At 51.3% G+C, this 107982-nt stretch overlaps 7 protein-coding genes across 27 annotated transcripts; 5 read left to right on the top strand and 2 right to left on the bottom strand.

The window, feature by feature from the left end:
- The first annotated feature begins 2997 nt into the window (after positions 1-2997).
- On the top strand, positions 2998-19611 carry EVPL (envoplakin). The gene is made up of 22 exons (XM_070483659.1): positions 2998-3233; positions 5539-5638; positions 6008-6162; positions 6264-6390; positions 7194-7319; positions 7529-7567; positions 7721-7882; positions 7967-8074; positions 8270-8365; positions 9278-9403; positions 9837-9983; positions 10331-10485; positions 10642-10739; positions 11030-11202; positions 12692-12870; positions 12957-13095; positions 13226-13419; positions 13778-13928; positions 14623-14706; positions 14830-14940; positions 15047-15139; positions 15890-19611. The coding sequence occupies exons 1-22, from the start codon at positions 3136-3138 to the stop codon at positions 19328-19330; spliced, it is 6102 nt and encodes a 2033-aa protein (XP_070339760.1). The 5' UTR covers positions 2998-3135; the 3' UTR covers positions 19331-19611.
- A 312-nt stretch (positions 19612-19923) lies between these two features.
- On the bottom strand, positions 19924-24278 carry CDK3 (cyclin dependent kinase 3). 2 transcript variants are annotated; one of them, XM_014839870.3, is made up of 8 exons: positions 24144-24278; positions 23373-23498; positions 22959-23036; positions 22756-22876; positions 22480-22650; positions 22285-22386; positions 21780-21983; positions 19924-20647 (listed from the first exon to the last, which is right to left on the bottom strand). In XM_014839870.3, the coding sequence occupies exons 2-8, from the start codon at positions 23486-23488 to the stop codon at positions 20522-20524; spliced, it is 918 nt and encodes a 305-aa protein (XP_014695356.1). In that variant the 5' UTR covers positions 23489-23498; positions 24144-24278; the 3' UTR covers positions 19924-20521. The 2 variants fall into 2 exon arrangements, with proteins under 2 accessions (XP_014695356.1, XP_014695357.1); XM_014839871.3 differs by lacking the exon at positions 24144-24278 and having other exon boundaries at positions 22480-22635; positions 23373-23625.
- TEN1 (TEN1 subunit of CST complex) lies at positions 24243-44002 on the bottom strand. 4 transcript variants are annotated; one of them, XM_014839876.3, is made up of 4 exons: positions 43869-44002; positions 34636-34732; positions 31187-31344; positions 24243-24689 (listed from the first exon to the last, which is right to left on the bottom strand). In XM_014839876.3, the coding sequence occupies exons 2-4, from the start codon at positions 34725-34727 to the stop codon at positions 24568-24570; spliced, it is 372 nt and encodes a 123-aa protein (XP_014695362.1). In that variant the 5' UTR covers positions 34728-34732; positions 43869-44002; the 3' UTR covers positions 24243-24567. The 4 variants fall into 4 exon arrangements, with proteins under 4 accessions (XP_014695362.1, XP_044600897.1, XP_014695360.1 ...); XM_044744962.2 differs by having other exon boundaries at positions 43753-43890; XM_014839874.3 differs by lacking the exon at positions 43869-44002 and adding an exon at positions 43652-43789.
- Positions 44003-44071: 69 nt separating this feature from the next.
- ACOX1 (acyl-CoA oxidase 1) lies at positions 44072-68670 on the top strand. Of its 5 annotated transcripts, XM_070483660.1 has the most exons (15): positions 44072-44311; positions 44587-44746; positions 49128-49288; positions 55661-55821; positions 57710-57817; positions 59024-59143; positions 59287-59402; positions 59805-59974; positions 60918-61080; positions 61525-61715; positions 61977-62156; positions 62291-62396; positions 62528-62671; positions 62815-63021; positions 64713-68670. In XM_070483660.1, exons 3-15 carry the CDS (start codon positions 49224-49226, stop codon positions 64761-64763), a joined length of 1782 nt encoding a protein of 593 aa, XP_070339761.1. In that variant the 5' UTR covers positions 44072-44311; positions 44587-44746; positions 49128-49223; the 3' UTR covers positions 64764-68670. The 5 variants fall into 5 exon arrangements, with proteins under 5 accessions (XP_070339761.1, XP_014695352.1, XP_014695353.1 ...); XM_014839866.3 differs by lacking the exon at positions 49128-49288; XM_014839867.3 differs by lacking the exon at positions 55661-55821.
- A 500-nt stretch (positions 68671-69170) lies between these two features.
- On the top strand, positions 69171-92404 carry FBF1 (Fas binding factor 1). 10 transcript variants are annotated; one of them, XM_070483653.1, is made up of 30 exons: positions 69171-69269; positions 70499-70584; positions 71432-71459; positions 72217-72258; positions 73509-73602; positions 74234-74294; positions 74854-74904; positions 76701-76842; positions 77356-77433; positions 78047-78166; positions 78499-78637; positions 78765-78898; positions 79703-79802; positions 80939-81415; positions 82550-82648; positions 82991-83079; positions 83249-83307; positions 84134-84289; positions 84430-84530; positions 84658-84864; positions 85604-85711; positions 85794-85933; positions 86021-86139; positions 87054-87176; positions 87263-87448; positions 87931-88107; positions 88190-88327; positions 88413-88530; positions 89465-89580; positions 90265-92404. In XM_070483653.1, the coding sequence occupies exons 2-30, from the start codon at positions 70582-70584 to the stop codon at positions 90346-90348; spliced, it is 3489 nt and encodes a 1162-aa protein (XP_070339754.1). In that variant the 5' UTR covers positions 69171-69269; positions 70499-70581; the 3' UTR covers positions 90349-92404. The 10 variants fall into 10 exon arrangements, with proteins under 10 accessions (XP_070339754.1, XP_014695349.3, XP_070339752.1 ...); XM_014839863.3 differs by having other exon boundaries at positions 80936-81415; XM_070483651.1 differs by having other exon boundaries at positions 69199-69415.
- A 1659-nt stretch (positions 92405-94063) lies between these two features.
- MRPL38 (mitochondrial ribosomal protein L38) lies at positions 94064-99520 on the top strand. The gene is made up of 9 exons (XM_014839857.3): positions 94064-94281; positions 94395-94574; positions 95924-96058; positions 96138-96346; positions 97120-97192; positions 97360-97405; positions 98361-98519; positions 98754-98890; positions 99102-99520. Exons 1-9 carry the CDS (start codon positions 94215-94217, stop codon positions 99236-99238), a joined length of 1143 nt encoding a protein of 380 aa, XP_014695343.1. The 5' UTR covers positions 94064-94214; the 3' UTR covers positions 99239-99520.
- A 1391-nt stretch (positions 99521-100911) lies between these two features.
- On the top strand, positions 100912-106103 carry TRIM65 (tripartite motif containing 65). 4 transcript variants are annotated; one of them, XM_070483657.1, is made up of 6 exons: positions 100913-101456; positions 102777-102872; positions 103091-103324; positions 103410-103584; positions 103664-103762; positions 104264-106103. In XM_070483657.1, exons 1-6 carry the CDS (start codon positions 101049-101051, stop codon positions 104836-104838), a joined length of 1587 nt encoding a protein of 528 aa, XP_070339758.1. In that variant the 5' UTR covers positions 100913-101048; the 3' UTR covers positions 104839-106103. The 4 variants fall into 4 exon arrangements, with proteins under 4 accessions (XP_070339757.1, XP_070339758.1, XP_070339759.1 ...); XM_044744960.2 differs by having other exon boundaries at positions 100915-101456; positions 103664-103729; XM_070483656.1 differs by lacking the exon at positions 103664-103762 and having other exon boundaries at positions 100912-101615.
- Positions 106104-107982: the final 1879 nt, after the last annotated feature.

The raw sequence follows: 107982 nt of genomic DNA, 5'->3' as shown, positions 1-107982 counted from the left end.
AGACAAGAAGCCAGGTCCTCTGCCTCCTGCCTGGCTCAAAAGGAGCAGACGTGGCAGGGGCGAGATCTGAGGCTGAAAGTCAGGGTGCCCTGTCCAGCTTCTAGGTCAGAGCTATCCAATAGAATTAGCATGTGAGCCACAAATGCGAGCCACATCTATAATTTTTAATTTCCTGGTAGCCATATTTTAAAAAGTAGAAAGCAACAGGAGAAACTAATTTTAAAAATACACTTCAGGGGGCCAGCCCGGTGGCACAGCAGTTAAGTGCCCACGTTCCACTTCAGCAGCCCGGAGGTCGCCGGTTCAGATCCTGATACGGCCATGGCACCGCTTGGCAAGCCATGCTGTGGTAGGCGTCCCACACATAAAGTAGAGGGAGATGGGCATGCTTGTTAGCTCAGGGCCAGTCTTCCTCAGCAAAAAGAGGAGGATTGGCGGTAGTTAGCTCAGGGCTAATATTCCTCAAAAAAAAAAAAAAAACTGTTAATGAGATATTTTACATCCTTTTTTCACACTAAGTCTTTGAAATCCCGTGTGAATTTTGTGCTTACAGCACATCTCATTTGGACTGGGCACATTTCAAGTGGTCAAGAGCCACACGGAGCTCGTGGCTGCTGAGTGGGACAACGCAGGTCTCCCCCGAGGCTGTCAGTCCCATCCAGGCCGCCTAAATGAACTTTTCTTTCTCACATGTTTAAAATCCTACATCTTTCTTTCTTTGTCCCTATCCTTTTTATCCCTGTGCTTTAGTCTTCGGAGCCACCATCTGAGTAGGAGCATCCCGCAGTGACAAGCCGCCTCAGAGACCGGGTGTTCCTGCCTGCTGCACGGCAGCCCTCATCTGGGGAGCTGGGTTCTGATTTGATCGGGCACTAGACAGTCACGCCAGCAATTCAGCTCTTGTTTTTCTTGCAGTGGGTCAGTTAACCTTAATCTCTGGGGCGTGTAGGGCCCTCTATTGTGCTCATTTGTTTCCAGGAGGACTTCTGCCGACAGGAGGCAAAGCTCAGATGTTCCAGAGCTCAGCCTGGCTGCCTTTTGCCACTTGCCCTCCCCCCTGGGAGCTGCAGCTCTCTCCCCTGTCCAGCTCAGCAGGGCCTCCCACCACTGCTCCTGCTCCCACAGCTGGAGTCTGGACATCTCCACCCCCATCCCTGGGCCCTCACCTCCGATGGCTACCACCTCCCAGAAAGGAGCCTGGAGCTGTTAGGGAGGCAAGACAGTGGGCGGAGGGCTGAGGGCTGCCATCACCTACCTCCTGTCTTGGCTCTCCTGGGCACTGCCATCACTCACCCAGTCTCGAAGATAAGGAAGTGAACCTACTCTCAGGTTTGAGATGAGAGGCCGGGAGTTAGGGCTGGCTCCTGCACCCTGCAGCCATTTAAACGAATGTTCTTTCTGAGAACAGTTGATTGCAGGCATGCCAGTAGTGTTTAGAAGAACATCGTCCCCCAGGAGTAAAGTGGAGAGAGGGGCTGGGGCAGAGGCTCAGCGGCCTCTGCGGCTGGGCCTTCCGTCTCAGGCTCCATCTCACTGTCACACAGCTGGGAGGGAGCAGAATACTGGAGGCTACCCTGCTTCCCTGCTGCTACTCGTTCTGTCAAGGCCTCCTGCTGCCCTCCCCACCCGCAGTGTCAGTCCTTCCCCCTCCAGGCTGGGTGACTCCTGTGTCCCCTCTCCAGGGCCAAGTTCAGTGGCTTGTCCATGAGATGCAGACAAAAGGGACTCAGGCCTTTTGTGTCCCACTGGGGCATGTGGTCACTCTGAGGCCTCTGTCCCTGGTCCCCCCAGTCTGCTGGGACCCTTATCTCTTCTCTAGACATCTTCTGCCCTCAGACCTGCCAGGATGTCCAGGATGCTGGGAACCCAGCATACCTGTGTCCCTCCACTCTGCTCCTCCTCAAACTCTCCTTCCACCAAAACTGCGACGGCTCTGGGGGACGATTCCAGATCTGTACAAGGGGCTTCTTGAGTGGGCCAGTGAAATGAGTGCCTGAAAATGGGGGTACCCACTTGCTTCTTGAAGACCGGGGGGGCCACTGCAGGAGAAGGCAGCTACCGAGATGACCTCCGTGGCCCTCAATGTGAGGAAAAGGCCAATAAGCTGGCAACACTGTCTGCCGTTCCATCCAACTTTAGAAAAGCTGCAAGGGGCCACTTCCAGGAGGAAAGGCAGGGAGGAAAACGCAAGTACAGGGGCTTCCCAAGGGGCTCAGCCTGACCTGGGCTCAGCAGCATCTGAAGACTAATGCGGGGGATCCCTGGAAGAGGGGTCCAGGGAGAGCCTTGGCTCCTCTGGAGCTGATCTGAGAATCTTCTGAGGATCCCAGCAATGTGTGTCCTACTGCATCCGATGCCGGCCTCGGACCGATGGGATGACACTGAGCCAGCCAGGAAGATCGAACGGTGGGATTGCTGGGTCGTCCTCTGGGGACCCGGCTGGGCGGTGCCCACTTTTAAAAATGTACCTTGTGCCAGTGAATGCTATGGTGAATGCCCCCTCCCTGCCCCATCATGTCAGCAGAGGATGCGGAGCAGAGACCTGTAAGCCGTGGTGGTGAGCAGGGAGCCAGTGCCCTCCCGCCCACCCTGGGCGGGGCGAGAGCTGTGGGTGGGGACATGCCTGATAGCGGGGGCAAGCTGTGCTGGCTGGAGATGTTTACTAACCCGAGCCCGAGCTTTAAGGCCAGGCCTCTGTCCCTGTGCCTGCGCGTGCACGCATGGGTCTGTCTGTCTGTCTGTCTGGAGTCCTGTCCCTCCTGGGCCCAGCTATTTCCCCATCTGGGTGTGATCACTGCCGGCTCCCTCTGGGCGTGGGGGTGTAACAAGTCCGAACCTTCTCTAGGAGTCAGGCAGGCTCGGGGCCCCACCCTCCCGGCTGTGCCCTTTCCTCCCGAACTGGTTGTGCAGGAGCAGGCGTGAGCATGGGTGAGTGTGGGTGCATGCGCGGCAGCCCTGGCCCGCTGCTCACTGCCTCACCTGTAGGGAGGGGCCTCCCAGAAACTGCCTTCCCAGGGCCCGGCCGCCCCACCTCGCCAGAGCCCAGCTGAGCAGCCAGCGAGGACACACGCCCGCCACCCGCCTGCTGCCTGCACCGGCCAAGCCCAGCCTGAGCCAGCACCTGCCTTTACCACCATGTTCAAGGGGCTGAGCAAAGGCTCCCAGGGGAAGGGGTCCCCCAAGGGTCCCCCAGCAAAGGGATCCCCCAAGAGCTCCCCCAGCAAGCACAGCCGGTGAGCGGGGCCAGGAGAGGGGGGCCGGGACAGGGGTGGTGCCAGGCCCAGGTGCTCCAGCCACCTTGAGGCAGCAGCCGGGGAGCCCAGGACCAGCCCAGGGCTGGCATTTGGTGTCCTGAGGCCAAAGGGCCTGGGGCTGGACTCTCTTCTCAGCCCAGGCTGAGCTCCAGCCCTGGCAGGAGGCCAGGGATGGCCTGGGGCTCCCCACATTCTCCAGGGGAGCTGAGGGCCAGGAGATGAGGCCACTCTGCAGGAGACGTGCCCGATAGGAGCCTGAGCAGCTGCCTTCCTCTGCTGGGAGGCTGGGAAACCAGAGTGCCTGGTCTGTTTGTGGCTCTGTCCTCAACGTTCCCCCTGGGCTGGGATGACCCTTGGGATGTGGGTGCAGGGTGGACAGAAGGACTGAGGCCAGAGAAGCCAAGACGTAGAGGGTGGGAGGGCGCCTGGGTGCAGGCAGGCAGGGCTGCGCTCCCTCGCGTCCAAGCTGCAGCCTTCCCTACGTGGCTTACCTCGGGCCTTGAGAGTTTGGTTAAAGGGTCGGGGTGATTCCTTTACCATGTGGGTGTGTGGAGGGGCTGCTGGGGGAAAGGAGAGGGGCCCGCAGGCCTGGGATATCCTCAGAGCCTCCCTCAGTTCACCCAGCTCTCTGCAGGGCCCAGCCTGGCTGTCCGCCCACCCTGCAGGGTGGAGATGGCAGCTCCCCTGGGGTCCAGATGTCAAGATCAGAGTGGAGATGAAAGGCCCATTACCCTGATAGGGATCGGAGTGACGACACCAGACACCACGGCTGGGCTAAGATGGGAAAAACAGCAGTTAAGACTCTCACGGGAGTGACCTGTCTTCCCTGGGGCCCCTTAGCCCTGCCCAGGGTGGAGTTGCTCCTCCTGGCAGGAGGACAGGGTGCCCAGGGCTCAGGACCCACAGCTCCCTGTCCCCAGGCTCCTGGGCAGCGCTTCCCTGGCCTGGCGCAGCGTGGTCCACACAGCCCCGTCCTCCTGCTCCGGCCCCCAAACAGGACTCTTCACTCCCTCCATGTGCAATCCACTGGTTCAACACATACTTATTGAGCACCTGCTGTATGCCAAGACTGTTCTAGTCACTGGGGATGCTAGTGAACAGAAGGACAGGTCCTCGCCTTCACAGCGCTTAGATTCTAGTGGAATAAAAACTAGCACTTCCTGGGTTCTGACTCTGCACGGGCTCTATACTGGGCACTTTGGAAGGATTAGTTCTCTTAACATTCACAATAACACGGTGAGGTAGATATTATTAAAGCCCCCCTTTACAAGTGAGGAACCTTGGACACAGAGAGGTTAAGTAACTTACCCAAGGCCACACAGCAGTAATGATAGAGAATGGTCAAACCTAGGCTGTCAGGCCAGGGTTCTTTCAGACTGTGTCTTTGCTGGCACTGCCCCTCTGGCTGAGGGGCTTCTCCTTTGACCCTTGTCTAAGGCTCAGCTTGGTGAAGCCTTCTCTTTCCCAGGACGGTGACCTCATGGGATGCCACATGCTCTTGAGGCTTGGACCTCACTCTGCCTTTTACTAGGTTTGCTTGGCCCTCTAGGTCCCAGAGAGTTAGCCCCAGCACACAGCAGGTGCCCTGTAGAGGCTCCTGAGTGAATGCATGGAAAAGGACCCTGGGGATCTGCTTCAGGCTCATACTCTGCTCCTGGCTGTGTGACCTGGAGCAAGTCAGGTCCCAATTTGGCTCTGAACTCCAAAATCTGCAAAGTGTTGGGGTGCTCTGGCAATCTCTTGGCCTCCCCCTGCCCAGTGTTCTGTGGCTCCTCCAGATGGTAGCCTGGGCATAGGCGAAGCCCGGGGCAGTGAGAGGAGACAGGGCTGGGGTGGGAGGAAGCCGAGGTGGGGGCTGAGCTGCTGCGCCCCCGCCCCCAGCCAGCCCACCTGCCCCTCCCCAGGGCCCAGCCCCACAGCCTCCGGTATCAGCAGCTACCAGCCCGAAGCAGCAGCAGGGAGCTGGCCGGAGTCGGGAACTCACTGCCAGGACAGTGAGGTCAGCCTGCTCCACGGCACCATGCACACCTGGAACCCCCATTTTCTGAACCCTCATGTGGGGGCAGTGCCCCCTCCCCCAGGACTGGGCATCTCACAGCCTCCTCCAGAGAGAGACCAGAGCTCTCGGGTCTTGGACTCTTCCCTCCGGGGCACTGAGCCAGGCCACAGGGCAAGATGGGGGAGGGAGAGGCAGGGGACCCCACCTGAGTGGGTAGACCTCTGCCCAAGGGGAACAGAAGGGCCTTTTCCAACCTTGCTGCCCTCTATCCCCACCACTCACCAGAGCTGCCACCCAGGAGCTGGCCCTGCTCATCTCCCGCATGCAGGCCAACGCTGACCAGGTGGAAAGGGACATCTTGGATACCCAGAAGAAGCTGCAGCAGGTGAGGCCTGGGGAACAGATGGCAGGGCGTGGGGGCATAGGAGCCCATTGTCATGCCTGGTGGTCCCTGGCATGCCCACTGGTCATGGTGAAGATGGAACAGACAACCCTGTCTTTCACTGACCATTCCCCAAACACGCAGTGTAAGATGGGGCTTGGCACTCCATCTCAGTTGGGCTCACAACTTGGTGGGTCAGAGGGGCTCAGGGGGTGCTCAGGCCTCCCTGTGTCCTTGAGCCCGCCCTACGGATGCCCGGGGCCTGGGCCTCTGCCAGCGCGGGCACCAAGGTTGGCCAGTGCGGCCGGGGTCCCTCAGGGTGGGGCTCAGGCGGCAGTGACAGGCAGCGAGGAGGCCATCCCACACCCACAGGACCGGCTGCACAGCGAGCAGAGCCAGGCCCTGAGGCACCAGCAGGAGGCGGGCCGCAGCCTGAAGGAGGCCGAGATGCTGCTGAAGGACCTCTTCCTGGATGTGGACAAGGCCCGGCGCCTCAAGCACCCGCAGGCCGAGGAGATTGAGAAGGAGTGAGTGCGGTGGCAGTTGGGGTTGGGGCTCAGTGATGGAGGCACTGGGGTCCCCAGGGAGCTCAGGCCCAGCCCTGACCTGCCGGCCGCCTCCTTGGCAGCATCAAGCAGCTGCACGAGCGGGTGACCCAGGAGTGTGCCGAGTACCGAGCCCTGTACGAGAAGATGGTGCTGCCACCCGACGTGGGGCCCAGGGTTGACTGGGCACGAGTGCTGGAGGAGAAACAGGTCAGGGGCCATCCCCAATGTCAGAAATGCCTCAAGGAGCTTGAAGTCACACCTAGCAGCAATAAGACAGCAATAAAGAGCTGTGCGCCATCAGTGGCCTGACAGCATGCGTGGACCTCGGGGTGGTTCAGGGTCTGGGAAGGTAGAGAGCAGAGCAGACAGTGCAGTCAGGGAAGGCTTCCTGCAAGAGGAAGCTCAGAGGCCTTGGAGAGGAGGGAGGGCTTGGGTGGCCTAGGGTTGAAATGGTGAGGAGAGGACATTCCAGAAAGAAGGGACAGAGGCTCCTGCCCAGAGGACACCATGGGTGCGATGGGAAGTGGGGTTTTCTGGGCAGGCAGGCAGAACCAGGTCACGGGCACCCTGAGTATCAGGAGCCTTGATGCCACAAGAGAAGAGGTGCCAGTATGACAGTGAAAGGACAGTGGGGAAGGCATGGGCAGAGCAGGGTGGGCGCAGGCTCCCAGAGCCCGGCTGCAGGGGTCCAGGCGAGAGGCGCTGAGCTGGGGCCGGGCAGGAGGTAGGGCGGAGCGGGGAGACTTTTTAGAGGCTGAGCCCCAAGTCCTGGGGACCAGTGGGATTCAGGGACTGCAGTCATGGTGACGCCAAGGCATCAGCCAGGGCCAGTGGAGAAGGGCATGTCCCCCCAGGGTGAGCTGCCAGCTGTTCACCCAGGCTGCTCACCTGGCCTGTGCACCTTCTGCCCAAATGACTAGCTCGGGTCCCGCTGACGAGGACGTGGGAGGGTGCGGGAGGGCTCCAGGCCTGGGCCCTGCGGTGGAGCTGAGCAGCCAGCTCTTCTGCAGAAGCAGGTCTGCGAGGGCCAGTACGGGCCGGGCATGGCAGAGCTGGAGCAGCAGATCGCCGAGCACAACATCCTGCAGAAGGAGATCGAGGCCTATGGGCAGCAGCTGCGGAGCCTCATTGGGCCGGTGGGTGAGCTGTCCCGGAGGGACATCCCTGCCCAGGTCCTACCCCAGCCCCTCTTCCACCCATCAGAGCCTGAGCTAGGCCTGGCTGGCCCTCTGGGGCAAGGGACAGAGGAGGGGGGACCGGTAGGTCCAGGGTGTGGGGTGCGGGCCCCCCGCCCCACACCTTGCCTCTCACTGGGCCTGCGTTTTCTCCCCTGTGGTTGAGGCAGGATGCAGCCGCCATCCGGAGCCAGTACCGGGACCTGCTGGTAAGCACAGGAAGGGCAGGGCCAGCTGGCTGGCTGGGCTGGGAGCCAGGCAGGGCCTGGCTGCCTGCACCCTTGATGGGGCCAGTGTTTCAGGGTACAGCCTGATGGTGCCCCTTGCCTCCCCCCTCCCCCCTCGCCTCTTGCCGAGCACAGAAGGTGGCCTCGTGGCGCGGGCAGAGTCTGGGCAGCCTGTACACGCACCTGCAGGGATGCACGCGCCAGCTGAGCGCCCTGGCCCAGCAGCAGCAGCGCATCCTGCAGCAGGACTGGAGCGACCTCATGGTGGACCCCGCGGGCGTACAGCAGGAATACGATGTCAGGGCAGGAGAGTGGGGTAGGTGGGTAAGGGGGGGACAAGGACATCCTCATCCTCACTGTCTGCTCCTCGGCTCTCCCCAGCACTTCAAGCAGCACGAGCTGCTGAGCCAGGAGCAGTGCGTGAACCAGCTGGAGGATGACGGGGAACGCATGGTGGAGCTCGGGCATCCAGCAGTGGGGCCCATCCAGGTGCGAAGGCCCAGACATTGGCTTGGGGACCCCCCCCCACTCACTCCATCAGGGGGCTCCCCAGGTGGGCTGGGGAGAGGCAGAGGGAGACACGGCTCAGGTCGGGGACAGCCGGAAGGCTGGCTGAGCAGGCGGTGGGCAGGTGGACGGAGCATGGCAGAGCATGGTTGGAGGGTTCTGTGCTGCTGTCCCCAGACCCACCAGGAGGCCCTGAAGATGGAGTGGCAGAACTTCCTGAACCTGTGCATCTGCCAGGAGAGACAGCTGCAGCACGTGGCGGATTACCGCCGGGTGAGCCTGTGGGCAGGGCCGGGCTGGGGGGACAGGGGTGGGTGGCCAACAGGGCCCTGGGTGGGACAGAGAGGTGCATGGAGGACAATCTTGCATCGCGGGAGACAAAGCATCTCATAAAAATGACAGACTGTTGTGCTGTTGTGACTAGGTCCCAGAGAAAAAATAATGTCACAAACATTCTCAACAGGGTGCTATTGCTCCCAGGGGGGTGAGAGTTGGTTCTTATGGGAGAAAAAACTGTTACTCTTTTTATGCATAAACCACAGATATACACACATAAAGGACATACAGTGTATCTGTGGTATTAAATTTTCATGACCATGTGGGGAAATTAAGGGAAAAATATCTGAAAAGTCTCCTTAGGGAACAATAATGAAAAAAGGGTTGAGAAGTACTGACATCCTATACAACAGGGACTTTTTTTGCAATGTCTGCCCAAAATGTTTTATACACTTTGAGAGAGGCAAGCCGAAGAGTTTTTTTTTTTTTTTTTAAGGGCATTTTCCTACATAACCACAATACCATTATCACACCACCAACAATAATTCTGTAACGTCACCCAACCGTGGGATGTTTCTCTAAAACACATTCCCAGCTTCTACTCTGTGGCGCCGTGGGCAGCCTCCAGGGGCCTGGGCACCACAACTCCAGGTAATGGGGGGAGGCAGGAAGGATGAGAAACAGCATTTTATGACACCAAAAGAAATGAAGTTCCTTGAACCACAAATGCCCCGCACACAAAGCGCTCCCCCCCGAAAAGGCCCCACTGCCTGGTACAGGTGGCGGTGCAGGGGCGAGTGGCAGTTCACATTTAGCTGGTTTGGCTTTAGCCGGTTTGGGTTCGGCTGGTTTGCAGGGTTGGGCAGCAGGCTGCCCCGGGCTCTGCCCTTGACCACCCTCTGACCTCAGTTCCAGGAAGACGCCGACTCAGTCAGCCAGACCCTGGCAAAGCTCAACTCCAGCCTGGACACCCAGTACAGCCCTGCCCCTGGGGGCCCCGCGGGCACCCCCGCAGAGCTGCTGCGACAGCTGGAGGTGAGACGGACCCGCCTGGCCATCTGCACCCCACTCCTGGGAATGGGGCCTGGCCAGGTGTTGGGGCCTCCCCCTCCCAGGTACCTAGTCCTGCCCCAAGCCGTCCCTGGCACCGGACAAGGGGGTCTACTCCAGGAGAAGAGGCTGCCCTCTTACCGGCAAGTCCTTTTCTCTGGACAGCAGTTTCCTTAATGTGACAGGAAGCCCAGGAGAGCGCTGAGGGGCCTCCAGCTCCCACTCTAGAGGCAGCACCACCCCACCCCACCCAGCAGACCCCAGGATCCTGGACCACCGGGGAGGGGCGCCTTTCACTTTGCTGACTTAGAGACCCTGTCTTCATGAAGGCCAGATCCCTGGCCCTCTTGAGGGGGTGGGTAGGTGGTAGGCCTCGAATGGAACCTGGCCTGAGCCCCCAGTGCCTGGGACCCCACAGGCAGAGGAGAAGCAGCTGGCCCTGGCCGAGAAGACCACCAGGGACCTGCAGCGACGGAGCCAGGAGGTCACCCCTCTGCCACAGCGCAGAAAACCGCCACAGCAGCCCCTGCACGTGGACAGCATCTGCGACTGGGACTCCGGAGAAGTACAGCCTCAACCAGCGATCCCCCACCCTGCCTCGTCCTTGAGCCGTCCCAGACCCCCTGTGGGCCGCCCCCCCCGCCCCCCGCCCAGCCCAGCCCAGCCCCTGCTGCCCCCTCCAGTCCCCCTGCCCCTGCTTCACCCCTGCCCCAGCCCCACCCCTCTCCAAGCCCTGCCCTGCCTCTGGCCTGCCCCTGTCCCCACCCCAGCACCTCCCACTTCCACTCCTGCCCCTGCCCCAGCTCCTGTCCCCACCTGTCCCTGTCCCCAACCCCTACCCCATCTTGGACTTGTCCCTTCTCTGGCCCCTTCCCCTGAGCCTGCATGAACCCCTCGCCACCTGCCCCCCAGGTGCAGCTGCTGCGGGGCGAGCGGTACACGCTGATGGACAACAGTGACCCTCATACTTGGGTCGTGCAGGGCCCCGGCGGGGAGACCAAGCATGCCCCAGCCGCCTGCTTCTGCATCCCAGCTCCGGACCCTGAAGCTGTGGCCAGGGCCTCCAAGTGGGTCTGCCTGGGGATAACTCAGGGGCAAGAGTCAGGCTGTGTCTGACACAGGTGGTGTCTGAGGCCACTGCCTGGCCTTTGCCTGGCCCAGTGACTGCTGGGGCTGGGGAGAGAGAGGAGGGATGTCCTTCTCTGATCTCCTGCTCATTCCAGGCTGGCCTCGGAGCTGCAGGCCCTGAAGCAGAAATTAGCCACAGTCCAGAGGCACCTGAAGACCACCACTGCGGAGCCCTTACGGCCTGGCCAGCAGGGTACCAAGAGCGGCCAGGGACTTGGGGGGTGGTTGGGATAGGGGGAGTAGATTCCTACTGTGGCCACTGCGAGGGGCTGGGACACGCAGGAGGTGACCCTGCATTAGGGACTTCTGCTCTGGGGACTCCATCTCTTGGGTTGGCAAGCCCCTAGGGCTGTCTGTCCCTCAGGCCCTGCCCATCCCCCCCCCTCCCCCCACCACCAGGCCCCTTGGCCAGCACTCAGGGAGCAGCCTCTCAGGCAGACGTGAGGTAGACCCTGGACCCTCACCAGCTCCCTATGCCCCCAGCTCCAACCAGCTCAGCCCCAGCCAACCCTCAGGCCCAGAAGCTCCTGACACAGATGACCCAGCTGGATGCGGACCTGGGGCAGATAGAGAGGCAGGTGCTGGCCTGGGCCCGGGCCCCACTGAGCCGCACCAGACCACTGGAGGACCTGGAGGGCCGCATCCAAAGCCACAAGGTGGGTGAGAAGGGCGGTTGAAATAAGAAATGGTCCAGCCTTGGGGATGCATGAACTAAAGATGAGGTGAATGTGGGAGCAGCCACAGGGACCCGAGGAGGAGGGAGGGAGTGGACAGTGCAGGGCTCAGACAAGCTGGTTCCCATCCTGGCCTCTCTGCTGTCCAGCCCTGTGGACACTGGGCAATTCACTTAACTTCTCTGGGCCTTGGTTTCCTCATCCCTGAAAACAGGCATAATCATATCCAGCTCGTCTGGTTGTCCTGAGGATGAAGTACAGTAAGGCCCCGGAAGGTTCTAGTAGGGGCAGGGCCCAGGGGAAAAACCCTGTGACCCACACCCAGGAGGTGTCCTGGCGAGGGTCCTGTGAGCAGCAAGGGTGCCTGGAGCACGTCAGGGTGGGGGGCCTCCCTGGAGAGAGTGCAGCTTGTAAACGTGGTCACAAAAGAACGTATCCTCTGAGGCGCTGAGAGGCGAGCAGTCGGGTTATACCCTTCCAAACCAGTTTCTACTCAAATATATTGTTTGGGTTTTGTTTTTAAAATTTTGGATTGTGTTGTTCGCATGATTGTGCAACTTATTATTTTCGCTCCACCTTCTACCATGGCTGTTTGGAGGCAGTATTTCCACCGGGTCCAAGGGTTGGGCTCGGGGAGGGCTCCAGAGGTGGGACAGGTGACGCAGGTGGGGTCCGGGAGGCCGACTGAGAGATGGGGCCGGGCGTGCCGGGCGTTTTTGAGGGAGTCTCGTGGGTCGTGGGTGTGACCCCTGTCGGGCTTGGGGGAAGCAGGAGTGCAGGAGGCTCGCTCAGCAATGCAGTCTCCACAAAGACCCCTGCCGAGCCCAGGGGGAGCTCTGGGGCTGACGGGGCTGGACCTTCATACCCTACACTGTTAGGTCACTGGTTATGACTGACCTGGGACATGGTGGCTCTCTTGGGCCCAGGCCATCCCCAGATAAGTCCTTGGGTTTTGAAGTCATAGCAGCTACCACATCAGGGTGTTTCAGACCCATGGGAAGGCCAGCTAGACTGGAAGGTAGGCAGTGCAGGGCACAGAGCTGGCACCAATGACGTACGGAATGGACAAGTGAATAACTATAAAGGAATGAACGAAAGAACCCCAAGTGCCTGACCTGGAGGGTCAGGGTAGGGAACTGATGGTTTTGTGAATAGGATAGTGACATGAAGGTCAAGGCGGGCAACTGTATGCCTGGCCCTGCTGAGCTCCCGACCCTCAGGGTCTCATTTCATCCTCCCATCAATCATTCCATAGATAAGGAGACTGAGGGTTGGAGAGGTTGACCTGCCCAAGGGCATCCCCATGGGGACTACTGGGGCCAGGACCATTCCTGGTTCTCTGGCCTGAGCCCAAGTACGTACCCACCACACTCAACCCTCGTGGGCAGAGTTAGGTCGACCCGGCAGGAGGGCTGGGCAGAACCCACCTGCCCAGAGCAGGGATCCCTGACCCCCACGCCACCCCTCCCAGGACATGGCCCAGCGGCTGCAGAGCCTGGGAGCAGAGAAGGAGGCGGCCCAGCAGGAGTGTGAGGCGTGTCTGTCGGCGCAGCCCGTGGGCCCCGCCACCCTGCACCTGCCCGTGGCCCTCAACAACGTCAAGAACAAGTACAGCGATGTGCAGGTTCTCTGCAACCTCTACGGGGAGAAGTGAGTGCTCTGGGGAGGGGACCGCTGGGCGGGGCAGCACGGGTGTGACGGAGGGGGTGTCTGACCCTTGGCCACCTCTGCGGCAGAGCCAAGGCTGCCCTGGGTCTGGAGCGGCAGATCCAGGAGGCGGACAGGGTCATCCAAGTCTTCGAGTCTTCCCTGGTTCAGGAGGCCCCCATCCCTGCTGGCCCGGGCACGCTGCAGGAGAGGGCCAGTGAGCTGCAGGTGAGGGGCCGGGCGGCCTCCTGGCGGGAGGGGGGCACAGCCTGACCAAGCATTCGGGGGCAGGGGGAGTAGGATGTGGCGTCTCACGGAACCAAGAGGGTACGTCACACTGTGTCCTCTCCTCCCTCAGCGGCAGCGGAGGAAGCTGCTGGAGCAGCAGTCCTGCGTGCTGGGGCTGCACCGCGAGCTGAAGGCCGCCGAGCATGCGTGCGGTGCGCTGCAGAACAATTTCCACGAGTTCTGCCAAGACCTGCCTCACCAGCAGCGCCAAGTGCGGGCCCTCACTGACCGCTACCACGCCGTGGGGGACCAGCTGGACCTGCGGTGAGTGGTTGGGCCAGCAGGGCCTGTGGCATGCCCCCGTGGTACACGGCAGCTGCTGCGAACAAGCTGTGTGACCATGGACTGGTGACTTCACCTCTCGGAGGGTTAGTTTCCTCACCTCTAAAATGGGATAATACCAGTGCCTACCTCCCAGGGTGGTGCCTGGCAGAGACTGTCCAGTCCATCTCTGAATACCCAGCTCCAGCACAGGGCCAGAGTTAGTGGATCACCATGGCGGGTCATTCAGGCCTCCTGACCTGTCCCAGGGAGGGAGGCACCCACCAGCCTCCTCTGTGCACTCCTCACCTGTCCCCAGAGGGCAGCTCTCACCTCTGCTCCGGGCCTCATCCTCCTGCAGGGAGAAGACGGTGCAGGACGCCGGCCTCGCCTACCAGCAGTTCAGGAACTGCAGTGACAACCTGAGCTCCTGGCTGGAGCACCTGCCCCACAACCAGGTGCGGCCCAGCGACGGGCCCAGCCAGATTGCCTACAAGCTACAGGCGCAGAAGGTGAGGGGCTGGGGCTGCAGGCAACCTGGGGGCAGGTCAGGCCCCTGTCCAGAGCTGGGACCTCAAGCCACGTCCACCTCCCTGGCCACCTCCCCAAAAGGGAGAGCCACCTATTTGCATGTGGCCCCCTTATGGCCAGTGTGCTAAGAGACCTCAAAGCTCAGACCACAGAGGCCTTGGGTCACCCACCTCCCGACCCCCACAGAATGTTCCACTTTGCCCACAGAAATGTCCAGCCCATCTCTGTCTGATCCAAGGTGGGCAGCAGGCTTTATGCTCCTGGGAGTTCCAACTCCTACTGCATCCTCTTCCCCATACTTGCCAAGCCCTACTATGCAGGGGCTGGGGTACAACCCGGTCTCCGGCAGCCCACAGTCTGGTGGGGGCGGCCGGAGCATCGCAGGCCATGATGCTGATCGGCGCATTGGTGAAGAAACCGCAGTGCCGCAGGAGCCCACTGCGGGCAAGCTGGGCGTTACAGCAAGCGGTCTGGAAGGAACGACACCCAAGCTGAGGCCTGAGGAATAGATAGGGTGGCCAGGTGGAGGGGCTGAAATGTCCCAAGCAGAGGCCATGGTGGGTCAGGGGAAGGAAAGGGCAGTTTCCAAGCTTGCTGCCTGTGGCCCTGGAGGCAGCCGGCAGGAGGAGAGTCTGGATGAGTGGTGTTTCCTGACTCTCACTTCTTTCCTGGCAGAGGCTGCTGCAGGAGATCCAGGACCGAGAGCAGGACAGGGCCATGGCATCCCGCCTCTCCCAGGACCTGCAGGCGGCTCTCCAGGTAAGCTCCTCTCCTTCAGCCGGTCCCTCATTATGCACCCACCTCCCTCCCTCTGCCAGTCCGCTGCCCACCGCCAGCCTCCCCCACTGACCACCAGCCGACTGTCCTCTCCTCCCTGCTCAGGACTACGAGCTCCAGGCAGACATCTACCGCTGCTCCCTGAAGCCGACCCAGGAAGGGTCAGCTCCCAAGAGACCCCGAGTGGCTCCCCTGCAGGAGAGCATCCAGGCCCAGGTCAGACGGGACCCAGCGGGGCTCCGTGTCCCCTGGCTGCAGCTCTGCAGCCTCCGAGGTGGGAGCTGACCCTGCCTTCCTTCTCTCTCCCTTTTGGCCCCTCCAGGAGAAGAACCTGACAAAGGCCTATACTGAGGCTGCAGCTGTGCACCAGCAGCAGATGCACCAGCTGGAGCTTGCCAGAAAGCTGCTGGAGAAGGTATGGAGATGGTGCCCACTCCGTCCCCGAAGTAGACAGCCTGGCCTAGACATTGACCTGGCCATCTTCCCTTCCTCCTCACCCTGCAGCCTGCAACATCAGGGCAGGCTCGGCGGCCTGGGGGCAGGCGTGCAGTTTCCTGCCTCCCCCAGTGCTCTCCCCAACAGCTCTTACAGGCTGGTATCCGTCTCAGAGTTAGGCCCTGAGATGTCATTCAGGGAAGTCACAGCTTAGCCACTGGGCAGTCCCCTGGTGGGCCAGGAGAAAACCCCCACAAAGTCTTCAGCTTTAGGACCCAGCTACAGTGTGTAAGAGGCCACCTAGCTCTCTCTCCCTGGGACACCAGAAGCCAGAAGCTCTCCATGACTCTCAGTGACTGGCCGAGGAACTTGCCAGCTTTCTCCTACCCAGAGGAGTACTCTAGCATCCCCCGGAGGTGTATGGGCTCATTTCTAGGAGCCTGGATGGAGGGGAAGGAGAAAGCTTTGGAAGGGAGAACCTGTCCCAGTTGCATGTTCTAGTGCAAACTCAGCCTGAACACTGCCTTGCATCCTGACATCACGGGATTAGTGGGTCCTCTCAAGATCCTGCAGCCAAGCATCTCCGGTCTTCAGTTCCATCTCCCCAGACCTGCTGGGAAGTCTCAGGAAGCAGCAAGGGTCTCTGATCTTGGGGAGGCGGTGGGAATAGGGCTCATCCCTTTCCTCTTCCTCCCCCCAGTACTTTCCCCTTCTTCCTCTCACTCTGCAGAAGGAGCTCAGTGAGGATATCCATGTGACCCATGACGCACAGCAGGGCTCTGAGAGCCCAGCCCGAGCAGGCAAGGAGTCAGAGGCCCTGAAGTCCCAGCTGGAGGAGGAGAGGAAGCGGGTGGCCCAGGTGCAGCACGAGCTAGAGGAGCAGAGGACCCAGCTGCTGCAGCTGAGGACCCAGCGGCCCTTGGAAAGGCTGGAGGAGAAGGAAGTGGTGGAGTTCTACCGGGACCCCCAGCTGGAGAGCGACCTGTCTGGGGTGAAGTCCCAGGTGGAAGATGAGGGCAAGAAGCGGGCCGGCCTGCAGGCAGACCTGGAGGCCACGGCCCAGAAGGTCGTTCACCTGGAGAGCAAGAGGAAGGCCATTCAGCCCCATCTGCTGACCAAGGAGGTCACCCAGATCGAGAGGGACCCAGGCCTGGATAGCCAGGCGGCCCAGCTCAGCAGCGAGATCCAACACCTGTCGGAGGAGAACACCGCCATCTCAGCCCGGCTGGAGGAGCTAAAGAAGGAGCTGCTGGCCCTTGAGCAGAAGAAAGCGAACGTGAAAGAGAAGGTCGTGGTGAAAGAAGTGGTCAAGGTAGAGAAGGACCTGGAAATGGTCAAGGCAGCCCAGGCTCTGAGGCTGCAGATCGAGGAGGACACTGCACAGAGGAAGGGGGCGGAGGAGGCCGTGGCCAAGCTGCAGGCTCGTATTGAAGAGCTGGAGCGGGTGATCAGCGCCGTGGAGCCAAAGGTGATCGTGAAGGAGGTGAAGAAGGTGGAGCAGGACCCAGGCCTTCTCAAAGAGGCGTCCAGGCTGAGGAGCCTCCTTGAGGGGGAGAGGAATAAGAACACGACTCTAGCCAGGGAGCTGAAGGAACTGCACAGCAAGTACAGCGTGGTGGAGAAGCAGAAGCCCAAAGTGGAGCTCCAGGAACGCATCAACGAGATCTTCCAGGTGGATCCAGAGACGGAGAAGGAGATCACGCGGCTCAGGGCCGAGCTGGAGGAGACCGCCAGCAAGAGGAGCAGCATGCAGAAGGAGGTGGAGAAGCTGCTGCCCGACCTGGAGGTCCTGCGGGCCCAGAAGCCCACAGTGGAGTACAAGCAGGTGACGCAGGAGGTGGTGAAGCACGAGAGGAGTCCGGAGGTGCTGCGGGAAATCGACCGCCTGAAGGCTCAGCTCAACGAGCTGGTCAACACCAGTGGGAGGGCCCAGGAGCAGCTCATTCGGCTGCAGGGGGAGCGCGATGAGTGGAAGCGGGAGCGGTCCAAGGTGGAGACCAAGACGGTGAACAAGGAGGTGGTGCGCCACGAGAAGGACCCGGTCCTGGAGAAGGAGGCCGAGCGGCTCCGCCAAGAGGTGAGGGAAGCCACCCAGAAGAGGCGGGCCGCCGAGGACGTGGTCTACGAGCTGCAGAACAAGTACCTGTTGCTGGAGAGGAGGCGGCCCGAGGAGAAGGTGGTGGTGCAGGAGGTGGTGGTCACCCAGAAGGACCCAAAGCTCCGCGAGGACCACAGCCGGCTGAGCAGGAGCCTAGACGAGGAGGTGGGCCGGCGGCGGCAGCTGGAGCGGGAGGTGCAGCAGATGCGGGCCACTGTGGAGGAGAAGGAGGGTCTGCTCAGCTTCCAGGAGGACCGCAACAAGAAGCTGGCTGTGGAGAAGGAGCTGCGGCAGCTGACATTGAGTATCCAGGAGCTAGAGAAGCGGCCCCCTGCAGTGCAGGAGAAGATCATCATGGAGGAAGTGGTCAAGCTGGAGAAGGACCCGGAACTGGAGAAGTCCACGGAGGCCCTGCGGCGGGACCTGGACCAGGAGAAGACCCAGGTGATGGAGTTGCATCGGGAGTGCAAGAACCTGCAGGTCAAGATCGATGTCCTCCAGAAAACCAAATCGCAAGAGAAGACCATCTACAAGGAAGTGATCAGGGTGGAGAAGGACCAGGTACTGGAGGGTGAGCGGTCCCGGGTGTGGGAGATGCTCAACAGGGAGCGCACTGCCCGGCAGAGCCGGGAGGAGGAGGTGCGGCGTCTCCGTGAGCGGATAGAGAAGGCTGAGGCTCTGAGGAAGACCTGGTCCCGGGAGGAGGCCGAGCTCCAGAAGGCCCGGGACCAGGCAAGCCAGGAGTGCAGGCAGCTGCAGCAGGAGCTGCGGGAGCTGGGGAGGCAGAAGGAGCAGAAGGTGCTGCACCTGCAGGAGGAGTCAAAGCTGCTCAGCCAGAAGACGGAGAACGAGCGACGGAAGGCGGCCCAGCGGAGCCAGGAGCTCTCGCAGCTCGAGGCGGCCATCCTCCGTGAGAAGGACCAGATATACGAGAAGGAGAGGGCCCTCCGCGACCTCCACGCTAAGGTGAGCCGGGAAGAGCTCAACCAGGAGACTCAGACGCGAGAGACCAACCTTTCCACCAAGATCTCCATCTTGGAACCCGAGACGGGGAAAGATATGTCCCCATATGAGGCCTACAAGAGGGGCATCATCGATCGAGGCCAGTACCTCCAGCTGCAGGAGCTTGAGTGTGACTGGGAGGAGGTCACCACCTCGGGCCCCTGTGGGGAGGAGTCTGTGCTCCTGGACCGCAAGAGCGGGAAGCAGTACTCCATTGAGGCTGCCCTGCGCTGCCGGCGCATCTCCAAGGAGGAGTACCATCTCTATAAGGATGGCCACCTCCCCATCTCCGAGTTTGCTCTGCTCGTGGCAGGGGAGACCAAGCCCTGCTCCTCCCTCTCCATTGGCTCCATCATCTCCAAGTCCCCACTCACCTCCCCAGCTCCCCAGAGCACCAGTTTCTTCTCTCCCAGCTTCTCTCTTGGGCTTGGCGATGATAGCTTCCCCATTGCCGGGGTCTATGACACAACCACAGATAACAAATGCACCATCAAGACGGCCGTGGCCAAAAACATGCTGGATCCCATCACTGGGCAGAAGCTGCTGGAGGCCCAGGCGGCCACAGGGGGCATCGTGGACCTCCTCAGCCGGGAGCGCTACTCCGTGCACAAGGCTATGGAGAGGGGGCTGATTGAGAACACCTCCACACAGAGGCTGCTCAACGCCCAGAAGGCCTTCACCGGCATCGAGGACCCTGTCACGAAGAAGAGGCTGTCAGTGGGCGAGGCCGTCCAAAAAGGCTGGATGCCCCGGGAGAGCGTGCTCCCGCACCTGCAGGTGCAGCACCTGACTGGGGGACTCATTGACCCCAAGAGGACAGGCCGCATTCCCGTCCCGCAGGCCGTGCTCTCTGGAATGATCAGCGAAGAGCTGGCCCAGCTCCTGCAGGATGAAGCCGGCTACGAGAAGGATTTGACAGACCCCATCTCCAAGGAGCGGCTGAGCTACAAGGAGGCCATGGGGCGCTGCCGGAAAGATCCCCTGAGCGGCCTGCTGCTCCTCCCAGCCGCGCTGGAGGGCTACCGCTGCTACCGCTCCGCCTCCCCCGCCGCACAGCGCTCCCTGCGCTGACGCTGACGCGGGCCATGCAGTCACAGGGAGTGCGTGTGAGGGGGAGGGGACGATGCATGCCCCTCTCGCCTAGGAGCAGCCTGATCCCCTAATCTGAGGGGGTGGGTTTTCCCTCTGTCTGATCGCTGTCCTATTACTCGAACGTTCGTGGTGTTGGGCTCTCTCCCCTAACTTTGGTGCCCGATCCATCCCCAGACCCAGAGATCAGCAGATCTGTTTATCCCTCCCTCCTCCACTGCCCCAGTGCTTCCAATAAACTAATTCTCCCAGTGTCTCCTTCATATTTGGGAACACAGAGTCGATCTGTCTGGGGCATGAGCACAGGGGCAGTCCTGCTTGGGTTCTCCCCAGGTGGGGAGTGGACATGGCCAACTTTGACTCCGGGTGGGGGGGGGGTGGAGTGGGGTGGACAGAGAGATGCTGGCAGGTCATGGAAGGAGATCATGGATTGGCCCCTCCCTCCCCACCGTCTCTGCTCTGGGTCTCTCAGGGCTGGCCAGGAACTGTCTCCAGCCCTCTGTCAACCTCGCCCTTGTCAGCAAGTCGCTGGTGTCCACCCCCGCCCCCCCAGCAGAAAAACCCTGGAAATCTCAGGAATTTGTCATTTTTATTTCCTGTTTTCAAAGCCAGAGGCAAACAAACATTAAGCAAATCCTAGGTGACGAGACAACTTAGAACAGCCACACACACCTTGACCTCCCCTGGGATTAGGAAAATGTCCTTTCTCTCCCTCTCCCTGCTTGCTGTTTAACTTGGGACTCAACTGGAACACAACTCTTCCCCAAACATTTTAAATCCAAAAAGACCGGCAGGGGGCACCCTTTCCTTCAGGTTCTGGCCACGCAGTCGAGGGCCCGGCAGGTGAAGGGCGCCAGGAGGCAGCCAGGACAGGCTCCTTGCTCTCCTTGGCACCTGCTGTTCCAGGGCCAGGGGGCCCAGTCTCTAACATACCCCGCCATGAACAGAGTTTCTGTGCCCTCAGCTTGAAACGGCTCCATCTAACCCAATAAACAACATAGGAACTCGCTAACCTGCTGGCAGGACTAACCCAAACTCAGCCCTCTGATGGCTGAGGCCAAATTCCTTAGCGTTTTGCTCTCTCCCCAGATAAGTGCTTTCTTGGGAAGTGGGTGGGGAGGCAACTGGGGCAGCAGCTGGGGAGAGGCTTTGAGGCGGGGGCCTCAAACGTTCTCAGCGGCAAAAACGCTCCAGCACACACTGGCGGGGGGCCGGGGAGGTCTCGGTGGACGAGAAGTACGGATGCGCGAGGGCGGCCTTGGCTGAGATCCGCCGGCTGGGGTCATACTGCAGCAGTTGCTGTGAAGGAAGGAGGAGAAGGAAAGAGACTGGACCTCGGTGTGGCCAGGGCTGGAGGGGAATTACCCTCCCAGGTCCCAGCTGGAGGGCCCCGAGCCCCAAAGGGCTGCCTTCAAACCCAGAACTGCACGAAGCTACCTCCCCCCAGCTTGCGACCCTGTTCGGGACACTCCCAGAATCTGGGGACAAAGAATTACTTCTAGTCCAGCCCTGTTGGATCACTCCCAGTTTCCTTTAAGCTACTGAGGCTGAGTCAGTCTCTCCCCTTCTGTACTGAGGTTTCCAGGCCACTCCTGGTTGAGACAGACTTCTATGTATCAGGAAGTGGGCCAAACCTGTCCAGGGTTTGGCCCACTTGGAATTGGGTAGGAACTCAGAATCCCTAAACCAGCCAGGATGTGGAAGGACCCACGGCCCCGGAGTAGCCAGGATGGAGCGCTAAGAGCCTTGGTTGGAAGTCTACACGGTCCCGCTGGTGCTGGGTTGGTAGACACACAGAGACTTCCCGAAAGCTGGACAGACAGCCTGAAGGTGAAAATACTGCTGTGCCTTCCTCTGACCCAACACCAGATTAAAGAGAGAAATGCAGCCCCAAGTCTTTGTGGGCAAGAATGGATGGCTGTGGGCCATCAGGCCTGGGCCAGCCCAAGGCGTCAAGATGATGGAACAGGAAGGGTGAGTGAGGACTGTGGCAGAGGCCTAGGCGGCAGGGAATGGCCTGTCGTGAACAGCCTCATGTGAGGAGTGACCGCTGCAGGGAACACTGAGACAGGAGCAGCTGCAGCCCCTGCCTGGGAAAGCTTATAGCTTACATAGGGTAATAAGGTCCACAGAGGAAAATCACCAAAAACACTAGGCAACTAAGAAAAAGGCAAGTATCACAGCATAAAAACAAAGCTAAGGAAGAAGTTTTAAAAGGGAAGATGAACATTGGACCTATCAGGGGAGAGGCCTCCAGGCTGAACAATCGATATGCCAGTTGTGTACAAGGGTCAGAAAAGAGACCTGCTGGGATTCAGAAGGAGCCAGGGTTCCATAAGAGGCTGGCTGACAAAGGCGACGCTTCTGGTGGGAGGAGCAACTGGAGCCAGGCGGCCTTTCTTGCCGTCGCCTGTCTCATACCTGTACCTACCATGAGCAGGTCCTGGCCCTCTGGCTGCAGATTGGGTACAATCTCCTCCAGCCTCTTCCTGGTCCACTTGGGGAAGCTGCCCTTATAGTCAGGCAGCTGGGTGACTCCTGGCCAGGTGGCTTCAGTGGGTGTCCCCAGGGTCCGAAAGATACGAAAGAGCTGGTCAATCTCAGAGTCACCAGGAAACAGGGCTCTGCGAGTCACCTGGAATGCAGAAGAGGAGAAGGTGTGGGTATGCCTGCATCCCTTGTCATACAAGGTATCCCTTGTCATACAGAATCCAATACCAGGTAAGAAGCCAGACCAGGGAAGCACCTTCAAGATGTCTTTCCCAGGGCTGTGCTAAGAACCCTGGCTTTTTCTGGAATAAACGCTGCTTCCCCACTCCTTAAACCAGTTCCAAACACCTTCTAATCTACCTCTAAAAGGAGAATCAGGGTCTCACCCCACCCTAATAGGACCCTGCCTGTGGCCTCCTTGTGGCCATGTTTGCCCCTTTCTCTACCATCTCTGCAAAGATGCAACCAATGCTCCAGACATCCACAGCCGTTGAATAGAACTTGCTGCCCAACAGAATCTCGGGGGCTCGATACCAGAGTGTCACCACCTGTAGGGGCAAGAAAACGGCATCATTCAGTGTGGCTGAGTGCACGGGTGACATCCCTTTGGCTGCCCTTCTCTCCCCTTTATCCTGCAGTACCTCGTGGGTGTAGGTGCGTAGGGGCACCCCGAAGGCTCGAGCCAGTCCAAAGTCAGCCAGCTTGATGGCACCCAACTCATTAATGAGTAGATTCTGGGGCTTCAGGTCTCGGTGGATGACCCGATGAGAGTGGCAGAAATTCACCCCCTGCAGCAGCTGGAAGAGGTAGCTCTGGAGCAGCAAGCAGGAGAAGGCGCCGGCTGAGCGGACGCGGGGCCGCCGAGCGGGGCCGCCGAGCGGGGCGGACGCTGCTCTTCCCTGTCCTTCCCTCGGTACCTTCACCAAGTGCGTGGGGAGCTCGGAGGCCGGGGTGGAGTCCATGTACTTCTTCAGGTCCTGGCTGAGGAACTCGAACACCAGGTAAAGCTTCTTCTCGCTGTGCACCACGTCCAGCAGCCTGGCCGGGGGAACGCCAGTCAGGCTGCAGCTCCCTGGCGAACTGGGACAGGCCCAGCTTCCCTGCCTCTTCCCCGCCTCACCTGACGATGTTGGGGTGCTTGAGCTCTTTGAGCAGGGAGATCTCCCTGATGGCGGTGCTTGGGACCCCCTCAGTCTCCCTGCAGGAAAGAAGGGCACAGCAGTGGAGGCAGGAGCCAGGAAGGGCCTCTGCCCGGGGGGTCACCTGTGCTCCTTATTGCAGAAGGATGGCCCATCCCCCAGCGCCGGGGCACTGTGCTCCTCGCCACACGTTTATCACCACCAGGGGCCCGGGACAAAGCCTGGTCGGGGTGAGGACGAGTGAGGGCGGCACCTCTGCGGCCGCCCCAGTCTAACGGGGCAGCACTGGGACAAGGAATTGAATGTAAAACCCCGACACGAGGGACAGATGGGGCAGCTCCTGGGGTTTCGGGGCACCCCTGGGTGGGAGTCTCAGGGGCCGTCCCAGCACTCACAAATCCAGCCTGATCTTCTTCAGGGCCACGAGCTGCCCTGTCTCCTTGTTCTTGGCCTTATACACCACCCCATAGGTGCCCTCTCCGATCTTCTCTACCTTCTGGAACACATCCATGTCCGCAGAGCTGCCCGGGAAACAGAGGGCAGCCGGGGCCTTCGCCCCTCACGCCCAGTGCCGCTGGGCCCCCTCCAGCCTCAATGGAGCACCTGTCCAGCCTGCGCCCAGGCTTCCCAGTTCTGGAGGCCTGTGCCCACAGGGCTTACCCTGCTCTGCCTGCCAGGCCACCCGGGCCCAGGCCCCGCTCCGCCCTCCACCCCAGCACATCCCTGGGAAGCTGGCTTGGAGCAGGACTGCCCCTCGCCCAGCCCAGCCCAGTCCAGCCCAGGCCCGAGCCCCCAGGCCTCCTGGCCCTGCCCGGCCAGGAAGGTGCCCGGCTACGGCGCGCAGGAGGGCCCAAACTTCTCAGGCCAGAGCCCCTGCCCCTGCCCAGCCTGGCCAGCTCGGTGGGGCGGAAGGTTGCCCAGAAGGGCTGCCTGAGAGGCCAGGGTCAGCTCAGGGCAGAGGTCGGGGGTCTGGAAGCGTTCTGTAGCCACAGTCCTGCCCTAGGCCGCACAGCCAGGGCCAGGGGCTAGGCCCCGCCGGGTTGTGGGCACTCGGCCTCCTGTGAGGGCAGAACCTGGGCAGGGGCAGCCGGTCTGCGTCCTGGGCCCCCCACCTGGGTCTGAGTGCCCCCAGCACCCTCCCCTCAGGCCCCCAGCCCAGAATTCACCAGAAACCCTGCGCTCCTGCAGCCTCACTGCCAGCAGACTGCCTGCTCGGCGGCTCCCCCTCCTGGCCCCTGCCGGCGCTGCACCACGTGCACTCAAACTCTCGCTGCTGAGGCCTTTATTCACGAGGACTTTCTGGAACCCTCCGTGACCCCACACGAGGCACAGCCCCCAGCACGCCAGAGCTCGGCGTCCTGCGGTCTCCTTGGGGGTCGGGGGTCTGTCAGGTTTTGGTGCTTGCTCTGTGGGTTCTCATTTCTGGGACAATCCCAAATTAATAATCCCTTCCCTCCTCTCTCTGGCTCCAGAAAAGGCCGTCACTCTGGGGAAGCTCCTGTATCTTCTCTGCAGCAGCTCTGGCATCTCCAGTGGGCTTGGCCCCAGGAGCCGCGGTCCGATGGGGGGGTTGCCAAGAGTCTCCATTTCCTACTGGCTGTTGTCCCTCTCTCGCTGGTACATCCTCTGCTCCCGGATGGCTTGTTCTAACAAGGGTAGATTCATTCCTTCCACACAAGTCAGCACGCGGGCCTTCACCACAGAACCTCCGTCTGAAAGACACAAACGCCAAGGTGCTAGCAGTGACTGACTGACAGCAACACACTCTACAGATGCACTCCAGCTGTTTTCCCTCCACTTGTTCTCAGTCCTGAGTTTTAACAGGGTGTTTGACAGGATGCAGGCAAGAAGGATGGCATCTAGGATGTTGGCAATTTGTCCACGTGGGCATCAGAACTGTGGGCCTGTCATGCACTACAGGGACATGTCTGGAACCTAGGGGGTAGCCCGACAATTCCACTCTTCATGGAGGAAGGGCCAGAAAGATGTATCCTCTGCTTCCCTCTTTTGTCATCTTAATTCCTGCCACCTTCTCTGTAGGTCTCAATTCCCTGGGGTTGAGGAGGGGTCTCAATCACCATCCTACTTCTCCATTTGTATCAAGGGAGGGGCCCTTTTGGCATCATAGGACCCAGTGGCATTAGCAATTGGGGCAAGGAGAACCCCATATTTAATAAATCCACGAGGAGGGTTTGGCCATATAGAGGCAAGTCATCCCACTCTGGACAAGGGGCTAGGGGGTCTTCTAGCAGATGCTGTGGTACCCTGATGCATTATGGAAAGATGTGTCAATGTTCAGGTGACATCAAACATGAAAGACATCTGGGGTTTGCCCTGATCATTTTTGATTTTATTTTTTTCACTCACTTTCTCTCTGCTCTCTGGGCACAGCAATGAATACATTCAATGTTCTAGGACACTATCCTGTCTCCTTTTGATGCCGTTTTAAGATAGCGGCTCTCCACTTAGACAAAGTCTGTGCCTAGCCTTCCTTCTGGCCTAGGCCATCTTATTGATTCAACACAGCCTGGGGGCGGAATTCAGAGCATCAGACTGTCTAGATTCCAGCTTTCAACTCAGGAAGATGAACTCGTTTGAAACATGAGGTCACCTGTGTGTTGTCTGCTTCTGCTGGCCCCAGCACTGCACAGCAGAGACTGCCTGGCCTAGAGTGGAGTGGACTGTGACAATATCTGGATCTGCTGATAATCAGTGTAGACTGCTGATTCTCATTCCTCAGGCCTCTTCTGGAATAGCTGGGTTATCTCTACTGATGAATCAAAAAGGACATTTGCCTAAACTTCACTTGGCAGTGAGAGGCCTGCTGCTGCCTTAGCCCTAAATAGTTTCCACAGAGCAGCTGCATGTGTTCAGAACGACACAGGGAAGCAAGGACAAAATCAAGGATCTCTAACTCACAGTTAAATGTTTCGAAATAGGATCCCTCGTCAAATGTTTCCAAACTCCCTGTATGAATATTTTCTTAGTTATTCCACTTAATTTCACAAAACTTTCTTTCCATTAATGCCTATCACTCTTTCCTCCCTCAGGCTGGGGAAACCCTCCCTTCTAGATTTATATAGTGGAACATGTTGTTTCTCCCTGGGAATGAAAAAGTTATTAAATATGGAAGTGAGCTTTAGAAATATGATTATCACAGGGACAAACTGGGCAATGGTGTTAGTCCATTCGTAAAATGTCCGTGTAAATGGAATGAGAAGAACAGTGTTTGAAGAAGAGCTGCAAGGAAGGGAGAAAGGTGTTTACGAACAAGATAGCTGGAGAAATAGTCATTTAGGGGAATTTCTTCTTGCAGATGCAAAGCACCTAGAGAAAAGAAGGGACTGAGTTACAAAGAGCAGTCAGGACACAGCGGGTTGAGGTGTGAGTAGGAGGCAAGAAAGGGGTGAAATGGAGAAAAGACCTTCTTTTAGGCAGTTTGACTGTGAAGGGAGGGAGGGGCATAGCCAGGTAGGGATACAGAGCAGAAGATGACATTATTATTGTTATGATTATTTAATATAGAAGAGGCCTGAGTGCTTTCTGTGCTGGGAGGGAAGAACCAGCGGTAAGGATTCAGTGGAGGGAGCACAGTCCTGCGGGAGGCCAGGCCGTGGATCGCAGCACGGGGGCTGTGCCTCAGGCAGGAGGGATCCTCTCCCTCCAGACTGGAGGAAAGGAGCTACTGATGGGTATGGCTGCATAAAGCTTTAGGGGGAGGGACATCTGCTGTGGCCTCAATTTTACCTGGGATGTAGGAGGTGAGGTTTTGCTGAAAGGGACAGGGCAGGTGATGCAGTAGGGGGTCTTATGTGACAGGTGAATGCCTGAAATGGCCGTTGTGGATCATGGGAGAGGGGGTGGACTGGGACACGTGGAAGGATTTCTAGGGCGCATGGAGGGCCCCAGTGAGATAAGAGACCTTAAAATCACTGTGCTAGGAATCCGAGGAGACTTGTGAACTTTCTCCATCAACGGTCGGGTGGGACCTGAGAGGGTGGAGGTTGGGGTTTCACCAGGCAGGAGTGATGGGAGGCAAGAGGTTGAAACTTCTGCCACGAAAGTGCTTGAAATGATAGTGAGGTCCAGCTGGAGGGGAGGAAAGCGCATGGGAGAGAGGTGGAAGAAACAGAGGAGTTCAAAGTCCACGGGTCCTGACAGGGAATGAAGAGGGAGAGGGCAGAAAGACACCCAGGGTGGAACTGCTACAGTTTCAGGTAGCAGAAGTAGGGCAGTTCTGGGTGGGGCCACGGGTGTGTGAGGCAGAAGTGGGACAGAGGGGCACAGTGGCAGAAGCGGCCTGCTGAAGAGGCGGAGAAAGGTGTTCAATGACAAACTTGAAGAGCCAGCAGGATCCCAGCCCCACCTCTGGGTTCTGCAGTGTGCATGGTTTGGGTGGCTGACCAGGCCTCCCCTGGGAGGGTGGGAGGAGAACTGCTCTCCTGGGAAAAAGCCAGGTTTCAGGCAAGTCCCAGAGAAGGTGAGAGCATAACAAAGCGGCTTGAAGATGGAGGAGCAGTGTTCCAGAGGACACAACAGGAAGGCTTGCGGGGCAGGAAACAGCAGTCAGGTGGAAGAAAACCAGACCAGGGCGGGATATGTGGGGAGAGCAGTAACCTTCTAGAGCGTCTAGAGCTGAGCTGGGGAGAGGCTGCCCCCCAATACCTTGGGTCCCAGACACGAAGCCCCCAGGCCCGGGGATGACGCCCAAAGAAGGCATCAACCAGCAAGATTCTGCACACAGCTGGCATTTCTTCATCTTTTTGGCCTCCTCAGCTAGCTCTGTGTGCAAAAATTTTAGGAAAGTTCTTCAGCTAGCCTGCTGTCTGTCCTCATAACTGCCAATCTTGCCACAGGGCAGGGCCCTCGTCTAGTTGACCTTTGTGTCCCCACAGGACTTAGGACCTGGGCAGACACACAGAGAAGGGGGTGTGAAAGCAGCTACGCTGTGCCAAGGCTAAAGGTCAGGGCCACTTCCGTGCTCAGCACACCCTCTGCCCCTCCTCATCGTCGTCTTTCTTTCCTTGTGTCAGTTGCGAATGATAAGCACGTATTACACAGAAATTAGAAACTTAGGGAAAAAAATTTTTAAGAAAGAAAAAAAAATACAGATCATGAAGGAAATAATGAGAAGTGGTAAACTAGCCAGAGCCCAGGAAGAATGCTGCTCAATCTGAGACTTATCAGGTTCAGGTTTCCTTTTTTCTTGGGGGGAATACTTCAGAGTGCTATTGTCCGTGCCTTCCCAGTGCGGCCCAGTGGAGGCACACGCCAGACTGCTCTGCTTTTGGTAGTGTTTGGTTTGATGGGGCAGGCCCAGGTGTTCTTGGGGTCCTGATCCCTGCACCACAACATTCCCATCGACCTTCCACCTAATGATTTTAGCAGCCAGCGACAGTGATTGATGTCTGGATTTATTTCATCAGGGCTTTTAAAGAGGTGACTTCTGAATTTAACCATTTCTCCTGTGTTTATTTATGGTGGTTCACCTCTAAAGAACCTACTCTCATCAACCATTTGGTTTCCCTAAAATACTATCCATTCAGAAAACAACAGGATAGATTTGAGGGAAAGAGCAGGTTTAATGCAACCAGGAGGAAGCAGTCAGTCAATTCCAGACTCAAGTTCTCCAATAAAAGGCATTAAAAAAAAAAGACAAAAGGGGGCTAGCCCTGTGGCTGAGTGGTTAAGGTTCCACGTGCTCCACTTTGGCAGCACGGGTTCAGTTCCAGGGTGTGGACCTATAGCACATGTCAAGGCATGCTGTGGTGGTGACCCACATACAAAACAGAGGAAGACTGGCACAGATGTTAGCCCAGGGACAATGTTCCTCAAGTAAAAAAAGAGGAAGACTAGCAATGGACGTTAGCTCAGGGACAATCTGCTCAGAAAAAGAAAGAAAAAAGGAAGACAGAACTGTTACAAGAGACTTGGCATATGTAACTCAAATGCAATGCATTGACTTTCTTTGGATGTTGATTTGAACTAACCAATTGTAAAAAGCCATTTTTTGGTATTCGGGGGAAGTGAACGTGAGATAAAGTATTAGATTATATTGAGGAACAGCTATTAATTTTGTTGGGCGTGATTGTCATAATGTTAGAGATACATTATTGATATATTTACAGGTAAATGAAATGATGTCAGATTTTCTCTAAAATACACCAGCAAAGTAAATAAATAAATGCGGGCAGTGGTGACACAAAACAGCGGAATGTGGACCACTGCCAAATCTGTGTGATGGGTACATGGTGGCTAAGTCTACCATTCTACTTCTGTGCACGTTCAATTTGAAAACATTGAATTGAAAAAATTATATGGATTGAATTTATAAACTTTTTTTCCCCAATTTTCTTCCCACAAATAATTCCAAATGTCCGTTCCAGGCCCTGCCCTCGCCCTGACCTGCTATCCCACCTTAGTTTCAACCCCTCTCTGTATTTGCAGTCGCGCCTTAGAGTTCCAGACACTGGGCAGTGGGTTCCTGCGAGCTCCCAGGACTCACCACAGAGGCTGGGAGGGCAGAGAAAGCCTCGGGTGACTTGGGCTGTAGTCAAGGTGGAAAGCAGTCAGAAAAAGGCTCTTTGTCCCCTTCTCACCCTCCTCCCGTCACCTCCCTCAGAATGACTATGAGGGCGGGAACTCTGTGAGCACAAAGGCTTAAGCCTGAATAAATCTTAATTTTCATTAAATCAAATATAATTAAAGTGAACACCATTTAATTACATTTTTTTCTGGTGCATTTCATCCAGAGTTAAAAACCACTGCGACTTTTGGAAAGTACGTCGGTAGTGTAAATCAAGAAACACGAATGCTTGTCTCCTTTAAGAGAGCAATTCCACTTTTAGGAAACTACCCTAAAGAAATATTCAGAAAATGACAAAGATTAGTGCACAAGGCTACGAACTGCAGCATTTTTAATAGATAGATAAATAGTTACGGGTTTTGGGGTTTTTTTTTTACCTTTTTTCCCTTCTGGCTATAAAAGCAATACATTTTCATTGTAAAATGCTAATAAAAGTAAAAGGAACCCCACAATCCCACTGCCTAGAAATAACTACTATTGACATTTTGGCAAATAATCTTTCAAATTTTTTTTGAGGAGGATTTGTCCTGAGCTAACATCTGTGCCAACCTTCCTCTGTTTTCTATGTGGGTTGCTGCCACAGCATGGCCACCAACAAGTAGTGTAGGTCCGCACCCAGGAACTGAATCCCGGCTGCCAAAACAGAGCACACCAAACAACCACTAGGCCATGGGGCCGGCCCCTCAAACTTTCATGTATGTAAAAAAATGTATATTAAACAAAAGTGAGATCATACAATACATATTGTTTTGTAAACTGCTTTTTCTTGGTAAGATATTGTGAACGTCTTTTCATGTCAATCGATACAAATTTATAACATCATTTTTAATGGCTGCATAATATTCTATTGACTGAATATACCATAGTTTCTTTAACCAATAAATGTACAGTATATTTATAAAAGCAAGAAGTGGAAACAATATAAATACCCAACAGCCATGTGAATTAGGATACACATCTAGTCTATAAAATGTTATATAGCCATTGAACACACTGAACACATATCTAGAAAAATTTTAAAGACATGAGGAAATACTTATGATAGAATGTTAAGGCAAAACAACCAGATACAACATTATATACTATGAACTCAACCGTGTAAAGGAAAATGGCCCAGGGATGGCTGGAATGCGAGTACCTAGGTTTTAAAGAGCAACCTTCAACTCTTGATGTCAGAGAGATTCTCCCAGCTTGCTTTTATTTCTTCCCTTGTGTTCTATTTCTCTTAACCCTGACTTCCTGGCCTGTTACTCCAGCCCTATCCTCTCTGAGCCCAGGTTTTCTCATCTATGAAGTAACGATAATAAGACAGATTAAGGGCTGGTGGGCAGATTCAAAAATATTTAAGCAAACCACCTGGTACCAGGCCTGGCGTGTTGCAGGTCTTCAGAAATTAATGGCATCTCTCCCCTCTTTCTTGCTTCCCTATGGCAGGTCTAACCTGAGCCCAATCAAGTCTGTTTCTCATGAGTCCTTGAACTTGTGGGCTGATTTGAAAGGAATGTTAACCTCAAAGAGGGACTCCTGTTGGGTTACAAGCCAGGCCCAGCCCTAAGTGAGTCACCCAAAAGATGCCCCACTCAGGACCCAGAGTGGAAAATGGTGTGCGAGGTCATGACTTACTCTTCTGGTGCTCGAGCTCCCCAAGGACCGTGTACAGGGAGCCCACCTGGGCTTGGAATGGCTCCACCAGCTTGGTGCAGACGAGGATCTGGTGCTGGTCAGACCCATGCTGAGCCATCAGGGTCACTCGGGACTGGGTCATGTCGTAGAGGCACAACCTGGAGGTCAGGGAAAGCGCGATCATTTCTATCCGTAGACAGAACCACCACTAAGCTCAAAAGGTTTTGAGAGGCCAACAAATCCAAGGGAAAATGTTCAGCTCACTCTGATCAGAGAAATAAAAATGGCAGCAACAAATCAGTGAAATTTTTTTCAGTCTATATTGTTGAGGTATAAATTGCAAGCATTAAAAGGCACCTATTTAATGAGCGTTAACAAAAGTATACACTTATGTAACCACCACTCAAGACTTAGTACATCTGTATCACCCCGAAAAGTTCCCTTGTGCCTCTTTGAAGTCTATCCCATCTTCCCACCCCAGGCGAGCACTGGTCTGATTTTGGTCTCCATAGATGAGTTTTCCTACTCAAGCACCTCATATAAATGGAATCAGACAGCATATATTCTTTCGTGTCTAGCTTCTTTCTTTCTTTGTGTCTAGGGTTCTGGTTGCTCCACATCCTCACCAGCACTTGGTATAGTCAGTATTTTTAATTTTAGTCTCTCTAGTGGGCATGAAATACCACATCATTGTGATTTTAATTTGCATTTCCCTGGTGACTAATGACGTTAAGCATCTTTTCACGTGCTTATTGGCCATTTGTGTGTGTGTGTGTGCATGCACATGAGGAATATTGGCCCCGAGCTAACATCTGTGCTAATCTTCCTCTATTTTATGTGGGATGCCACCACAGTGTGGCTTGATGAGCCAGGCTAGGTCCACGTCCGGGATCCAAACCTGCAAACCTCAGGCCGCTGAAGCAGAGCATGCGAATGTCACGGGGCCGACCCCCATTTGTAGATATTTTTTAAAAATCATTAAATGCTTTTTGCTTGCTTTTTGTATGATTGCTAACCTACGTATACCTTCTTTCGTGAAGTGTTCGTTCAAGTCTTTTACCTCCTCCCCTTTTTAACATTCTGCTAAGTATGCTTTTTCCCTCCAGTTTTATCAAGTTATAATTGAAGTAGAATAAACTATACATATTTAAGGTACATAATTTGACATTTAACATTGTATACACTTGACAAACCATCAGCACAATCAAGATAATGAGCATATCTTTTCATCACCCTGAGAAGTTCCCTCTTGTCCTTTTGTAAGCCTCCTGCCCCCCCCACCCAGGCAACCCCACTGATCTGCCTTTTTACATTATAGATTACTTTGCATTTTCTACACTTTTATATACAGAGAACCATACATGTAATTTTTTTTGGCCTGGTTTCTTTACTTTAGTATATTTGAGATTCATCCACGTTGTTGCATGTTGCAGTAGTCCATTCCTTTTCACTGCTGAGTAGCATTCCATTGTATGGATACACCACAGTTTGTTTGTTCATTCATCCAGATGGACATTTGGGATGCTTCCAGTTTCTGGCTATTACAAAGAAAGCTGCTATGAATATTCATGTACAAGTCTTTGTGTGGACATACGCTTTCATTTCTCTTGGGAAATACCTAGGAATAGAATGGCTGGATCACACGATAGACATATGTTCAGCTTTTTAAGAAACTGCCAAACTGTTTTCCAAAATAGTTGTGCCATTTTACATTCCCAACAGGAATGTATAAGAGTTCCAGTTGTTCCACATCCTCATCAGCATTTAGCACTGTCAGTCTTTCTAAATTTAGCCAGCTTCATGGGTAAGAGTATCTCCTTGTGGTTTTAATTTGCATTTCTCTAATGACTAATGATGTTGAACAACCTTTCATGCGTTTATCTCCCATCTGTATATCTTCTTGGGCAGTACCTCTTGAAATCTTTTGCTCACTTTAAAATTAAGGTTTTTGTCTTCCTGAGTTGTATAATTCTTCGTATATTCTAGATACAAATCATTTGTTGGATATATATAATATATAATATATATATACACACACATCCATCACACGTTTTCTCCCAGTTTGTGGCTTGCTTTTTAATTTTCTTAATAGTATCTTTCGATGAGCAGAAGCTTTTAATTTTGTTGAGGTCCAATATATTCATTGTTTTTCTTTGATGGTTTTTGCTTTCTGTCTCTTATCTAAGATATCTTTGCCTGTCTCAAGGTTGTGAAGATTTTCTCCTGTTTTCTTCTAAACATTTTATAGTTTTAGCTTATACATCTACAACCCAGTTCAAATGATTATTTTTTTTGTATGCTGTGAGGTAGGGATCAACGTGCTTTTCATCCCCATAAGAACATCCACTTTTTCCAGCATCATTTATTGACATGACTACCTTGCCTCACTCAATTACATTGACGTCTCTGTTGAAAATCAATAATTTTGGTTAAATAAATAGATTACGGTTAAATAAGTTGTGGCATATCTATGCAATGAAATAAAATGGATCTATTTAAAGTGATAATATAGAGCTACGTATCTTGCATGGAACTAGGTGTACCATACACAGTTAAGTAAGTAAGTAAACAAATAAATGGTACAATATAGTAATAGATTAGGATCTCATCTAGGTTAAAATATTTCTCCATGCGTGTACATGTACTCTCCAAGATGGTCCCCAATAATTGTCATCTCCTGGTACTCACATCCTTGTGTAGTCCCCTACCATCCTGATTAATGTCGACCTGTGTAACGAACAGGATATTGCAGAAATGACTGACAGTGACTTCTGCGGTTAGGTCATGAAAGGCATTTTGGCTTTTTCTTTCCTCTCTCTGTTAGATGACTCATTTTCGGGAAAGCCATGTTACGAGGATTGTCAAGCAGCCCTAAGGAAGTTCCTCCTACATTGTGAGGAACTGAGTCTTCTTGACAACAGCCAGCACTAACTTGCCAAACACATGACTGAGTCACCTTAGAAGCACATCCTCCAGGCTCAAGCAAGCCTTCACTGTAAGCTTATAAGTGAATCCGAGCCAGAACCACCCAACTAAGCCATTCCCAAATTCCTGACCCACAGTAACCATGAAATAATGCGTATTTGTTGTCATTCGAAGCTAGTGAATTTGGGAGTAATTTGTTACAGAGCAATATGTGACTAACACAGTATGTATTTATACACAGGTATTGTGCATATACACACCAACCCACATATACATATATACACACACACATGAAAAAGTGTGTAATCACCAAAAGGTTAGCAGTGGTCGTCCAGACAGTGGGATTATAGGTGATTTTTGCTTGTTATCTTTCTGTCTGTATTTTTTATAATGAATATATATTGATTTTTTAGCATATTATAAATAGGTAGACAAAATTACAGTAAAACTATTTTAATTGGTTTTGTTGGGGGGGAAAGCCATTTAAAGATCCCCCCACCATGTGAAAAAACAACCATTCTCACCTGCCGAATGTTCTCAGCGTGCCCCCATCAGGAACTTGGCCGGCACTGACCTCCCACGGAAAGTAATAGATCCCAGGTTTGGGCAGCATCATTATTCCTGTAACCAAATAGGTGAGATGGATTTTTGAAGATTCCTGACAAACCAAGCAGACCACGAGACAGAGATTAGCAGACGCCTGAGACCAGCAACACCTGAAAGGCTAGTTCCAGTGGGTGGTGTTTTAAAATTAAAAAAAAAATTTTTGATAGGTTATACATTCACATATTTTAAAAAACAAAACAATGTACGAAAGACCCATGCAGAGAAGTATTGTTGCCACTCCAATCCCTATGCAACCCATTTCCTCCCCAAGCCCCTAAAGCAGTCTGTAAAGGAGCAGATCGTAAGGTATGATCTCTGTTACCACTAATCAACTCTGTCATCAAAGTAGGAAAACACTCACAGGCAAAACATAAGCAAATGAGCACAGCTGTTCCTTCAAACTGTGTTTACAGACACAGGCGATGACCTAGATTGGCCGTGGCTGCCGTTTGCCAACCACTGCCCTAGAGGAAGCCATTTTTATAAATTTCTTATGTATCCTTTCCTTACGCAAATAAAAACAAATAGGAGGCTATATTTATTTTTCCTCTACGCTATAGCATACATACTGTTCTGCATCTTGATTTTTTTCACTCAATATATATATATGTATATATTCTTTTTAAGATTGGCACCTGAGCTAACAACTGTTGCCAATCTTTCTTTTTTCCTTTTCTGCTTTTTCTCCCCAAATCTCCCCCAGTACATAGTTGTATGTCTTAGTTATGGGTCCTTCTAGTTGTGGCATGTGGGACGCCACCTCAGCATGGCCTGACGAGCGTGCCCAGGATCTGAACCAGCGAAACCCTGGGCCACCGAAGCAGAGCCCGTGAACTTAACCACTCGGCCACGGGCCTGGCCCCTAGAATAGTTTTAGATTTATAAAAAAAAATTTGCAAAGATGGTACAGAGAGTTCCTATATACATAGGAACATCCATTTTTTCCGTATAATTAACATCTTACGTTAGTATGATACTTTGTCACAATTAAGGAACCTGTACAAATATGTTATTATTAACTCAACTCCGTACTTTATTTAGATTTAAGTTTTTCCCTAATATCCCCTTTCTGTACCAGGGTTCCCTCCAAGATACCGCATTACATTTAGTTGTCATGTCTCCTAAGACTCCTCCAGGCCGTGACAGTTTCTCAGGCTTTGCTTGTTTTCTGATGACCTTAACAGTTTTGAGGTATACTGGTCAGCTATTTTGTAGAATGACCTTCAGTTTGGGCTTGTCTGATGTTTTTCTCATGGTTAGACTGGGGTTATGGGTTTTTGTTAATAATTTTTAAAAAGAGAGGAGAGTGGTGAAATAAGTTAAATAATAACAATGCAATGGACACTCAACAGGCTTTGTAAGAAAATGAGATATTGTATGCACTCATATGGGAAGATCTCCAAGATATACTATCAGGAAACAAAGTAAGGAGCAGGTGTGTGCATATATGTACATTTGTGTGTGTGTGTGAGAGAGACAGACAGAGAGAGAACACTCTATAACATAAGGAGCCACATGTAGAAAATGTTAGAGAAGTGGGGATTCAGGAATAATTATTCAATGACAAAGGAATCCTGAAGGTGACAGCTGAGGGAGTCTGGAACTGGCCACCCTAAGATATGTCTGTTTAGCATGAGGATTATTTTGGACTGGTTGCTTTTACAAACTGCAGACATGAGAGAAACTCTGAAAAGTAGAATTTACATACCCTTTGTTAAGAGATATTTACATTTGTAAAGGAAATCTCCATCTGTAAAGGTGTCTCCCTCTCTGTATGAGGAGGAAGGGGGATGACCTTATCTCTAGAAACTCTTAATCAATGCCAAAGGCAAGGACTTAAATCTGCATCTTGTTTACTGTACTTGTGTGGTAATCTCCTGTAGCTGACTCCCCCGACCCCCAACATCCTCTCTTTCCCTTTAGCTGAAGATGATATTTAAGGTGGTGGCTTCAGCCATTTTGGCCAGTTGCTCAGCTTGCCTGGGCCTCTCCCACGTATACATGTTATAAAGCTCTGTTTAATTTTCTCCTGTTATTCTGTCTCATGTGAATTTAATTTGTTGTCTGGCCAGAAGAACCCACAGTGGGTAGAGGAAATGTCTTCCTCCCCTACACAGGCTTCAACTACTTTTTTTTTTGAAAGATTGGCACGTGAGCTAACATCTGTTGCAAATCTTTTTTTCTTCTTCTTCTTCTTTCTCCCCAGAGCCCCCCAGTACATAGCTGTATATTTTTAGTTGTGGGTCCTTCTAGTTGTGGCATGTGGGATGCCACCTCAGCATGGCCTGATGAGCGGTGCCATGCCCACGCCCAGGATCTGAACCGGCGAAACCCTGGGCCGCCATAGGCGAGTGCATGAACTTAACCATTCGGCCACGGGGCCAGCCCCTCAACTACTTCTTGATAGGACAAGTGGAGATATGAACAAAGAAAATGGTAATTAAATAATCCCAAATAAGATCCTTGCAGAGACCAGAGGACTTAGCTTTAGTCCAGAAGTTTAACGTGACCTAGAATCTTGCACAATTGGTTTCCATATCCTCTAATGAAGAGGTCATCAGGCAGTGTTATCAGTCAATGTTCAGAGGTCATTTCTTTTTTCTTTTCTTTCTTTTTATTGGCACCTGGGCTAACAACTGTTGCCAATCTTTTTTTTTTTTTTTTCTGCTTTATTTCCCCAAACCCCCCCGTACACAGTTGTATATCTTAGTTGCAGGTCCTTCTAGTTGTGGGATATGGGATGCCGCCTCAACGTGGCCTGATGAGCGGTGCCATGTCCGCACCCAGGATCCGAACCCTGGGCCGCCACAGTGGAGCGCGGAAACTTAACCACTCGGCCACGGAGCCGGCCCCTCAGCAGTCATTTCAAGACAGTGTGACCGCAACAGGTTTGGCAGATGCAGCGCAAGAGCAGCTGGCCGAGGCCCAGTCCTCTTCCCCAAGACACATGCCCTGCATTGTTGCACCAGAGACCTCAGCTGCTTCCGTCACGAGCAATGAGACAGCCTCCTCCTCATCTTTGGCATGAGAGAAGCAAAAAAACCCAAAACAAATCAAAAACCAGAAACTAGCCAAGAGGTTGTAGTGGTTCCTGTTTAGGTGGGTCCTCAGGAGGGAGAGGAAATAGGAACAGGCACAGGTAGGGGAAGTTTTAACCAGAACCAAGTCTTGTGGCTTTAATAGCACCTCCAAGCCACCCCTCCCTGTCCCTGAGCACCACCATCTTCCATCTGCTCAAGCCCAGGCCTCATTCTCGATGTCTCCCCTTCTCTCATCCAACCCATCACGAATCTCTATCAATTCTACCTCCGAATACCTATTGAATCTATGCACTTCACTCCATCTCCATGGTCAACACCCTGGTCTAAGGCTTCAGCAGCTTTATGACTGGTCTCTTTGATTCCACTCTTTTCCTTCTATAGTCCACTCTCTTCCTAACAACCAGAGTGCTATTTTAAGTAGGAAATATGCCATGGGCAGTATTTTTTTCCCCAAACCTCAAGTCTGAATCTCATAAAGCCTCTAGATCCAACCAACAGCTTACAGAAAATATAGAAACAGAGGAGCACATTAAAGACACCACAGAGATGGTAAAATCCAGACTGTGGGAAATTCAACTCGAACAATGACCCAGACTTTTCAACAAATAAACTGAAGAAAAAAACAATGTATAGTGGAAACCTATACATTAAAAGACTTAAGATTTTTATCAACCAACTGCAACGTATGGGTTTTGTTAGGACCTGGATTTGTAGACAACTTTTTATTTTTTTAAGGAAGATTAGCCCTGAGCTAACTACTTCCAGTCTTCCTCTTTTTGCTGAGGAAGCCTGGCCCTGAGCTCACATCCGTGCCCATCTTCCTCTACTTTTTACGTGGGACGCCTACCACAGCATGGCGTGCCAAGCAGTGCCACGTCCGCACCAGGGATCTGAACCAGTGAATGCTGGGCCGCCAAGAAGCAGAACATGCACACTTAACCGCTACGCCACCAGGCCTGCCCCTGTAGACAACTTCTTATGAAACAACTGGGACGAGACTGATTGGATCTGTGATGACAATAGGAATTTTTGTTTCTATTCCCAAGTGTGATAACGGTATTGTGATTGTGTTAAAAAAAATACTGAAAGTACTTCTGGATGATATAATATGGGATTTGCTTAAAATTAAAGTGGGAGGGGAGTGGGTGGAGGCATAGTTGACAATTGTTGAACCTGGGGAAGAGTATGTGGTTCACTGTATTATAACTTCTACCTTTGTACATGTTTGAAAATTTCCGTCATAAAACGTTTAAAAATGTAAGTCAAATCACATAAACCCATTGGAAATGTATTATTAAAGGCTTCCTATTTAACTAGCAAAACTAAAAGTCCTTACCTTGGCCCATAATGCCACGTGGGGCCTGCACCTGGCCTGCCCTTCTGCCCTTGTTTGCCGTCACAGCTCCTCCAGGTCTCGCTCACCCTCAGCACCTACACACTTGCTCTTCCTCAGACTCGAACAGTCTTCCCCACGTCTTCACATGGCTGCTTCTCTCCCCTCATCAGGTCCCAGATCATCTACCTCCTCCTCAGTGACACTTCCCTTGCCTACCCTACCTAAAACGGCCTTCTCTACCACTCCCAGTCACTCTATGCCCTCACCTTAATTGATTTTCTTTCTTTCCTTTTTTTTTTTTGAAGATTTTATTTTTTCCTTTTTCCCCCCAAAGCCCCCGGTACATAGTTGTATATTCTTCATTGTGGGTCCTTCTAGTTGTGGCATGTGGGACGCTGCCTCAGCATAGTTTGATGAGCAGTGCCATGTCCACACCCAGGATTCGAACCAATGAAACACTGGGCCACCTGCAGCGGAGTGCATGAACTTAACCACTCGGCCACAGGGCCAGCCCCTTGATTGATTTTCTTCATGGCAGTTTACTAAATAATAGAATTTCCAATATGTGACTTGTTTACTTGTTTCATGTCCATCCTCCCACTAGATTATCAGCTCCATGAGGGCAGAGATTCTGCATTATTCTTCAGTGTATCTCCTGTGCCCAACACACTGTCTGGGACATTATTAGATATTTATTGAATGGATGAATGTATTCATGAAGAAGAGAGTGGAAACCACAACCATCTAGCCCCACACTTGGCCTGGACACAGAGAACCCAAACTATACCTTACTGCCTACATCAGCGTGACTGTGTGGTCCTCTGCCTTCACTGGCACTTACTCTTGCTGACCATCCAGCCCAGGTAAATGGTTTGAACAACAGCCAGTTTGCCCACTGAGATTATTTGAATTCCCTCACCTTGCTGTTTCCACTGATTTTCAACTATTGTACAGTGGTTATAACCCAATCCTAATCAAGACTCTGAACTGAAGGACCCACCTTAAACCAAACTTCCAATTCTCAATAAATTCTGGCCTTGCTTTCTCCTCTCTGAGATACTGCCAAAGCTTTGCCAAGTAGTGTTCTCCTTTCTTAGTAAGCAATCAACTCAGCTTGTCTTATCAACAGGTTGTGTTGGTGATATTTGGAGAGCCTGCTTTTCACGAGAGGAATGGACTCCAAATAGTAGCCAAATTAAATATTTTAATGCCTGAGGGCATTACAAACAGCATCAGAAACACTGCCTTGCCCTGGTATATTGGAGCCTGAGACAAAAGGAACAATCAGGAATAGTGTGTTTGCCTTTATTTAAAATTTTGGTATTTTGTTCATCGTGGATTTTCTTGATTAATTTTTTTTAAATGGCACATTAAAATACTATTAACCTTGACTAGTGTAGGGGAGGAAGACATTTCCTCTACCCACTCTGGGTCCCCCGGGCCAGACAACAAATTAAATTCACATGAGACAGAATAACAGGAGAAAATTAAACAAAGCTTTATAACACGTATACATGGGAGAGGCCCAGGCAAGCTGAGCAACTCACCAAAATGGCTGAAGCCACCACCTTAAATATCATCTTCAGCTAAAGGGAAAGGGAGGATGTTGGGGGTGGGAGGAGTCAGCTACAGGAGATTACCACACAAGTACAGTAAACAAGATGCAGATTTAAGTCCTTGCCTTTGGCATTAAGAGTTTCTAGAGATAAGGTCATCCCCCTTCCTCCTCTACAGAGAGGGAGACACCTTTACAGGTGGAGATTTCCTTCACAAATGTAAATGTCTCTTAACAAAGGGTAACTTCTACTTTTCAGAGTTTCTCTCATGTCTGCAGTTTGTAAAAGTAACCAGTCCAAAATAATCCTCATGCCAAAGAGACATATCTTGGGGTGGCCAATTCTCCCACACTAGTTTTTTGGTGCTCCCTTAAATTGTGTCAGAGGTGAATGCCTCACTCATCTTACCCTATTCCTATTACTGTTGATGAGGACCAAGGCTGCCCCTGCCCCAGGGAGAGAATCCAAGGTGTCCTGCCCTACATACCCATCTATATCATCCTCCGGGAAGCATAGGACGTCCTGACCTGATATGACCTGATTTCTATCCAAAGTCATAGGACCACCCAATAACCAGACCCCACCTGCACTGATACCATTTTAACAATTTTTTTCATGATCTTTCCTTTGTCTTGTAAAAAATAACATACCTATGCCTTATAAATTTAGCCCTACCCTCAACTCATTGCAGCTCTTTACTGCCCATGGGTCCAGTCCCCATGTTACTCCATGCTATTCTCTGAATAAAAGAGCACTACTGCCAGACCTTGAGAGTCCAAGAACTCTTTCTTTTGCCTTCTCGCTCACCAAGCCCACGTCACTGTTACTAAAAACTGATGCAGTAAGGAACAGAGTACGAAGAGTATAGTTTTAAAAAACGGATTATTATGCTGTTTAAAATTACAACAGTAAATTAGGGAGAGAGAAAGAAGGGAATGGTGTAGCGTGCTATATCTTCATTATCATGGCTTGAAGTCAAAAGGTAACTAAAATGAACAAATTAAGAAATAACATACAAGTATCTTACTTAGCAATTTTTTAGGAATCAGAACTAAAAACACATCTGGTTAACAGTGGTTGCCTGAGGGCTGGCCCGGTGGAGGAATGGTTAAGTCCGCATTGTGTTTCAGTGCCCCAGGGTTTCACTGGTTCAGGCCACTTTGGGGAACCGTCCCACATGCCACAACTAGAAGGACCCACACCTAAAATATACAACTATGTACAGGGGGACATTGGGGAGAAAAAGCAAGAAAAAACAAAAAAGAAGACTGGTAATAGCTGTTAGCTCAGGCGCCACTCAAAAAAAAAAAAAAAGTGGTTGCCTCTGAGGAAGGGGAACTTTTGCTTCTCATTACAAATCCTCCGTTTTTTAACCGTGTGTATTTACTACTTAGATGATGACGATGATAATTGTGAAAAAAGTCTGGATTCCATGATCTCTAAGCACACTGCCACTTGATCACATTCTAAACCCACGCCCACCCCATAAACAGGGAGGAGCCCCTCGATCTCATTCTAAACCCACGCTCACCCCATAAACAGGGAGGAGCCCCTCGATCTCATTCTAAACCCACGCTCACCCCATAAACAGGGAGGAGCCACTCGATCTCATTCTAAACCCACGCTCACCCCATAAACAGGGAGGAGCCCCTCGATCTCATTCTAAACCCACGCTCACCCCATAAACAGGGAGGATCCCCTCGATCTCATTCTAAACCCACGCCCACCCCATAAACAGGGAGGAGCCCCTCGATCTCATTCTAAACCCACGCTCACCCCATAAACAGGGAGGATCCCCTCGATCTCATTCTAAACCCACGCCCACCCCATAAACAGGGAGGAGCCACTCGATCTCATTCTAAACCCACGCCCACCCCATAAACAGGGAGGAGCCACTCGATCTCATTCTAAACCCACGCTCACCCCATAAACAGGGAGGAGCCACTCGATCTCCTTCTAAACCCACGCTCACCCCATAAACAGGGAGGAGCCACTCGATCTCCTTCTAAACCCACGCTCACCCCATAAACAGGGAGGAGCCCCTCGATCTCATTCTAAACCCACGCTCACCCCATAAACAGGGAGGAGCCACTCGATCTCCTTCTAAACCCACGCTCACCCCATAAACAGGGAGGAGCCCCTCGATCTCCTTCTAAACCCACGCTCACCCCATAAACAGGGAGGAGCCACTCGATCTCCTTCTAAACCCACGCTCACCCCATAAACAGGGAGGAGCCCCTCGATCTCCTTCTAAACCCACGCTCACCCCATAAACAGGGAGGAGCCACTCGATCTCCTTCTAAACCCACGCTCACCCCATAAACAGGGAGGAGCCCCTCGATCTCATTCTAAACCCACGCTCACCCCATAAACAGGGAGGAGCGCCTCGATCTCATTCTAAACCCACGCTCACCCCATAAACAGGGAGGAGCCCCTCGATCTCATTCTAAACCCACGCTCACCCCATAAACAGGGAGGAGCCCCTCGGTCTCATTCTAAACCCACGCTCACCCCATAAACAGGGAGGAGCCCCTCGGTCTCATTCTAAACCCACGCTCACCCCATAAACAGGGAGGAGCCCCTCGATCTCATTCTAAACCCACGCCCACCCCATAAACAGGGAGGAGCCACTCGATCTCATTCTAAACCCACGCTCACCCCATAAACAGGGAGGAGCCACTCGATCTCATTCTAAACCCACGCCCACCCCATAAACAGGGAGGAGCCAATCGATCACATTCTAAACCCACGCCGACCCCATAAACAGGGAGGAGCACCGGCAATCCCACACCCAGCTCAGTCTACGCCTTTTGCAGCAAAGATGCCATTATCTTACGAAACGATAACTGGAGCCTAGTGGGACTTTTGTGCCCGTCCTTTTATTCTCCCACCTGGGAGAACTTCGGAACTCCTGCGACCTCTCCTAGCAACTCCACAGAGGCCAGAACCTCACCACCCCGAGGGCCTTGAGTCTCCCTCCCACTTTCATTTCCTGGGAGACCTTTGTGAGAGGACCGGAAGTGGTGGGGCGTGCAAGTCCCAAGGCGCAGGCGCAGTCCTCGTCAGCCTTGTTGTCCCGCCGTTTCCCAACTCCCCGCCAACCTGTTTGGGTGTCTCGCGGCCTAGGGTTCCTTCTGTCCGCCCCGCGTGATCACGTGATATGGGAGGGACGGGTTACCAAGGGCGCCTCGCTATGCCACCCAGGACAATTTCTTGACCTTCTTCTGGGGTCTCCTTCTGGGGGGCCGCTCTGGGGCTTCCCTGGCCGAGAGCAAGGAGCTCGCCCGCCTCGCGGCCGGCTGCGGTCACGGCGCCCGCGCCGGTGCCCTCTCTGTCTCTGCCTCCGCCTCCGCCTCCGCCGCGGCCGGTCACGCGCCGGGAGGCCGCGGGGAGGGAGAAGGAGCGAGCAGGGGCAGGCCAGGGCGAGCGGAGGCGGGGATTCGCGCGGTCCTGGGGCGGCTTTTAGGGCCGCGCCCGCGCTGGGGCTGCGGACTCTCGGCGTCGCTGTTGCCGCTGTCTTCTCTGTCGCTCCTGCCTCCACTGGCTGTCACCATGAACCCGGACCTGCTCAGGGAGCGGGCCGCCGCCAGCTTCAACCCGGAGCTGCTCACGCAAATCCTGGACGGCAGCCCCGAGAACACCCGGCGCCGCCGGGAGATCGGTGAGGGCGGCAGGCCGGGCCTCCCTGCTTCCCCGAACAAGCCTCGAGCGTCCCTCGAGGAGGAGTCGGGGGGCCCTGTGGGGTGTAGGCCGCATCCTCTGGCCCAGCTTTCTGGGAGCCAGGACCACCACTTCCAGGGGCGGCCTGTGGCGGGGGGGGGGGATCGCCCATCCCGAGAGGGGCCCTGTGCCCGCGACTCTGAAACCAGCTGTGATTATGGGAGGTCTAATGGAGCCCTGAATTCTGTCTCCCTCTTGATGCCCTTTAACTCCCAGAGAACCTGATTCTGAAAGACCCCGACTTCCAGCATGAGGACTTGAACTTTCTCACTCGCAGCCAGCGTTACGAGGTGGCTGTGAGGAAGAGTGCCAACATGGTGAAGAAGATGAGGGAGTTTGGCATCGCAGATCCTGATGAAATCATGTGGTTTAAAAAGTAGGTATGCCCTAGTGTAGATCAAGTGCCTGAACCCAAACTTTAAATCCATGGTCTATGGTGTCCTTTTTCATCATGCTTGGCGTTTGAAGGCTCAAACTGCACGTTTTCACGCCACTTTAAAGTTATATGTGTGGAAAATAATGTTTACGTTTGTATTTAAGCCTTTTAAACGGATGACCTTTGTAAAATGCTGATAATTAATGGAGATGCTGCAATTTTCATTCTCAAGAATCGTATAGATTCTTTCGCCCAGGCATCTCAATTTTGAGTGATTTTTTTTATCATCATGTAAGGTTTTTTTTTTCAATTTTGAGTGATTTAAATGCAAAATGACTTTGCTCTTTGTAAGAAGAAGGCCTGCTAAATTTAGAAGCTGAATTCGGAAGGATTTTTCCAGTTGCAAGACCAAATATTTGAGTATTTTGGAGCAATAACACATTGTATTTTCTTATGATGGTGTAGCTCTTGAGTTTAAAATAATGGAAGATATGGGATGGGTGAAGAACAACATTAGTGAAACCGCAGAATGAATATAAAGTAGTCTAAGAACCCAGCATTGTTGAATGTGGTGGCAGTGTTTAAATGGCTCGGTTCGTGTGAGACCTCATAAAAACATGCCTTGGTCCTAGTGCTGAAAAGACTATGTCCTTTTTTCAGACCATCTGTTTTCATCAATAAAGGTTAAATAATATGAATGGTGTATATTTAAGAACCAAGAAAAATGAAACATGTTGTAGGTTCAAACTGCCTTTCTGTAGTAATAGTTATTTCTGCCTTATACTGCTGCCTCTAGTACATTTTGTATCGAATTCTTTTCAGTCAGACCTAGTTGTTATTGTGGAGTTGAAATAATTTACTCTGGCCCTTAGGACCACCCTCAGAACTCCTTTCCATTTTAGTTCTAAAAATACGATTTATTTATTTTTGGCGGCCCAAATCAGAGTAGTTATTAACTTCCAAATGCTCTTCTTTATTTTTAAAGTTTGTAACTCATGGCTGTGGGGATATTGAGGTAGAGTAACTCCCAGAAGATTATATTTCTGAATTACCTGAGTAGGGTTTGTAAATTTTTAAAAATTAGTAATATTTTATTCTTTCTTAAAGTAACATGAAAGAAGACGTGCATCTTGTTTTGCTTTTCAATGATTGGTGCAGCGTGTTTCAGAATGTGGTAGAAGACTTCATAATCTGTGGTAGTTCATACGCGTGAAGTCATGATAAAAGAGAGCAAAGTCCTTTAAGTGGATGAAAGATCAGTGGACAGCAGCCAGTTGTTTTATTTATCATTTTTCACGGTACAGACCTTGCTCTTGGGGAAAATACAAACTTCAGCACACCCTTTGACATCCTTCCATTATCCCAGGATATGACAGGGAGATCAACTTAAGATGGAGAAGAGGATTGAAGATTAATCTTGGCAAATATTGAAAGCCCTCAAGTCTAAGCCACCCATGAGTTGTAACTCACGTCCACGTTTATATAAACTAAAAGTTAACTATGACATAGCGTTAATTGTGAGATGCATCGGATTTCTTATATGCTAAGATTGGGGGGAAGAGGGGATGCTAGAATTGATGAAATACAGTAATATTTCTCTTCCTGTGAATGTTGGGCATTTCCTGGTCTCTTACGTCCATTTCTCCTATCACAAAATAAAATTCATATATGAGAATATTTGGAAGTTGACTGAATATTAGTAAAATACTTTGAGATTTCTCAACTGCAGCAGTAAAAGAACTTTTCTCACCAGTCCTTGAGAAAATAAGACCTTGCTGTTTGGGGAATATAAAAGTTGTTTTCCTGGTCTCCCTTCCTGAGATTTTGTCTTTTAAAATTCTAATGAGAATCAGTAGTGGTTTTGTCATCCTTCTCAGGTAAAGCTGGTTCCTGGAAAAGCGTCTTCAGGAGGGATTAAACATAACTTTAAAACAAGCACTCAGATTTTGTTTTTAAGTTGATTTTCAAGTGACCTGAAAAAAAAACTCAATATGTTTAAGAACATAAAGATTTGACAGTCTTTATTTTGTGTCAGATATTTTTCCCTCTCAGTTTCCTACAATTATTTTGTGTCAGCAGCACCGTTTTTTAAATCCAGAGGACTTGCCTTCCTAGTTTGCTCGTTGGGATAGGAGTGTCTTACATTTCCACCATTTTGAGCACTTAAGTTACTGCTTTTATTTCTCAGAAATTCTTGTATGTTCATGTCCTCTCTACTTAGGAATGAAAGGAGATAGATAAATACTTGTTGGTTTTAGTGAGACAGGATTGTTACAAGAGCATGCTGTGGTGCTCTCGTCTTTGACAGAATGATTTCTATCCATCTACCTAATCAGCTTTGGCTCCCACTTCAGTGAGGTGGGGTGTGTTTTGTGAATGCCTCACTTCTCTGCAGTACGGCAGCAGTTTACTGGGAGGTACTAAGAAACCAATTACCTTGCCTCTTCTGTTCATATCCTTTCTTCTCTTTTCCTCTAATCGGTTTAAATTAACATTTGGTACTGGTGTAAAAATCTAGAATCTCAGAGTTAAAAAGCATTCTCAATATTGGCAAGCCCAGTCACTCCTTGGGTGCTTGCGTCTATCCCCAGCATCTCTGAAAGTTGATCTTCCACCCTAAACCTTTCTGTAAAAACCATCAGCAGCAAAGAAAACTTTTTTTTTTTTTGAGAAAGATTAGCCCTGAGCTAACTGCAGCCAATCATCTTCTTTTCGCTAAGAAAGACTGCCCCTGAGCTAACATCCATGCCCACCTTCCTCTATTTTATATGTGGGACGCCTACCACAGCATGGCGTGCCCAGCGGTGATGTCCGCACCCAGGATCGGAACCAGCGAACCTCTGTCCGCCTAAGTGGAACGTGTGCACTTAACCGCTGCACCACTGGGCAGCCCCAAAAACATTTTTTATGATGCTAATGAGAAGCTTTTATTGTTATTTATATATGACTTAGAGCACACAAGTCATTCTCTCTGGAATCTAATGATTACATTAATTCATTTTGACTAGTTAGAAATACTAATATCTAACTTTGTACATGGAGAGAATTGTTTGTTTACAAGTAGATTATGATTTCTGTAAGGCAGAAAAGAAAATGGGATAATTTGTGTAGTACTTATTTAGAAAATAGGACAAGAATGTCTTGTTTATTGTTTCTTGTTTCTTTGAAGGTGGTGGGATGGTTTCGGGGCCTCCTTAAAAGTGAATTGGCCACCTTGCCCCCTCCTTCCTTTAATTCATGCTCTATTGTACAGACCAGAATTAACTGGTGGTGACACAGCTTCCTATTCATCCCTTGAAAAGTCATGAAGATCAATTAAATGACATTTATTTTGTACTTTAAGCTCTTTATATAGATAGAAAGGACAAAATAGACCCCTATAAAATCTATAACGCGGCATAGCCAAGGCTGACTAGTGTATGTAACTTCTATTTTGACTATTTCACAGATTGCGTTTCATGAGAAGATAATTGTGGACTGAATTTCATTATGGTTAGAGTTCCCTTAATCTGGACTAATGTTCAAAGACCATGGGAAATAAATTTTTTTTCTTTTTTTGAGGAAGGTTAGCCCTGAGCTAACATCTGCTGCCAATCCTCCTCTTTTTGCTGAGGAAGACTGTCCCTGAGCTAACATCCATGCCCATCTTCCTCCACTTTATATGTGAGATGCCTGCCACAGCACTGCTTGATAAGCAGGTGCATACATCCGCATCCAGCATCCCAACCAGCAAACCCCGGCCGCCAAAGCGGAACGTGTGAGCTTAACCTCCGTGCCACTGGGCTGGACCCTGGAGATAAATTTTTCACATGCTCACATTACCTACTTCACCATCTGTAAACTCTGAAGGCCTTTAGAGATCTCTGCTCCTGCCCTGGAATATAGATTTACTATCCTGGAGGTTTGCTTCGGTTATATGGGGAAAGAGAGTTTAAATTATTCTTAGAGGAACTTTTGTTAACAGCGCTACAAATAAGTGTTCTGTGGAGTTCCTTTTGATTTTCAAAACAAATAAAACCTAAAATAAAATAAAACCAAACACATACACATACTCGAAAAAATCCAGCTAAGCAAACCAACAGATAACTTCAAAACCAAAAACAAAGGGGTTTTTAGGCCAAAACATGGGTAGAGTTGCTTCCTGGATTAATAGAATTAAAGAGGAATTCTGGCCCTGAAGTGCCTAGCAGGGAAGAGATACCACTGGATTCTGCTATTGGCCTTTTAGGGAGTAAAATGGTAAATTTTACATTTAATTTCATAAGAAAGGAATTTCAATTTTCCAAACCTTCCTTTTAAGGGCCATGCTGTTTGGCAGGAGTGGGTGGTAGAATGCAGTTTCCAGAGTACGGCTGAGCTCCTTTTCTTTTCTCTCCTGTAGACTGCATTTGGTCAATTTTGTGGAACCCGTGGGCCTCAATTACTCCATGTTTATTCCTACCTTGCTGAATCAGGGCACCACTGCTCAGCAAGAGAAATGGCTGCATTCATCCAAAGGACTCCAGATAATTGGCACCTACGCCCAGACGGAAATGGGTCACGGTTAGTCAATGTTTGAGGGTCAGTGGGTAACCCACCTCAGGACTTCAGTTAGCAAATGACTCCTGGCATTCGTTTTTCTCTGCTGCTACACATTTGGGATTTTGTTTTTACTTTAATTTTTTTCTATTTTTTATTTATTAATTTTTTGTTTGTAGGAAGATTAGCCCTGAGCTAACATCCTCTGCCAGTCTTCCTCTTTTTGCTGAGGAAGACTGGCCCTGAGCTAACATCCGTGCCCATCTTCCTCTACTTTGTATGTGTGACACCTGCCGCAGCGTGGCTTGACAAGTGGTGCCACGTCTGCACCCAGATCTGAACCTGCAAACCCCAGGCCACCGAAGTGGGACGTGTGAACTTAACCGCTGTACCACTGGGCTGGCCCTGGGATTTTGTAAATTGTTAAATCTTAAATAAAATCCAGCCTCTCATTTTCTCATAGGTCATCTCCCCATAAACTGGTCCAGGATTCTGGCCTGAAACACCCTTTGGTGTTTTTTTTTTTAAAGCCTTTTACTGTTGCTATATATGCCACGTTTTAATGGATGTTGAGCTCTTTAGAAAGATGAGGTTGAAAGTGTGGCAAAATTGTTTTGGTGTCTAATTATTAAAGACTGTTGGAAATTCTTGAGAGTATTAATGCCTCAGCAACATCTGGAAGATGCCTCTCTGCTTAAAGTTAAAGATGTGGGGGGTTTTTGTTTTGGTGAGGAAGATTGCCCCTGGGCTAACATCTTTGCCAGTCTTCCTCTATTTGGTATGTGGGACACTGCCACAGCATGGCTTCCTGAGCGGTATGTAGGTCTGCACCTGGGATGCAAACCTGCAAACCCTGGGCTGCTGAAGCAGAGTGTGCAAACTTAACCACTACACCACCAGGCTGGCCCCAAAGATGTGGGTTTTAATGGGAGCAGAGGGTTAGAGCAGGTAAGTGTCTTACCCTTTCATTGCCCACTAGCAGAGTTATAAGGAGGTTTGGAAAAAGTCCATGATTCTCTTCATTTCACTCCAACAGTCTTTTTATATGTTGTTTCTATACGTGTCCTTGGACTTTGTATTGCCAGTAATTTTGGAGAAATTGTTCCTAAATGCCTGGCTACTTTCAAACAGTTTTGTGTTTGGTCCTAATGTGAAATAGGTTTGTTTTCATAGACAAGGCCATTGGCAGGTTTGAGCGTCTTGAATATGAGCTCCCCAGTCTCATTCCTAATTATAGTGCTTCCATTATGTAAATAAAGGAAGAGAAAGACAAGGGACACAGATATCAGGAAAGTTTCACTTTTATGTTTGATGTGGTGCTTTTTGATTGTGAAATGGTGTTAGGAAATGTTCTTTGTCATAATCCCCATGAGGACTGCGGATTCTGGTGGTGACGTGTTACGAACACCCTACCAAGCACTCAAGACTTTAGCTTCAGGACGGCCAATGCGGAATAAGAGCCTGAAGAAGGGCATCCTGAGGGAAAGGCGGTAACACTCACACAGTCTTTCTCTCTTGGAGACAAAGGGTGGACTGGTGTGTATGTTTCGTAACCTTGAAATAACTTTGTGGTACAAAACCCTTTTATTCTTTTAGTATTCATTATTGTATAATTTATTTGACTTAATAATCATGCTATTCATAGGAGGCATAAGATGTAAATTATTCTGAGGCTAAATGGGTCTGATTTGTATGTCTCTTGTTGGTCTCATCCGTCTGCCTCTGTTTATAAAGTACATCGCAAATATATATTTGCTAAATTTTGAAAGAGAGGAACAAACAAGAACTGGATCTTTGCTAGTTTGAGGAGCCCAGAAATTGGACTAAGGTCCTATGTTCCTCTGGGTCAGTGTGCGTTTGTGAGAGTTTTCTGTCTCTCATTGATCCTATTTTTCAGAGATTTTCCTCTGTTTGAGTCAATTTTGTCTTAATCTCTATAGTTTATTTTAGAGAACAAAGTTGTAAGATTAGGTCTTGTCTCTTGATAGAATTTTGTCAGATCACATTGGTGTTAGTTTTGCTTTGTCAACTGTATTCTTTTCCAGGGTAGCCGGTCAGTGTATTGGTTAATTTGCTGCATGTGACAGTATAACCTTGTATAGAATATGTGGAAAGTCCTTCAACATCAGAGAAACCGGCAATAGAGCCACTTATATAGGATGAAGATTTGACAGTTAAAATTCTGAGACTTTGGAACACTGAGTGGTCAGCAATGGTGATCTGAAGAGTTCTCACAGAATTAGCTGTAACTTTGAGTTTGGGATTCTTTCACTTCCAGGTAGCTGCTGAGAAGTGCAGAATGTCAGTATTGCTCAGGCTCATTCCAGGATCCTCAAGAAGCTTAAACTTCAGTCACCTGCAGAAAGTCTCAGTGGCCAGTTTTGCCTCTTTCCTCTAGGATGTGTCTTCCCTTCTCCAAATACAACCCTGTCTCTTTAGGCGCACAAATGCGGACACACATTTGGACTGTGGGTCTGTGAGCCTTAATCAGAGGCAGAGGTCTGGGCTGAGGACACTCCGCTCCATGGGGTTCTGGTGTTGAACGTGATCCAGTGTTAATCAGCCTCACCATGTGTTTCTGCGGGTCACAAAGCAGGTAGTGTGTTTGGTCTTCACGGATAATTGATCATTTCATGTTCTTTCTGTCCGCTTCGTAGGGATTCTCTGTGCCTTCGTTTCTCTTATTATCATTATTATTACTATTATCATCATCATCATCAAGGAAAGTAGAGCTTGTGTAATACATAGTTATCATCTTTCAAGATCACTGTGTGGTTTCTTTGCAGATTCCCATCACTAATACTCAAATATGAAATAAAGTGCCTTCCTTCCTTTGAAACTTGAAAAATACATAGTAAACTTGATTTTGTAAGTCACTAATCTTTCTCCCCTGCCTCTTCACTGCTCTCTCTCTGACGGTCTCCTGACCTCTTTTTCCTGAGTGATTCTCTTCCCCGTTGGACTTCCCATGAGTCTTGCTCCCTGGGTATTTGGGCTATTCTAATTTCCCCACTATTAATAACAATATGAACTTCTTTACAGAAACTGTGTCTTTTGGAGTTATGTCTTTGGAATATCTTTCTCAGAAACGAATTACTGCATGAATATGGTTACTTTAAATTTTTTTGCTACTTTAGTATATACATCTAAGAGTTAAAATTTTTAATTTTCCAGTGCTAGTGAGCCTGGATGTTATTACGTGTTTTGGCTTAACCGTCTGCATTTCCTATGTATAAGCTGAGTTTTTCTCCTTTGGGTATTGATTGAAAAGAATCTGCATATTGATCTTATATGATTATATTGTATCCTTCCAATATTTTTTCTGTTTCCTTCTGTTTTGTTAAACATTTTGGCCTTAGTATTCAATGCATCCTTCTCTGAGTAGGTATAAATTTGCTTCTTCCCCTATCTTGGATAATTACCTTCTGTTTTCTTCCAGTTTTTTTGCTTGATTTATGTTTAATACTTTGACTTGTGTATGACATAGAGTGATGAATGAATCTACTATTTTTATGTTTATTAACTAGTACCGCTTTTCCCATTGTTCTTTCTGGTTCATCTTAGAATTTTATAATAGTTTCAGTTTATTTCTGGAACCTTAAATATGTTACATTGGTTTGTTTCTTTGTTTTTCTCCTAACATCATAAGTTTTGGCTCATTGTTGCTTCATAAGATATTTTAAAATCTGATAGGGTTTAGTATTATTACGTTTCAAGATATACGTATTTGGTGTTCTTGCGTACTTATTCTTCTAGATGAAATCTGATCTCAATTTTTCAAGTTCTAAAATATCTTCTACAGGAATTTAAAATCCATGTTACATTATATCCTTACGTTTTCTTGGGAAGTGTTTATTTAGTCCACTCAACCAGGAGTTAGCGATTTCTCTCCTGTTATTCATATCTTCTTTTATTCATCCTATTAGGATTTATATTTTTTCATAATTAAATCTTTAATATCCTGAACTAAATCACTTAAGAAATTTCAGATATTTTGTTGATTTTTAAATTGCCTTTCTTTTTACTGGGGTTTCTACTTGAATAGTCTTAATAGATAAAAGTACAGTGATTTTTTTTTTTCCCTTATAGCCTACAGCCTTTCTAAATTCATTTATTATTGATGATATTTTATTGTTGTTGATTTCCTAGGGTTATAATCATGCTGTTCGTGGAGATGCTGTTTTGATTTCTTCCTTTCTCGTGTATTGTTAATCTCATCATTTTGTCTTCAGTATTGGCTGCCAGCCTCTCCAGCCCTGTACCCTGTAGAAGGGGAGAGTAAGCATGCCTTTCGGGATCATGGTTTTAGAAGAATTGAGTCTAGTACTTCACCGAGTAAAATGTTGGTGCTTTGTAATTTTAAAATAAGTTATTTGAAAATAACATATAATCTTTATCATGCATAGCCACCTTTTTACAACAAATACTTGATTTAAGTAAAAAAACTATTCAGGTCACTTTCTCCTCGTAACATTTCTAAATTTCGTGCACTTCTGAATATTCCTTATCTTAGTCGAAAAAGAGATTTTTCTCCTGCAAACGTTCTTCAGTCTCAAACAGTTTCTAGTTGTAGTAGTTTTACCCACCCTGCTGAGGGTGTGTTGCGGTGACCCTTTGTTTTCATTATTCCATAGTACAACACACTCGTGTAACCCTCCCATGAGTGATGGGGTGCTTTGGAGGAGCTCTGGTTTCTAGTAATGCAAAATAGCCTTTCAGCACTAAAAGTGGCTCGTCCCAGGCCACAGTGTCTAGTCCTAGTTCAGAGAGTTTTCTCCTTTCAGGTCCTAGGCTTAATGTCTATTTTTGTTCCTAGGCACCATTCTTTTAAAAATGGGGGGCAGTTGGCATTCCTGTTTGTGTATGAAAGGCACTCTCTCATCCCATGTGTTTTTCTGAGGATTTCAGTGGAAACTGAAACTTTTCTTTTTCTTTTGCAATGATTGTAGACTCATAGGAACTTGCAAAAATAGCGTAAGAAGTCCCGGGGACTTTTCACCCAGTTTCCACTAGTGGTAACATCTTAGGGAATTTCCCCTTGGATACTTCCAAAGATAGCTCTGGTTTTGGCAGGTCTTCTTAGCGTCCTCATCATTGTCCCCAGCCTGGGTTGTGCGTGTACGGTAACTTCCCAACTGGTAGATGTGGTTAGGTGATGAGATTCTCGTCCTTGTTTTGCCAGTAGCTTTTTGCCCTGAAGGCACTTAACTCCTTTCAGCCTTAATTTCTTTGTAGAATGAGAAAGTCTTCTACATTTTATGTGATTGGTCTGCTGAAAGCACAGCCACCCGATTGGAAGACAGAGTTGATCAGCCTCTCCTGAGCAGTGTGCCCTGGCTATTCCCCTCCTTACCTCATATGGAACAAACTAAGAGATTTTAAAACTGAAATGCTGTTTAGGTTCCTTTCTGTGATAATTAAAGCGAGTAATAAGAGCAATATAGAGTTGATTAATTTAGAGCTGGAAATTAAATAGATGCTAGTAACATGAAAAAATACAAAGGCATGTAAAACTGCTTCCCATTAGAAATAAATTCACGCAGAAGTCTCAGGCACCTGCCAATTTTAAATGGAAAAGAATGACTTTAGGGAGTGGCTTTAAAATGATTAAGATGTTTATTATCATTAGAGATAATTCCCATATAATTGTAATGAAGAACTTGTTATGCATGATCTGTTATTTGTAATTTTTAATACGGTTGTCACTAGAAATTGCATGTCTTTTTTATTTCTGAAATTAATTATTGGGATGAAGAGCACTGTCAATTTTTGTATTAAATTGTTTCAGTAGAGCATGGCTGGATATTTGTGATGAATCTGAATGAAAAGACCAGATTTATGTAAGGGATGTGCATTATGCTAGATGTTTTATGGACAAACAGAAAAGATTCCAGCCTGGAAGCATTACTGAAATTGCATGTAGGAAAAACTTTTGTCTAGGAGACATATTGTCATTCAGAGAGCTAAGTTCTCCTGTCTCACCTTCTCATCAGAGTGAATCATTGCACAATTTCAATTCTCCATTCCATATAACCTCTTCAAATTTTTATTTCCTTTGGTTTAATTGCAAGGCTGGAATCCTCTGCCTTGCTTACGTGGTTTGTGCTGCACAGGCTTTGGAATCGGTAGCCAATCCCTGCCAAGATTAATTATTTTAGAGATGAGTAGCATAAGAAAACACTTCTTGCCAACTTAAGAAAAATGGAAATTGCCAAGAGTTTATTAAAGTTATACAGGAAGGGACAGTGCTCTCATCCATGATAAAGTCCACCCAACTAATTCATGCTTACAGAAGATTTTTTTTTCTCCTTCCCTTGCTCTGTCCGTTCAAATTGCTGATTCTCTCACACCTGCTGACTCTTCTTTCAAATGCCCATCCTCGGTATTTCTTCGAAGTTTTGTGCACCGAGGGCGGCCTGAGCCTCTGGATCTTCACTTGGGCATGTTCTTGCCCACCTTGCTTCACCAGGCAACCGAGGAACAGCAGGAGCGCTTCTTCATCCCCGCCTGGAACTTGGAGATGATTGGCACTTATGCCCAGACAGAGATGGGTCATGGTATGGTGCATTCAGTCTACCTTCTGGGTCGGGCGGGGCTCTGCAAGCTTAGCATGTATGGAGAGCCCGCCGTGTGTCAGCCATGGCATCTCCACATACTATGATCTGTTTAAACGAGATCTTTCTGCAGAGGCCAGGTTTTTCACATATGCAAGTCTTGGCATAGACATTGCTTTGGTCAGTGGAAATTAAAGTTTATGTTTTCACACAGATATGCTGAATATTTTTTTTTTGTGGGTCACTTTCAGAAGGTCAAGAATTACAAGTTGGGCCTTATTTACTAAGTGGCTTTTCAAATTCACCGAAGTTGTATAGAATTTGTGTGCATATAGAATCTGAACTGATTTTTTTTTCTTCATTACTATCTGATTACCTTCGCTACTGATACCTTAATGATCTTGCACAAATTCCAGGAGAAGTACAAATTAACGGTACGTGTGCTCTTTGACTTGCTGTAGGGGAATGAGTGGCTTATATAGCCTAATGTGCAGCAGTTTATACTTTGAACTTATTTGTACCTTGATTCAGTAAATTCAGTAAAGTTCTGAAAGTGGCTTGGCCAGAGGGTAGAACAAATAAGATAAGCTGTACTTCCAAGCAGTTGGTTTCAAACTCTGTATCTACCACCTTTTCTTTTCTCTTTCCATCCCCCACCCACCTTTTTTCATGAACTATACGGGGCTGAAGGTGTCGTGTCTGTTCCTGTTATCATCTGATCTGAACTGGTATCTGCATTTGCCATTCGTTTGTTTCTGGCTTCTCTTTTTTTACTCAGACATTTCAGAACAACTAGTCTAGTGTATGTTTGCCACTTGCTCCTTACTTCTGTACAACTTCATCTTAATTTGATAGCCATTTTGGTTCTCTGTGCTGACTAGTATTTTACAGGATTTTCACAAGACTCAAGGTGAAATGCTCTTTGGTTCTATTGTTTGCATTTGGTACAAAATGTTTGCATTATCTATTCTGTTTCATATGTTACTTCTTTTTCTACAAAAACTGCTTCTTTAGTGAAAGGGGTCTAAGTGTCTGGGTCCTTGGTTCCCACTTGGGTAGGTTGTGGATCACACATAAACTGGCCATTTCTGTCATTCAACTTGGAAGTTTCTCAGCGTTTCAGAGTTGTGTTTAAAGAGGTGTAGCATCATCAAAGCAGTTTGTAAGATTCTCAGCATTTGCTTCAGGATAGAGAGAGTGTCACTTAGAACATTTTTCTGTAACTTTTTTCAAAGAATTTTGGCACATTTGTGTTAGAATTTAAAACACAAATCCCTATCCATCTCTAGTGAACATGTGAACCTGAGAGCACTTCCTAGTCACGCTGATGGACCAGCCAGGACTAAGTTGAAGCCTGGCATTGTTGGGTGGACTTAGACCTTATTATTGGATCTTTAGAAATCCAGAAAAGTCACTATTCCAAGAAATTCTGCGTTGCTCATAATGGCTATACCTTTTTAAGCTCCATTCCATTCCAGCAATCATTCTGAAATAAATTCTCAGTTTATAAGAACTTTAGCTGGAGGCTCTTCCTGTCACATTATTTTTTTCTTCGTAGTGATACAGAGGTCCAGAATGTTGAATTGGTGTACTAAACACAATATGTATGAGTTGAAACTGGCATACTCACGACTTAGAGATGGGTTTAAAAGGGCAATTAACTTCTCTGTTAAATTCATATATTTTCAACTTAATAGGAACTGTCTGATTTAAGTATAGGGAATTATGTATCTTGATTATCAACCATTTGTAGCTTGTCTACAAATGTGTTGTTGTCATTAGAGTTTGTTTTTCTCTGAGCTGCTAGAGCTTAAAGGACTGGGCAGAGGTTTTACCCCACACCTGTTTGTTCCCGTTTTCTATCTGAAGTGAATGTAGTTTATTTTCTCAGGAACTCATCTTCGAGGCTTGGAAACCACAGCCACTTATGATCCTGAAACCCAGGAGTTCATTCTCAACAGTCCTACTGTGACCTCCATCAAATGGTGGCCTGGTGGGCGTAAGTGGATTTTTATCATTTATTGGATATTTTGAAGATCTATTTTAAGATTGTATTTAGAATGTAGAGCCTTTTTGAGAATATCATTTTGAAATATAGAAAAAAAATCTCTGAGTCTTAAACTATTCTAAGCTATTTCACGGTTTCTTATGGTGCATGTTATAGATATTTATACGTTTTACAAAGCACAGAAAGGACAGCTATCTTACTCAGCTTTTCTTAGTTTTTCATCTAAACATTCGCATGTGTTAGCATAGTTTCTGTAGTCATTATTTAAACTTAGTATTCCTTGTTTGGTTAGTCATTTCCGTATTGTCAAGCATTTGAGTTGTTTCAAATTTTTATTATAAACAGCTGTGACATGAAACTTACTTAATATGGTCTTCCATTCTGAGTTATTGTCTTAGGATGAATATTTCAGATGGCGTTAGTGGTTGAAAGATTTTGTTATTCGCATTATATTTTCAATATATAACATTACATTTTGGTAAGAAATAAACGAGCATGCAAAAAATAAATATTTCTTGGTGTACTAACAAAAATCTCCTAAAGCAGCTCTATCCCATAGAACTTTCTGCAGTGATGGGAATATTCTCTGTCTTTGCTGTTCAGTACGGTAGCCACTGGCCACATATAGCTAGCTAGTGAACGCTTGAAATGTGACTAATTGCCTGTAGAACTGAATCTTATCTTTTATTTAATTATAATTAGTTTAAATGTAAATAGCCACATGTGGCTAGTGGCTACTGTTTTGGAAAGCACTGCCTTAAGGGAGAAAAAGGAAGTAATTTAAATTGGTATTCTTATGGTTCTCCTAAGATTTTCTTTAAGTAAATAAAATAACTAGAAAAGAAGGTAAAGTTGCCTTTTCTTAAATGAAGGATTGCTGTCCAATCCTTAACTGTGCACCTTAAACTGACACACTGTTACATGTCAATTATATCTCAAAAAAATTTATAAAGCTTTTGTATGTATAGAAAAATGGATTGCTTTGCCAAAATTTAGTAAGTTTTAATAATCATCAGTGTAAGTGAATTTCTTTTTGAAAACTGGGTGTGGTACTGTCATAAGGCAGACTCTCTGGGCACACTTTATTGATAGAGTCTAGTGTTATATTTAACATAGAATTTTCAAACCCATGTTTTGTTTCTGTCCTTTGAAAGTTTAAGAATGTTTGCTCACTTCTCGTTCTCTTTGGTGTTGCAGTTGGAAAGACTTCAAATCATGCAATAGTTCTTGCCCAACTCATCACTAAGGGGAAATGCTATGGATTACATGCCTTCATGGTACCTATTCGTGAAATTGGGACCCATAAGCCTTTGCCAGGTAGAATTGTTCATCCAATGTTAAGATCAAAAATTAAACTGATCAGTTTCTTCTGAAAAAAGTATAACACAACTAAAGACGCAGGGGAGAGCCAGAAATTCCAGAGCATAAACATTTTGTGACTTTTCTTTCATCTGTGGTAGGCATTACCGTTGGAGACATTGGCCCCAAATTTGGCTATGATGAGATGGATAATGGCTACCTGAAGATGGACAATTATCGTATTCCCAGAGAAAACATGCTAATGAAGTATGCCCAGGTATATTTAGACAGAAAATAGGAGCAGAGGTGTCAAACATGGGAGTTTCAGTGGCTTTCGATAACCACAGGGTTAGAAGGATCTATTCTTTATTAGAAGGTAACGTATTTTTACTTCTGATGCTTCTTTTATTGTGACGGTGAAATCAAAAGCCCTTGACAGGTGTGAAGAGCATACATATTCTGGTTTGCTAAACCAGTGGGTCTCAAACCTGGCATGCATTAGAATCACCTGGAATGCTGGTTAAGGTAGGTCAGGGTGGGGACTGAGGTGGTGTGTTTCAAACAAGTTCCCAGGTGATGCTGATGCTGCCATTTGGGGGACTACACTTTGTGAATCACTGGCCTAAAGTGCCACGTCAGTTTAACAGAAGGAAGCATCAGTTCCATGTTCTTTTTCCAGGTGAAGCCTGATGGCACATACGTGAAACCTGTGAGTAACAAGCTGACCTATGGGACCATGGTATTTGTCAGGTCCTTTCTCGTGGGAGAAGCTGCTCGGTCTCTGTCTAAGGCTTGCACCATTGCCATCCGATACAGCGCCGTGAGGCACCAGTCTGAAATCAAGCCAGGGTAAGGGTGGAGTCTGAGATGGTCTCAGTACTGAAGACCTGGCTTTGACCCATTCAGATATCAAAATTCCCAGATGTGGTATAGAGAAGACGCATTGGCTATGCAAAATTAGCCAGGATGGCAGTGTGCTAGGTCTGCCACTTAGAGCCTAAACTTCTTTTCTTAAGTAGAAAGATGCAAATAACCGCCTTATTATTATTTTTAACCTTCTAAGAAAAACAGTAATAATGTTACCTGAGCTCTATAAATGAAATATTCAAAGTAGTAAAAGAGGTTTGAAAATTCTAATTGCTACTAACAACTACGAATTGGGTATGATGAAAGTGACATTAAATTTGATTCCGTAATGTGTTCATGAACATAGTTTATTCCTACTACTGTGTTTCACTTGGGCATCACTCCCTGATAACCTTTTTACTCTTAAAAGAAGCAATAAAGAAATTGACAAGAGCAGACTTTCTTAGACGTCAAATAGTTAATTTAACCCTGCATTGGGTCTTCTCCAAAACTGTGGTCAGAATATAGTTTATTCCACCCTGGTTAGACCTCTTTACATTGCCTTCCTCCTTTGAGGTCAACTAAGTTGGATTTTGTATATTGCTATAAGATGCAGTTTCCTTAGTCATACTGGCAAGACTAAGATAGATATGAACTTCATAGCCGGGAAATTCTGTCCACCTAAGGCAGTTCAATAAGGCAGTTTAAGAGCATGGTGTTCTGTAGCCACATAGCCTAGATTTAAATCGAGACTCTCACTTATTGGCTCTGTGACCTCAGGCAGGTTCTTAACCTCTCATTTTCCCCATCCATGAAATGGGGATAATAGCTACCTCATAGGGTCTTTATGAGGATTAAATAAGTTAATATATCAAAGTGTTCAGACTAGAAGCTGGCATATAGTAAGTTCTATATAAGTGTTTATTTTTTTTCCTATATACTTTAGTGAACCAGAACCGCAGATTTTGGATTTTCAAACCCAGCAGTATAAACTCTTTCCACTCCTGGCTACTGCCTATGCCTTCCAGTTTGTAGGCGCATACATGAAGGAGACCTATCTTCGGATTAATGAAGGCATTGGCCAAGGGGACCTGAGTGAATTGCCAGAGGTACGTGTTTAGTCTCATTCGCTTGTGGACACCCTTCTGTTTCATATTTACCTGCTGGATAATGTCCAGAGAAAACTAAACCTTGGGATATTATGAAAGGAATCCCTGTACTCTCAAAGATACAGAAATTTTTCTGATTGAAAGTGGATCAGATATGAAGATATGTGGGTTTTGTCTTTAAGTTTCAGAAGTACTGTACCACATTGGTCATTTGTTAATCAAAGGAAAATAAGTGGTGACTTTTTGCCAAGTAGAACAGTTCAGAAGGGAATCTTGGGAAGGTTATTAATTCGGGCCAATTAGATGACCATGCATCTTCAGTTTACATACGTGTCAAGTGCTGTTGAAAGTGACTGGCACTGTCAGGTGAGGGATTAGTGTTTCCCTTTGGAACTGGGACTCTTAGCACCGATGTTCTGATGGCCTTGTGCTTTCCCCCTTCAGCTTCACGCACTCACCGCCGGGCTGAAGGCTTTCACCTCCTGGACAAGTAACGCTGCTATTGAAGCATGTCGCATGGCTTGTGGCGGTCATGGCTATTCTCATTGCAGTGGTCTTCCAAATATTTACGTCACTTTTACTGCAACGTGCACCTTTGAGGGAGAAAATACTGTCATGATGCTGCAGACAGCTAGGTGAGAATCTAATTCATGATTTCTCTCTCATCGAGGACGTTCCACTCCTTTTCATCGGTTCCTTTTCCCATGTTTTCTCTTCACGTCATGTTTGTTCCTGAAAGATGTAGTTTTGCCTTCCATCCTGACCCACTGTTTTTATCTTGTGGTGAGACCAACGAGTATGAAACACCTGTCTCTTAGCTTAAAGTCATTTCAGGAGTTTATTTCTGTTTCACAGAAAGTCTAGTTACTGAAAGCATGCATACTGGTGATTTTTAGGTTCCTGATGAAAAGTTACGACCAGGTGCACTCAGGAAAGTTGGTGTGTGGCATGGTGTCCTACTTGAATGACCTACCCAGTCAGCGCATCCAGCCCCAGCAGGTAGCTGTCTGGCCGAGTGTGGTGGATATCAACAGCCCTGACAGCCTAACAGAAGCGTATAAACTCCGTGCGGCCAGGTGAGCTCACCTTCCAAAGCTAGAATAGGCGGCTGTGGGGACCTGTCGGGCCAGGGGCCTAATGGAAGAGGAAGAAGGTGTGGGTACTGTTGATTGTGTCTGCCAAGCTTGAGTTTTCTTTCCTTTTTTAACAGATTAGTAGAAATTGCTGCGAAAAACCTTCAAACTGAAGTGTTTCACCGAAAAAGCAAGGAGGTAGCATGGAACCTAACTTCCGTTGACCTTGTTCGAGCAAGTGAGGTCAGCGACAGTTCTCCCCCTCCTGTCTGCCCCACCCTCCTCCCCTCTCATTTTCTTAGTGCAAAAACCCTTGTCACTGTGTGTTGAATCTTTTTCAGAGGTTCTCACTCTGCTGTTTGCTTTTTATCTAGGCACATTGCCACTATGTGGTAGTGAAGCTCTTTGCAGAAAAACTTCTCACGATTCAAGATAAATCCGTCCAGGCTGTCTTAAGGAATTTATGTCTCTTGTATTCTCTATATGGAATCAGTCAGAATGCAGGGGATTTTCTTCAGGTAAGTATTTTCTAAGGTTAAGTCCTGTTTATTATTTTTATAGAAAAATAATTGTGGTCTACTGTATGTGTGTGTATATATAAATACGCACCTGTCTGTATACAGACATACCTGTACGTGTTTGCTTGTTTTGTTTCTTTTAGGGGAGCATCATGACTGAGTCTCAAATTACCCAAGTACACCAGCGCGTAAAGGAGTTGCTGACTGCCATTCGCCCTGATGCTGTTGCTTTGGTCGATGCTTTTGATTTTCAGGATGTGACACTTGGCTCTGTGCTTGGCCGCTACGACGGGAATGTGTATGAAAACTTGTTTGAGTGGGCCAAGAAATCTCCCCTGAACAAAACAGAGGTAAAAACAATGTCTTTTCACCTTTTGAAATTCTTCAGTTAAATATTAAGGCGAGAAAGACCTCTGAGAGCGATCTGTCTGTGGAAGCGTTGGAAGTTCCTGTGGCCACTTCAGACAATCACTTTATTTGAGCAATAGGTTCAGAAGGGAACTGGGTTTTTCCCACAGTAGGGAGGTTTTTAATTTCCTTGAGTATTTAATAACTAATTGAAATTTTTCAAACGTTTAGAAAAATAGAATACCCCGATGCACCTGCATGTCCCCTTTGTGCTGCTTCAACAGCTGTCTACTCACGTCCAGTTGTGTTTCATCTGATCCCCCAGCCCCCACCTCCTCCTCCTGGGGATTATTTTGAAACAAATCCAAGGTATCAGATAATTTTATCCATAGATATTTCAATATGTATCTCTAAAAGAAAAAGATTTTTTTGAAAAATTAACCCCTTACTTGAGGCCGGCCTGGTGGCACAGCAGTTAAGTGCGCACGTTCCGCTTCTCGGTGGCCTGGGGTTCGCCGCCTCGGATCCCAGGTGCGGACATGGCACCCCTTGGCAAAAGCCATGCTGTGGTAGGCGTCCCACATATAAAATAGAGGAAGATGGGCATGGATGTTAGCTCAGGGCCAGTCTTCGTCAGCAAAAAGAGGAGGATTGGCAATAGTTAGCTCGGGGCTATAATCTTCCTCAAAAAAAAAAAAAACCACTTACCATTCTCACACCTAAACAAATTAATAACAAATTTTTTAATATCGTGAACTGCCCAATGTCCAGATTTCCCCAATTGACTCAATTCTTTTTTTTTCCCCTTAAATTTATTTGAATTAGCATCCAAATAAAGTCCAGATAACTTCTCCATTAAAATTATGCTGGGGGGGGGTCAGCCCTGTGGCTGAGTGGCTAAGCTCGCATGCTCTGCTGCAGCAGCCCAGTGTTTCGTCGGTTCGAATCCTGGGCACGGACATGGCACTGCTCATCAAGCCATGCTCAGGCGGCATCCCACATGCCACAACTGGAAGGACCCACAACTAAGAATATACAACTGTGTACCTGGGGGGCTTTGGGGAGAAAAAGGAAAAATTAAAAAAAAAAAAAAAATTATGCTAGGGACCAGCCCAGTGGCGCAGCAGTTAAGTTTGCACATTCCGTTTCGGCAGCCCTGGGATTCACCGTTTTGGATCCCAGGTGCAGGCCTACGCACCACTTGTCAAGCCACGCTGTGGCAGGTGTCCCACATATAAAGTAGAGGAAGATGGGCATAGATGTTAGCTCAGGGCCAGTCTTCCTCAACAAAAAAGAGGAATGGTGGCAGATGTTAGCTCAGGGCTAATCTTCCTAAAAAAAAAAAAGTATGCTATTTTAGGGGCCAGCCCGGTGGCATAGTGGTTAAGTTCACATGCTCTGCTTTGGCAGCCGGGGTTCATGGGTTTGGATCCCGGGTGCAGACCAACACACCACTTGTCAAGCCATTCTGTGGCGCATACCACATACAAAAAATAGAGGAAGATTGGCACAGATGTTAGCTCAGGGACGATCTTCCTGAAGCAAAAAGAGGAAGATTGGCAACAGATGTTAGCTCAGGGCCCATCTTCCTCACAAAATAAATAAAGTATGTAACGTTTATTTCAAAAAAAAAAGTGCTATTTTACCTTACAAGCTCTTTATCAGTAATTTCTTCTCTTTCTCGTCCCTGCAGGTCCATGACTCTTACTACAAGCACCTGAAGCCACTGCAGTCCAAGCTCTGAAGTGTCACGATGATGAGTTTGGTCTGCTCCAGGAAGTGGCTCTGCTCTTCTACTCCCCTTACTCCTGTTGCACAAATCTATGTGGTGTCTTTATTGAATTCAGAGAGCTATAGAGCAAATGATAAATGGACCCCTTTCCTCTTTTTGTAAATGAAAGAGAAAAAACAGATTTCAGAGATTAAATGAAAAAAAGATGTCTTTTAAGTGCAATTAACACTGAAAGAGATCTGTTAAGCATTCAGAAAAAGCTTTAAGAAATGCAGTATGACTTCCATTTATAATGCTGCTGATCCCAGTAGGCCATGACTTTTGATAATTAGTAGAATTTAACTACTAAGTAGTTAATTATTTTCATGTCTTAATTGTTAATCACTGGATATATGTGTTTTTAAGCAAAGGTATTTTTTAAGTGAGGTAGAGCCTTTCCAAGCTTTCCTGCTAAATGTCCTAGCACTTCTGCTGTGGGGCCTGGCTACAAAGCAGGACTGAAGCAAAGGGACTGGGGGTGAGAAGCTAATCAGGAAGCTGAGTGTGAGTTTGTGGTTGACAGCGTTGGCGCACTCTCTGCCCGCTTGCCCTCTTGCTGAACTATTGCTGTGTATCCTTCCCATCTGACTATTCCTCCTAGCATTTTGCCCACACAAGGACTTCTTCACCACAGGCCACTGCAGGATCATTAGCTCATGTGCTTAGGAATTCGTTTCTTATTCGAGGAATCCCTGAATTGTCTGTAGAGCACTACAGCTGCCTTTGTCTCTAACTGCTTGGGAAGGTGTAGGCAACAAGGTTATCTCTACATGTAACTTTTGGAAGCCGATGGCACGTGAGTCAGTGGTGTTCGCTCTCCCTCCTTCTCGCTCTCCTCTCCCAAAAGAGATGCTGAAGAAAGGAGAAAAAAAGAGTCACAGTTCTTTCTTAGTAGAATAAATGTAGGGAGAACTCTCACTTATGGTGATTGTAACTTTGGTGACCATATTAACTGGATTTTCTAGAACAACTTAGATTTCATATATTCCGTCATTTTGGTGTAAACCATTAAAATGCCTGGAGATTACAGTATCTGGCATTACCAAAAAAAAGAGGCATCACTCAGGTCACCTCTTATACCCAGGAGTAGCACAGAAAAATGCTTTGACAAACCATGTGTTCTGATTTTTAGAACAGAGAATATAATCGTTGAAACTATGGCTAAACGATGAATGGAGGTTCCATAGAATTGTCGATCTGGCTCTGTTTTCAGTATGTTTCTAGCAGCTTTATCTGAATTGCTAAATTGTCCTTTCAGCTGAAATCCAATTTAAACAATCATTCTATATTTAATGGTTAAACATGTACCTCTTGAGTTTTTTTCCTTGAAATCAGTGTAAAACATGTCACTTGATCTTTTTTAACCTGTTAACTGTTTGTATCTGTGACATCTGCCTCATGAAACCAGTTCTAGAATCAGTCTTGAGAATGTAGTATAATTCAGCGGAAATGTAGTTGCTGTCTTGGGACCTGCCATAAACTGTATCCCAGTGGAACCAGTAATGTGACTTTTAGGTCCAGCAGAAATACTACCTGTTGACAGAAGCCCTAATCTTTCTACCAAGAGACTTAATTAATAATTGTATTAAGATTGCAATAAAAAGCACTGTGTGTTAATCTCATTTGGGTATATCTGGACAGTACAGATTCTGGGAAATAACAGAAGGTAAATTTGAATTGCTTAATATTGACCTGTTAAATGTCGAATTGTTTCAGAATTGGTGGTGAAATACCTTATTCACAGACGCATATCTGTGGTCAGGATCTGAGCTGTTTGAAATGACGCCCCACCTAATCCAGCTGCGCAGATCTGGGTCCGTCTTTACAGATTTGAACAGCATATCGATGCTATGCAGACACCTTCACTCCAGCACCTTGAGTTTTATTTAAAAACTAAATCTGATATTTGATACTATTTTTATTAACATTGGAATGTTTCGTCTTGAACTTTATTCACTGTAATCAAAGCATAAAGGTACAATAAAACCTCACTAATTTGTACTATCAAGAGGGAAAGAGTATGCCACACACTTAGGAAGAATTTTAAGATAGAGGTTTATTAGATTTAGGTAAGACTAAGAACCAAAACATAAGGCGTGAGACCTGCCTGAGCAGATAGCTGTCCATTAGCCATCATTGCTGTGTAGCAGTATCTGAATGCGCTGGCTGATCTAGGAGCACCTATTTATTTTGTTGGCTGCTTAGTAAAGGAAGCAGCAGAGCCAGTTTGCTGTCCCTAAGAAGCCAGATTTTGCCACAGATGAGTTTGGTTCTGTTGGGTTCTTTGTAAGCTGTTTTCACAAAAAGTACAGAGATAAAATTCAACTTAGTCTTCTCTAGAATGATAATACTGAGTAGAATAAATGAGATTTTTCTATTAGATGATAATGATATAAGCCTTTTTAGAAAGTACTCTGAGCAGTACCCAAAATGGAAAATTTGAGATTTAGTACAGATGTTTTTGCAATTTGTAATGGAGGACGGTTGATTCTTCCTCTGGTGTTTGGAGCTCTACTTTATGCTCTTCTAGAGATGTCCTGAGTTGTATTTCAGTATTTGGACATTAGTGGCCTGAAAACAGTTGGTCTCAACACCTTTGGGGCTCTTCATGTTCTTGTCTTCAGAACATAGCACTGCTAAGTATCAGCTTATCTTCAGAACATTTGCTTAATGTTGCAACATTAACTTGCTTCACATGCTTCTGAGAACTCATTGCTTGTAATTTCAGAATACATCTACCTGGAGGCATTTTATAGCTCCTAAACTTACCATGTTAGACTTAACTCTTGAATTTTCTTCAGTGCAGGGCTTTGGCTGGAGAAATATAACTTCAAATTCATGATCCTAGAGTTCCCTGGGCAACAGAAATTCTTTAGTTGACTGCTGCTCAAAGTCCCTCCTCCCCCTCTGCTTTCTTTCCATCTTGTTAGGAAGGGAGAGAACTGGAAGCAGATAGTCTGTAATATCTGCGAATCATAAATGTGGAAGGTATGCCTGGGGTTATCGATTGTATTCAAGATTAGCTGCTACTGTAGCTGCAGAGAGGAGCAGTGCCAGGAAATTGATTACTCTCCTTGAGACCAAGTGTCTTGTTGATTCTCCTGACTCAAATAAAGGTTTTGATCACTTTCATGGAATAATGTAGAGATCATTTCAGCTAATTGATTACTACTCCATGCTTGGGGGATTAGACCAAGCCACACTGTAAATTACTAAAATGACTTTCATTTTAAAATAGTGGCGGAGTTTTGTTTTTAGCCATCCACACTTACACATTTTTCAGTACCTATTCCTGTAGTTCATGATAGTAAACATAGAAAACACAGGGAACCTTTGGAGTTACCAGATGTTACCTGCAAATTCTAGATTCCAAGGGTTTTGTTTGATTTTGATTTTGCCTTAAGTTTAAGTGGGCCACTGATTATCTCGGGAAGATCATGAGAAATTGGGAGTGATTTTAAGAATTATGAAGTAGAGCAAATTGCCACATTACTGTTGACTGTCATATATGATCAGCATAATCAGACTGCTGACTGCTACTTTGTAAACACCATTTTATTTCCATCCGCTGTGGATTTAAGGATAGGACTTAACATCCTTTGGCGTATATAATTACTTTGCTCCTTTTTAACTTTTACCGTTGTGGTTTGAGTTTGGTTCTTACCTGACCAGATGCATTTCGCATGTATTGTTACCCATCCCTGACTGGACGCTTCGTCCGGGGTAGGAGTAGGGAGGAGGTGCACGTGGCCAGAGCGTGGGTCGCGGATGGACGGCAGTGGCTCACCAACACTACTTGGCCTGCGAGTAAGCCAAACCACTAACTCCCTTTTCCTTTGTAAAACTGAAAAACCTTTAATAAAATCGATAATTAACACAAGTATTATACGTGTCTTTGTTGGGTGACGGTATTGGGTTTCATCATGGCTTCGCTGCTTTGATTTTCATGACAATGGTCACGGCCATTTCCCTACGCTTTGGTGTGTGGGATAAATACATAATTATGGTTTATCGGTCCTCCAGTCTTAACACGTTTCTCACGCCCCCAACCCCGCCCCGAGTCAGCCCTCGGAAGAGTGCTAGAGGAACTTTAGTGTTTGGTCTTGGAGCCCAGGCCCCAGGGAGTCTTCCAGGGAGGATGGGGGGGAAAAGCCGCCCGGCCTCGCAGCCCTGCACCCGCTTCCTTAAGGGGCGTTGAGGCAGCTCCTAGCAACGCGCTGAGCCGCGAACAGAGGTCCGGCCTCGACTAACGGCTGCGGAGGGGCACCCTGGGAAATGTAGTTCTTCTCGGTGCCCCCTTTTCCCTTGGCTCCCGCAGGTGAGCGGGCCGTGGACCTACAACTCCCAGGATGCCTCGAGGCTCGCCTTTCTTCCGGAGGCCGGCCGACTGAGAGATTGGCACCCCCGGGGCTCCCAAGCGGGAGGCCTGAGCGAGCTGGGCTCCAGCGGAGCCGGGACCAGCGGCCGTGGCTGGGACAGGTCTCACCGGCTGCCCCTCCGCGGGGAATGGCGCGTAACCCGGGCGATTTCAGGGGCTGGGAGGATCGTAGGCTGCGCTCGGAGCCCAGATGCTGGGCGCGCGGAGGGGTGATGCATGGAGGGGCGCGGAGTCTCGGGACAGAGAGGTGACTCTGGGAGGGCCCTTGCTAAGGGGTGGGCTCGGGATTTTTAGATGCCTGGCACGGAGTTGGCCAAACAAATGGCAATGACGCGATGGTACTCTGTGGCCCTGTGGCCTTTGCACACCTCTGAGAAATTCCCGCCGTCTGGGAGGTGGGACTGGATGGATAGGAGATGGCAGAAGTTCCTGGATGTGTCATGATGCAAAACATGTTTGGACTTGTAAGTCGTGAAAATTGCCATTGCAGAGAAAGAAACAGAGCGGCTCCTGTACGTAACCCAGCTAAACTTTGCATTCTAATAACAGGACAGGCCAACACTAGAGAAATAGAGACGGCCCCCTCAGACTCCTTTCTTCCAAGGCATGCCAAAGGTCCGTTTTGGTAATGTTAAGGAGCGAGAGGGAGAGAGTGATCATTCTGAGGAAAACAGTTCTCTGTTAATGGGGTGAGTCGGATTTACAGTTAGTGTGAAGGGAAAATTTCCACCATCCGTGAAAATAGTGTCAAGGAGTAACCAGTGCTCACATCCGCTCTTTGTGCTGAATGCTGCCTGGAAAGTAGTCATGGGCATTGCCTGGGAAGGTGTATTGACCATAGTGCCTGGCACCCACCTCCTTTCTGAGATGGTACCTGCCGTCTCCCGCATCCAGAGTCAAGGATGAGGACCACTGCACTGTACCCGAGTGATCTTGAGGCCTTGGCAAGCTCATTAAGTTACCCAGAGCACTTTGCTTCTCATCTGAATTGCCTTCCCTGTAAGGAACTGTTAATTTATGGAAGTGGGAAAGCTCCATCATTTTTTTTTTTTTTGAGGAAGATTAGCCCTGAGCTAACCACTGCCAATCCTCCTCTTTTTGCTGAGGAAGACTGGCCCTGAGCTAACATCCATGCCCATCTTCCTCTCCTTTATGCGTGGGACGCCTACCACAGCGTGGCTTTTGCCAAGCGGTGCCATGTCCGCACCCAGGATCCGAATCTGCGAACCCTGGGCCGCTGAGAAGCGGAACGGCCGAACTTAACCACTGCGCCACCGGGCTGGCCCCAGCTCCATCACTTTTAAGCAGCTACTTTAATTTTCTGCATTAGGGAGGATGAGCCCGATGTGGGCAGAATTCCAGTGATCTGGACAGCACTGTGAAGGAGCCACAAGCAGCCTCCAGAGCACTGAGATGGTAGGCAGAATGCAGAGGGACGTGTGGAAATGTGAACCCGCTCTTACCCCCACTCCCACCCCCAAGATCTTGACTGCATGGAGTACTTGGGGGGTGGGTGACAAAGACCAGGATGTGGTCACAGAAAAGTGTGATGAGAAGTAGAATTGACGTCAGACATCTTATTAAGCAACGAGCAAGCATTTCTTCTAAGCCCCTGAATGGCCAGCTGGAAGCTTTTTTTTTTTTTGAGGAAGATTAGCCCTGAGCTAACTGCTGCTGATCCTCCTCTTTTCGCTGAGGAAGACTGGCCCTGAGCTAACATCCATGCCCGTCTTCCTCTACGTTTTTTTTTTTTTTTTTTTTTAATGTATAATGCCTACCACAGCATGGCTGGCCAAGCGGTGCCACATCCGCACCTGGGATCCAAACCAGCAAACCCTGGGCTGCCGAAGCGGAGTGTGTGGACATAACTGCTGCGCCACTGGGCCAGCCCTACTGGAAGCATTTTTAAGTGTCTCTCACTGGTTGAGGAGACGGGGACATGCAATAGAGGAAAACTTTCCCATTCATATTACAGCCTGGCTGGGAGGGTTTGCATGTGGCATCTGGAAGTCAGGGAAAAGGAGACACTTCTGCCTACCTGACAGCACCCACAGTGGCATCCATTCTGGCTAGTGGAACTTTCCCACACTCTGGATGAGTCTGTTCTCAGAAACTCTGGGCAAGCATAATGGGCTTCTGTCTGTAAATGCCGTTGGCGCTCCTTTTCCTCTGGTGACTCGGCAAAAGGCAAAACAGTTCATTCTGCATTCTTGGTTTCAACGCTGTTGGATTTTGTTAATGTGATTTGTTTTTCCCATTTTAGGCACCAAAGACCAAAAAGGGATTGAAAGGTAAGTGGAGAGATGGAACATCACCCTTACGCCAAAAATAATTTCCCCACTTTGGGTCCAAAAATAACTTTGTTGTGTCTGAATGTTGTTGGTATGGGTCTTGCTGATTTCCCCATAATTTCGTAGGCAGCTTTGGTCTTCCTAGGGGACTCCTCATGCTGCCTCCTTGGCCTCAGAGTAATTTCAGAAATAAACTGGGGATGGGACTTGAGAAAAAAAATCCTTCTCGTTGGGCTCTGTATCCAGAAGCATACGGTTGGGGTTACGGGTGGTGAAGGCACTTAAGCTGGATGCGAGACCTCATTCAGGACTCAGACTGGGTTTCCCCTACATGCCCCCATTAGAAAGTGGCTGAGAGGGGTCCCAGATGGAAGGTGCAAGGAGGCTATTGGTAGGAAAGAAGCTTGTATGTGTCTAGAAATCTCGGACGCTTTTCGCAAAGAAGCACACTGGGCTTTCTTCAGAGCCTGGAGACTGGTTTGTTGGCCAGTGTGTCTCGCAGATTGTAGGTTCTCCTGAAAATCTTCACCACCATCCTTTGAGAAAGTTATTTTCGATTTCTACCCTGGGGCCTTTCCACAAGGCACTGTGACTTGTTGCCAGAGAGAAAACATCTCGTGGCCAGTGAAGAGAGAGCCAAGCCTAGGACCCCACATCCGAGAGCTCTGAGGTCCCGGGGCAAGGTCCCAAGATGTGAGGCTTGTAAGGATCGTTCTTCTTTCCTCCTGGGGTCATGACGGCTCCTTTTCTCTTCCAGGCTCCATAGATGATGTCCTTGGTGGCCTCCTGGGGGATGAGAGTAAGTGCCCCTTCCCCAGAATCCCTTCATTTAGGCGGCATCTTCTTTTTTTTTAATTGAGATATAATTCACGTAAAATTCACTTTTAAAGTGTACAATTCAGTGGCTTTTAGTATATTCACAAAGTTGTACGACCATAACCACAGTCTAATTCCAGAACATTTTCATCACCCAGTAAAGAAACTCCACACCCATTAGCAGTCACTCCTCATTCTTCCCTCCCCCAACCTTAGGCAACCACTTATGTACTTTCTTTCTCTATGGCTTTGCCTAATCTAGAAGTGTTATATAAGATGGAGTCATACACTATGTGGCTTTTGCATCTGGCTTCTTTCACTTACCATAATATTTTCAAGGTTCATCCACACTGTGGCATTCCTTTCTATGGCTGGACACTATTCCAGTATAGATACTCCATATTTTGTTAACCATGCATCAGTTTCGCATATATTTTCAGTTCTTTGGTGTATAAACCATGGAGTGGAATTACTTGACTATATGGTAAATCTACGTTTAATTTTTAAGGAACCACCAAACTATTTTCCACAGCAGTTGCACCATCTACATTCCCACTAGCAGTGTAAGAGCCTTCCGATTTCTCCACGTCCTTGCCAAGACTTGTTATTCTCTGTCTTTGATTATAGCCTTCCTAGTGGGTGTAAAGTTGCATCTCATTGATGTGCATTTCCTTAGGCTAATGATGTTGAGCATATTTTCATGTGTTTATTGGCCATATGTATATCTCCTTTGGAGAAAGGTCTCTTCAGATCATTTGCCTGTTTTTTGATTGGGTTGTTTCTCTTTTTACTCTGGAGTTGTAAGTGTGCTGTGTGCATTCTGGATAGTAGTCCCCTATCCTGTCTGTCCGTGTCTGAGGAGCAGGGCTTCAGGGTCATGCTGAACTCACCAGGGACAGCAAAGCCAAGGTTCCCCCCGTCTGGCCCAGAAGACCCCACAGAGCACCAGCCCACGCATTCCAGCCACCCACTGGGCGGTGGAAGCGTGCTGTTCTTCCTGCATTTCCCTGGGGCGGGGCGGGGCTCTTCATTTGGCACCAGTTGGCATTTAGGGTTGACTTCCTGCTTGGAAATATTACTGCCCCCTTCTCCCATTTGGGACCTGCCTATGGGGCCAGTTTCCTGCCTCCAGACAGGCCTTTCTTTCAGTAGGAGGGTCCGGGAGACAGCTCAGTGGGGAACTTGTCATCCTGTTCACCTTGATGGCATCTTTCCTGTTTTCTCTCTTTCCAGTGACACCACCTGACAAACCTGTTGAACTAGCTTCACATGCCAGAGACGCAGCAGGTGTAGGTCGGGCGCTGCCTTCCTCAAGGGCTGGAACAAAGTAAGCCCAGGACCGGCTTGGGTGTCCAGGACCCATTTCAGTCCAAATGCTCCTGCCTCTCCGCCCCACTTTCCACATACTTTGGGCCCCATTTTTAGTGTCACTAATGTTCTCCTCCTTCCCTCATCTCCTATTCAGTGAAGGAGCCTGGGAGAGAGGAAAGACAACTGAACTGGAGGTCAGAAGTCCTGGCCTCCAGCCCTACATCTGTTGCTTACTGTGTGACCTTGGGCGATTCCTGAACCTCTGAGTCTCAATTTTCTTAGCCTCAGAATAAGAGGATTGGCCTAGATCATGATTTTCAGACTGTGTTTTTTCTTCTAAGGTTCCTTTGACAGTTGAGAGATAAGGAAGGAGCTTTGTGAGCCTTCTGCCCCATCTTTGTTTTAGCTAAACCAGTTCTGTCTCTCTGGCCTACGTGTTGTTTTTGTTTGTTTTTAAAGGGGCTATACTGCTTTTAAAAAGTTTAAAATCACTGCATTAAGTGGCCTGTGAGATTCCTTTTAGCAGCCCTGCTCTCCTGGAGAAGCGTCTACCTAAGTTCCCTTGGGCTCTCTAAGCCACTCTTCCTTTCTTAGAATTATCTCGTGCCCTGGGGATGGGGGTAGGTGCCGACTCCGCCTCTTTGCAGGTCCCTCCTGGAAGATGATGCCTTCAGCACTATGGCAGGCCCTGCAGGAGCTGACGCTGAGGTGAGCCAGCCTGTTCCCTACTCCCCGCTCTCTCCTTATCCCCAGAGACAGTGAGGTGGGTGTCCTGGCCGAGGGGCTGCTCACACAAGGGTTTAGAAGCCCTCTCAAAGCAAGTTTGTTCTTGAAGCACAGCAATACCTTAGGGCTGCCAGGTGGACCCAAAGCAACGTCCTTATCCTTCCTACCAGCGAGACACGCTCCTGCCGACTGCTGGGGTCTTGGTTGTTGCCTCTTAACTGTGCTTCCCCTAGTGAACTCCACAGCTGTGACTGTGGCTGTCCAGTCGCATGGATGGGAAGTCGCGTAACGTGAGTCCTGTGATAGAAGTGGTCTTTCCAGTTGGGAGGAATAAAAAGTGGCAGCACTTGCTGGGTTTCCACAGCTGGGCAGGTTTGACTTCAAACCACGTACAAGCCCCCAGTGAGGGCAGACCCTCCTATTTCCGCCCCATTGGGTGACCTGTGCTCCTGCCCTAGCAGAAGCAGGGCAGCAGGGGCCCAGAGCCCTGAGCTTTGTGAGGCCTTGACTAATGTGCGACCTTACCCTCCTGTGGACTTAGGTTTCAGACATCTCCGATGCAGACCCGCAGGCCTTGCTCCAGGCCATGAAGGTAATGAAGCAGCTCAGACAATTCTGGGAGCCAGGGGTGGGGTATTGATATTTCATGCCATGCCTTCGTCTCCCTCTGATTTCTCCTTTCACGGTTTGTGTTTCTGAGCCCTTGCTAGTGCAAGAATGGAGCTCATCCATGAGCTGGTGCCCTTCCTGCCCCTCTGGGTATGAATTAGTTTTACAGGTTTATGGAGATTCCCACCCAGAGACACAGTCATGCCACAGGCCTCTGAAATGGGGCCGGCTCCCACCCAAAGACTCACCTGGGTCCCTCCACCCCGCCACTACCTAGGGAGAAAGAGGGAAAGTGTCTCCCCGAAAGCCTGTTCTTAATCTTTCTGCATATTTCTCTCTACATCCCCTGCCAAGTCCACTTTGGTACAGCTGTCCTCTGGTCAGATCAAGCCCCAAGCTAATCTTCACAACAGAATTTTAAGACATAAATTCTGAACGGTTATAAGAGCATAATCTCTCCGTGCCTGGGGAGCCTGGCTGGGTCTAGAGCCTGAAGTGGCCCTTTGTTCTCCCCCTGGCTCCCTCCAGGCGCACCCCCCTGCCTGACCTCCACCTCATGTCCCTCTGGTTAACCACGTTGCCACCATCCCAGGCCAAGCCTGAGCACTTTCTTTCAAGAGGAGCCCTAAAGATTTGGGGTCTGTCCCCTTCTTGGCTCCAAATCATCTTCTTTAACCTCAGCTTAAAAATCACTCTTCCCCAAGGCCACTAGCTAGGACCCCTTGGCATGACCCTCGAGTCCTCTGACTCAGTTTTTTTTTTTCTTTTTTGTTGAGGAAGTTTCGCCCTGAGCTAACATCCATTCCAGTCCTCCTCTGTTTTGTATGTGGGTCACCGCCACAGGATGGCTTGACATGTGGTGTGGGTCTGCGTCTGGGATCTGAACCTGCAAACCTGGGCCGCCAAAGCAGAGTCCATGCAACTTTAACCACTCAGTCATGGGACCAGCCCCCAGGACTGAATTTTTGGTAGTGACTTTGAGTCTCTCATTCCAGAACCATGAGTAGAACCCGCATCCCACTCTGCTTGCCTTTGGCTCAGTTTTCTTTCCTAACTCATCTTTTTTCTGAAGTTTTCTCATTTCCTTTGTTTCCTCACAATTCTGTCCCTGGGGTGCCAACTACCGTCTTCAGATCTCATCCCCTTCTCAAAATCATCACTCAGCGTGTCTGTACTGAGGCCTAGTGGTGACCAGGGTGTCCCTGACTGCCTCCCTCTCCTGGCTTGGTTCCTGGTGGTTTTTAATGTCATCATCATAGAACATTCAGGAAGGACACTCTTGTCACTCTTCTGCCTCTAATCGCAGTTCGCTTACCCTGACAGGCAGGCTAAGGAATCCAGAATTTTCCTTGGCTTTGGCTAAAGGGTCCCCTCACTGCCTGGCGCAGTCCCTTTGGAAGTCTGCAATCTCAGGGTCCTGCTGTTTTGTTTCCACTGCACACAGCTTCAAAAGTTGCTAAGCCTTTGTGAGGAGCTCTGAAAGCAGGTTTTAGTAACTCTCTCATTGTAGCATTAAGGCAGCAGCTGCTAGTAAAAGCCAGTAGAGGTACCAATCCGAGACCATTCAGCTCATCCGAGACCAACAGTGTGGAGACTTTGTACTTTGGCCCTGCCTCTGCCCTCATTCTGTAATCCTGTCGAGTCAGTTCCCCAGCCCAAGTCCCCATTTGTCCCCCATGGAGAGGAAGGCACTATCACCACCAGGCTGCTCCAGCACGAAGGCATTTAGCAACCACCAGCTGAGCACCTGAGAGGATTCCTCCCACCTCACTCTTCCAGGATCTGGACGACATGGATGCCGATCTCTTAGGTCTGAAGAAGTCTAATCTAGCCTCTAGCAAAAGACCTGCAAAGGTTTCGGGGAAAGAAGAGCTGCCTAGTGATCCCAAACCTGCTGGCATAATACTAGCCAAAGAGAAAGGTGAGTGGGAGATAGCTCCTCAAACCTAGGGACACTTTGGGACATGGAAGATGCTTAGAAGGGAGCTTTCACGTCCTGTGGGTTTTCCCTGCCTGGAATGCAGAGGGCAGGGGCTCCCTGTGCACGTGTGTGTGTTTGAGTGTTTGTGGTGGGGGCGGGGACAGATTCAGCCTCCTGCCTTCCTAGAGCCGTTCCAGTCCCTCTTAAGTCCGACATGGCAGTTCCTGGAAAAGCCGTTTGAGTTAAATTGGAGAATTTTATGGTAGCCTGTGCATCTCCCAAATGCATGACTCTGGAATGACTTGTGACTAGGGGGAAGGAGGTAGCTTCCGGACCACGTCTCTGCCCGCAGCCTCTGTGGGAACTGGGCAGGTATAGACCCATCCCATGGCCATCTCCACGGCCTCGAACCCTCAGCCCCCCAGGAAGAAGTACACACCATCCCAGCTTGTGTGGCAGAACCTTGGCCAGGAGACCCGATTCGTGACCTTGCCTTCCCTCTACTTCCTGCAGGGGACGCCATTCCCACCAAGAAGCCACCTCCCTCTCCCCGCAGCTTTGGCCATCCGTACAGGAAGTTTTCCTTTGAAGGTACCATAGGCCCTGCACCCCACTTCTGGGACACTCCAGTTTTGAGAGTGGAGTAGCCTGGGTAATGCTTGCTTGCTTGTCCGAGGCCAAGTCACTGTGTGTATCAGACGAGGAACAGAGACAGCTGGTGCCACTGATTCAGTTCCTCATGAATTCGGGGAGGGACTAAATATGTTGCGTTGGCCGGGATATTTGAGGAACTTATTTACAAGGGCTTTGAAGCCAGACATCAAACTGGAGATTTTATGAAGTATGGGAGAAGTTCCCTTTCCCTTCATGAACGCACACAAGTATTTTACTTCTCTTCTGATGCCTTGGGGACATTTCCAGAAGGCTGTGCAGACAGCAGAGTCTGGAGGCCCATGGGTGAAGCTGGGACAGTCACACTGGACCGCAGGCCCAGGGTCGCTACCCCAGCTCCCTCTCCCCTTGCCAAGCCGGGGCTGTCGGAGTCCCCCTTACACAGGTCCTGGCCTCTGGGTGCCGAGCAGCTTGTTTATTATCAGACCAGCTAGACTCTCCACTGGAGAGAGAACTCCCCCACGCAGCACGAGGCTTATTCTACTGGACAAAATGCTGAAGTCTGACCTGTGCTTTCCCTTCTGGCCGTGAGACTTGGAAGACCCATTGGCAGGGCTTCTTTCCGATGATGAGGGAGGAAGCGCCAAGAAGCCGCCTAGGACAGACAGTAAAATAGCTTCCGAAAAGAGCCCAGCCCCAGTCAGAGATCAAGGTAGGAGGGTGGGTGTTTCTCGCTCTGGGGCAGATACAGTTGGCGGCAGGCTGGCTGAACTTTCCAGTGCAGAACCAGAGACCCCACCAGGGCGGGGACCACAGGTCTAAGATCCTGGAGCAGAGACTGTCAGTCTCTAAGAACAGGGAGGTGGGGTGCATGAGCCTGGGAGTGGGGTATGGGGAGTCGGGTCCCGTGGGCAGCCTAGACACGTGTGATGCCCACTGTCCCACCCATCAGGGTTGCAGAGAAACAGCCCCCTGAATCCCCTCAGATATCAGAGTTGAGGGCAAGAAGGCTGTGGGCATTATGCCCTGTGCTCTGTCTTTTAGGTCCCTCTATTCCTCTAACTCCTGGGGACACCCCCATCCGACAGAAAGACGAATTGCTGTTTGACGATGGGGACGACCTCATAGCCACACTGGGGTTTGGAGACAGCCCCAAAGCAGAGAGGAAGCCGACGGGAGACCAGTAAGGATCGTTATGAACGGAGAGCCCTGGCAAGGCTGCTGCTTCAGGGAAAGCTAGTTGGGGGTATAGTGTGGGCCCCCCGGAGCCCCTCACATTCACCCAGGCCGCCCTGTGTCCTGGCCTACAGGGAAGGGCCCCGCCCCGCTCGCTCCAAGCTGGATGAGCTGCTGGGTCGAGACACTGCCACCAAACTCCTGGCCTGCCCGGGCAGCGGGGAGCACAGAGAGTTCAAGCTGGACAAGAAGTACCAGAGGCCTCAGGGTAAGGAAGCTTGTGGGGCAGGGGAGGGTGTGGGGGGCTCCCAGAGCAGATTTTTATCACAACCCATAATAAATAAATTTTACATCATCACACACACGTAATCTCGTTTTTTATTTATGTGCTGTTTGACTTAATAAATACATTGGTTGTGACTCATTTCTCGACCTGCTAATAGGTGGCAGCTCACAGTTGGAAAAACACTGCTCTGGACCAGTGTTTCTCGAAGCATCAGCCCACAGGCCGTCTGTTGAGAATCATTCTTGTGACACGTGCTGCTCACTGGGCCTCACCTTAAGCACGTCTGGGGCAGGGCCCCGCTAGTGCGTTTTTAACAGCAGCCCCCCAGTGACGTTCCGAGTGCGGGAGTCGGAGACATTGAGCTGCCGCTCAGCTGCTCGCCCCAGCTTCCTCCAGAGCAGCTTCACCTGTACTTATCTTACATGTAAAGTGGCTAGTTCAGCCCTTTTCAAACAGTTCTGCAGCCACAAAAGAGTTTGACTCCCGTGCTCCAGATCACAGACTCCTTTCTTTTTTTTTTTTTTTTTTGAGGAAGATTAGCCCTGAGCTAACATCTGCTGCCAATCCTCCTCCTTTTGCTGAGGAAGACTGGCCCTGAGCTAACATCCGTGCCCATCTTCCTCTACTTTATATGTGGGACGCCTACCACAGCATGGCTTGCTAAGCGGTGCCATGTCCACACCCGGGATCCGAACCGGCGAACCCTGGGCCGCTGAAGCGGAACGTGCGCACTTGACCGCTGTGCCACCTGGCCAGCCCCCGGATCACAGACTCCTTAATTCACAGACAAAGAAGATCCCTGGGGTGACGAGGACTTCACCTTTGGGGCCTATCAGCCCACCCTGGGCTCCTCTGAGGGCCGGCAGTCCCGCCGGCAGTCAGTCAGGTAAGTGGGGCCCGCAGGGAGCTTGGAGACAGGTTGCCCACCGGGAAGACAGCCCCAACCTTCCCCCATCCCACCGACAGTCCTGTGTGGGAGGCCACGGCTCTAGGGGGGCCACTAGGCTCTGCAGGGGGGTCCCGAGGGAAGGGGGAGGTTGCCCAGTCTCACTAGTCCAAGCCAAGTGGTGGAGATGGCCCCGCAGGATCCTGGTCCCAGAGTCTGCTCCCGGCCTCCTCGGAAAGAAAAGGAGAAGGTGGGCCCAATTCTGCCTGAAGCCCTTTGAAGCTGTAAATGGCTGTGATGTCGGTCAACCTCCCTCAGGAATATCTAGTCCCAGGGTTAGCGGGACTCTTAACCTTTGGCAGTGGGCTCTCAAACCCTGCCCCCCAGGAGCGCTGCCCTGGGATCTGCCGTAGTGATCCTGCCAGTGGTCTCATCCCAGTTTGCAACAAAACATTAAATTAGTGGATTGAATTTTCTGAATTTGGCGTTTTTCTCCCAGTGTATATTTTCAAATTTGTATTTTGACATAATTTCAAACTGGCAGAAAAGTTCTGAGAACAGTATAAAAAATTCCCTCCCAGCCTTTGCCCATACCCAGTGGTTGTTACCGTCATGCCACATTGGCTTTATCAGCCTCTCTTTCCATCTAAATGACCCTATATACACATGGACATTTGTTTCCCAATCTCAGTCTATTCTTAAACCTTGGAACCTGCTGCCACTGGCCAGTAACACATATAGGCAATGGCCAAATCAAGGAACAGGTAGGAAAATGACGGTGGATGGAAAACCTAAAACCACTTCATCCGCCTGCTGTTCCTCTGGATGTGTGTCCCCTGGTTGTAATTTGGTCCTATTCTCTGTGGATGGAATTGTGCCCGGTTCACGCGATGGAATTCAAGATGTCTGTGTTTCGTGCTTCTACAAACAGCTCGCTGCTGCTCTGCTGCCTGAGCTGGTGCGGGCGCTGTGCTCGCTGGGCCTCAGGCTGGCTGTGCAGAGCCCCTGGCCATTACGGACTCCTTGGTGTGGGCCTCATAGTCACCCCCCAACAGTGGAGAGAAAGGCCAGACATGGGGCTCTTGGGACAGGCTGCTTGTCCTGCCTTAGACCCCTTCCTCTCTGTCTTGAAGTAGGTTCTTAGAAGAAGGTGGCACAGACCCCAAGGGAGAACCAGGCTCCAAACAGAGCCCCCCAGCAGCGTCCAGCCCCACCCACACCAGGAAGGGAGGAGCTGACTGGTTGGGCCTCAAGGACGACGACGACTTGGACCTGCTCCCTCCCTCTCCCACCAGAGAGGCTCAACGGGGAGGCTCAGCACTGTCTACACCCTCAGTACCCGCCCCTGCGAACCAGTATCCTGCCCCAGGCCGGCACTCTGCCCCAGCCGGGCTGCCCTCCTCCTCGCCGGCAAAGCTGCCAACTAAGGGTGCAGGTTCCCCTGCCAAAGCCAGCCAGCCTTCCCAGCTGGGAGCCTCTGAACAGAAAGAGGAGGAAGATTGGCTGAGCCATGCCTTGTCTCGGAAGAAGTCCCAAGGTCTGGCCAGAGAGGAGCGCACTGTGGCCTCTAAGGGCCGGAACTTGGAGGCAGCAGGCCACCCCCCTTCTAGAAGGTGTGGGCTTGGGCTGCAGTCTCTAGTGGAGGGGGCACCTGGCCGGGCTGTAGGGGGCCAACCTCAACTATCTCGATGCCTCAGTCAGAAGCGCCGGCTCTTAGCTATGCTTTTCTCCCTCTTTGGGTGCTGTGGAGACAGCGTCTGGCTTTCCGCCTTGACCCCAGTGCAGACATGAGGGGACCGGGGGTCTGTTGACACTCACACCCGGACTTCTACGGGGACAGGCACTGACTTGATCAGGCAGGAGATGGTACCCTGATGTGACACACAGCCATCGTGGTGCCTCTGAGCAGGGGCTCTGCTCACAGTGCCCTTGGGCTGGCAAAAAACCCAGTGTCCAAATCATTGGTGCTTCTGCTGGCCTGAGCTAGAGTAAATGACGCCTGTGGGCGTTGAGAGTCATTCGTGCTCTTTGGGAGTGTTAGAGAAGACACAGTGGCTAAGAGGCGACTCCTGGAAGAGCCCCAGAAAGGTGATCCTGTGGGGCAGGACAGTGAGTAACCTGAGGGCAGGATGGCAGAAGAGGCTGCCAAGGGCAGGATTGTCCAGAGGAAGTGGAAAGATGCTGTGTGGCCAGAGTGAAAGGGAAGGGAATGGACAGGCCAGGGACATCACCCAGCCCTGGGGCTGTGTGAATGAGGAGGGTGGTTTTTGACCTGGGCCCAAAACCAAGGTGAAAGGCCCCTCACTGACCCCAAGAGCTGAGAAGGGAGGCGGGAACAACAGACAGGAGAGGAGAGGAGCCCAAAGGGCAGCCAGACCTGCCAGGAGAGTGAACAGAGCGTCAGTCTAAAACTGAGAAGCTAACTGGGCCAGAACGAGGCCTTGGACTTGAACTTAACTCTGGTGCCTATAACACATCTATTATTGCTCCTTGGACTGTTGTCAGACAGTCAGTGTCCATTCACTGTGCCCCAGGGGGCACTGAGGTGGGAGGGGGCACTGGAAGTCCAGGGTCTCAGACTTGGGAGGAGAATCCCCAAGACGGGATGGTGGGAACAAGAGGAGGGCCGAGGGGAGGCAGGAAAAGGAACAGCCACATAGCTTCAGGCTTGGGCCTTGTCCTGGCCCATCTTCGTCCAACCTAACCTGGACCTTCTGCCATCTTCACTTTACTCTTTATTTCCTCAGCCAACCTGTTGCCAGCACTCCAGGGCTCGAGCAAGCAGCTGCTGGAGGGACCTCAGGAACAGCAGCAGAAAAGCCACCTGCCAGGCCTGCTGCCATGGGGTATGTCCACAGCCAGGGCTGGGGATCCACGAGAGGCATGGTAGGGGCCGGCCCAGGCTCCTTCCTTAGAGACCGCCACAGCTATGCTGGGCTCCGACTTGGTCACTTTGGTGTGTGGGACTCAATACCTCGTCTCAGGCCCACTGACTAAGGGGACTTGAAGTGGGTTCCGTCTCCTTTATCCACCCGAACCCTCACTCTCAGTGAACTGCCAACACCGGGCCTGTCCAGTCCATGATTTGAACCTGATGTTTCCCTTTCTGCCCATGCCAGCCTCCCTTCTCCCCCTGTGTCCCACATAGAAAGCTATTCACCTTGCCACCCCCATCCCTGTGCCCTCAGGTCCCCTGTGACTTGGAACCAGGCCAACTTGGCCCTCCGTGCAGGTGACCCAAAGAGGGCAACAGCCCCTGGAGACCTCTCCGGCACTGGTTTGTTTTCTGCTTTGTTTGGGGGGGTTGACTCTGGGTAAGGGGGAGGCACTTCGAGCTTCCTTCAGGGCCCCTGGAAGACCAGTGAAGCTAGACTCCCCGAGCACACACACAAAACCTCGGGGCCTTTCTGCGTCGCTTCCTCAGTTCTCTGCTGTTGATTTTTCAGAGCCTGCTGTTGGTTTCCCAAGCTCCCAGGAACCTGCGGGGCTTTCTGTGCCCATCCAGGTAGGGCAGGCAGACAAGCAAGTATAGGTCTCGGGGCTGTGGGGCAATTCCCGTGGCTCAGAGGCAGCAGCAGCACTTTGACCTGACAACCTGCGAGGCAGAAGGTGTCATGATGTCAGATAGCTCACCCTGGTGCGCCCCGCCAGCATTTTCCTAAACTCCCAGGCAGAGTTGGGTACTAATTTGCCAGAACCAGCAGGGAATTAGAGTTGGCACCCAGGTGGGGGCAGGGGGAATGCTCCAGCCGGAAAGCAGGGCTGCAGATGTTTTGTCATTCTGTCTAGAAAACCTCCTCCATCCTTGCCGTCCTCCCACTGCACCTCTGTCTGTTTCCCAGATGTGGCAGTCACCTCTGACCCCTAGGCCTGAGGAGACCTAGCCCCACAGGAGCATGTCCCCGGTAACCAAGAAGTGCCTTTGGAGATGGGGGATGGTAGACAGCCTGCAGGAACCAGAGTAGCTATCAGCATTTGGACTTCGGACCTGACGGAAAGGGCCAGTGTCATAAACTTTTGTCATAGCTAAGACTCTGCTGGCATTTGGCTGTTTGTCTAGGAATCTGGAACCCCTGCTGGAGAGGATGTTGGTCTGAGGGAGGGAGGGGGACTCATTCTCCTAACCAGACCTGAAAGGGGAGGTACAGTGACTGCGTGATTCTCCAAGGCCTTGGCCTTGGCCTCTTGGTGTCACATCCTTGTCCCTGTCTACAGCCACTGATCAGGCACAGGGCCTAGGAGGTCCCGTGAGCAGAGGGCCAGAGGTAGCTGAGCTCAGCTGAGTCCCTGTCCCCTACCTAATCTGGAACATATCTCACCCTCTCCTACAGTCCCTGCTCCCAGAGTCACTGGCACGGAGCCTCATGCCGGGCACAGAATACCAGAAGCAGCTCCTGGCTGCCCAGGCCCAGCTTCAGAGTGGCACTGCTGAGCTCCAGGCTGAGCTGCTGCAGAGTCAGACCCGGCTGGCAGAGCTGGAGGCCCAGGTCAGGGGCAGAGGGGCAGCCGGCTGTGGGGGCAGGATTGAGATGGGATGGTGTCACTCTGAGGGCTGGAAGGCTTCCCTAGGCAGTCTAAGGGACCCCGTCTCCCCTCCCTCCACACTGTCCTTCCTGCCGCCTCCTAGGTGCGGAAGCTGGAGCTAGAGCGAACCCAGCACAGGCTGTTGCTGGAGAGTTTGCAGCAGCGACACCAGGCAGACCTGGAGCTCATCGAGAGTGCTCACAGGTACCCGCCACTCCTCCTGCCCAGGCTTCCCGCAGTTCATGGCCTGCCTCAGCTGAGGCACCTTGAGAGGCCCTTCAGGTGGCCACCCTTGCCTTCCGAGCCCCATGGCTGGGTGTCCTGTTGGCAGAAGCCGCGTCAAGGTGCTAGAAACATCATACCAACAACGGGAAGAGCGGCTGCGGAGAGAGAACGAGGAGCTGTCTGCCCAGTATCTATCGCACTGCCAGGAAGCCGAGCAGGCCCAGGCCGAGCTCACAGCCCAGCACCAGCGGCGCTTGGCGGCCGCCGCGCAGGAGAAGGACCAGGAGATGGAACGACTCCGGGAGCTGCAGCGGTGAGGGCGAGGCCCAGCGGCAGGCGGGCGGGGGAGCTGGCTTCAAGAGGGGCCAGAGGAAGCTGATTCCCGCGAGACCCCAAGCCATGGCTCAACGGCCTTTGAACCAAGGCTTGACCCCTTCCCTTCCAGTGAGGACCGAGGCCGAGCACATTGACCCATAACATGCCACGAATTGGGGGCCACCACTCCTGCTGAGGCGGGGAGGGAGTACCCGCAGGGCCCAAGGGGTCACTGGCTGTTCCGGCAGGGCCTGGCAGCAGCAAGCACCCTGAGGGCTGATGAGCACAGGTTCCTCCACTGTCTCCTGGACCTCTCAGTCTAGTGATGGGATCGACACCAAGAGATTTGCACTGTTATGCCTGCTATGTCGGTCTGGTTGCCTTTCTAGATGAGAGCAGAACTAAGGAAGGGTCCGTAAGGGAGTTGGCTGATGAGGGCAGAGCAGGCCTTTTAGCACTGCGCAGATTGGCCAGACGCGAAAGGGTTGTCGACACCCCTGCCTTTCCTCTGTGTGAAGAGTCCTTTGCTGAGTAACAGAAGGAATGTCCGCCTTGGAGAGTGGGTGTGGCACTGAGGCACCAAGACAGATAGGCAGAGGAGCCAGGGAAACTGGCATAGCACGGGAGGAGGGGCCCCCAGAGGCACGTTCCTCCCACGTGGAGCTGCCCTGTGTTCACTGCACCAGCCCTACTGGTCCTGCTGAGACGGGCCCTCTCCTTCCTCCCCGTCCCCTCAGGGCCTCCATCCTGGAGATGCGCAAGGACCACGAGGAGCAGCTGCGGCGGCTGAAGCTGCTGAAGGACCGAGAGATCGACGCCGTCACCAGTGCCACCTCCCACACACGGTACGGGTGCTGTCCTGGCCCTGCCCACCCCGAGGGGGCGGTGCTGGGGTCCCCAGGCCCAGGTGACCCAGTCCTCCCCCAGGTCCCTGAATGGTATCATCGAGCAGATGGAGAAGTTCTCCAGCAGCCTGACTGAGCTGTCCTCCCGCGTGGAGGCCTCGCACCTCACCACCACCCAGGAGCGGGAGCTGGGGATCCGGCAGCGGGACGAGCAGCTCCGAGGTACCCAGTGGGCCATGTGTCCCTCCCTGCTTTCCCATCTTGGTGGGAAGATGGGCAGGCAGTGAGCGCCCTGTGGGCCACCCCCAGCACTGCAGGAGAGGCTGGGCCGGCAGCAGCGGGACATGGAGGAAGAGCGGAGCCGGCTCCACGAGGTCATCGGGAAAATGGAGGCACGCCTGAACGAGCAGAGCCGGCTGCTGGAGCAGGTGGGGCCCATCCTCCTGCCGGCAGGGCCTGTTTCCTGCAGAGCACCCCAGGGAAAGTCAGCAGTGCTCTGACCTCTCCTCCTCAGCCTCGGGACTCTCCTCTGAAATGTCTCTCCTGTCCCTTCCTGCCTCTGCAGGCCCCCAATTCCACCCCCAGAAGTGCTCTCTGCCTATGAGCTGCACATCCCACTTTCCTTCCTGTCACTCGAACCTGTCACATCAGCTGATGCCTGTGACATTGGGAGAAATGTTCTTGCCTCCTGAGCTGTAACAGATACATTTTCAAATTCCCTGTATCTTTCATATATAAAAGCAAGCTTTATTCTTTAAAAAATACTTTTTTTTTGCACTAGGTTATGATACATTTCATTGAAAAACATTAAAATACAGGAAACAGTAAAGAAGAAAATTAAAATCACCCACTAGCCAGAGATAGCCAGTGATGACACACACATCCTGTAGACAGTATCAATATGTAAACAGATGTTTTGCTATCAAGAACCGTGTTTATCAGTCCCTCATTTCGTGACTATTAAGCCCCTGCCCCCGCGTCCCCTGACACACACACAGTCTCACACCCACCCTGGTGCTCTGCCTGTTGGTTGACAGGAGGCAGGCAGGCATCGTTGGCGATTCAGGAAGCAGCAGCAGTTCTTTGGCCCTCTGGAGCCACCCCTGCCCCACTCCACAGCGCTTCCCGAGCCGTCAGCTTAGCCTTGGTGCACTTAATCACAGTCCAGGCCCTGCAGTCCTCAGGCACCCCTCCTTTTGCACCTTTCTGGAAAGGAGCTGTCTGTGGCCTCGCATGGAAGACGTAGGTGGGTTTGCACAGCTCCTCAGGGAGCAGTCAGGCCTAATGGCAGCGAGTGGAGTTTCGAGGGCGAGCGTGCTCTCAGCCCTGACCCGGTCCACAGGAACGCTGGCGGGTGAGTGCCGAGCAGTCCAAGGCGGAGTCTGCACAGCGCGCTCTGGAGGAGCAGAGGAAGGCCATGGTCCAGCAGGTCGCCATGGAGCGGGAGGAGCTGGAGAGGGCCAAGGTGAGGCCAGCCACACCGTGTTCAGCTGCTCTCTCTGCCCTTACGCCCAAGGATGCTCACTCCGTGTCCTCATGCCCTCGTCCCAGAGTGCCTTGCTGGAGGAGCAGAAGTCCGTCATGCACAAGTGTGGAGAGGAGCGGCGACGCCTGGCAGCCGAGTGGGCTGAGTTCTCTGCTCAGCAGAAGCTGAGTAAGGAGCGGGCCGAACGTGAGGCAGAGCGGGTGCTGCAGGTGGACACCCAGCGGGAGGGCACCCTCGTCAGCCTGGCCAAGGTAGGGCCCAGGGCCACAAGGACCGCGGGAAGCCTGGGCAGCCCTGCCCCTTCCTTCCCCGGCCCTCACCATCTGCTCCTCCATCGGGATGCCTCAGCTCAGCAAAGAGCAGAGCAATAACGAGAGTATAGGAATTAAGATGACAATAATCATGTGAGAATAACAACTTGTTTTTATTGCCCTAGGTGCTTTATATACATTTGCTCATTTGATTCTCATCATGTTGCATGACTTAGGTATTCTAGAAATGAGGAAACGAGTTCAGAGAAGTTGAGCCCAGAGTTGAGGGGCAGCACTGAGACTTGGCCACAGGCCTCTCTGGCTGGTCCTAGGACCCCCTTACTCCACCGCCTCCTCCCAGAGTCAGGGTGGAGCCGAACCGCAGCAGCAAGGCAGGGCGGGCCAGGGGAGTCCTCGAACCCTGAGCAGCGCCCACTTGAACTCCCAAGAGGAGAAAGCAGTGAAGGCTTTGCCATCTCCAGGAGCAGGCAGAGCTGAAGATCAGGGCAAGCGAGCTGCGGGCCAAGGAAGACCAGCTGGCAGCCGAGAGGGAGGCTCTGGAGCGGGAGCGGCAGGAGCTGCGGCTGGAGAAGGAGAGGGTCAGCGCCGCCGCCCTGCGCACCAGGCTCCGTGCCGAGGAGGTGGAGAGCATGAGCCAGGTGCCAGGCAGCTGAGCCCTGGGTGTGGCAGGGCCCTGCGCTGACCCTAGCCAGCCCACTGACCCAGGCGGCCTCCCCACAGGTGGCCTCGGAGAAGTATGAGGAAGGGGAGCGGGCACTGCGTGAGGCCCGGCAGGTGCAGTCAGAGCAGCAGGCCCGACTACGGCTGGTGCAGCAGCAGCAGGAGCAGCTGCGGCAGCAGGAGCAGCACATGCATCAGGCAAGGCTCCTCCTGCTCTGGCTCCCCCCACCCCTGCCAACCTCCCCAGCCTCCCACCCTCACAACTGTCCTGCTCTGGGGACAGGAGCTTCTGAGTCTGGCCCAGCAGAGGCTGCAGCTGGACCGTGTCCGACAGGACCTGCCCTCTGGCCCCGTGGGGCTGCTGCCCAGGACCCAGGACCCCGCAGCCTCCCGCCTGAGTGGTAAGTGGCTCCAGAGGATGGGATATTGGATCAGCCGGCCCCCTGGACAGGGCAATGCCAGGAGCATCCTGCCCTCTCCTCCCACTTCTCAAGTGATAGGAGTCAGCTGGGTTTTAAAGTCACCTTATTTCTTTTTCACACAAGTAATGCATGTTAATTATAGAAAAATGAGTCAGAAATAGAGGAGGAAAACTACTGAAAAATAGTCTTTTTTTGTTTTGTTTTTTGTTTTATTTTGCTTGTTTTTTTTTGAGGAAGACTGGCCCTGAGCTAACATCCGTGCCCATCTTCCTCTATTTTATACGTGGGATGCCTACCACAGCATGGCTTGCCAAGCGGTGCCATGTCCGCACCCGGGATCCGAACCGGTGAACCCCGGGCCACCGAAGTGAAACATGCACACTTAACCACTGCACAACCGGGCCGGCCCCAAAAATGGTCTTTTTAAAACTATTTAAACTCCACTCTCTAGCAAGAACCACTTTTGACATTTTGGTGCATATGTTTTTAAAAACAAAATTGTGATTGTATCATATATTGCTTGTGCCTTGGTTTTTTTCATTCAGAAATGTACATATGGAACATGTTTTCATGTCAGTAATTAAACATTTAACCATAATTTTCAATCAGCATGATTTTCCATTATGAGGCTGCTCCTTATTTTTACTGCTTCCCTGCTGAGTGACTTGCCAATAAGATAAATAGCACCTCAGTGGCAATCTTTGTCCTGACATCTCTGCACCTTTGCCCAATTATTTCCGTTGAGTAAATTCCTAGAATAGGAGTTGCCAGGTAAGATCCCATGAGCGTTTTCAAAGGCTTTTGAGTGTTGGTGGATGTGCCCCCCGCCCCGCAGTGGTATGAAGGCCCTGGGGAGACAGCTGTGGCCATCCTGTTCTCCCATTGACGCTTCGGTCCCCGACTTTCTCCTCAGCCTTTTCAGCCATCATGGCTCCTGCTCCCACCCCTCAGTACAGCCAGCCGCCGGCCAGCCTGGGCCCCTCGTACCTCCACGCCAAGCTGGTGCTGCTGAAACACACAGCTGAGCAGGTGAGTGTCCCAGAGCAGAGGCTGGCCCCAGCCCAGGCCTGCCCGCTCCCTGTAGACCCCTGTGGTCCTCGTGTTCACAGTGATGATAAGCAGCTCAGGTCAGAGGCAGGAAGGAACACATCCTGGCCCCGGGAGGGCTGAGCCCAACCCCAGGAGGAGAAGAGTAGTACAGATTGCTAGGTGAGCATCTCTGAGACCTGTTCTCTAGGCCAGGTTCTGTACCAAGCGATTTGCAGGTATCATGTCAGTTGAACCTCACAATAACCCTGTATTCATATAATGATAGCAGTTGTCACTTATGGAGGACTTCCTGGGTGCCAGGCTCTGTGCTGAAAGCTTTATGTGCATAATAAGCCTTTCCCCTCCCACAGCCCTCCAAGGTAGGTAAGATTATCATCTCCAGCTTAGACTTAGAGAGATGAAGTCATCTGCTAACGAGAGGCCTCGCCAGGACTGAGACCTACTCTGTCTCACTCAGTGTGCATGCTCTTTCCTTGCCCCGACTGCATGCCAGAGCCAGGCAGAGCCAGGGAGTAAGTCGGGAGGGACCCCCGAGTGTGGGCTGGCTTGGCTAGCACCGAGAGGTCCTCCTCACTCTCGGTCCTGCGAGCCAGTGTCCCTGTTCACAGAAGCGGGTACAGGAAGCAGCCAGGGGGTGACTGCTCACCCAGCTCTGCCTTTCAGGACCGCGACTTCTTGGAGGATGAACAGTTCTTCCTGGAGACCCTGAAGAAAGCCTCCTACAATATGACATCACATTCAGCCTGAAGGGCCTTGCTGCCTCCGTGGTAGAGGCCGCAGACCTGAGGACTCTCTCCCACTGCCCCGCAGGCCGCCAGCTCTGGGGAAGGGGTGCCCAGGGCCTGATTACAGCTCTTCCTGCAGACGGGGTGCAAGCGTTCTTTCTGAGCGCTCAAGCCCGTGGCTCAGGCAGGCAGGTGCCCCTGTGCCTCTAGGGCTCAGGGCACAACAACCTCTGCGGAGACGCGACACCGAGAGTATCAGCCCTCCAACGCTGTCAGCCACAGCTTTGGCTTTCCTGCCCACAGAGGTCCAGCCCAGATCCGAGGGGCTGACTGGGCTCTGTGGATCCCTCCCCTCCTCGTCTTGGCGGAGGGTTTGGGGATCTTTGTTCTGGGCCTCTTCTGAGGGATGCCCCGAGCAGCCCCCTGCCCTCCCTGCAAGAGACGGCACAGGTCTTCTCCCTGATGGGGACACAGAGTTGGGCCACACATCTGAAGGGCCTTCTAGCCTCCTGGCCAAGGAAGTGGGAAGTGTTGTGGGGGCAGTGAGCTACCATGCCCAGCCAAGTTCTGTCTCGCAGTCTGCCCTGCCGTTGGGACTCAGCCAGCCCTTCATGCGCTCAGCTTGCCTCACGCCAAGTCCCTGCCCCGTTCCCAGCTGCCTGAGGCACTGATTAGCTCGCACAGACACTGACCTCATTGGCTTCTTCTAAGAGACTCCCCAGAGGCAGGAGTGGGGGACTCTGGGTGACGGTGGGGGTGTGGGGAGGGACAGGAGAGAAGGCTTCTGTCTGTGCTGTTCACCTGCCATAGCTCATCAGAGTTTGTACTTAAAAATGTTTGCTCTGTAGCACTGTATTTGCTGTACAATTGGCCGGGACCCTCCAGCCCTACAATCCCCTTGCCTGCTGCTGGACCACAGCCAGGAGAAGGGAGTGCCTATCACCCCTGCTTCACAGATGAAGAGACAGGCTCAGTCTCAGTAATCTGCCCAAGGTGGCATAGCAAATACCACAGCCTGGGTTTGGGTTCTTCTTGGGCAGATCCCAAAGCCCCAGGCTCTCAGCCACATCACTCTGCTGCCTCCTTCTAGAAGGGCATGCTATGCACAGTGCTACTGTGAAGTAGATGTCCAAGCTGCTGCCTGGGTTGGTGCCCACACTGAGGAGGGAAGCATCAGGGGTCCCAGTAGAAACCTTGTTGAAGCTTGGGATTCGGTCCTTCTCAACAGTCGCTCTCTGAGTTCCCACCTGTGCGAAGAGCTGGAGGGTTCTAAGGATGGGCACAGTCTGGGCGCCACTGGCACTTAAGCAGTCACCCGACAGATGTGTGGGTGATCGCAGCACATGCTGGGCGGGTGCAGCGAGGTCCCCAGGGAGCTTGGCCTTCAGGACAGAAATGAGTTTAGAATTAGGGAGCAGGTCCTTACAGCTGGGTCTATCTTGTGGCAGAGTTGACCTTTTATCTTCAGGGCAGTGGGTATTCACTGAAGGGTTTTAAACAGGGTGGGGCCATATTTGCATTTTGGAAAACCCATTGTGGCTGTGAGTGGAGGACACATCCGAGGGAGCAAGATCGGGGAGAGGGAAGCTGGCAGAAGGTTGCTTGCAGAGGTGCTGGGGAGGCTGAGGACAGCAGTGTACCGGGTGTGGCAGTGAGGGCTCACAGGAAAGCGACCCCACAGGACCTGGTACCTGACATGGAGGGCCAGGAAGGAAGACATGTCAAGGAGGACCCCCGGCTTTCTGGCTTAGGTAACTGGGTGGTGTCACTCAGATGACACCAGTGCCCATGAAACAGCCAAGTGGAGACGGTCCACAGGCACTCGGTGCCTGTAATTGCTCCGTCACTGTCCCTGGCAGTGTGGCAGGTATCTTATCCCCTTACATCAACTTTCTCCCGGGCCGCAGAGGTGGAGGGCTGCACACAGGCATGAGTGTTGCGTGTCTGCTGGTCTTTCTTTTTCCCTTCAAAATTATGATCTCAAAGTCAGAACCCAGATGCTTAATTCAGTTGCCTGTAGAGAGAGAAATACTGGTGGAAAGTAGCAATGATGAAAGCCTGGCGGGGCCATTACTTCCAGTTTCAAGAGTTTTGTTTGTTATTTGCTTCAAGTTGATAAGTGTGGGAATCCGTGCAGGGCCTTTCAAACAAAGTCCAAGCGAGCCCCACACTTAGAGCGTTCTGGCACAACGAGAGAACAAGAACGTTTGTAAAAAGTGAGGACTAATGGGGAAATAAGAGCCACGTGGTGGACCTGCAGGACTCTGCCCCCAGAGGGCCTGTGTGCCTTCATTTTTAGAGGGGTGGCCTGGGTGGGTGAGGCACGGAGAAGAGGATTCAGAAACAAAAGGTAAATAGGAAAGGAAGCCAGGTGCAAACACACGCAGAACACTGAGAAGCTATGAACCCTGTTCTGGGCACAGTCAAGTCTGCCCACAGCCTTCAGTGCTGCCGGGCATTCAGGAGGGTTTCACAAGTCAACAAGCAATGCCTCCTTAAGGGCAGCACTGGGTCTCACTGGCCTTAACACATAGTAGTTGCACGCTGATGGGTGAATTGGCAGTGATGGTAAGAGGTTTAGCTATTTCGCTGCTGTTTATGAAAAACAAGTTCAAGGTGTGGCTACTTCCTGCTGGATGGAGAGCCGCATCATCCCGTTTTAGTGTGAGGGTCAAACTTCTGCTAGTACCAAAGCAACTGACTGGTCACTAGCCCTTGCTTGGGACATCAGGGAAGGCTTCCTGGAGGCACCACTCTCCAGGGGCTGAGAGGTAGTCAGGCCACAGGAGGAAAGGGGAAGAGTGGAAGGCAGAAGTGACAGCATGTGCAAAGGTCCTGGGCCCCAGGGAACAAAGTGCTGAGTAAGTGGATTGGTGTCATGGAAGCTTGAGTTCAGAGGGGCCAGAGTAGAAGGGGGCCAGATCACCTGGGGTACAATATCTATCTTGTTAGAACTGGGTTTTAAGAGCAACACATCCCTGGAAGGGTTTAGGCAGACATTGTCTTTTTTTTCAAGATTGGCACCTGAGCTAACAACTGTTGCCAATCTTCTTTTTTTTTTTTTTTCCTGCTTTATCTCCCCAAATTCCCCCAGTACATAGTTGTATATCTTAGCTGCAGGTCTTTCTAGTTGTGGCATGTGGGACGCCGCTTCAGTGTGGCCTGACGAGTGGTGCCAGGTCCACACCCAGGATCCCAACCGGCAAAACCCTGGGCTGCTGCAGCAGAGCGCGCGCAAACCTAACCACTCGCCCCGGCTGGCCCCTAGGCGGATATTGTCTTAACCAGTCGCTTATGCTGCTGTGTGGATAATGGTAAATTGGAGGTGATCAAAAGCTAACACATATACCACAGGGAGTGCTTTATGTATGTCCATTCATTTAATCCTTCTAACAACTCTGCGAGGGAAGCACTATTATTACTTGCTTTTTTCCAAATGAAGAAACTTTACAAGGCGACAGAAAGGTCACAATCTGGAATTTGAACCCAAGCAGCCTGACTCCAGCATCCGTGCTCGCACCCCCTCCCCCGCCCGTGCTGCTGCACCCCTGGGGGGCTCAGGATGCCGCCCTCAGGGCCCGGCCGACTGCTCCCGGTGTGTGCCGCCCCCTGGTGGCCGGCCGCGGGCAGGGGCCCGGAACGCTCGCAGCCCCGTCCCGCTGTCTGCCCAGAGCCGGAAGCCGCCTAGGGCCCGGAGGAAAAATCTCAAGGCTTCCGGGAAGGAGGAGTCTGGGACGGGGCGGGGGCGGGGCTTCTAGGAGGCGGGGCGGGGGCGGGGCTCCTAGGACGCGAGTCTGGGGGCGGGGCCACCGCCGTGCACTCAGGCGCTGCTTCGGCCACCTCTGCCGGGTCCTAGGAGCGGCGGCGAGGGCGCCGATCTCGGGGAAGATGGCGGCGCCCTGGTGGCGAGCCGTGCTGTACGGAGGTCGGAGGTGGCGGGGCTTCAGCACCTCGGGTGAGGAATCTGGGTATGGCGAGCTCTTGGAGGTCCCCGAGAGCCCGAACCCTGGGGCTCGAGCCAGCGCTGCCCTCAGCCTCCGTCTCTGACGTCCCGCTCTCTGCCCGCAGCCGCCCTGAGCCGCCGGACCGCTCCTCTGGGGCCGATGCCCAACGAGGACATCGATGTGAGCAACCTGGAGCGGCTGGAGAAGTACCGCAGCTTCGACCGCTACCGGCGCCGGGCGGAGCAGGAGGCGCGGGCCCCGCACTGGTGGCGGACCTACTGGGAGCATTTCGGGGAGAAGTCAGGTACGGGGCGACCCGAGCAGGGGCTGTGGGCACCGGCCTCGGGATTCGGGGGGCCCCGCCGGCGTCCTCCCCGGGCACCGGGGGAAGGGACCTGCCTGCAGCCCCGAGCGCGCTGTTGGCGGTTTGGTCCCCTCAGGATTTTTCACACCTTTTGGTCCCCCTTCTTGGAAATTTTTGTTCCGTCACTATTAGATTTCCATTTTAGATATTTCTACTCCTAAAATCTTTTTGTGACCGTCCCCCCTGTGTCCCCGCCCCCGATTCCGGGTTAGAACACCCCTCTGTGCTCCTAAAATACTCTGTAGCCCTGGCCACACTGTATCTTGACTTTATTTCGCTGCCTCCCAGATTGTGAGCTCCCTAAGGACAAGGATCCTGCCTGTGCTGACCACCATTGGATCCTTGCACCCGCACAGTGCCTGGCACGTGGGTGTGCAAAACTTTGCTGAATGAAATTGAAAGCCCTGGGCAGGGTGACTCAGGAACCTTGCCCTTGAGCAGCTTAGACTTACTTAGTACATCCTTTTGGAAAGCATTTCCAGAGGCCGTTTTTATGGTGGTTCAGAGCACAGGCATGGAATGTGGAATCTATATAACCTGATTTAAATGGAAGTCAACCTTTTCAGAGTCACTTTCCTGATCTTCAGTTTCCTCAACTGTAAAATAAAATAATTGTGTCTATGTCACAAAATTACTGTGAGGATTAAAGAATACAGTTATTGGAATTCTTCGAGTAATGCCTTTCCTGATGAGGATTCTATGCACATAACTTATTGTCACTGTTTAATGTAAGTGGGGAAAGGTGTTGGATTGAAAGTTTTCTAGGGCCTTGCTACTCAAAGTGTCTTCTGGGACCAGCAGCACGGGCGTTACCTAGGAGCTTGTTAGGAATGCACAATCTCAGGCTCCACTCTGACCTGCTGATTCAGAACGTGCATTTTAACAAATTCCCCAGGTGACTTGTATGGTTTGTCCATTAAAGTGTGAGAAATGCTTAAGTCCTTCTAGCTTCAGGTGTTAATTCTGTTGAGGACACAGGTGTGTCCAGGTGTGACAGGCTTGAAGGTGATCCTAACTATAATTGGGATGACAGTCTGCCTCGATTTCCCATGACCTAGACAGACAGCGTGACCTGGTTTAGGGATCAGAAAATGCAGTTTTGAGTTGTATCCAATTTGCTTAGCAACTGGACCCTGTCCAGGTCTGTGAAGCAGGCTGCATAGTATGTTTTAGTTTTGTGAATTAAAGGGTAAGTTTAGCAACAGAGTTTGGGCTCAGAGGACTAGGTGGGGACAGGTGGCCTAACCAAGACTTGATCCCACATTCTCCAACACATCTTCCCTCCCCAGATCCCAAAGAGAAGATTGACATTGGGCTGCCCCCGCCCAAGGTCTGCCGGACCCAACAGCTGCTGGAGCGGAAACGGGTCCTCCGGGAGCTGCGGGCCAGTGTGGAGGAGGAGCGGGCGGCCCGCCTCCGCACAGGTAAGCCCTCCCAGGGCAGAGGGCCCTGGGTACGTCCCTGCCCCCACCCTGCGTCTCAGCTGGCATCGTTCCTTCCCAGCGAGCATCCCACTGGAGGCTGTGCGGGCCGAATGGGAGAGGACCTGTGGCCCCTACCACAAGCAGCGTTTGGCCGAATACTACGGCCTCTATCGGGACCTGTTCCACGGCGCCACCTTTGTGCCCCGAGTTGCCTTGCATGTGGCGTATGCTGTGGGTGAGGATGACTTGATGCCTGTGTACCATGGCAATGAGGTCACTCCAACTGAGGTAACTGTTAGCTTGTGCCCCTCCCTGCCCAGTGTGCACAGACACATCCCACCACGGCCACACACAACTCTTTTTGAAGAAGTGATTTTTATGGTGGTTAAGGGCACAGGCATGGCATCTATGCAGGCTGACTTGGGGTTTTGTTATCTGTCTCCTCTTTTTGATTTCCTGGCTAACACCACCATAATAATTACAAAGGAAAGACTATAAAATGAAAAGAAAAGGGACCGGCACGATGGCACAGCAGTTAAGTTTCCATGCTCTGCTTCAGCGGCCCAGGGTTCACTGGTTCAGATCCCAGGTGGGGACCTAGCACTGCTTGTCCAGCCATGCTGTGGCAGGCGTCCCACATATAAAGTAGGGGAAGATGGGCACGGATGTTAGCTCAGGGCCAGTCTTCCTCAGCAAAAAGAAGAGGATTGGCAGCGGATGTTAGCTCAGAGCTGATCTGCCTCAAAAAAAAAAAAAAAGGAAAAGAAGCTCCATCTTGGCATACTCCTATGACTGGCCCGCTGTCTTCAGAATGCCCTCTGAGCCCCTGTCCATTGACATGTGGGCCTTGTGTTCAGATCTCTAGAGGGGCAACGCTGCAGGCTTCCTTCTCTAAGCCTCTGTGCCGACCTCCCTCATGAGGAGCTGCCAAGGGCATTTGGATTAGGATGGTCCCTCCCTTCTCTAAGTATCCCTCAGGTTCCTGCCCTCCAGATAGAGGGCCTGTTTACATCAGCTTGTTTGTTTCTGGTGGGGTGACTCCCCCATTCTCTCCCTGTCAGGCTGCCCAGGCCCCAGAGGTGACCTATGAGGCAGACGAGGGCTCCATGTGGACGCTGCTGCTCACCAACTTGGGTAGGTGTACAGGGCTCACGGGGCCTCCTGCCTCCCTCGCCTCCCATGAGCTAGGGCCCTGGGGAGCTGGGGGAGGGGCTGGGTGGAGAGCTCCAGCTCCAGCCCCAGCTCCGTCCGTGGGAGGGGGTGGGAGGGGCCTGAGGCCAGTGGGGTCTGTTTGTGTGCAGATGGACACCTGCTGGAACCGGATGCCGAGTACGTCCACTGGCTGGTGTGAGTACCTTCGGTGGGGGAGTGGGTCAGAGGCGTGCAAGGATGCCCGGCATCCCAGGAGGAGCTGCACCTGGATTTCAGTCTTGGCTCCCCCAAGGATTAACCTCCCACCCCAGGAGGTGGCCCCAACCTCTGCCTCCTGAGGGTGTCAGGAGCCTTGTGACCCAGTGGCTGAAGACAGGTACAGAAGAAAAAAAGCAGGCAGTGAGCCGTGGCCACTCCCACGGGCCTCTTGGTCTCCCTGAACTCACTTCCTCACCTGTAAAACTAGGAACACATGCCTTAGCCACCCTGAGGGGCTGTGTGACAATCATATAGGAAAAGGACCAAGAGAGGCCTCTGGCAGCTGTGACCTGCCCAGGCTGGACTGCCTGTTGTTTTCTCTATGGCCTTTGGCTCTGAGCGCCAGGCCAGGGGGCAAAGGTCAGGCAGGTGACCCCCCCCCAGCTTTGGGCCATCTGGGTAATCGGGGCCAGTGACTAAGAAGCTAGTTTCTGTCATTTTTATTCAACTGCAGTTACCAGCCTGTGTACAGGACCCTCTGGGGAGTTGTCCCCAGGAACAGTGGCTGTCCTGGTGCCAAGCTGGGCAAACACTCCCCAAGAAACCCCAGAGCATCCAGGAAATGGAGAGAGAAGCAGCCCAAAGGTGGTGTGGCTCTCCAGGCTGGATGGCCGTGGCAGCCCCACTGGCTCCCCAGGGTGCTCACCCTTGCTGTCATCCTGACAGTCTCTGGGACCCCTATCCTCAGCCTCTGAGCTCCTACCACTCCCTTCACGAGGTTACAGTCCGTCCAAAGGTTCACAGAGCTTACCTCCTACTTGCTTTACAACACAGATCAGTTTAGGGTCTGCCCCCCGGGGAGCTGTATCAGTCTCCAGGGAGTATGTGGGTGGGGTGCTCCTGCTGCCACTGCCCTCAAGTGGAAACTAACAGCTACTTTTCCTCCCACCAGAACCAACATCCCAGGCAACAGGGTGGTTGAAGGACAGGAGACATGTCCCTACCTCCCCCCCTTCCCTGCTCGAGGCTCTGGCTTCCACCGCTTTGCCTTCCTACTCTTCAAGCAGGACAAGCCAATCGACTTCTCCAGCGACACCCGGCCTTCACCCTGGTAATCTAATCTACACCCCACACACGTCCCCCTCAAGGCCTCAGGCCAGCTTCCCAGAAACGGTCAGTCTTGCTCAGTTCTCCTTTCTCTTAACTTAGGCCTTGAAACGGGGGGAAGGGTAGTTGTGCTGGACACACCCTAAGGGGCTTCTCAGGATTGCCTCTGGGGCTGGAGGTAGGGTTGGGGCTCTGGTGCCCTCCTCCCCACTCACAAGTGCTCCCCATTTTCTTACAGCTACCAGCTTGCCCAGCGGACCTTCCACACTTTTGATTTCTACAAGAAGCACCAGGAAGCCATGACTCCAGCTGGCCTGGCCTTCTTCCAGTGCCGCTGGGATGACTCAGTCACCCACATCTTCCACCAGCTTCTGGGTAAGAGCAGAGTGGGTTGGAGGAAGAGAGGGCAGCTGGCCTGCTCACAGACCTCTTCCGACCTGCCAGGAACAAGTGCTTGTCGGGAGAGGGGCCCCAGGAGGCATGTCACTCTCGAGTGGGCTGGCTGGGTAGTCGCAGCGTGGGCCCAGCCTAGCAGACAAGGAAGAGGGGTTCAGTCCACACCCGCGCCCCCTCGCTCTTCTTGCAGACATGCGGGAGCCTGTGTTTGAGTTTGTGCGGCCACCCCCTTACCACCCCAAGCAGAAGCGTTTCCCCCACCGGCAGCCCCTGCGCTACCTGGACCGGTACAGAGACAGTCACGAACCCACTTACGGCATCTACTGAGTGGCCAGAGTGCCGTCCACCTCAGAGAATGGGCTGGGCCTCTCAGGCCATCCTGTCAGACTCCGCCGACAGCAGCAATAGAGACACAGCTCCACAGGGCCAAGCTGTGGGGTTCCAGGCCCTGCCTGAGACAGCCCTTCTGCGGCCCTCCCATCAGGCCCAGGGCTTAGGGCTGAAGAGGGCTCGGCGGGTGGCGGTGAAGATGGCGATGTGAATAAAAAGGGTTTCTGCTGCAGCCGATCTTGGTCTTGATCCGGGAGCAGCCAGAGCCCCCCTGGTAGAGTTGACTTGCTTCGTGCGTGGGAAGAGGGCTGCCTCCCATCCCAGGAGATGACCCTCATCTCTGCCTCCTGGGGGTCTCAGGGGACCTGTGATCTGGTGGCTGAAAACAGGTGCCGAAGAAAAGCAGGCAGTGGGCCTGGGCTGCTCCCACAGGCCTCTTGAAAGAGATTTACAGCCCTGAGCATTGGCCCTTTGCACGGTGTTCACAGCGTGGCGGAGGCTCCTGGCCTCAGGCCGGGATGCTTTGGATAAGGAGTCCCGTGAGGCCAGACCACAGCAGGTCTGAGAGACCTCTGGGCACATCCCCTTACTTGGAGCCCAGAAAGCCCCTGTGCCCTCGATGGATGGTTAGGGTATTTATTATCCTCTTTAAAGGAAGACTGCCAAGTGGTCAGTGAGGAGAGCTGTGTGCCTTTCCTGGGAAGAGAATCTTCACAGAAGACGATGCTTGCTGCATCGCAGTGAGGGGGCACGCTGCCTCAAAGTGAGGCCAGCTCAGTTAGAAAGAAAGGAGGACTGACCGTCTTGCAGCTTCCCCTGGCCCCATACACTGCTCCAGGGCAGGCAGCTCAGCTGTCAGGCCCCCTCTCACCTGCTCAGCTGCAGGGGAACCACCTCTCTAAAGAGTGAGGTTCCAGAACAGCTTAGACCTGCAAACAAGGAGCTCTCCCCAGCAGAGGGGCGGCACCGAGAGGGGATTCCAGGCACAGGTGGAGATCGCACTGGGTTTCCCTTAAACGGGTGTATGAAAAAAACATTTGTCTCTGTCTCTTGGTGACCAGAAATTCCCACCTCACTGTTTACTCTAAAAGAACAGAAATTAGATGCGGCCTAGGAAAGGGAGACACCCCAATCTGGCAGTTGCCTGAAACTCAGCTGAAGAAAACGTGCAGCAGACCACCTCGGGTCAGGAGAGCATTTAATGAGCACTAGCCGTGTGCCCCGGGCTCATACTGCCAGGTATCCCCACGAGCACTGTCTCATTTGATCGCCAAAACCCCTGCGAGGTAGATGCTGCTTTTTTATTTTCGGATGAGGAGCCCAGAGAGGTCTGTGATGGCCATTATTATTATCATATTTTCACATGAGGGGCCCAGAAGAGGTTCCCTGGCGGCCCTCAGCTAGGAGGCCTGCAGGCCCGCTGAGGTTCCCAAGGTTCTTGTCTCTAGCGGCGGGGGCCGGATCCCCTGTACATGAAGGGTCTAGGGTCTAGGGAAGCGAGATAGAGAGGGACCGGACAGCAGGAGAGAGCTGGACTCCGACTCCCAGCCTGGGGTGGCAGGGGGCAGGCAGCGGTGGCTCGGAGGCTTGGCCGGGGTGGGGAGTGGGGGCACGTGGAAGAGAAGCCAAGCGTAGGCAGAAGTGCAGCCGGCAGGCGCTGGGAGTGGCAGCTGCTCTATGGTCATGGAAGGAGGGCTGTCACGTCAGTCTCCCTAGGCACCTCCCTGCCGCACCCACGCCCGGGCACCACCCGGAGGGCTCGCGGTCCCTTTAAGGGGCCCGCGGCCGCCCTTCGCCCGCAGCCGCCATGGACGCGCAGGAGGTGGAGGACAAGCTGACCTGCGCCATCTGCCTGGAGGTCTACCGGGACCCGGCGACGCTGCCCTGCGGCCACAACTTCTGCGGGGCCTGCATCCGGGACTGGGGCCGCAGCGAGAAGGCGTGCCCCGAGTGCCGGGAGCCCTTCCCGGACGGCGCGCCGCTGCGCCGCAACATGGCGCTGAGCGGCGTGATCGAGGTGCTGCGCGCCGCGCCCGGCCCGGGCCCGGCCCCCGGCCCCCGGCCCCCGGCCCCCGCGGCGCGCTGCCCCCGGCACGGACGGCCGCTCGAGCTCTTCTGCCGCACCGAGGGCCGCTGCGTGTGCAGCGCGTGCACCGTGCGCGAGTGTCGCCTCCACGAGCGGGCGCTGCTGGACGCCGAGCGCCGGGAGCGCGAGGTGACACACCGGGGAGCCGGCCTGCCCTCTTGTGCGCCCGGGCAGGGGCGGGCAGCTAAGCCGGAGGCGGCTTTGGGATGTTTGTATTCCCGGAAAGAAGGAGGTGGTGGTCAGAAAACACGTGCTTGGAATAGAGAGAGCGCTGGTGACGGGCCCAGGGTGAGGTCACAGGAGTGAGGGCTGAGATGGAGTGAAGGAAAGGGCTCCGCGGGTGAGGAGGTCAAGGAGCGAGAGCTAGTGTTGGAGGGTAACCCCTGTGACTGCTGAAGTCACAGAGAGTGAGATGTTACTGCTTCTGGCACCGAAGACTGTGCACTAAGCATGAAAGTCCACAGTGGAGGCCAGTAGACAGCAGAAAGGAGGCAGGCAGCACAGGTGGTGCAACCAGACCTGGGGGACCAAGGGAGCCAGAATTTTGCTGGAGGGGTTTGAGGGGGCAGGTGCGGTCCGGTCCGTGGGGAGAAGTCAGCCCTCCTACTTCCTCCACTCACCTGTTTTGCAACCTGGAGGCAGTGGGGTCTGGACAAAGGCACAGACATTGGACTTAGGAAAATCGGGTGACTTTGGGCAAATCAGCAACTTCTCTGACCCGTTTCCTTGTCTGTGAAGGGGGGGTGCGGGGGTCTGTACCGCTCAGCATTGCTGGGAGAAGCAGCAAGACGCTGAAGCTCTTGACCAGGTGCAGGGAACCATTGGGTAGGCAGGCAGTGGTCGTTCATCCTGCTTCCAGGAGAGGAGAACGTTTTGATCCTCAAGGGGACCAAAGGGGTCGCAACCAAACAGGGGTGTCCTCTTCCCCTCATGCCCAAAGCTGGGGCTAAGGATTGACCCGGCTTTTGGAAGCACCCACCTTATACACACTGCACTGCCCACTTGTCAGATTGCTCTGGTTCTGGGCTGCCTCCCCTTCTCAGCAAGGCCGCGTAGGCCAGAGGTATCGCTCCCATTTATTGATTTGGCAGCAGGGGCGCGGGGGGGACCCTTATAGCCCAGAGAGGGTGGGTGCTCTGCCCCAGGTTGCTCAGCATGCAAGAGGGACTGGAAGTTAGGTCTTCGGCTCAAGGCTTCTGTTCTGCCCATGTGCCACCCTGCTCCAGATGGGGAAGGGGCTTTGTCTGGACCTCCCTGGGACTCCAACTCAGTCCTCCTGGGGCTCATACCAATCTTGGTGCTCTGTGTGCTGGCCCACTGGTCAGTGTCGCCTGGGGTGACATGAGGAGGGGGTGCCCAGCAGCTGCAGGTGTTTGTTGATTGATTGAGGGGGACTTCACAGCCAATTCAGGCCCCTTCTTGTCACTTTTTCCCATGTGGACACCACAGGCCCAGTTGAGAGCCATGCTGGAGGTCACCCAGCAGCAGACCACCCAGGCTGAGAGCCAGCTACAGGAGCTGCAGCAACGAAGCAGCCAGATCCAGGTACAAGGCCTGTCTGTTGCACCCCACCATGTCCTGCTGCCAGCTGGTCCCTGGGATACTGGGGAGTAGCTGTGAGCTACCTTGAGTTTGCCTCCTGGCAGCAGGGAGTGAGGGGCTGAGCCGGGGGATGAGGTTCCAGGGACATCCACATCCCCACCCCTCAGCACAGTGGGCAGCCCTGGCCCTGGCCACCATAGGCTCCTCCTGTGCCCACCCAGAGATCGGCCTGCACACTAGCCTCTGTGGTCTCTGGCAAGTTCAGCTGCCTGCTGCAAGCCCTGGAGATGCGGCAGGCTGTGGCACTGAAGGACATCGAGGTGGCCAAGACACAGGCACTGACGCAGGCCCTGGATGAGGAGCAGCGACTGCAGGGCCGCCTGGAGGCCCTGGCTCGCCATGACCGCAGGATCCGGGACCTCCTGGAGCAGTTGGATGACAGGACCTTCCTCCAGGTGCCAGGCCTCAGGGCAGCAGGTTGGGGGCCCAGCGTATCTGCCCCTTGTGCCCGGGCTTACTGCACCTCTCTCTGGGGCTCAGGAATCTCAGCTCCTGGCACCTCTGGGGCCTCCCGGGCCGCTGACTCCTCCGCAGTGGGACGAAGATCAGCAGTTGGGTGGTCTGAAGGAGTTGCTCAGCCAGTTGAGTGGCCTCCTCCTGGACAAGGGAGGCCACCCCCGGGTGCTCGCTGAGGCTGCTGACTTGGGCCACGTGGGTAAGTCTGACCCCAGATCTCTCCCTACCCCTCTGGGCCCAACTCGCCATCCCTCCCCTAACACTGCTTTGCCCTCCAGAGGCCGCAGGCCCCCTGGCAACAGTCCCGAGCCCGGTGTGCCCACTGAGGAGGAAACTCTGGCAGAGTAAGGAGACCCAGCCCATGAGTGTGTGCACTGGTGTGTGCACTGTGATCACGCGTGTGTGTGTGCCTGTTTGTATGCACACATGAGTATGTGGGGGAGAGGAGCACGAGCTGTGCCTGTCCCATCCAGGATGTCTGTTCCATGCCCTTCCCTGCGTCTGGCCTCACCCCCTGCACACCTGTTGCAGGGTGCACACCTCTTACACATGGTGCCAGTCTAGCGTGAAGGAGATTCTGGGTACGCAAACTGGGATCACTCACGATTCTTCCACTTACTACAAAGTTAGGTGACCTTTCTGAACCTGTCTTCTCACCTATGAAGTGAGGCTAATGGAAGGTTCCACCTCAGAGGCTGCAGCGAGGGTTGGCTGCTGTGATGACGTCCAGCACTGGCTCAGCTTGCTGTCTGCCTAGCAGACGTTTAGCATCCTGTCATCGCTGGAGCTTCAGTTGCTGTCTGTTATCTCTGGGGACAGGATGGTGGAGGTGCACAGGCACCCTGCCCGCTCACCTTCAGCCCATCTCTCCCCAACAGATTATCGCAATCTGACCTTCGACCCAGACAGCGCCAACCACTACCTCCACCTGTCTCGGCAGGACCAGCAGGTGAAGCACCATCGAAAGCCCCGGGGCCCAGCTGGGCCAGACAGCTTCCAGCTCTGGCAGGTGCAGTGTGCCCAGAGCTTCCAGGCTGGGCGGCACTACTGGGAGGTGCGCACATCTAACCACTCAGTAACCCTGGGTGTCACCTACCCAGAACTGATGCGACACAAGCTGGGGCCCCAAACAGACAACATCGGCCGAGGGTCCAGCTCCTGGGGGCTGTGCATTCAGGAGGATGGTGCCCAGGCCTGGCACAATGGGGAGGCCCAGCGCCTCCCAGGAGTGTCAGGGAAGCTCCTGGGAGTGGATTTGGACCTGGCCTCTGGCTGCCTCACCTTCTACAGCCTGGACCCTGAAACACAGCCCCTGCACACCTTCCATGCCGTCTTCACCCGGCCTCTCTACCCTGTCTTCTGGCTCTTGGAGGGTCGGACCCTAACCTTGTGCCATCGGCCCGAGGCCAAGCTCCCTCCAGGGCTCCAGGAAGACGCCTCAGGGCTCAGCTGAAGAAGGAGCTCTGGGCCGGGAACAGGTACCACCATGCCTGTGTGCCCAAGAGCTGCCCCAGCCCCTGGCCTGGTGACCCGAGGCCACAGCTATAATGGGACCAGCTGTTGGCCAGAAGACAGACTCAGGACCAGGCTGGGCCACTTGGAGAGAGAGGTGGGGGGGAGTCCCCAAGCTGGAGTTCATTTTTCCAGCCTCTTTAAAGGCGACAGAGACTAGGAAGGAAGTAAAATGGGCAGCCCCTGCCCCAAGCAGAGCTCCGTTCTGGGTGCTGCTGGGCCTCAGAAGCTCGGGTAGTGCCCAGGGGCTCCTGGTCCTACAGGAGAGCGCGTGTGCTGCGATGCACACCACAGAGTGTGCGGCAGACAAAATAATACATGGATCTACCCGAGTTGACCTCCCTGGAGACAGCATAGACTTTGCAAAGCGGCATCAGCCTGTGGGCAGGCGAAGTGCAGACTATTCCTGGAGAAAATCTAGAGAAAAGTGCTTTTTACCTCCTCCCTCCCTGTCTCTCTTTTCTTCTCTTTAACATTTTGGTATGTTTTAGTCTCTCTTATTTTGTACATCCTTGTGATTGCATTCTGTAAACAATTGTGTTCTCTGCATTTTTTTTATTTAGCATAAGCATTTCTCACATTCCTAAAACTTTCCCCCAAATGATTACAATACAGAGTCATTCTAATGACTATCAGAATTTATTTACCCATCATTGGACATTCCACTTGTTTTATTTTGGATTATAAAAATATTGCCGAGATGAATATTTTTGAGCAGGAAGTTGGGCCATATTTATGGCTATGTACATAGGTTAAATTACATAAAGTCGAATTACTCGACAGAAAAACAGCACTTGAAGATTCTATTTTTATACAAAAAAACAAAATGAAGCAACCTTGAGTCAGGCCGACTCGTGCGCCTCCCCCATCCCCCCAGCCGAGTCAGCATTCTGAGCACGGGGCCTTCGCCCCTGCCCGCGGGCGGGGGTTCGTGCAGCGATGGGTGGAGGTGCCAGCACGGCGCCAGCTCCTCTTGGTTCGGTTTCTGCTGTTAGGAACACGCTTGCCTGACGATCCCTGTCCGGTGTTTCGCCTGTGTTTCTGGAAGTGGGGTTGCTGGGCCGTAGGGCTGCTGTAATTTTCTTACTTGAAATGTTCTGCTTGGTCTGGGTGGTGGTTATGAGGGCTTTTACAACTTTTTACACTGTATGTACATGTTTCATATACTCGTGTAAATATTTCACAATAAAATTGTTTTAAAGAATAGTGCGTGCACCAACACCTCCAAAAAACAAAAATTTTTTTTAAAGATTGGCACCTGAGCTGACAACTGTTGCCGATCTCTTTTTTTTTTTCTGCTTTTTCTCCCCAAATCTCCCCAGTACATAGTTGTATATTTTAGTTGTGGATCCTTCCAGTTGTGGCATGTGGGACGCCGCCTCAGCGTGGCCTGGTGAGCGGTGCCGTGTCCCCACCCAGGATCCGAACTGGTAAAACCCTGGGGCGCCACAGCAGAGCGCGCGACCTTAACCACTTGACCACAGGGCGGCCCCAAAATATTGTTATATTTGTAAAAAATACATCTCTCTCCCACATTGTAACCCGGCCCCGGCTGCAGCCATGGTTGCAAACTCTATCCTGTGGCCTCGCTCCTCAGCCGTGTGGCTCTCTGTCCAAGGGCGGAGCCAGGCCTCACTGGTGCAGCCTTGGCAAGGAGCTTCCAGTAAGATTCCCAAGGTGGGGAGTTCCCCAGACATGGGAAGGGGGTTCCAACACTGGGCAGCCTGACAGTGGCAGGAGGCAGTTGGGACCTTGCTGAACAGCAGGAGCTGAAGGTCCGATGGGGCAGGAAGCAGGACTGGGCTGACCAGGTGACCTCAGTGCTGGCTTCCCTGTCCTACAGATTCTACCTATCCCTCCTGATCCCGGTCCCAGCCCCACACACATGTCCAGCTGGCTGAGCCCACCCTCTGAAAGAGCGGAGAAAGGAAGAATGACCTCCTTTCTGCCTTCATGGTGGAAAATGTTTTGGGTCATTTATTCTGTGAATTTACTTTTTCATCGGGTCATTAGTCCTTTCCATGTTGTTCTGTGGGAGTGTTCTGTGTTATGACTATTAACCTTTATGTACGTAGCACGAGAGGCTGCTGCCATCCCTCATAGGGTGTGCCATGGAGCAGTGCCTCTCCAGCAGCTGCGGGGCAAGCATTTACAAATCTCTTGGAAGCTACTTCAAATTAAATTCACTCAGTCCACTTGGTCCTGACAGAACACTCCACCTCCTCTCCAGAAAAACTGCGTTTGTGTAGAGGGAAAAAGAAGGATAGATTTGGGGGCTGGCCCAGTGGCGCAGCGGTTAGGTTTGCACGTTCCGCTTCAGTGGCTCAGGGTGCACCAGTTCGGATCCCGGGTGTGGACTGCTTGGCAAGCCATGCTGTGGCACGCATCCCACATATAAAGTAGAGGAAGATGGGCATGGATGTTAGCTCAGGGCCAGTCTCCCTCAGCAAAAAAGAGGAGAATTGGTGGCAGATGTTAGCTCAGGGCTAATCTTAAAAAAAAAAAAGGATAGATTTGGGGGTGTAACATTTATAAAGGGGACACATGAGTTGCCTATGGGTGTTTCCAGCATTTCTGCCCCACTCCACACAGCTTCTGGGCTTCTGTGTGCCAGAGTCAGGAGAATGAGCACATATAGACAGAACAAGGGCAGGGGAGGGCAGGAGAGATTCTAAAAGATAGGGGCCTTCAGGGCCTTGGGGGCCAGTGGAGGTGGGGGGAGTTGGTCACCGGAGAGGTGAGGAGTAAAGATAATAAGAGGCTGCTCTTCTCCAGGCAGGAAGGGATGGAGGGGAGCAGCATGGTGCCTCTAGGAAATGTGGCTTCGAGTAGCATGAGACCGGGAGCTAGAAGACAGTGGAGCCATGCCTTTGAGACTCTGAGGGGGAAGGATTTCCATTCTAGAATTCCATACCCAGCCAAACCGTCAATCAAAGATGAAGCCTGAACAAAGGCACTTGCAGACACTTCCGCATCCATTCTCAGAAAGCTCCCAGAGGACGCACTTTTCAGAAATAAAGAAGTAAATCAATGAAGGGAAAGGAAAACCTGGAATCCCAGCAACAGGAAATTCAACACAAAAGAG

This window comes from Equus asinus, chromosome 13, assembly GCF_041296235.1.
Source record: "Equus asinus isolate D_3611 breed Donkey chromosome 13, EquAss-T2T_v2, whole genome shotgun sequence".
In the NCBI taxonomy this organism is placed as follows: Eukaryota; Metazoa; Chordata; class Mammalia; order Perissodactyla; family Equidae; genus Equus; species Equus asinus.
This window is presented reverse-complemented; position numbering and strand designations above follow the sequence as displayed.

What these genes read in the sequence shown, in the direction of transcription:
- EVPL (XM_070483659.1), top strand. Translation starts at nt 3,136, where the DNA reads ATGTTCAAGGGGCTGAGCAAAGGCTCCCAGGGGAAGGGGTCCCCCAAG. An exon ending in GAGTGCTGGAGGAGAAACAG is followed by an intron (nt 6,391 to 7,193) that starts GTCAGGGGCCAT and finishes GCTCTTCTGCAG; the next exon opens with AAGCAGGTCTGCGAGGGCCA. An exon ending in AGCTGCTGCGACAGCTGGAG is followed by an intron (nt 9,404 to 9,836) that starts GTGAGACGGACC and finishes GGGACCCCACAG; the next exon opens with GCAGAGGAGAAGCAGCTGGC.
- CDK3 (XM_014839870.3), bottom strand. Translation starts at nt 23,488, where the DNA reads ATGGATGTGTTCCAGAAGGTAGAGAAGATCGGAGAGGGCACCTATGGG. An exon ending in AAGCACCCCAACATCGTCAG is followed by an intron (nt 22,877 to 22,958) that starts GTGAGGCGGGGA and finishes TCCCCCGGCCAG; the next exon opens with GCTGCTGGACGTGGTGCACA. An exon ending in AGGGCCAGGACCTGCTCATG is followed by an intron (nt 20,648 to 21,779) that starts GTAGGTACAGGT and finishes CTTCCTTCACAG; the next exon opens with CAACTGCTGCAGTATGACCC.
- TEN1 (XM_014839876.3), bottom strand. Translation starts at nt 34,727, where the DNA reads ATGATGCTGCCCAAACCTGGGATCTATTACTTTCCGTGGGAGGTCAGT. An exon ending in ACGCTGAGAACATTCGGCAG is followed by an intron (nt 31,345 to 34,635) that starts GTGAGAATGGTT and finishes CCTGACCTCCAG; the next exon opens with GTTGTGCCTCTACGACATGA. An exon ending in GGAGCTCGAGCACCAGAAGA is followed by an intron (nt 24,690 to 31,186) that starts GTAAGTCATGAC and finishes TGTGTCTTTCAG; the next exon opens with ACGGAGGTTCTGTGGTGAAG.
- ACOX1 (XM_014839866.3), top strand. Translation starts at nt 44,203, where the DNA reads ATGAACCCGGACCTGCTCAGGGAGCGGGCCGCCGCCAGCTTCAACCCG. An exon ending in ACCTTGTTCGAGCAAGTGAG is followed by an intron (nt 62,397 to 62,527) that starts GTCAGCGACAGT and finishes CTTTTTATCTAG; the next exon opens with GCACATTGCCACTATGTGGT. An exon ending in ATGCAGGGGATTTTCTTCAG is followed by an intron (nt 62,672 to 62,814) that starts GTAAGTATTTTC and finishes TGTTTCTTTTAG; the next exon opens with GGGAGCATCATGACTGAGTC.
- FBF1 (XM_014839860.3), top strand. Translation starts at nt 69,359, where the DNA reads ATGCTGGGCGCGCGGAGGGGTGATGCATGGAGGGGCGCGGAGTCTCGG. An exon ending in GACCAAAAAGGGATTGAAAG is followed by an intron (nt 71,460 to 72,216) that starts GTAAGTGGAGAG and finishes TTTCTCTTCCAG; the next exon opens with GCTCCATAGATGATGTCCTT. An exon ending in AGGAAGCCGACGGGAGACCA is followed by an intron (nt 78,638 to 78,764) that starts GTAAGGATCGTT and finishes CCTGGCCTACAG; the next exon opens with GGAAGGGCCCCGCCCCGCTC.
- MRPL38 (XM_014839857.3), top strand. Translation starts at nt 94,215, where the DNA reads ATGGCGGCGCCCTGGTGGCGAGCCGTGCTGTACGGAGGTCGGAGGTGG. An exon ending in GCGGGGCTTCAGCACCTCGG is followed by an intron (nt 94,282 to 94,394) that starts GTGAGGAATCTG and finishes CTCTGCCCGCAG; the next exon opens with CCGCCCTGAGCCGCCGGACC. An exon ending in ATGAGGTCACTCCAACTGAG is followed by an intron (nt 96,347 to 97,119) that starts GTAACTGTTAGC and finishes TCTCCCTGTCAG; the next exon opens with GCTGCCCAGGCCCCAGAGGT.
- TRIM65 (XM_070483656.1), top strand. Translation starts at nt 101,049, where the DNA reads ATGGACGCGCAGGAGGTGGAGGACAAGCTGACCTGCGCCATCTGCCTG. An exon ending in GCGCTGGTGACGGGCCCAGG is followed by an intron (nt 101,616 to 102,776) that starts GTGAGGTCACAG and finishes TGGACACCACAG; the next exon opens with GCCCAGTTGAGAGCCATGCT. An exon ending in ATGACAGGACCTTCCTCCAG is followed by an intron (nt 103,325 to 103,409) that starts GTGCCAGGCCTC and finishes TCTGGGGCTCAG; the next exon opens with GAATCTCAGCTCCTGGCACC.